Source organism: Opisthocomus hoazin, chromosome 11 (assembly GCF_030867145.1).
Source record: "Opisthocomus hoazin isolate bOpiHoa1 chromosome 11, bOpiHoa1.hap1, whole genome shotgun sequence".
NCBI lineage: Eukaryota > Metazoa > Chordata > Aves > Opisthocomiformes > Opisthocomidae > Opisthocomus > Opisthocomus hoazin.
The window spans coordinates 23962604-24105169 of NC_134424.1; the positions used below are offsets into that span (position 1 = coordinate 23962604).

Sequence of the window (142566 nt, forward strand, 5' to 3'; positions counted from 1 at the left end):
AGGCACAGTCAGCTATGATTTGGAACTGCATTTAAAAAATGTATCAGCGAAAACCATGCATTGAGCAAAACAGCACTCTAGCTCAGAGATCTGAATCTGGTTAACATTTGACAGACGCGTAATTTTTCACTCCCAGTGAAAAAAGGGAGAGGAGATCACATCCTTCTCAGTCTAAAGCCAAAGCCTCACACTGAATGAATTCATGTAAAATGGTTTGGCTCTGCTAATCCTAGCACACTCTGTAGTCAAAAGAGAGAGACAGTATCTTCCAGAAAGTAACTCAAATAAAAAAATGACAGTCCACTTCTTTCCATAGAGACCCCAAATTTAGATACTGCACATTAGACTGCGTGGATATGCTCATTCCCTCTCAAAAGCATAATTAAGGTTGCTCTCTTTAAAGTTATGGGACTGAATAAAAACCTTCAGATTTGAACTTAAATTATCTATGCCTTCTGCAATTGTCTCCATATCATTAGCTTTAAAATCTGCTTTCTCCACAATACAGATGCCTAGATTAACGGTTTTTATCATGTCCAAAAAAAGAAAAAGCCAATGAAGGAAAGAGCAACGTGCCTGCAAGAAACATGTCAGGATAGGTAGGAAGCAATCTTTTTCTAGAGATTAGTTGAAAAGAAACTGTTTATTAGTGGCAGCTACACAGCACACAGATTAGAGTTTGAATAAAATACACTTGCATTTGAGAATAAACCAGAAGAATTTATGTTTACTCTAATGCACAGGACTCACCATCTGCTTTACAAATATTTACATGCTAAGAGCTTAAGGCTTCTTGTGTGTCCTGCTCTCACGGACTTGCTCCTTTATATTTCTTTGTGACAGAAATGTAAAAAGTTGATGAATCATGACCAGTAGTGGTAACTCGGTCCCTACGGTTAAGTCATCTAAGCAGCACCCCATTTTCTTTTCATAACTGCCCTAGGCTACCATGTAGGCTTCGTAGAATATCTGGCTGCATTTCCTTCCCAGCACAAACATTTCTGCACCATCCATCACAGAAAAAGCACTGCCGTGTACATTCGAAGCTGTATACAAACACATACCACACTTAAAATCACTTTTACTGAGGTAACTTATTAAATAGCATGTAATTTATTCCCCGAAATTATACTTTGGGTCTCAACATCATAAGGACTTGTATTGCGGCCACCCATGCTTTCTCATGGAGGATTCTTCCTGAGCAGGGAAGAGCCCCACGGACAGAGCCCAATGTGCCGTCACACATTTTCTATCCTGGTGGCCACATCTGCTGCTTAATGCTACTTACATCTTGGGTTGTGCTGACCTCAGAAGGCTTCTTGGTGGTAGACAGTCCATAGCTGCTTCCACTTCTGCCTTGAGTGCCTTCTCCAAGCCCTGTGGACCAAGCAGAGAGCCTTCTGAGACAGTCTTCTGAGCTCTCTGACAACTCCTGTGTTAGCTCACAGTGTCTGACATATCTGTGTATGTCCGGAACGTTAGAAAACAGAAAAAAATAAATAGCAGATCAGAAACTCCCTTAACAAATCAACATTACTGTTTTCCTAATTTACCAAAAAACCCCATACCTAAGTCAATGGGCAAACTGTCAATGGGCAAATTGCAAGAATCTTCGACTCATCGTTAAGCCATGATCTAAAGCACTTTCAGGTCGGTGTAGCAGGCTGCTAGCCAGCCGCAGGAAGAGAAAGCGAAGGCTTTGGGACATTTAAGCAAAAACCTTGATGAAAAGAACAACTCTACAGAAAATTTGCATCAATATGGGAGGCTAGCAAGTTTTCCACTTTAGCTGTCCTTGACACGATGAGACACTGAAGCCTCTCAGTAGCACTGAACTGTGATATTCAGCGTCGAGGGTAAATAACATCAGTTTTCTTGTGTTTCCTTTCAAGAGCTGGCTAATCAGGACAATGAGAATGAAGGGTTAACCGTGACCCAGAAGGATCGAGGAGAACCGGGAGGAACTGTCATACAAGGAGGAACTGAAAAATTAGAGGAGGAGAATACAGTGGGAGATCACACAGGGCACGTTTTCACAAGCTCTTCCCAGTTCATGGCACAGCAGACCCGTGACGGCAGAACACTTTCTGCGGGTATACGAAGTGGCATCGCTTACAGCTGGCAGAACTACTTCAGACTGGCTGTCCAAGTTTCAAATTAATTGAGCAAATATGAATATTGAATACAATCTGCGCCAAGCAAACATGCTAATGTTACATAATTTGCCCAAACCAGTTTTAAATATGCCAGGAAGTAAAAAAAAAAATTAAAAAAAATAGAACCTTCTTTATGCACTGGAGAAAACTGACAGATAACATTAGTTGCCCTGTTCAAGGTCTCTGCTTTACAGTTCTTCAGTTCTTTCACTCTGCTTTTGTTACTTATGAAGAGACAGAGAAGCTGCCTTGTAAAAAATTCCATTTTCAAGCCATTTCAGTGTTACATACAATCTGTATATTCAATGTACTGGCAGAGCAGTGTTCTTGTTCTCTCAAAGTGGAGTTCTGCTGTTGCAGTGTCCTTTGTTCCATGGTAAGACCAATGCTTTTTCTGATTTTCTTAATCTGCACTCTTTCTAGGCAACAAACCATTAAGCCTGCCAAAACTTAGATACATAGCAAGGTGAAGTGCACGGGCAGGAGCTGAGCATTTACCACCTAGCTAAATGAACTTTATTCCCTGGAGGCTGCAGGAGGAACAGTGGTTTAGTGAGCTACATATGGGATGGGCAGTCTGTATTCTACTCTGGGCTCTGCTGCTGACTCATCACGTCACCTTTGGGAAATAACTGCCCTGGCACACTTGTTTTTTCTTCCGTGAAGCTGTCACGCTCTGTGGTAGACACTAGTTGCCATAGTTACAGAACCTAGAATAGTTAGGATGAACAGTTTCTCAATCAGATCAACTGGAAATCCTTCATTTTGCTCTCTGCTACAGGAAGAAAGGGCCAGAAGTGATAGAAAACTAAAAAGTTCATGCAAGGTTGTTCAGCTCCTTGGTATCAGAGATCAGATTTATTCCAGCTGCATACCATGAAACAATAAGGTAAAAAACTGACACCTACTCACCAAAGGCGGGGTGGAAGATAGTGGCCCATAATAATCCTAAACAGAACTGGTAGCTGCAGTTAGGTGTCTATCAAATGAGGCATCATAACTTGGAAAATCTGACCTGTGCGATTACTGTCAGCAGTGACCTGCTGCCAGGCAGCCTATTCTTATTTATTCCACTAAAGTCAACCTTGCTGACACAAGCCTTTTTTAAAGGCAGTTTGCTTTGTGCATGCCTGTCCTGTTACTAGGTTACTAGAGAATGAAATATCTCTGGTTTTTTGTAAATCCCCGTTCTTACTTTTGGAAGACTGGTCACACAGATCAGTTGTAGAACAGACCTATTTGCATCTTTGATTTCTATTTACTTACCCCTAACCTTTCCCAGCTATGCTTTACATTTTGATGAACCTCCTTTCTCGCCTCCTTTCCCAAGCCCTGCCATAAGATAAGTAGAGGATTCAGCCTATTTGGTTTTGACCACTGCCAAGGTTTGCGCTCTCGGCAGCATGCTGATCATGGCGGCAATTCCTGGCTTGCAGGGACTTGGGATCCAGTTACATTTGCTGGCGTCAAGCAGACTTTACAGACCACTGTGCAATACCGAATCTAAAAATAAAAGAGTGAAAAAGTATGAAACCGAAGAGAGCGGGATATTAAAATTCCAGGAAAATTGTAGAAAAGTTGGAAGAGGCACATAAGCAGTCTCAGGGGAAAGCACTAACAAACCGGGTGAGTTTAAATTCAGCCTATGGGTTTGCCTTTTTTAGCTCTGTCACCCATGTGACACTGAAGAGCCCAGCCCGTGGGTCCAGGTATTTCTGCTAACACAAAGAATGCGTTAGAGCCTTTCGAGAGGCGAACCATTCCGACTGCCTCAGCGCCTCGCCGTGCTCTCCCTGCGAACGGTTAACCCCGGGTGCACTCGATTTCTGTCTGCAGCCATCCTCCCAGCCCGGGTCCCGTCTCAGCCTCGGGATTTCTCCCTCGGATCAGAAGGCTACCGGCTGTGCCAGCGGGCTAGCTGGGTGTGGGACGAAGTTTCGGGCTCTGGTGAGTCTCTGGGAGGATGGGGAGGGGGGGGAAATGGTTTTCACAGCTATTGCAGGGCTTTCAATTGTACAGTGACATATGGCAGATTAGTGAATCTGTGAATCCAGGCTAAAGCGTCAGGATTAAATACTTGCTGGACCTGCTTCACACGGTTAAATTAGTTAGTCTGAGATCAGACAGAAAAGCCCAAGTGCTATTTCTAAGGGGCATTTTGTGAACCTCATAAGAAGAATTAGGTGGGAATTTCCTCATTTTCTGAGGAAAAATCTAATAATCTTTGCAATTGTCTTTTCCTATTTAAATATTAAACAAGCAAAAGAATTAAGTTTTACCAAGTACAAAGTTGCATTTCTCAGTGCAACGTGCGTTGTGGCTGTCCTTTCCTGACCAGCATGGTTCCATTTCAGGGTTTCAGACTGCCTGTGTTTGAATTGTTTGTAAAAATCCTTTCTAGATTTAATCGAGGTCTATTTGCAGGAGACGCTATTTCTGCCTCCTTTTTGATGCTTTGAAATTAAAACCACGATGACTGTGAAACTGAGGTTTAAAAGTAGATGTATGTTTGCATAACAGTGCATTACATATACACAATACTGGAGCTCCATGGCTACCCGTAATTGCAGTGATAGTGTGTCTGCAGTGGTAGCTCCTTGGAAGTTTGCACGCAGGTCAGAAGTTTCCAAATGATGATTGAGATTGTATGTTGTGGACTGAGTTTTTCAAGTATGCCCCAGTTTAGTCATGGGACTCATTAGCATTTGTGAGAGCTGTGAAGCTCTGCTCCTTCACACCAAACTGAAAGTTCAGCTCTGTGTACCTGAACCAGCCCCGTTTCATGCTGCTGAGATATTGCAATGCCTCATCTTACCTCTTCAGTTTCTTAATGCATTGCTGCAAGGGAGTCTGTTGCAGTGGATGAAGCAATGGGACTCAGTACCTTACTTCCTCGGCCTTCTGTGTTATGCAATTTTTAGATTTGCTTTGGTTCTTGATCTTAAGTACAGTAGCTCACACTGTGCTTTCTAAAGAAACCTAGAGGTGATCTCCTGCCAGCTTCAAGTGGATGTTTAAAACGGCATGGGTATTTTTGTTGGGGTTCCTTCTAATACTCTTAGACAAAATGTCTGTTGTTCAACAAGCTAATGGTTTTCTAATAGTATAGCTAAAATGTTATAATAACACATAACAAAGACACAAGCCAAAAATTTTAAAAACTGTACTGCTAATTTTCATTTCTTAATTTCCCTCAGTAACTTTGTAGGAGAAATTTGGACCTATATATTTTAATTTACATCAGAGGAAAAGCTAATGGAACAATCAGGCAGGCATCTGAAGCTGTTTCACCATGTCTCAGGCTGCGTGTGTTCTAAACAAAAAACACCTAAAAATAAGCATGCAAAATACCTGTTACTTATGCATATGCACATGGCAGATGCCTTTGTAGTTTTGCAGCACATCAGGTTTGCAGCTCAAAGAGCTGATTAAGTGCACCTTCCACTGGGAGATTCTGAGAGCACCAAGGCACTAACCACACGGCTCTGTACGCTACGCATGCCACCACGCTCCTGAGCCTGATTTAGGCAACTCAAGGCAGAGTCTGGGCATGGACTCACAGCTGATGTGAAACAGCCAGCAGGCTAAGGCAGCATCCCAGCCCCGCTGAGCCGGGCACCGTACCCGTGTAGCAGAGGTTCGCCTTCTTGCTGCTCGGCCCTGCTGGGCTCCTGTGATCCCTCATCTAACTATTGTTTCACCTACAGAACAAATCCTTTGAAGCCTCTGTTTAATAAAGATGAGTGAATAGGCTGGGTTTCTCATTAGAACAGAAAAGTGTCAAACTCAACTGCCAAAGATTTAGGTTTTCCATTTTTTTCCTAGCTAGTCTGAGGTCTAATACATTTCAGCCATTTATTTCGGATTTATTTTAAGGAAACAAGTCATTCATATCCTCTTGATAGAAAAAAAAATAATCCCAAGCTTTCTGATGACTGTCCACCATTGGACAATACCTGGCAGCAGGTCAGAAGTTGCAAGAAAAGCAATAATATCCTCCTTTGTCAAAGCCTGTGTCAGCCAGGATATTGAGCACACAGGAAGGTCTGGAGTTTCTGCCTGACTTTAAATTCTTCACCTACCTCAGAATTGTAACTTAACTCCCTCAGTCTTGTGTGTGTTCAGGTTCTCTCCCTCTGTGTGTCCATGTTCTTGTGAAATCCTTCACTCACCGCTCAGTAAAAATAAGTTACTACATGTGTTGTATGAAACCCTACCCTACCTCTTCCTATAACTGCAACAGAGGCCGAGACAAAAGGTAGGGGACATGAAATACCTGTTCCTCTTTTCCAAAATGGGGAACCGAAGCAGAGGCTAAGTAGGTTGCTCAAGGACACACAGTTTCCACTAGCGGTGAGGGGACCCAAACAGACTCACTGAAGCTCACAGGAAGCTATGAGCAGTATAGAGGAAGAGACAAGCAGGCCTTTGGACCAGAAAGATCCAGTGTAACTGTAAGACAGAATGATGTAAAAATAAACTAACATTTAGGGCGGCAGAAAGACAAAGTTCTGAAGGAAGGTCAAGATCAGCAAAAAAGAATTGTAGAAACCTGAAAGACGCTTAGCGTAGTCCCAGACCTGTTCCAATGTAGTGAGGAAACTAGGTGATGGGAATATAATTTCTTTCTTCATCTTATCTTTTTTCTGATGTGCCTTCTAAGTAAAGAGTAAACATGTTAAAAGTCTCATGTAAAGTCTGGGTGTTGTGTCCTGCCTTTATTACATGTCTCTGAAAGCACAAACAGTGATCATGGGGTATGCTCTGGGGAACACGCGAAAGTTTCTTGAGAGGTTTGACACAGATGTTTTAAGTTTCAAGGCTTCAACATTTAAACTTTCTCTCCACCATAAGAAAGGATAACGGGTGCAGTCTTGGCCCCTTGCAGCCCATGGAGAAGCCCATGCTGTTAATTATTCTGTAAATGAACAAGTGATTCAGCCTGTAAATAAAACCAGTGGATGTCCAGCAAGCGGAACTTTACCAGTCTGCAAGTTAGTCTGCTTTAACCAAAGCAACCAACTCACCGAATGTGAAGCACTTTCTTGAAAGGCTGGGCACACCACAGCTTCAGAGAAATAGTTGTAAAATGCTTAACAGAGTAAAGTTGACTATTTTTCCTTCCTGAGCAATTGCTTGTCGAGGATGTGAAGTCTGGGGACAGCCTTGGCTGCAGTGACCATGAGATGAAGTTCAGGATCCTGCATGAAGGAAGCAAGGCAAGTAGGATCGCAACCTTGGACTTCGGGAGAGCTAACTTTGGCCACTTCAAGGACCTGCTTAGAGGAATCCCATGGGTTAGGGCTCTAGAAGGTGGGGGGCCAAGAGAGCTGGTCGCTATTCAAGCATCACTTCCTCCATGCTCAGGACTGGTGCATCCCCCTGAGTAAGAAATCAAGCAAAGGAGGCAGGAGACCTGCATTGATGAGCCAGGAGCTTCTAGCAAAACTCAAATGGAAGAGAAAGCTCTACAGAATGTGGAAAGAGGGACAGGCCACTTGGGAGAAATACAGGAACAGTGTCAGAGCATGCAGGGAAGCAATGAGGAGGGCTAAGGCCCACCTGGAATTAAATCCAGCAAGGGATATCAAAGACAACAAGAAGAGCTTCTTCAAGGACATCAGTAGCAAATGGAAGACGAGGGAAAATGAGGGCCAGCCGCTGATTGAGGTGGGTGCCCTGGTGACAGAGGACACAGAGAAGGCAGAGTTACTGAATGCCTTCTTTGCTTCCGTGTTCACTGCTAAGGCCGGCCCTCAGGCATCCCAGTCCCTGAAGGTAAGAGAGGAAGCCTGCAGAAAGGATGACCTTCACTTGGTTGAGGAGGATTGGGTTAGAGGTGATCTAAGCAAACTGGACATTCACAAATCCATGGGCCCTGATGGAATGCACCCACGAGTGCTGAGGGAGCTGGCAGATATAATTGCTGAGCCACTCACCAACATCTTTGAAAGGTCCTGGAGAACAGAAGTGCCTGAGGACTGGAGAAAAGCCAGTGTCACTCCAGTCTTCAAAAAGGGCAAGAAGGAGGACCCAGGGAACTACAGGCCGATCAGCCTTACCTCCATCCTGGGAAAGATGATGGAGGAACTCATTCTGGATGTCATCTCTAAGCAAGTGGAGGAAAAGAAGGCTATCAGGAGTAGTCAACATGGATTCACCAAGCGGAAATCATGCTCGACTAAGCTGATAGCCTTTTATGACAGCATGATCAGCTGGGTAGATGAGGGGAGAGCCGTGGATGTTGTCTACCTCGACTTCAGCAAGGCTTTTGACACTGTCTCCCATAACATCCTCACAGGTAATCTCAGGAAGTGTGGGCTAGATGAGTGGACAGTGAGGTGGATTGAGAGCTGGCTGAATGGCAGAGCTCAGAGGGTTGTGATCAGCGGCGCAGAGTCTGGTTGGAGACCTGTAGCTTGTGGTGTTCCCCAGGTGTCAGTACTGGGCCAGTCTTGTTCAACTTCTTCATCAATGACCTGGATGAAGGGACAGAGTGTACCCTCAGCAAGTTTGCTGATGACACCAAACTAGGAGGAGTGGTGGATACACTGGCAGGCTCTGCTGCCATTCAGTGAGACCTGGACAGCCTGGAGAGCTGGGCAGAGAGGAACCTCATGAAGTTCAACAAGGGCAAGTGTAGGGTCCTGCGCCTGGGGAGGAACAACCCCATGCACCAGCACAGGCTGGGGCGGACCTGCTGGAGAGCAGCTCTGCGGAGAGGGACCTGGGTGTCCTGGTGGACAACAAGTGGGCCCTTGTTGCCAAGAAGGCCAATGGTCTCCTGGGATGCATTAAGAAGAGTGTGGCCAGCAGGTTGAGGGAGGTTCTCCTCCCCCTCTACTCTGCCCTGGTGAGGCCCCATCTGGAGTACTGTGTCCAGTTCTGGGCTCCCCAGTTCAAGAAAGATGAGGAGCTACTGGAGAGAGTCCAGCGGAGGGCACGAGGATGGTGAGGGGACTGGAGCACCTCTCCTACGAGGAAAGGCTGAGGGAGCTGGGCTTGTTCAGGCTGGAGAAAAGACAGCTGAGAGGGGACCTTAGAAATGCCTACAAACATCTTAAAGGTGGGTGTCGGGAGGATGGGGCCAGACTCTGTTCAGTGGTGCCCAGAGAGCCCAGCGACAGGACAAGGGGCAACAGGCACAAACTGAAGCAGAGGAAGCTCCAGCTGAACACGAGGAAGAACTTCTTCCCTCTGAGGGTGACGGAGCCCTGGCCCAGGCTGCCCAGGGAGGCTGTGGAGTCTCCTTCTCTGGAGATATTCCAGCCCCGCCTGGACGCGGTGCTGTGCAGCCTGCTGTGGGTGACCCTGCTTGGGCAAGGGGTTGGACTGGATGATTTCCAAAGGTCCTTTCCAACCCCTGCCATTCTGGGATTCTCTAATTGTTGCTGTTTTACCCATAGGGACGCATGCACACGCAGATACACGCACTCACCTGAGGGCAGAGACCAAGCATGAAAATTCTGCTGGCAAACGAATAACCAACAGAAATCAGGTTTTTATGTTTGGAAATGTCACGTGGGCATGGTTATCCATACCACTTGGATGTATAGCGTACATTATCTTTCATATTCTCAGACAGCTTTAAAATCTAGCTGTCTTTATATGCTTCATGTAACTTCATCTGTTATTCTGTACTTTCTCTTCTGGCTGTATGTAGCCATAAATGTTTCAGAGAAGTCAGATAAGTTTTTGTTAACAGAGTTGTCTAGTATAGCCTGGGTGTCTCTGCCTGCGTTTTCCCTACTGTCAGCAGCAGGCACTAGCCAAACTGGCACCGAGAACAGCTTAAATGTGTGCACAGACTGCAGTGTGCTACCAAAATTCTTTGGTTATTGGATGGTCATAGAAACATTAGTAATTCAAAGATCTGCAGTGTTGAGCAGCGCTTATTGACCTCTATACCAACCTTGCCACCTTTACCTGTTGCTATACTTTAGGATCACATAACCAGTATAGCGCAGTTAGAACTAGCCCTTCGAAGGTCTGGGTCGCAACTCACTTTTACTGGTTTCTGAAGTCATTAACTAAGGTAGCAGCAGAGTTAATTTTGTATGGTGTCCTTTATTTTTTGCCTTATTTGAAAGAATGATTGCTGGAGCAAGTTGAATGTGTTGTGTCTTGACTGTTACTAAGGCTGGAAAGCAGCCAGAACAACTACGGAGCAAAACTTCTAGGCAATTTTCCATATCTACAATAAAACTCAAGTCTCTAGCAAAGTTATCTAAGGAATCCAGGCTGAGAACAACAAATGAAAAAGGAATGACACCGATAGGGCCATGCTACAAGGAAAGAAAAAGTTAAGCATTTTATGATTTCGGACAAAGTTTCCTGCACAGTTGTATCACTGCATTGCTTTTATTCCTCAGAAAAATCTGAATCAACATACTGCCGCTTCAGCAGCTACATTCAGATTCTCATTCTCTGGCAACCTGGCTGAATCAAAATGATCTTAGAGAGACAAATCAAAACTTATTACCCACCCTTGCCCATTCATACATGAAATAATCTGTGGTCCTCTAGCCGAGGACCAAAATGTTGTGTATACTTCCACTCAGTATTTTAACTATTTGGTGCCTCAGCTGTGGTACAATCTGCTGAGTGTTGTTCCATGCTTCTTTAAGAACAAGAAGAGCGTGCTTATTGTGTTTTGAGTGTTAGAGTACATTTCAACAAAACCCCTAACATTGCTCTATGAGCAGCAAAACTAAAGCAGCTTCACTACAGATTTATATGGTCTCATCCATAAAGCACCTTTGCTCCCCACTGTAATAAATGAGGTTATCTTAACTGTGTTTCTCTTTTCAGTGTCACCCCCACAGGGCAAAAGCCTCACATACTGTGGGTGATTCGGCTTTAGGTGAATGGTGACTGGCCAGCCTGCTACAGCAAACACTACAGTGTACCCTGGTTGGTTTCTGAGTTCTTTGTTTCCTTCAGCTGGGGAATGAATATGGTTCTTTTTTTCTGTCTTCAGTTGCTCGCTACCAAGAAACTTTAGAAATTTAATTATTTTTGAAACCTTGGCTCATGTGTCAAATATGTTTGAAATTTGGAGCAAGAGATAGACTGAACCATTACATAAGCTCCTCTCCTTAGGAAAGCAAGCTAATCAAGATCGTTCCATGAAAAGCCCCATGCCCAAATGACTGGAAGTGCATTTTTTTTTTTGCAAACATAGACCTATGCCAAATGATAGCCTTCAGAACCCCTTTGCCCAGTGTCCTTTTCCTTGGCAGTGACAGGTGCCTGCGTTTGACAATGAAGTACCTATTGTTTGTCATCTGCTTTCAAGAAGGAGTTTACAAATTAATAGTCATGTCAAGTTATACTGCCAACTTCAGTTCAGTTGAATCCAAATCATTAACAGATTACCATTAATCAGGCAGTAGGAGAAAGAATAACAAAATAGAAATGTAGTAAGACATTTTTTTGGAATGTTAGGTTACCGTACTTTTTCTTTCTAAGCTCCAAAGCTCTACTGTACTTCATTTCATTGGCAGATATCCCATACTCTGTCAAAATCTAAAGCAAAAGGATTGGGATGAGTATTCTGGGCATTCACAATATGTTAGATTAATATTGTTGGCTATCTACTCTGCATACCACGCTTAAGTCAGCACTCCCTCATCTGCTAGCTACTCTGTATTCTGTTGTTGTAGTTGATGTGGTTGCCACCTACTTCATTTGTGAAACCTGAATGCCATCTTTTTTTTGTTTTTTGCATGTTCCTATAGTATGGATCGTGCCATGCGCTGGGGTGCTCTGTGCTCCTTCCAGTACCTCTCTCTCAGGTGGGGAAACATCAGAATATTGACTGTACTTTTCCTCCTAAGCACAAAGATACTATATCAGTCCTACTGGGAAAGCTAAGAGAGGGAAGTGTAGCAGACCTATAAACAAGAGCAGCAGCTGCATGCAAAGCCAAAGGATGGACAAGCATTTTCAAGACAATGAACCGTGTTCCCTTTGCCACTGAAGTGATCCTTGCACAAACCCCTATTATATTTAGGCAGTTCTCCCACAAAAGATGTGTTTGGTTTTATTTCATTTTTAATCATACTACACTGGAATTTTAATTGAATACCTGTTCATTTTGATATTCAGAATTATATTAACTTTTATAATCAATTGAATACAAGCAGATTTGATTCAGTTTGATTCTCAGATTTAATACTTGCTCATTTTGATGTCAGAAGGTGTACAGAAGTCCCTGCTTAAAGAACCTCATGTCTGAAGATCCCTAGCTTGTTCCCTCCTTTGAATATTCCCAGCCAGGGATCACTCTTCTCCCTTGTCTCAAATTTGCTGAGAATCAGCTTTTGTTACCATGGAATGTATCAGGCAGCAGTAAGTGGCAGGGGGTTAAGACAGAAATCTTCTTACTTTGGAGGCAGCAGAGAAAGATTCCAGAATTCTGTCACAAGGTTTTATTCTCCTCTACCTTGTACCCTTATTCATTTGCAGTACAAGAAAGCATAAGTAGTTCCATAAAGAATGTGGACATTTATTGAAAGGGAAGAACACATCCCTCTGGTGTCCAAACACTCTGGTATGCGAAATGATTGTTTGGTTAGGAAAAGAAAGTAAAAAAAATCAGAGTTTTGGCAAGCCCTGGTTCGGCATGCCCCAAACACCAGGTAGACACCTGCACAAATATTGTTTTCATACAAATAAAACTGGGTACACGGAAGTCTGGAGAAAAAAATCTAAAAGCTGAACCACATTATAGAAGCCAATACCCAAATCTCCATCTTTTTTGTCATTTTTGAAATAGTGACTAAAGTAATTGTATTGAAGCAAAAAACAGAATAAATATTTTTGCTAAACAATGACAGATTCACATCCTCTGACACTGGGACTTTACTAGCATTTTTAACGAGTTCACCGAATTTTACACAGAGGTATTTTTAGCTGCACCCGTAGGTTGGTTCTGATTTTGTAAAATGGCTACACACACACCTACAATCTTTCAAACTTTCCCACTGTATCCATGTGCCGATCGAAGCAGCACCATACACATAAAGAATCACCTCACAGAGCTCCTTGCCAACAAGCTCTCTGAAACAGATGATTCGGCTTTGTAATATCCACAAGACTGACAATGTCCTTTTCTCTTCCTAAAAACGGGGGACCTGCAGGTGGACAGTGCAGGACTTAAACTCTTCCTAAGCAGAGGTCCTGAACATGTCAGCTAGTGTTGAAAGCTCTTCCAAGCCGGGCATGTTGTGTCAGAGGCTGGTACCGAACCACGGCCTGCTTCCCCCTGTTCATGCGTGGTGTATCACTTATAATTCAAGTGTGAACTGAAATGGAGAAAAACTGCTTGCACTAAAACCAGGAATTTATGGATACCAGGACAATATTTTCTTAAGCTGTGCTGAAATTAAGTCTTCCCAACCATCATCTTATTTTTTCTCACTTTTACTTGAGTTACTTTACTTCTTATCACATACATCAAAATAATTTTATTATTTTTACTAGGAAACTAGAATTTAATCTGTTTGTCTACCAATTCACTGGTACCTAAAAAAGCTAGCTAAAACTGAGTATCTTTCCTTAATTTTCATATGTAAAATTATTCAAACTTTTTTTGTTAGGAAATCTGTAGTCGATTTGAAACAAACTTTGTAGTTATGAGAACTAAATGACATGAAACAGTTTTGGATACAGAAGCTTGAAATTTCACTGCTATCTAGAGTAAAGGCTATCCCAGACTTTCTATTATAAATCCTGTACTTTCTGTGCCTTCCAAAAGCCAAACTTCAAGTACTTGGGATTGATTATTTTTCTGGTAAATGTCTAGCTCATACTTTTTTTTTTTTTTTAAATGTACTTAAATATATAAGTAAAAGTCATTGATCTCTTGATGAGAATCATAGTTAGGAAGGTGAATATTTCACCAGAAATATAAAAGAAAAATGTCACTAAATTTACCTGTGTGCTGAAATGGCTTTGTGCTTTAAAGAAAGGCACTGGTACTGGCAGACATCGTCTTAGCACGTTTGGCAACATTCACCCTGCATTGTCTAGATTGTGCGCGTGATTTCTGAATCTAGTTTCTTCACTACAGGATTTTGCATTTGACTTACACGCAATGTGTTATTTTTAATTCGAGTCTGCACCATCTGCCATGGTAAGTGGAGACTTGCTAGTAGTACAAAAAAAGGACTGTCCAGAGGCAGAACAGTGCTATACCGTGGCATGCACAGGGCCTGTCTAATGACTGACGACAAACAAAAGGAAATGGTTTACTGGGGGAAGACTGTGCATTTCTAGTTCAGTATTATCTTTACTGTGCATTTCTAGTTCAGTATTATCTTTCCCAGTAGACCAGATGGGTAACGTTTTAGGGAAACATTTCATCTCCCTAGAAGAGAATTGTCTTACTTGCTACCCAAAGCTCATGTATATCGAGTGAAAAGCCTGGTTTGTCTTTGTCCTATACCACTCTCAGGATTCTTGTCTACTTTCCCACATGTGGAACAAGGCAGAGGCCACAATGAAAGAATGGGCATGATAACAAAAATCAGAAAGAAAGACAGCAACCTCTTTGCCTCCCCTCTATGCTCTTGCAGAAAGGAGAAGCCCATGAAGTTGGTGCACTGCAGAACATAGATCTCCACTGGAGAAGAAACAGCTGAAGAAAAGGTACTATACCGGTCACAGTGCTTCTGCTGTTTGAGAAGCTGCGTGGTCACCCTCTCAGTGAGAGGGCAGACTTTCGTCCACGGACACACAAGTAGGCCGCCAGCAGCTACTACCTTAATCTGGAGAAAAGAGACAGCTGGTAAGGACAGTAAGTTTCTCATCTGCCACTCCCCAGGAAGAAGAGGCTACAGGAAGAGCTGAAGGAACAGAAGGCAGGAAAAATTCAGTGTTCCTCAAAACGAGGAAAAGAGAAGAAAAGTTAGTATTTTAATTCGAGCCTTTTTTTTCCCTGCTGTAGATCCATTATTACTGCATGCTAATTTGCATTTAATGCCGCAGCCTCCTCCCCACTTTTACATATGCATTGACTTTTAACAGCTAGGCATACTAATAGCAGAATCTTTTCAAATTGTGACAGTGGAAGATATTTCATCGTAATGCATTTACCTAGGTGCAAATCGTCAAATGCAAAATAAGAAGAATAACCCTGATTTTGCAAAATGGGGAAGAAAAAGTGGGTCAAACTTAAGCATACTCATAGCTGCTCTGCTGAATTGCTAAGCACCTGAAGCTAGTGGGTAGCAGCAGCGATTGCAAGTGCTTGTTGAGGTTCTTCTTGTCTTATTAAATCAAGTCAATACTTGCTCAATGATCAGAATCTCTCTCAGCTTCAATCTTGTGTTGGAGTTCAGGGGAGGAGACTAGTGTGCAGGCTTCACTGTTCTTCTTATAAGAACTAATAAACAGTATAAAAATGGAAGCATGAGCGATCTGGCTTGCCTGGGGATATTACTGAAACCTGGTTACATGCAGATTCATTCTTATTTGGTGATGGCAACTCCCAATCTGAAGTCACCTGTAGCAGATGAGGAATTCCTTGGGTGTATCAGATGCTTCGTTTACCTTTGGGCAGATACCAAGAAAAATTACAGGTTAGTTAGCTAGTTCAAAAGGGAAAAAAATGCATTGCAATTAGAGAGCCCATTATAAGCAGGAGACTAATACCTGCCAGGCTGCATTCTGGGATGTTGGGATCTGTTCCCAATGCTATCAGATGACATGCAGAAGAAGATGCAGTAAGTACAAGGCTTTGATTTTGTATAAGTATATATGCATGCATATATATTAATTTTTTTTTATCTGAGGGAAGATTGTAATCACTATTTAATCAAAGATAATGTTTTCAAGGTGCAGAAGCAGCTCTGGTTGTCTTCAAATTATATACTAAAGTTGGCTAAACATTTCTAAATCCTGTTTTGTCATGGGCAAGGGTTTCAAATTGTGGATATGGTTTTACTTTGAACGGAATATCATGTATTGCTCACGAAGCACAAAAAGATATGGTTATTATCCTGAGAGAGCTAAGCATTTAATGTATGATAAACTGGTGCTATGTCAGTTGTGAAAAGCATTTAAAGACCATAACTAATTCTACACATGGACTGGAGACATTTCTAATTCTTTGTTTTCACAAGGTACATAGGAGACCCTTGTGATCGTTTTGTGTTTTGTTCAAATGTATTTGGCTCATACAGTAAATAAATACCGTTTAGAAATACTTTATAAGTATGCAGATCTTGAAGCCTATGTGGCAACACTGACTCGAGCAATGAGAACTTGGGAATTTACACAATCCCTGCCATTAGTTTACAAACTAGTGTATGTCCAGCCTAACTGGCCATTTTATCTTCCTCTGCTCAAATCAACTCTTTCCCATCAAATTTGCCACCCCTGTACTGTGAATGGTAGGTGGTGCTTTGGGAGTGTACGGGCATGTAGAAGAGGGGATTCTTGTAGCAAATCTATTCCTGTGAAAATACTACTAGATTTCATTACAGAAGTCAATGATCCTACTTACTGAGATTAAAAAAACACCACAACAAACAGAGTTGATAATCATTCCTTTCTCCTAATGTAATTGAAGGAACCTGTATCCAAAAGACTATTAAGAATGCTCAAATTAATGATATGCTACTTTATTGTTGTTATTTTTAGATTTACACAAGATTCAATTCTTTACGAGGAGTTCAAATCTGTCTAGAACCCAGATTATTGTAGTTTTGTATATGAGAGTGAATGCAAGGGAAATAATTTCCTTATCACTTCTCTATTCTATCAATAAAAATCTTTCTCTGAGCGCATTCTAATACACAGATCTCTGAGATCACACTAGGATAGTTAAGTGTCCTGCTCCTCTGTTTTTCCACATTGCTGCTACTTTCTGCTGCGCAGAAGAAAATAATAGCCAAGGGATGTAAGAGGGCAACTGAACCAGATGCCACCTGAGCATCTATTGTAGAATGTGGCTGCAATGTAAAGGAACCGTTTCCTCTGGCTACAAAAGTGAGCGATGATAAAAGCTATCTTTTTGCAGATAGGCAGCCCTCAATTTCAACATCAAGTTTATAGTATCTTGCTGATTCATGACGTATCCATTCACCAGAATGAAGCTGTGAGAACTAGCTTAGTGCAACGCTGGGAAAAACAAACCAAAACCTGAATTGGTTCCACCTAACCCACCCACCTCAGTCTCCTGGCAGCTTCCTGGATTGAATTGCTGTCTCCGACCTTGCCAGTGAGTGCCTCCCACAAAGCGTTTTCCAGCACCTTTCTGAATCTGGTTTCTTTCATGGGCTTTGCATTTGGATTCCTTCACATATTGCCAGAAGCTCACAGTCCTTTCCTCAAAGTCTCAAACCCCAAAATAAATGCTTTGCCTACCTCTTTCTGGTTCTTTTCTTTGAGCCAACTCTCCTTACAGACAGACAGCTGAAGGAATGCCATGGCAGCCTAATGTCCTTCAGGAGTATGCAGGCAATTAATATTGTTTAAAGAGCTGATGAATCTGTGACTCTCTAACTCACATGAGCATATGCTACTTCTATTCAAAGATTATTTGCTAACAAGGGTTTGTGGGAAATTTATTATTTCACCACAGAATTACTCAAAATCTTGAGTGCGGGCTAATGAAGAACTGTTACATAAACCAAAGCCAAGTTTTACACAGAATCCCAGCGTGGCAGGGGTTGGAAGGGGCCTCTGTGGGTCACCCAGCCCAACCCCTCTGCTGAAGGAGGGTCACCCAGAGCAGGCTGCGCAGGACCTTGCCCAGGCAGGTCTGGAATATCTCCAGAGAAGGAGACTCCACAGCCTCCCTGGGCAGCCTGGGCCAGGGCTCCGTCACCCTCAGAGGGAAGTTCTTCCTCGTGTTCAGCTGGAGCTTCCTCTGCTTCAGTTTGTGCCCGTTGCCCCTTGTCCTGTCGCTGGGCACCACTGGAAAGAGTCTGGCCCCGTCCTCCTGACACCCACCCTGCAGATATTTAGAGGCATTTCTAAGGTCCCCTCTCAGCCTTCTCTTCTCCAGGCTGAACAAGCCCAGCTCCCTCAGCCTCTCCTCGTAGGAGAGATGCTCCAGTCCCCTCATCATCCTCGTAGCCCTCCGCTGGACTCTCTCCAGTAGCTCCTCATCTTTCTTGAACTGGGGAGCCCAGAATTGGACACAGTACTGCAGATGGAGCCTCACCAGGGCAGAGTAGAGGGAAGCAGAACCTCCCTCAACCTGCTGGCTACAGTCCTACTAATGCATCCCAGGATCCCATTGGCTTTCTTGGCAGCCAGGGCACACTGCTAGCTCATGGTCAACCTGTCGTCCACCAAGACACCCAGGTCCCTCTCCACAGAGCTGTTCTTCAGCAGGTCTGCCCCAAGCCTGTACTGATGCATGGGGTTGTTCCTCCCCAGGTCCAAGACCCTACACTTGCCCTTGTTGAACCTCATGAGGTTCCTCTCTGCCCAACTTTCCAGCCTGTCCAGGTCCACACATTTAGGTCTTAATCAGAAACTTGTACAATATTGTTTATATAACTGTCCAGATTCAAATTTGGTCGTTATACCACTTTTCTTAAGTCTAAATAGATGCTATGGTACATAATAAGCACTCATATTCTGATCAGGATCATCGTAAATCAAAGAGATTACTGACTAAAGTGTTTATTTTTGGACAAAGATACTGGAGATGAACCATGGAGTCAGTAGGACCATCACGTGAAATGAATGCTTTGTGCTTGAAGTACCAGTGTACCCTTCACACTAATACTTCTTATCCAGTTTGCCTCTCTTTCTATTTTCCACACCCACCACACCTTTATTTTATCACTATTTTATTAACTATCAATTTATATGAAAAATGCTATTGTACCCTGCCCCTTTGATTATGAGGCACTGCAGCAAGTCCCACCTTTCTGTATCCTGTACCTCTGACTTCAGACAATGCATACGCAACACAGGCATTTTGTCTGTAACATCTATTATAAAGACTCAAATGAAAAAAGACTTATTATGTATCTGGTTTGAAGCAAGCACAAAGGTAATTCAAAACATTCAGGCTCTCTTGTATTCACATAACTGCTTAGAGTCCCATAAATTATCACTAGATGGGCCTTAAGATTCTGCTTCAGTGGAATTTGTTGGGTAATAGCAAAAGCAACTGAATAAGGCAAGAATGAAACACAGCTTCCAATCTAACTGTAGTGTTCAATACTGAATTTTTGACATAAATTGTAATTGCTTTCTAACAGGAAGCAAAAGATACTTAATCTCTTTGAGAAGAAGTAAAAATCAGTCATTCACAGATGAAAATCTATTCATATGCAAAGATTACTCATCTATAAATTGCAGCTGCTTTCAGATGCAGTGTTAGATTACTCACTATACCCCGAAAATAACTGCAAACCAGTAGAGAATGTGTATGTATATTTCCTTCAAGTTAATTACTTCTGCAAAAATGCATCTGCTGGAGGACACTGATGAAGCTCATGGTTTTCAACTATTTCCTTGTCCTACACAGTGTTTACTCAAAATGTATTTGTTCAGAAAGAGAACTCATCCAAAATCTTTCAACAAAATGGTTTTTCATTGGAAAATGAGATTCAAAGCCAAAAGTTCTGCATGGAGATTAACTTTGGTGAAGACTTTGTCAGCAAAGGTTTCAGTGTTCCAAGATAAAGTTTCTGGTTTAGATGAGACATCCCTTCATTCCATATTATCAAATAATGTAGGCCAATTGCTTGGGACAAAATAAGTTTCAGGATTTTGCTCCTATTCATGTGTATTTATACAAAGTAAACCAGTTCTATCAGGAGAGATTGAAAGACCTATTGAAACCCAAATCCAGCTCTGGTGGCTGGTTATCCAACTTGGTTATGGCAGAACCTAGCATGTAGATAAGAGACTTTATCCCTAATGCTTGTTTTGTTTTATTGACAAAGTTCAAAAATGGTCTTGGCTTTATGCTCTAAAACTTCTTAGGGGGCTCTTCCCGAAACAGTTCTACCCCGTGATTAGGTAACTTCTAATCCAGAAAGAACTGTTTTGCAGATGCCAAATACAGTGGCACTGTTACAGGACTCAAGCTAGGAAATAGGAGATGTGCAATCACTACAGCTTACATAAGCCTGGATTACTCCCTTCAGATCAAAGTAGTAAAAAGTAAAACTAACTTTCTTTAAAGCAGAAGCATCCCACTACAGCCTCTGTATACAGCACCACAGCAATCTTCATTTTTCAAGGCTTTTCAGCCAGCTCTTTCTCCCCTAGCACCATCCCCTTTTCTACTAAGCAGAATCTAAAAGACCAGATTCCTCCCTCTCTAATACGCTTTGTGATGGTAAAACAAATGGATCATAACTCTTCTTCTCTTTTCCCCTTGTGGTCTAGTCTTGGAGACATCACTAAAAAGGAGAGATTAAACTCTTATTTTTTCTGGAGGGGAGAGAATGAAGAAAAAACAAACCCAACAGGAATATTGTTTCCTGAATTATTTTCCTATATCTTAATGACTGAGTCTATGTCTATGACTTCATGCCACTTTCTGTACTTCGATTACTTCATTTTCAGCTAGCACTCTTCATACTAGCTATGTGCTTTCAGTGCTGAATAGCGGGGTAATATCTTCAGCTATAAATTTGGTGCTGGGTATTACAGAATTAACAAAGCACAGGCTGGATCCCAAAATATCCCAAGGAAGAAAACTTCCACAACAGCAACAAAGACAAGAAAAACATATGGAGTGTGTGTATACCTATTTATTTTATTATCCTGAGCACTCTGAACTTGAGTCTGTGACGTTGCCAGTTCTCCTGAACGTATAGAATGCAACTTGCCTTTGGGGCACAGGAATTTTTGAAACTGCCTGATAATAAAGGTTTCCAGTAATGCCTCACAATCTGTTCCACCATACTATCTGCTTACACTAGTTAGTGATCCACCTAATGAAAACATCCCTCATCAATGCTTATGGTAGCCAGCTTTCATTTAATCATGGGTTTGAGGCCCTTATTTACACTTCTGTCCCTTGTGGGTTGCAGAGTGCACCTGCTTTCACCACAGGCTTCAGAGGGCTTCTAGACTGGAGTCCTCCAGTCAAATAGAAGAAACCCCAAGCATTCTTCAGTCCACCTCCACACTGAGAGGGAGAGCAAAGCCCAACTGACCCATGAATGGTAGGGAGAAGGGACGAGGGCTGGCCTGGACTTCTAGACACTTTCTGCTTCTTCTCTGAGGGCTGCATTAATGATTCTGCTTCTCGTTTAACCTCAGACAGAAAAAAAATCACATTGGGTACTGAAGGAGAGAAAGAAAGGTCCCTCTGCCTTGTGAAGTAACGACCTAGAGGCTCTGCCCCAGGAGATGGGAGTAGCAGATAGTCAAAGGACATTTCCACAGACAGGGCTGAAAATTATGTGAGAGCTGGAGCTGCTGGATTTCCAAAAGACTGGCTGGATCACAGGACAGAATCGTTCTACTCTTAGTAGAATCACAAGAATTAACAAAACTGTACTGTCAAAGTTCAAAGGAATTGGTCAGGGACTATAGTCTGTTCCTCAAGCTGGACCAAGATTGTATCCTGAGTGAGCCATACCACTAACGACATGTGGAAGAATTTCTCTTTGCAAGATTAAACACTGAGTTGTTGTTGTATGACTGGCTTCAGGAGACCAGAGCTTAATGTGAACAAGAACTTGCATGAGGCCAGAGAATTCAAGATAAGTTGTTGCTACGTAAGTTTTTATTTTAAGCTTCCCACTGGAAGTCTTCATACATTTTCAAGACATTTGTAAGCAATACTGCTTGCTGTTCTCCAGAACTCTTGGAATGCTGTATCTCAACGGTGTTTAATTGTCCTCCTTCTTAAAGGTTAGAGGAGTCAAAGTAAGGGAAAACTGCATGTCACAGGACAGCTTGGAAACAAAGCAGTCATCACCTTTATTCTTCAGGGAACTTGCTGATTTGTGACAGCATTTGCATTTGACACTTCTCAGATGCTTACAGCTTTGGACCAAATAGCCAGAGGGGCAACTGAGGATCTCTGCAACTACTGCAACATGAGCTGAGTGTTAACTTTCTTCCTTCTTTTACAGGCCATGGGGAAAACAGGGCTACTAGCCAGAAAAATGCAATGTTCATAATATTATAACGTCATCTCAGTATGCTGAAAAGTAAGTAACTCTTCATTTTGATTCTTGTTTATGTTTTGGATAGAAAAAGCAGACTGTTTATGCTGCAAGCATGCTAGTGAAACTCTTCCTAGGTAGACATATGAGATTTTACAGATGTCGGGAACAAATGTACAAATGCTATGAGTGGGAAGAATGCAAAAATAAAAAAAACACTTAAATGAGAACCAGTTTTTCCCAGTGGAAAGGGATATGCGGTATATGCTTTTGGAGTGCAAGGTGTGAAGTTTACTGTGCATGGACACCTACATCTGCTTGGCCCGGGAACACCAGTGAAGTTTACTCCTGTCTGACTGGCATGGTACACTGCCTCTCATCCACCACGCGTAAAGCAGCGCTTACATAGCTGATTCATGGCTGAAGTGGGAACTTCGTGTAGTAAATAGTTCTGGTTTCTGTTCTAGTATGCTCTTTAATCCTTCTTCCTGTTCAAAGTGTTAAAGGGGCTTTTTGCTGTTTTCCAGTGTCTTGCCTTTTGTTAACAGAGTTTGTTGGTGTGGTGCTTGGGTTTTTTTAGCTTTCTGGTGTTCATAAGCATTAGAGGTATTTTTCTTGTCAACATTACAGTTACGTCCAATGCTAGACGGGATTCTGGCTTATGAATATGTCCCTCATAACCAAACTTGATGCCTCATAAACACCTGAAAGTGTTGAAAGAACCAGGGGAGCATGCCTGTTCCTATTTCAAGGATAGACAATTGAGGCATCGGGAAGCCATAGACCCTTACTGAACCAAACATTTTTCCAAATATGTTCCAAAATATGAGAACTGAGTCCTCATTACAGTAATAGCCAGGAGTCTTGTGATGTTTAGTTTATCTTTGCTTCATCCTTCCTCACTGAGGTATGGAAATGTAAAGAAGAAAGAGCAAGACTGAAAACTGGAGACTAAAACTGTCTCTAGCGTCTCACAGAGACAAACTCTCAGACTGCCTGTGCAGCATGACCTACATTCCAGAGGCTTTGAACCTCTTGGTACTGCTTTGGGCATAGCTGGAGCATATTCCGGTAAAGCCGCACCGGGCTAGCAGCCTGCAGGACAGTAGCTGTGGGTGCTCAGGTGGGTTGTGCTTACAGCTGCTCCGGAGATGGCTCTTCTGAAGCCCTTTAGACAAAGCCCAAGTACATGGACATGTGCAAAACTCACAGAATCACAGAACGGTTGGGGTTGGCAGGGCCCTCTGTGGGTCACCCAGCCCAACCCCCTGCCCAAGCAGGGTCACCCAGAGCAGGCTGCACAGCACCGCGTCCAGGCGGGGCTGGAATATCTCCAGAGAAGGAGACTCCACAACCTCCCTGGGCAGCCTGGGCCAGGGCTCCGTCACCCTCAGAGGGAAGAAGTTCTTCCTCGGGTTCAGCTGGAGCTTCCTCTGCTTCAGTTTGTGCCCGTTGCCCCTTGTCCTGTCGCTGGGCACCACTGGAAAGAGTCTGGCCCCATCCTCCTGACCCCCACCCTGCAGATATTTAGAAGCATTTCTAAGGTCCCCTCTCAGCCTTCTCTTCTCCAGGCTGAACAAGCCCCGCTCCCTCAGCCTCTCCTCGTAGGAGAGATGCTCCAGTCCCCTCACCATCCTCATAGCCCTCCGCTGGACTCTCTCCTGTAGCTCCTCATCTTTCTTGAACTGGGGAGCCCAGAACTGGACACAGTACTCCAGATGGGGCCTCACCAGGGCAGTGTAGAAGGGGAGGAAAACCTCCCTCGACCTGCTGGCCACAGTCCTCCTAATGCATCCCAGGATCCCGTTAGCTTTCTTGGCAGCCAGGGCACACTGCTGGCTCATGGTCAACCTGTCATCCATCAGGACACCCAGGTCGCTTTCCACAGAGCTGCTCTCCAGCAGGTCCGCCTCAAGCCTGTACTGATGCACAGAACTCACAGCAGAGCTGACTCTTTCACCTCACTCTTTCTAGTTCAGTGTCGTGAAGTCCTGTGACTTCCTTGAATCATGCAAGCCGGGCGAGGACTGGTACCAGCCTTGTGAGGATATCAAGTTCCAGCCCCACTGTGGATTTCAGCCCTCCACAGGACAGAACTCTTCCGAAATGCTGCTTTCCTTCTCTCTGTACCGCTGGAAGCAGCAGCAACAGTAAGGCTAGGACAGGAAGCAGAACTAACCCCTTGTAGAGAGAAGAGTGAAATCTGGGGGTGTGAAAGAGCTCCTGAATTTGAGGTCAAGTGAACTTGAGAATGGTGGTAATAATGACCTGTGCTATCCTCTTATCTTCTGGGCATAGCTGAAGGAGTAGAAACAAACAACCCTTCCCAAGCAAAAGATTTAATCCTTAAACAGGATTTTTTTTTTTAATTTTGGTGTAATCTCACAGTTTTGATTAAATGCTTTTGAAGCTACAGGTGTGGCAACAATGGACTTTCCCTGTTAGCACCTTGCTACTTCACAATTCTTCCCAGCTGATGCACTTTCACTAACAAAGTAATTTTGGCATTCTTGAAAGTATCTCTCTTGTGCTTACCTTAGTCTCACAGCCAGTAAAGCATTTAACATCTGCTTAAGCATATTTCAATTACTCACCTCGGTGACTTGACCAAGTAGCTTCTGGTAGAGCCACAATTTGAGACCTTCACTGCTTTAAATCCAATGCCTTTGTAGTTATTGCTCATTATAATGTAAAATTTGCTATAATATGGTTGTATACATTGTGCATTTTATCGTAGAACCACATTACTACTTTATTAACACCTAGTTCTATGAAGAGAATTAAATGGCATAAAGCATCACACTGGAATTAATGGAGCTGGATAATAAGAGTAACGTCAACAACCAGGAGTTATGACAGGCTCCAAAGCCAATGGAGTCTGTTGCTGAACTCCCCAACGGTGTTATGATGCAGTAGAAAGAGAAGATAACACAGAATCTATTTATGGGCTAACTTAAATTCAAGACCAGTTCTAAAACACAGACCTGGCAAGTCATGTACAGCTGATAGCAGGGCCACCTTTTTGTTTTTCTTAAAGGAGATTCTAAATTCTTTATTTTTTTTTTCTTTTCTGGCCTTATTCCATGCTTGGAAGGAGTGATGCTCCTCTCATGTGGTTTGAAATATCCAGCCACTTGGCCAGTGATCTCACGCACCAGGGCATATGGAATGACGTTCTTTGCTTGCATTAGTGTATTAGCACGCTGCGTACAGCTATTAATTTTCTTTAACCATTCACAGCTCAGCACTGTGATGTGTATTTTCCAATATATTCTCATGGAAATCTTGAAAGCTGTTTTTTTTTTCTTTCTGGCTTCCTTAGATATGTTTTAGGATTACATTTTTAATAAGGTCTCTACAAAATACTTCAGACTTTGGAAAACTTTATGCTGAACCATATTACTACAGGAGTGGGAGCGCAGGCTGGCAAAACTGACATGCAATCCACTGGCCCCCGCTGCATCTCGGATTTCCTGGTTACCTTTATTTACAACAACATAGGGTAGAAAAGCAACAAACCAGAAATCCTTCATATTTGAGAAATCATGAACCTCCTTCATGAGGACAGAACCTCATAATGGGGTTGTTTAACACTCCCGTATCTATTTCTGTCATCAAACAGAAGAAATTCAGTGGCTATATGATGATGCATTTAATGGAGAGTAACTTTTCCAGACGTGAAGGTCCTATCCGTTACTTCTGTGCAGTGCTTTGCACCATTACGCCAAGGTTCATATGAGATTTTTCTACCATGGGATACTGATGGAAGCATCAAATGCATACAAACGCTGCCCTTGGCCTGATTCAGTGCTCTAGGACTACGCTTTCTGTTGGTTTGTGTTTTTCCTAGAGTTTCACTGAGTATAAATTTTATTCAGTTTAAAAAAAGCAAGGATTTATTCCATGTTCACATTACATCACTCCATGTGACCCTTTCTGTGGCTATTTTTATAGCCTGTGGTCATATCACTCAGTTCCTAGAATCAGGATGATAAAATTTTACACTGAATACTTATTTAGTTAGCAAGCTTCTGTATTTTTTGACAGCAGAGTTCCTCATTTTACTTCTGTTTTGAGCCTGGCTTTTCTGTAAACTGTCTGTTTACTATGTTGAATGGAGTCTACTATACTTTCTAGAATACCTGCATGGGAAAATGTTATTTCTCCTTCTTCCCACCCTTCCCCCCCCCCTTCTTTTTTCCCCCCTTGTGAGCAGTCTGGGATGACAATCCCGTGTGCTTTAAACTTGGTTTTTAGAAACTTGCTGCACGCTTTAATGCTGCTTGTGTTGCCAAAAAAAGCGCTACGTATAAACAAAAACTCGGAGACCACCATCCTCCCACAGACTCTCTGTATCTTTATTCCACAAGTTAACACCCCAGATGTGTCTTTAGGGTGCACCTGTCAAAGCCTTTGAGGTTATTCACAAAATTTTTGTAAATACAGAACAGCTTTTTAACCCTTCAGATTACACTGGATGGTATTTCTGCTTCACTGTAAAAACTTTTCTCAGTATTTTTATGTCATATTGCTATTTTTTTTCCTTCGGTTCCTGGGTGTTGGAGAAACAGCTGTGTGTTTATCCTACTTAATTAAACAAAGGCCAAGCAAGGCAAAACATGCACTCTCCAAAATTTTGTAAGGATTTTGTGAAGGAGGAAGAGCATTGCTAAATCTGAGACATAACTTTTCTAAAAAGCCTGGCCAGTTCTGGATTAGTAGATCAAGATTCTGACAACTATGGAGCCTTCAGAGAATAGACCTGGATCTAAATCCTGTCTCCCAAATCCCTTTCAAATTAGGAGAGGCACACGATTTAATCTGTAAGTAATGTACAGCAATAGATAGATTACTTATTCCTCTTGGTCAAATGGATTAGTCAGAACTCTGTACTTCAGGTGCACTTTGGAGACAAAATCTGAGGTGCTGCCACTAAGAAGTGACAAACTGTGATCATATTTTTGTAATACTGGCTGCATTTTGTAAAAGTACAAATTAATTTCAAAACAAGTGTATATACACCTTTTTAGTGGAAACTTGCTGTTTAATTCTATCATACTTGACGTACTTGCTACACACAGTAAAACACTAAGATCTGTATTTTAATATTTCAGAGATGCATGTAAGTTGAAATCTGGTAATTCAGTTCACAGATGTCTCTGTGGTAGTCAAATTGTGAGAAGTCCCACTACACAAATGGAAGGCACCTGCTTTGTTAATTAGCTCTAGAACTGTCCAGTTGTACCAGGGTACGTGTTCTGCTTTAATTGTGGTCTGTACTGAGATAACACAAACATGAAATCTTGGTGTGTAAAAATATTTCAATATTGTTCAACTCTAACATATCTCATGTAGCTGAAAGTGTTTGGCAGTATAGTGAAACGGCAGGATAACTGTTGCCAAGAAGCGAAGATTATTGTTGTTACACAATAAGAATTATGGGGGGGAAGTTGTAGTTGGATCGTGAAACAACAGATTGCCAGCCTTTGCTCCTCAATTTTGTTCCCCACCTCCCTCATTAATTCACAATGTGCCCTTAGGCAAACCAATCTCCGTTTTCATTTTGAAGTAACAGCTGAAAGGATAAAATGCTTGCAGATGGTTTAGAGTTTAAAGATGCTATTCTAGAGACTCAAAATAATCTACTGACTTTAATAAAAAAAGAAAAAAGCTGAAAGGACTTTTCCCTCCAAACCTAAGAAGGATAAACAGCAGAACAAAAGAGCACGATTAGCTGCAGGAAGTAATTTGTCAAAAAGTGCAAGTTGTTTCTAAATGATATTTTAAAAGCCCTTGGCTCTGGTATTTTAAATATAAGATCATAGTAAGGAAAACACAAAAGCCAAAAGGCAACTTACAGTAAGCATAACGCTATAAAAGACTTTCAAATGCACAGAAATAGAAAATCGGCCTCTAATTCAGGAAAATGTTACATTGATTGCTAAAACATAGGAGGTTGTAGTAGGGGAAAAACACTTCCTTCTTTGTTTACAGCACTCTTCCCAATCATCTGTCACTGAATTTGTTGCGGTCCGGAAGTTCTGTGAGAACCTAGTATAGGAAACGTGTACAAATAGACACTAGAGTACCTTACTTTCTGAGTTTGCCTAATTCTTATTCAAAACCGTCTTTTTAGTCCCTATGAGACGACTACATAGGCATGTGAGAGGCACTTGTCTTATGAAAATAACTTCATTTTTCTCTGTCATCTTTTTATTTTCCTAGCTGAAGTGTCCTAATATAGTTAGTGGCTTATTATGTAGAAGCTGGTTTATATCTCTAAAAAATTCCTGCTGCCCTTTCTCTTCCTCATTTGATTTTAATAAACATTCATTACAGCACAGGAACAGATCAAAATTAATTAAAAATGTGGGTACATCCTTGAATTACACAATACAATTAAGTACTCTCTTTGGCTCTGTTCTCAGCTCTCATTCTAAATTCCTGACATTGTTTCTTGTCTTAACTGTTGCTGAGCACTTGGCTGGCATTTTTGGGGAGCTATTCGCAGTAAACCCCGCATCTCTTTATCTGGCTGACAAGAGCTAAACCAGAACGCCTTACTGTTTACATATGATGCAGGCTGTCTTCTCCTAGACTGTTGCTTTGCATTCACTTGCATAGGATTTCATCTTCTATTACATAATATTGCAATTTTCCAATGTATCTGCTTTGGTCTCAAGTATCTTGAAAAACTGTGTTTCTCAGCAAACTTTCTTGCCTTCCTATCTACTCCTATTCTTTTTTTATAAACATTTGAAGAAGCCATATGGGCATTTTTCAAACCAGACACTACCTATAGCGTAAGAGGTAAATTAATTATAATGTGGAATTTATGAACAAAAGACAACCCCCCCCCTAATTTAGCAACTTCAGCTCTGATTGTATACAATAATATTGCTGCTTATGTCAGTGTGATAAACAGGTAAGCAGGTATAGCCTTTGAGATACACTTTGCATATGCAAAAAGACACTGTTTCTGGGATCACAGAGTTTCTAACTACTTTAGGCTGCAGTTTCACACACCAAGTAACTGGATCTGTAGGCTGTTGTCAAATGGGGAGATTCCAGTCTCTGCACACCTCATCCACTAGTTGGGCCTTCCTGCCCCTTCCCTTGCATTGATCAAGCAGTGTCGGTTAGTCATGAAAATGGAAAAATCTGACTCGCCACGCAGCGTCATGACTGCTAGATCCAGCGTGAGAGAAGGGGCAGAAGCGTGCAGCAGGGGCTGAAAGGGGAAGAAGAGACTGTCCCTTTGGGAGCAGTCCATAATTTAGACTGCATTACACATCCTGTGACGTTGCACCTAAGCCTTAAAGCATAGCAGTGCTCCTACTTTTTCCTTTACAGATGAGAAACCTGAGCTACAGAGAACTTTAACAAGTCCACAGTTTTTCTCCATGTGACAGTCAGGAATATAGCCCAAATGCCCTGATGCAGTCTGATGCTTTAACCCTAGACAAAAAACCTGAACTGCTGTTCACATTATCAGACCTGTGACTTGCTTTGAGCACATCATTTGTGATTGTTAGAGGTTAGTACTCATACTGCTTATGCTGGAAGTGAAAGCTTGTGTCAGGAAATTAAGCCAAAAAATGAAAAGCTCTCTAGTGAAATATAAAGACTGATCAGTTAAATCTGTCTGATAGAGTCTAATTCTAGTAAGAATAACTTGCAAACCTTTTTTAGCCTAATTCTATAACTTCTATGAATCAGAAACCCCTCTACAACCTCTTAATTATAAATAGATAAATGCAGTTGGCATTCTCAGTGGGAAAGCATACTGGGTGGCATACATCTAATGTGGTACAGGTGATGCAACAGCTTTGGAACTGATGGCAGTAGTGAAGGCAGGGAGAGAGAGAAATGTATGAAGGCAGACAGTGATTAAGGCTGCCTGATAACAGCAGCCTTTTTGCTGTTTGTTTACTCTTGTAATATCAGTAGGAAATCAGAATAACAAGTTCAGGTTAAGTTTAAAAATAAAGCCGTTTAGACTGTTTGAAGATGAATGATAATATATCTGCAAGCAACTGTATAGCACAGCAACAGCTGCTTCAGTATGACATACTGACATTCATAACAACATTTGTTTATTCTAAAATGCTAAAGAAGACCAAATTTTCTAATGCATTAAGTTACCATGAAAGAATAATTCCATATTCTGTCCTTTGCTGATAAAAGTTTTCTTGAAACTGCTATTCCTTCTTTTCCTTGAATGAGGAATGCAGTATTCAACATGAAAACTGTCTATTTTAATAAGAAAAATATTTTTTATCTTTAATAACCTACATAAATGATTGTTTATAATACCGCTCAACTTTGGCTACCTAGCATTTTATCTCTTTGTCAAGTCTTCTTTTATAAAACATTATTTTCCATATGTTCTTGGTTTTTTGAAAGACTGCTTAGGTTTCTGGCTGAGCAGAGCAATTGAATTTGCTCAGGACTGTCAAATTCTACAGTACTTGCTACTTCCAAGTAGTGCTTTCTTACCAAGAACTCGAACTGCCAAGTAAAGCTATAGAGTACATATTGGCCTTTTGCCAGATTCCAAGGTAGGCTTCCCTGGCAAGCACCATCTCAAATGTTTCATAGAAACATTGCTTGTCCTACAGCAGTTCCACTTTCCCCTAGGAAAAGCTATTTTATAGAAAGGGAGTCTTAGCGATCCTTACTTCTTGACTACTTTATTTATTGTTCCATATCACTATGCAGCAGTGGAGTATTTTGTTGTAAATTCTTTCCGTTACTCATAAAGCCACACAAACATCTTGGAGCTTTCCTCAGAGAATTCTTAACTTCCTACAAAAACAAGCAACAAAAAGCTACCAGGAAAAGTAACCAGGAGATTTTTAATCACTTGAGTCTATTTCCTATCCCTAAGAGAAACTAGGATTTTCCACATCTTTAACTTAAAAATACTCAGGTGAATTGCATGGCCTGTATTAAACTAAACAAATCTATCATCTATTATTTCATATGAACTATGTTGTATCAAATATGAGAACAGATCCTCTTTCTTACCCACACCCAAAGGTTTCCTAGGATTGCAACAGAAATGGAAATTCTTCTTGAATAGGCCTGTTTTATCTTTCGGCCACTTAGGTGCGAGATTTCATCATGTTTTTCAGATGTATGAACTAGCTGCCATCTCTCCCTCCTTTTGCTGAATGGAAGGTGCTTAAATCCCATGTTTTAGATATTGTACACATCTGTTAGCCAGTATTTTATAACTCAACGTCCTTAACTTAGAGTTTACTGTGGTAACACTCACTACTCTCCTCCAGATACCAGAGGAATTGGGATATATTGCAATATCACATTTCACCACTTTGCTTATTGCAAGGACAAATTGTTACCACTTAAGTAGTGCATGATGCTAAAGCTTTGCACTGATAATGTTTAAATCCTCTAAACTGCCCTAAGGTGGGTTCAAATGAAAACATAATTGCACTAATACTTGGCACATGTTGTTAACATACTTCTGCACTTGAAAGTAATGGCCCACCTTGGAGAGAATCTGGAAGGGATGACTTTTCTTTCTTATAGTCACTTTACCAACAGCAAGTTTACTAAATTTAGTAAATCCTCTCCTCTGAAACTGACAAGTAATGTGTGGTTGTTTTGGGGTTTTTTTGTTGTTGTTGTTTTTTTTTTTAAATCCTTTTGTGTTCTAAGGTTTGCTTTTGGTATTTTTGTTGTGTGGTTTGGATTTTTTGTCCTCCATCTCGAAATTCCATGCTAAATCTTGCCTTTCTAAGTCTCTCTGAGCTATATGAAGATGGGTAGGAAAGCACAACTGCAGAAGTTAAAGGTGAAATGTAGTAATTATACCTAAAGTTATAAAAGTAAACAATCTCAGTAATATGCTTTATTATGATAGCACTGAAAATCTGAGGTTAGACCTTTGGTTTCAATGCAAATGTCCTGAACTCTCCTAGAAATAAACAAAGCAGCTGCTAAATATGAATTTAGAATATATTTAACTTACAATAATATGTAAAAGCTATCCTGTATTTCATATATTCTGGAAATTTGCTTATAAAAATACGCAATTTTTATTTTTAACAAAACTGTGTCTATTATCACCAATAATATTTAAGAAAAAGCATAGCTGACCATATGTTATCAAATGCTAAATGAAGCCTTGGGGGGAAACAAAGGCAAATAATTTTGTTTGTGTTCTTGTCACCTAAGAGCATGACTCTACTTCAAAACTTGATTTATCATGGAAATAACTTGGTTGCTTTGTACTGAATATTTTACCCAAATATTTAGCTAAATAGCTTATCTTGAAATCTGTGAACCTCAAAGCTATTAAAAAAAAAAATATCAGAGAATTTACCCAGAAAGTGCTGCGTCAAGTATAAGAGGTAGCTGCAAGAGATCTTTGGTCACAGTTTCTTATTCACTGTATGGCCTTCACAAGAGGAGGAAAAAAAATCCACCTTAGTTTATTTCAAAAGAGTCTTAAAAGAGGTGTATCTGTATAGCAAGTATGTGCTGGGGAGATGTCTCGGCAATTGATCCTCCTCTGGTACCAATAATGCTTTTGAGTTTCATACTACTTGCCTCAGGAAAGATTTACTTTACTTCAATTACAGAACCATCATAAAGCACTTCTGACCCTATAATACTGAAGTAATACTCCGTTTAGAATTAAGGTAACAGCATGACATAACTAAAAATTAAAATGGTGGTATGTTGAAGTAATCAAACCTCAAGCTGGAATTGTAAGCAAATAGATGTTATATATTGGCAACCAGAATTTTCTATTCCTTTCCTTCCATTCAACCTATATATATATATATATATATATATATATAAAAGGGTATTTTCCCCCTAATTTTATTTCCTGTCTGCAAATTAGTGTGTGAACATAGAATCAGGTTACTCCAACTCACAGAGATGTTAGCAATACTTACTTGATGAAACACAGGGCTTTAATCCCCAAAAAAGATTTTGCTTTTTTCATTCAGCCTTACTATCAAATAAAACTGATGTCTCGGCAATAATGTTCTAGCAGTTACTTAAGTTCTTATGTCACTGTTGTGTTTAGGTGAAATGCAGAAGAAAGGCTTACATAATTTGTAGCAAATAGAAAGCTTCTGTCTCCACCAGAAATAAGTTTGAAGTTAAGGAATATCTGAATAAATTAATCTGAATACATCTGAGTATTAGACATACATCTTGAAAGTATTAAAACTACTCAGGTACAACCAGACATGTTGATACTCATTTCTCTGCAACTGCTGAAAGATTTAACAAATCTAATAACACAGCATACTAGAGTTTTGCAGTGAGGCATAGCAATAGACTTGTGTGTTTGCATTCCTTTGACCTGATGTCTCTGCTAATTACTGTTCAAGTAATTTAGTTGTTTTGCTCATAGCATTGTTTTGGGTTTTTATTATCTTGGAAAAAGAAATTAAAAAAAAGTCTCACAAAAGAAGACCAGAATGAACATCATCTTGTATTAGAAGCTTTAAATGTAATCAAATTGACTTTTCCATTGGAGGAAAAGCATATCCTGATGCATATGATCAATTCAATTACCACTGTCCAGTTTAAGAGAAATACATTTCTAACAACAACAACAAAGCCTTAACAAATGACACGAAACATCTGCCAAAAACATCCCCCGCCTTTATAATCAGAGACTAAATTAGCCACACATATACATTTTTTTTTTTTAAATAGCATACCTACACTGGTGTATCATCCCACAGAGCTTCACATGGTGAACTCTACTGATGTGTTCTGCTGCTGACAGGAATAATGCTGATACCTGTAACAGATGTGGCCCATTAGCACATACTGAAACTTTCACCAAAGCACCTGTCTAGTTCTGAAACACTACGTGCCAGCATGCCATACACAGATCAGTTATGAACTTGTACAGATACCAAGCTTAATCAGCTTAATAATAACAAATCTTTCACTGTTGATATATTTCCATTAGCATGCAGTTTCTGAAATTATGTGCTTACGACACGATTTTTAATTGCCAGACCCTCCTCAGCACAATTTGCGGTATACGACATTGAGGTACAAAGTGTGAAACGCTAGCTAAAACATAGGTATATTTGCCAAAGGTAATGTATGCCTTTGATCCCCTATCTCTGTTTATCTGAATGTTTGAGATGAACTTGAAAGACGATGGATAAATAGGCTTGTGCTGAAAGCCAAATATTTTTTTTTTCCTTTTCTCACTTTGCATAGCTTAGTATAACAGAATCCAGTAAATGAGAGTTCCATTTCTTTTAGTACACGAATGTATGCACATGGCTAAAATGGACTTCTAATTTGCCACCTTTGCTAGATACATTGAACCTTTGAATGATGCCAGGTATTTATAACCTTGTACCTATACTCTAATTAGTCTGGCTTTATCTGGGAATAGCAGTGCTGGAGAGCAGCTTGGATAGATACGCTAGCTAGGCGGCTTTTGATTCCCCTTTCTCTTAGAATCTACCTTTGACAAAAGCTGAGCGTGTTGCCAAAAAGAACATGAGTGCTTCTGTACACAACACAAACGCATGACAACAAGAACAGGTTCCTTGTGAAAACTATTTTAAAAAAGTGTGGCTTTTTAATGAAAAATCACAAAAAATAGTATTTCTGAAAAGATAAAAGGGAAGTTTATATTTTTTCTTTTGTTGTCTGTCATCCCTCCATATGTTTTGAACATACATACATGTACTCAGATATAGCCAGATACATACGTGCATGTACACACATCTGTCTTACCCTATCGCTACTCATTCAATACTTGTGAATCTTCACAGAAAACTGAAATTTTGCTGTCATCCTAATGTACTTTATTACAAACAATAACTTCTAGAGAAACTACATATTGAGTGCAGTCCAGTTAACACACACTAGAAATTGTCCATGCCCAGGAAAAATAATGCATAGGTCATTGCAAATCAGATGGTCAGTCTCTTCCTGTAGCTCTGTATCAGGTATAATAAAAAGTCTTCTGCAGCTGAGCAATTAGATATTCAGGCTAGGTTCCAAAAATGTTTGTCAGGGAAGAGCTATTTCTGCTTTTTTATTTCTAAACTGTAGTACCTAGATCTGAATAGATTTTGTTGTGGTTAGACTTTTTCAGAACGTCAAAATAAACCAAATAAACCAGTTTGGTTAGGTTTCAAAAATAGAACACATGTATAAATCAAAGTGCTATATTTATTGTCTATGAAGTAGGAACGACTGTTCAAACAGCAACAAATTAAAGCCCAGAATTTTTTTCTTCCCCTGTTGGAGCTCCAATAATGCTTATTCAGACTGCTATTTATTCACCGTGCAGGTGGCACCCATCAGTTCGACATTTCCACATTATTTATAAAACATTATCCTACAAAGATTTTTATGCTTTGGTATTCTCAGTATGTGGTGGTACACCAATTGACTTCATACGTTTGTCTTGGGTCCCCCTTTGAAGCTTTTGTTTGCAATGAAAGGAAGGCTACCCAGATTCTCGATCCTTCTATTGGGAATCTGACTCTTCTCCCTCCAATACATTCCCAACTACAGGGAAAAACCACAGCTATGGTTACCTAATAAAATACAGCTATACCTGTCAGACACAGCTTAACAGAGATCACTTTGAAACCACGTGGCTTTAGTGATATTTTTATTTGTTTTTTCAGCCAGCTTATACGGCATTTGCAAACAAACGGGTAGCCAAGGTCTGTGACACCAAATGAGTCGATGGACATGGGCCGAGTCATGCAGCAGGGACAACTGTCTGTAAGCAGGACCTGTGCTTTAAATCTCAGGTTGCAAAGTTACCATGAGCATTCTTATACGTCACAAATTCTTTTCACACTAGAAGACAAGTAAATCTCGGTAATACGTACTGCAAATGAGTATCTAAAATTCAGGAAAGCAACTTAACTCCTCCTGTCTGGAGAAGAGTCTGAAAGAACTGGATGGGGTAGTGCAGTGCCTCTGAATCTTCCTGGGAGCAAACTGCATTGCACTGAAATTGGAGAAGCAGGAATTCTCTGCTGCACTGCATATAACAAGCTCAGAGACACTGGATATCTATAATACCATAAATTACAGCGGGAGCATATGGAGGACTGAAAACTGGTAGAGAATTTGTTGAAAATTTTAAGAATGTTTCATGCAAGGCTATCATTGAAGAAAGGCCAATATACTTTTTTTTTTTTTTCAGAAAGAGATTATTGCTTACTGTTTATAGACCTGCTCTCAGAATAACTTATTTATTACTGTAGGGCTTGATGAAAATCTGTTTGTTTTACTCAGAAGTGTTCCCACACAAACTGGTATTGAAAATCTATTGCAGTCGACATTTTCATCAAATATTTTTATTTTTAAGATTATGTAAGGACAACTCAAGAACCACGTAAGTTTGAATACCTAATAGATCGATGATAGCATTAGAGAAGGAATTGATTCTGGAAGAATATACGAATCTGTAGAGGATTATAGTCCTTGACAGTAGAAGGAATTGCATATGGTTTTTCGATAAACGTGTTTCTTAAATGAAAGTGTTAAAGCAGTAAAAAAAGAAGACAGGAAGGAAAAAATGAAGACAATAATTGACATTTATGTACAGAATGAAGTGGTCAACAGATACGGAAAAATTTGTTTGCAGTATTGTGAAGGCAACTATGGCACTATGTGTTTACCTCAGGCAGTGTGTCTCACAGGGTGTGCATGTGCGTGTGTGTAAAACATGACAAAAGAAATTTTGTATGATGGTTCTTGGTAACTGTCTTAAAGTCCTTTAATTGGCTTGGCTCTGCAATTAAATAAACGAAAGTGAATTTAAAAATAGATACTGAAGCATGAGGTAGTAACAGCATACATGAGGTTTGTATCAGACAGTCCATTCTGTATCATAAAGTACCCGACTTGACTTTATACTGAGATGAAGATTTACTGAATAAAACTCTTAGGGGTTAGAACCCGCAGACACGCAAGCCCGCACAACCCCGTCTCATAGCCTGACTGACTTCCCCTCAGTTTCTGACGGCAGGAATTGGTTAGATGGATCTGCTTCCAGAATCCAGCCTTTCCAGGGAAGTAACGAAGTCACTACATGCTTAATCTATGACTGATGACAGAGACTGAAGCTTTCAGAAGGAGGTATCTCTTGTCTTGTGCCTATGGGAAGTCAGGTGTTCGTTGTTTTCATACAGAACAGAAAAGCTCTCAAGAGTTAGCGTCACGATTTGACTGAAGAGATGCTGAACAGAGTAGAGAAAGGTATGCTCCACAGCCTGCCCAATAGCAACCACGTTTAGCTGGATAGGGATAAAATAGAAAGTTAAGAGCTTGTTCAGGATAAAATAACAAAAATAATTAATGTGAACAGACTATGCTATGGTTTCCATCCCAACAAAACAAGTCTACTGCTTTGCTAACAGCTTCATACACAAGATGTCCTATTGTTGTACAGTAATGTATGCCATTTAAATTCTACAATGCATGGAAAAAAACAGACTATAAATTACCTTCTTATCCCTCTTTGATCACGTCAGTGACACGGGGAAATAATAAAGTCTTTCAGCTGAACTATAAAGTATAAATACTTCATGCACCACCATACAAGTAAGACATTCCTTATTCGGGGTATTTCTCTTTGTAGGTTGCTACTGCTTGATTTGTTCAAGGCTGCTTTCTTCATGACCTCTGTATGTTGGACTTCTTTCGTATCTAACTTGACTTAAATTTTTCCTAACCAATGTTCTATTACTCAAAGAAAAAAATTTCTTATGGGGGAATAAGAGAATAATTTATAGCATATATCAAAATAACATGTACAAGTATTTGAATGTGGCTCAGGTTGCATAACCCTGGATAAAATGGCAAAGTTTGTCTATAGCAATCCTTGGCTTGAGGAGTAAGGGAGTAAGATTTGATACCCCAAATTCCGTCATAACGTGGAATACATTTCTTCTTTTTCCCAGCCAGTGTCACACTCCTAATTCTTGCTACTCACTCTTTTGAGGCTTACAGGTATTTTATGTACTAAAACTACAATTAAGGTCATATGATGCCACTTTATACTTTTTTTATACTTTTTTGAGACTCGTCAAGTAATCACAGTTCAGTAGATGGGGAACACATGATATTGCACATAGCAAACTGAACCACAGCAAGTAATACTTTTAACTTTCACATGCTGCTTTTCAGCAGTCAATATTAAAACTCTTCTTATTATCCACCCCATTTTTAAATATGAGGAAACTGAAGTCTGTGAAACTGAGATGGCTTTGCCCGTGTGACACATCCACCGGCTGGAATGGAGTTCCCAAGTTTACAACTGTTAGACAGATTTCCTTGATATGTCAAGATATTAGTTACTGTCACCAGTCCACTCTAAACCCTAGTGGCACTGGTTCTCATTCTCTTTCTAATCACTCCTCAGGCTGCTTTTTATAGAGGTAGAAAACACTTCAGACTGTGAAAATGTAAGATTTAATTATACGCCTGGACAAATGAAAGTCTAATACCTAGACATTCACGTTAAACACACTGAAAACCCAACCACTGAACACAAACATAAAATGGATCAACCTCAGGAAGAATGCTAATAATTTTCAGTTTATTTTGGAAAGTTTGTTCAGTTTTTGCTTCCCTTCTACTTTCATGCTGTAATGTTTGAGTTTCTCTGCTTGGTTTCTTTCTGCACTTTTCTTTTTCTTGTAATTACTGTATTTCTTTGCATGTGCTACATTGTGTAACTATCTGAAATTTGGCTTGCTTTCCTCCATACCTGTGTCCATTTGTTCCATGACTACACTCCTTGATCCTTCTACTTTTTTAAAAAAGAAGTTTAAAACTTTATGAAAATGGTCTTCTGTGAAAACCACCTCTTCTTAAGAGGTGGTTATCCCTCTTTTCTTTCCCTTTTCTTTTTAAACTTCTCGTGGCATGTTCTTATTCATATTTTACATTACAATATTTTAAGCTCCTTTTGCATATGTTGCCAAAATCTGTACTACGTCTGCCATATTACATGGATATGCTTAGTCTTAGCCATCTGAATATTGATTGTACACACTGCTTTGTTTCTCCTGGGCCAACTCTCACAGTCAGATACACAGATATGACTCCTGTTAAAGTCAGGCAGACTATGTATATGCGTCAGAAGACTCCTTCAGTTCAAATGCGCCGCTTAAGAGCAAACCTACTCTGTAAGAATTTGAAAAGAGTGATTCACGTTCATTACTTCTGTCCTTGTTAGGTACCTTCTTAGTCTGGATTTGTTTTTCTGGGCTTTTTTGGTAGGCCTGAGCCTATGGCAAAGGGGAAGAGAAAAAGACAATAAGCACCTTTCCTAAGAGAAGGGCTGAAGTCTCCATGTGGTTTGTCTTGTACAAGAGCACTACAGAAGTTTATTTAAATCTTTGTTTTAGCAATATCCTCTAAATTGAAGGCATTATTACACTAGAGTAAGTGGACAACTTCTAGAAATATGTGAATAAAGTACCAAACCACAGTATTCTAGAGACATGAAAACGTCTCTTTCAGTCTTCCAGAGCTCCGGGTTGCCATCCCCCTTTCAATCTCCTATTACTTGGCAACCACACCTCTTCCTGGAGGGCACCAGCAGCTGAAGACTTCGTGTGGTTTTTTTCTTACTCGGTGCTTAGCAGAGGCAGGCCCAACAGTGCTGCTTTTTTCTTGCCCTTGCTGTGCCTTTACGAGGTCCATGTGCCTTTAGCTGAACTCAAGCCTTGGTTTGTATCAGAATAAACCTTATTCTGTAGAGAAATCCCAAATAAGGCTGAGAGAATTTTGCTGGAGGCTCTTCTTAGAGAAGTGCTTATTTAATTAACAATTAATGTAACTTACATGACTGTAAATGCAAACGTGTATGCTCTTTAAAAACAGTTCTAGGAGAAATGTTTTACTTTGCAATGGTTGTCCTTAGAAGTTCTGTTTCGGGATGACAAACTGTTTACCATTTACCATGCAGCGCTGCACCTTTTCAAAACCTGACCTAAACCGGGTTAGTCTGCGGTGCACGGGCAGCACCCTGACCGACAGCAGCCCCTCCGTGGCTCTCCTCTCCCAGGGAGGCCGTTACGCACCCCGAGGACTGCCGCCAGCTGCTCCCCGTCTCCTCCAGGAAAAAAAGCTGTTCGCTATTTTTTTATTTATTTCTTCCCAGCAGTTCACACCCCACCCCTCTCAGCACGTACCGCCCCTTGGGAATTTCTGCCCGCTCCCCTCAGAAACAGGGTTCGCTTTGGAGCAGGTAAGGCTCCCCGGCTCCCCGCTGAGGCGCGGCGGGCAGCTGGCTGCCCCGGGGCCCCGTTCCTTCACCCGCCCAGCAGCCGGGCGGGGGGCTGCGGCCGTGAGGCCGGGCTGGCTGGGGACTGAGGGGAGGGAGGCGGCTCGGTCGCCCCGGCAGAGCTCGGCCGCCGAGCCGGGTGCGGGAGGGGAGCGGCGGCGCGAGCTGAGCTCACCTCACGGCCCTTGGCGCCGCCTCGGCTGCCGCTCCCAAATGGCGGCGCGCGGGGAGGAGGCGGCTCCATCGGCAGCTCGGCGCTCCGCCGCCAGGCCGAGAGGCGGGGAGGGGGCCGGGAGCAGAAGGAGAGACAGGCGAAAGGGAAGGAGCCGAGTGCCGGGAGGGTCGATGGGCGGAGGATAAATGTCTCGCTGAGTGTGAGGCCGCCATTTTAGATGAGGAACGAAACGAACGGCGCCGAGCGGGACGAGAGCCTGGAGGCAGCCGCTGGGAGGGAGTGAGTGACACAGGTGGGAGCGGCGTTGGGCTGGTGAGCGGCAGGGGACAGGGCTCGGAACCGGGGAGAGAAGGGCTCTCTCTTTCTCGGTGTCGGCGCCGACTGCTCCCCGCGGCGGCTCAGCCCTGGGCGCACCGGCCCGTCCGTGAGGGAAACCCCCTGACAGGGACCGGGGGAGGAGGGAGGGGGGGTCGGCCGTCTCCCTACCTGCGGGTCGCGGCTCATCGCGGAGCCCTTGGCGGTCGGATCGCCTAGCGCTGGCCGCCTCCCCTCCACCGCCGGGGCCGGCGTCCCTGCCGCGGGGCCGCCCTGTCCACCGCGGGGCCCGGCCGGCGGCTCCCGCCCCCCGAGGAGAGGCGGCGCGGGGAGCGGGAAGGGGCCCAGAAGCCCGGGCGGGAGCGGCGGGGCCCGTCGCGGCGGTCGGGCGGGAGTGGAGGTGTGTCGCGGCCGCCGCCGCCTGTCAGTGCCGGCGCCGAGCCCCGGGGGGGTGCGGGCCGAGGCGGCTGTGCCCCGGGCCGAGCGGCGGGCGGGAGCGGGGAGCGGGGCCGGGGCGGAGGGGGCCCTGCTCGGCCTGCGCCTGGCTGCTGGCGGCCTGGCCCCTGCCGCGCTTCCAGCGGGGCCTCCCCTCCGCCTGCTGCCTGCTGAGCCCAGCGCGGAAAAGGCGCTTGGGCTGTGCTAGCGCGGCTGAGTGCGTTCTGCTCGGGCATTCTTCGGGTTGAGCCGACTGCTTCATTTGTTTATCCCCCCCCCCCTCCGGAACTTAGGCTCAGCTTTGAAAACGGGAGTAAGATCGTTTAGTTTCACCAATTTCTACTAAACTGCTACAACTTGGCTGTGTGTAAGTGATGTTAGCCCAGAACAAGGCCTTGAGGATTGCGCTGTTTCTGGACTCTTTATCTACAGGCTAAATGTACACACAAATAACCTGCCTGCGCTAAAACCAGCGTGTCTCTTGCCCATTGTTCGTCTTGCCTACGTCAGGCCGAGTAATTTGTGTAAAGTTTTTTTTCGTTCTTAGTCTATAAGCGACATCCATAAGTAGAGAGACCTTGCCAGTGACAGTGGGACCTCAGAACCAGTTGTAGTGGAAATGCTACAGCACAGTGTGTGTTCCAGATGCAGTTGTAGGTTGTTGTAGGTATGCAAAACAGGAAGGGTCTGTAATGCAGTAAAACTAACATGCTTCAAAAACCGAAGCCAACTTAAAGTTTCTGAAAGTAGTTTTGTACAGAAGACTTTGAAAATGACTCTTATTTTAGTGCTTCTGAAAAACTCAGCTCCAAATATTGTCTAAAGGATTGCTGCATTGGGTAAAACTAGGATATAATTTGAATGGACACACGTATCCTTCAGGACAGGTCTGCAGTGTTGGTGCAGAAGAAGAGATTGAATTGGTGAAAGTGAGAGTTAAGTTCAGGTAGTTCAGTTGAATCTGTTCTGTGGACACCCGTTTAGAATAGAAGTGGCTTTAATTTAGTTTGTCTTAATAAATATTTTCTATAGCTAAACCCTAAGGCTACAATTAATCATAAAAAAAGGTATGGATCTGTATATATGTTCACAAAATGGATGACTGATTAATACGGTAAGCAATTTAATCTTAGATTATTAAATCAGATGTGAAGTAGCTTACTTGGGTTGGAGCAGTGGTGCTTTCAGAAATCTGGAATGTGTTTTTCATAAGGTTTGTTGCCATACTTAATATCTTCAGCACTGGGCAAGTTATTGTGCAACACTGCTGACTAACCTGCTCTGAAAGAAACTCTGGAAGTAGCAGAGAAAATATCTTTTTTTTCCAAAGAAGATATAAAACTTTATTTTTTTTAGTTTAATGCCTTTGGTGTATAAATAAAACTTTCCATTTTTTATTCTTCAACAACAACAAAGTCTATTCAAATTACCTATGAAGTTACTGCTGTCTCGGGGCCTGAACTTACTATAACTTATTAAAATAACTCATATTTTATAAACCACAGGCATGATCCACAAAAATCATTGGTCAGCATTTCTTGGTATGCTAAATCAGCACTAGTTTCTTCTGGGCCATATACTCCCCTCCTCCCCCTGGTTTGTGTATTTGGCTCCTTCACTGTTGAGGAAAAAAACAAGTTTTCCTTGTTTTCTGCCTTTGAAAACAAGTTATATTGTGATGATGAGAGCTGTTGGTTCTGAAACTTTTGTAGGAGATGGGAACCAAAAGCTGTTAGTTTGAATTACTATGCATAAATAAGTCTAAAAATCAGCTGGTTTCAAATGCAGGAGTTGTGCTGATAAATTTGCTTGTGTGTTACGGATGCAGAATGTTTCAATTATTTTTATATTCTAATAAAGTTACAAGAGCAAATGAACTAACAAATTCTAGTTCCATACAGATTTGTGTTTGGGTCTCTGATCATCTCTGCTGCAAACATACTGTCTTTCTCTTCCATGGCACCTTCAGTCATTCCCTTTGCCATGCTTTTGCAATACCTGTAGCACCCCTTGCTTCTCTGTCTGCAGTACTGCCTGACCTAAACACCCTCCAGATTTTCTCTCCTGCTCCTTTCCCTCGGTTCTTACGTTGCTTGTCTACCCTCTTGGCCTGCCAGCTAGGCAAGAGGGAGGCTTTTCCCTTGGTTTGGTTTCGTCGTGGGGTGATGTGCTGCTGCAGCTGGCACACCAAAGGTCTGTGCTGTGGTGCCCCAGCTGATGAAGAGGCCGGAAGAGCAAAGGATGCTTCCAGGCTTCGGCTTCCTATTTCCATAGCCTGTGGGAATTTCGTATTCTTGATACTTTTACCTAACTGTTTAGTTGAAGTAAGCTGGTATGTCCGAGAGTTGCTGGAGGAGAGGCAGAAGGACAGCAGCGTGGCGTGATCACATAAGACCAGTTGCCTAGGAAACAAGTGTAACATGTTTTTGTGTAGTTGAATTTCCAAAACTTCCATGCAAATTCTGCTTGAAACAAATCAATAATCGAAAAGGATGATTGTTTTGTAAGAAATAAGTTCCGGGGCCATTTTCTAACTTAAAAATGCAGAAATCTAGAGACTCTGTGGCTGTGTGAAGAGAAATAGAAGTCGGTGTTCTATTTCTCATAAAAACATCAAATTGCTTAAGTCAACATTATCTTTATTTGGGGAAGTAACCAAAGTAGTCAAAGCAAGATTAAAACTTGTGATTTAACTAAGATTTCAAGCGTGGCAGTTTAAGCACAATTTCAGTAAGTTTCACGTAAGTTTAATTTGTAAATGAGCAGACGTTTACATCTGCGTTGTACTGATTTTGATTGATTTTGTGTAATTGCTTATGCAAAACCCGTCAGTATTTTCTGGTATGAAATACATTTGCTGTGTATTGAGTAAGGTTGCGGAAACATTTTGTCAGCTCTGGAAATCTATTGAAAGAGGAGTTGATCCAGCACTAGGAAATTGGGTAAAAATACTAGCTTTATGGTAAATTAACAAGGTATTTTAGCAATGAGCGTGCATTAGCTCGCAAGTTTTGAGACAGCATGAGGTAGGTACAACTGATTTTGTATGGCTAATCCAGGTATGTATTTAGTGATGTTCTAGTTTTTCTGAAGAGAAAGTCTGTTTTGGACAAAGTTTTGTGAATAATTCTCTGTGCTGTGCTGGCTCATGCTGCGTACACTATTTTTTGTAAACAACAATTTTGCTTTGAAAAGCAACTGGGGCACGTTTATTCCTTTAGTGACTTGAATATTGTATTGGTACTATAAATGCCATCTGTTTTACACAAAGTTGATTTTATTGCAGCGGTGTGTACTGACCTTTTACAGTTCGGTAGAATACGGACATCTTGTGTACTGAAATGCTGCAGTGCATACAGCAGATGAGCAGAAACGAAACGCTGTTCTGGAGTCGTTTGTAAATGAGTAAAGCATTTTCTTGGTAGACTTCAGAGCTAAGAATTGTAACTGATAATTAATAAACATAATGTTTTCATAAATGAGTATCATTTTTTCAAGGTTTTAAGTGACATAGTCAACGTGATCGAATTATATGTTTCCAGAGTGTTTTGCCTGCTTATGGGGAATGACAGGCTTTTTAGGGCTAAGACTGTAATGCAGAAAAACTCTGGGTTTGTGTAGGACAGTACGGTGGCAAATGCAGGTCGTTGGATTTGTTTGCAGTTGCAGGTGTGTCCGTGTTCTGCTGTTTCTGTTGTGCACGTTCCAGACGTATCCTGCACCCTTGCAGACGTGAAGCAGAGTAGTAGCACGGTTAAATCAAAGCTGATTGGTCTTAACTTCAGGCAAAAGAGTTTTAGAATTGCCTTGCAAATAATCTGTGCGTGTGGTGAGTGTGTGAGTGACTCTGCCTTGTTTGCTTTGCACTATCTGAAAATCTGCAGATGGGACCTGTATCTCCAGCTCCTCTGATATAAGCCCCTTTTTATGTTGTTGTTGTTCTCAGTTTCAGTGCTGTGCGGAATCATTTTGCTTGCTGTGTTGTGGCTCGCTGCAGATGTTGAGTTGATTACGGTGGTGCTGCCTGTTTTCTCTTACTGCTGCATTTCATTGCCTCATTTCAGATTTCAGCATACGTTGCACACTTGCTGTTGGTTTGACCCTAAAATATTTCATTTCTGACAAACAGCTGACAAAAGGATGTTAATTAATATTGCATTCCAATTGAAATACGTAGTATCGGTTAAGAGCAGTTGAGACATCTTGTATATTTTTAGTTCACGAGCTAGAGGGAGGTTGCTTCACTAACTTGCAGCTGGGTGTGGCACAGGGTTAACCATATTAATTAAAGCTGGCTGAGAGGTTTAGGCTTTAAAAAATGGCTCAGAGCCCCCATTATAGTCTTCTGTTACAGAAATTTTTTCACTCCAGAACAAGCTAGAGTTTTGAAAATGAGTGTTTCAGGAACACCCAGCTGGAGAGACTAGCAGGAGGGAGATGCAAGGTGGTGCACAAACGGAAGAAAGATGTCTTTGATGCCTTTGTACCTCTGTAGGGCTAAAGTTTAGGTATATATTGAGAAACTTTAATATATAACTAATCTTCCTTTGTATTTTTCTGTAATGCCTTTTATTTTGCTAGTCATTTGCTTCCAGTATATGTCTCTGTCAACTCTTACCAGTAATTTGAGCTAGTTTTTGCATATTCCACTTTCTTGATCTATTCTCTGTCACTTAATAGTGTTTGCTCAAAGTCTGGTCAGGCTTTCAATATTTTCTGGACTGGTCATTTTGGTCTGTTAGCATACCACATAAGGCACTGCTCTCTTTACTCTCGTGCTACCTGTGGAAGAGGTGAAGTGTGTCTCCCCCGCTGTGACTGCTTGTCAGACAAACAAGTAAATTATCACCCTTTTTGCTTTGTTCCGTAATTTTCCCTGGGTAGATGAAGCTATGTGTGAGATTTTACGTAAGAGTTTCTTGGTGAAACTGAAGGAAGTGTAGTGAAACGGGTGAAGATATGCGTACTCCCTTTTGTTTGCATGGAATTGTTACACAGATGTGGGAACACAGAGGTAATAGAGCAAATGTGGGGAGGGCCGTTAGACTGGAAATTTCAATGGTGGCAATGCTGCTGGGAAGAAAATTTGCTAGTTAATGTTTTAACAATTTTTAAAAAATATGTAATTTATTGCTACTCAGAAAAAACGCTGGTTACATTATTTCCAAATGATTATCATAGAAAATAAAATTTTTTTATAAATTTCATGTAAAAGAAAAAGCAAGGTGGATTTAAATTCCACTTCATGTGGAATTGCAAGAGCCAGTAATTAATTCTGTAGCTTCCAGTTGAAAAGGTATGTTTGATATATAGTTAACAACTTGATTTTTATATTAAATGGTGTTGTAGAAACTTTGTTCTGTTTCACCGAAAGTTGATTGTATTTATGATAGGATATAACTCCAGCTTCAGATTGTGTAAAACCATGTTTGAAGTTCAGAATTTACCTACCAATTGTTAATGCCAGGATTAATGTCAGGTAAATATTTTCCTCATTTTGATAATTTCCGATAGAATTTGATTTTCTTCAGGTCTAATGTATTTCATAAGCACATTAAAATACCCCTTTTTTAATCAGTTATTTATTTAGGCACATCTTTGTTGTAATTTTGTGGGTTTTTTTGTAAAACCCGTGTTGTAAAAACCATACATTAAGCATGGCAGATGTGTCTAAACTCTGCTTTCGAATTTGCATGAGACCTATGTATGTTTCTTCATACACACAGTACTGGGGCCACTGTGTGTAAATAAGAAACATATTTTTGATTATGACAGAACTTTCAGCCTTAAGGAGAGTTAAATATATTGGTGATCGTACTATTTTTTTTTTAGATTGAGGGAAACAATGTAATAGTAACTGTGTAAGCTAAGTGGTGACCTGCTTTTTTTATAGCTTGCCTTTCCCTCCCTATCTCCCTCTCCAATAACTTTTGAAAGCTGTGTCCAATCAATACCAATCTGTAGGCATGAGCAAGCAGAAACCTGTTTGTGGTGTTGAAGATGGGAGGATACTGGTTTCCCTGGTACTTAATTAGAAAGCTGAGCAATTTCAGTCATTGGTAAGTCAAGCTGCTGGCTAAGGAGCATGAACTTCTTCTAGCAGTACAACATTTCTGGCTGAGTTTGATCAGGGATCTAACAATTTTAAATGATCATCTTGTGACAGTTGTTATCTTTTTGAGGAAACATGGAAGAAACCCCATCTACAGTTCAGGTGCTAGGGAGTGGTTGTTCCAGGGTGGTTGGGGTTGAGGGGTGCGTTTGCAGCAACGGGCCAAAATGGGGTCATTGGAAGATGGCACATGCACGGCTGCGAGAGAGTGTAGTAAGTCAAGTAGCTTCCAGAGTGTTGCAGCCAGAAGAAACAACAAAGTGTGCAAGCCTCTAGTTTTATGCTGACATTTAACAAAAAATAAACCGTATTCTGAATTACATCATTCATCTGTGGTAAATGCTTTAGAAGCAAGTATAAAGCTTACACATGCAATAATAGCATGCTGAAACAAAGTGTTCATGTCAGTGATACAGTGGATTGATTTCAGCTGAAAGTGAGTTCCAGAGCTTACCCTTAGATTTCTCAAACCTTTTAAGTTGACTGTGTAACTGCTCACTGGCAATCAAGAGGTTATAAAAAGAGAGCCAGCTGATGTTGCAATCTAAGCACTGGCCATATAGTGGAAAGACTCTCCTTTGGCATGTTCACTAGTGCTATTTTTACCTATTCCAGTAAGATCTGCCCTTGTGATGTTAAATTGCAGGACAGTACCTGGAATTATTTTGTTTTACAGAAGCGCTGTATGCTCTGAAGAAAATTCTTAGTAAAATTATTAGGCAGATTGAGACTAAAATTGTCTCACATTTGAAAATAATTCTTTTTTCTGTCGCCACAAGTAATACTGCCGCTGTAACTCTTGAGAGATTCTTTCACTTTTGTTTGCATATTTTATGTCTGATGGCGTTTTTTTTTAATTTTGGTTTCCTTTGTATATTGAGTGTTTTGTCTTTCTGAGTTTTGCATGTGGAGACTTTAAATAGGCAATATGATTTTTAAAGACAGGGAATTAACAGTGTAGCCCAGCAAGAAGTGTAGGAGGAGGTTTTTGTCATAACTTCTTAAAAAATCTGGCTGTTTTTGATTAAAATTTAAGTTGATTGTTCCTTCACAATGTAGAAAATTAATTTAATATTTTTCTTCTGGGAATAGATTTTCAGCTCTGCCAGTGACAGAATGCTGTATCTACCAAACGGATTGTAGTGGAAACTGGAGGAAACAGCAAGGATGCCACAACAGTGTAGCACTGGGGTTCAGTTGTAGAAGTGTCATGTATAGTGTATCACATGTGCAGATCTGTGACTGTCTGAATCTCAGTGCTGAAGTGTCTCATCTTTGTGATTACCGAATCTGAAATGCAGTATTGTCCAAGTGTATTTTCTAAAACCATCAGTATCTAGTTCAAAAGGGACTTGACAACACCGAAACACAAATCTGTCGTTTGAAAACTGTTTCACACTCTTGTTCTGGCTGTTTGTGCAGTTAGGTGTGTATTTGTAGCAGAATTTTTAATTTTTCAAAAGCGATGATTTGGTGCGGATGTATGATCAGTGCTTAACTTGTGCGAGTTCAGTGTTCCCCTTGCAGAACAGCTGCTTCCCTTGCTCCTTCTCTTGCACACTGTGGAGTGTCTCAGGTGGAAATCCTGCAAGTGGGCAAACTTCCTCCAGTACGGAGTAGTTCTCTTGTCCCTTGGCTTTGCTATTGTCTGAGGTGAACAATTCTCCTTCTCAGGTTTGATTGAATCTCACATCTGCAGTAACAGCTGGTATTTTTGTCAACTCATTAGCTTCTTAAACCCTTTTTATTGCTAGTTCTCTTAGCAAGTATTCCTACTGATCTTTGTTGGTCACCTCTCTCTGTCAAGAAAAGGAAAGCATTTTTACTCCCTTACAGCTGTTACTTTGGTTACAGGTAGAAATATTGTACCTGCTGCTTCTTTAACCCATCACGCTTGTTTTATGCTACGCTTTCTCGTCTTGATTTGTAGATGAGATTTGTTTTTCTTCTGGCTGATTTTACAATAAAAATGCTCTAGGTTTTCAGCCTATAAAACCTCTGCCCCTCCCCATCAGTTTTCTCTCGTCTTTCTCATCTAATGTTACCCATCATGCTGACTGGATTAATTTTCTCCAAGTTTGTCCCAGACACTTTTCGGCTCAGTTTTTAGCTCTTGTTTTCCTCAAGAAGTGGTCTTTACTAATCTCTTGAGATCTTAGCTAAATGTGAGGATTGTAATTGTATTGTTGTTTTTATCGGTTTGCTAATTGTCAGCCTAGCTACTTTTAAAAAAACAAGCTCCAAACACTTGCCCCTTACACCCTGTGTGTATATTGGTTCCTGTGAGGATGTCTTTGTCTGGTCCTCTACTTGTTCTTATCCTTCTTATGGTGTTTTTGATCTTCCCTGTTTTTCTGTGCTTCTGGCCCCCAAGTACTTTCTGGTCGTATCACTTTCCACTCCTTATTCCTCAGTAATATAATTTGTTAAAAATGAATGAACACTGCAGCCTCCACCCTGATTCAGTGTGGACTAGTTCCTAAATATGTCGTTATTGCTGACTGGTTGTCTTCGAACTGAAGTTCTCAGCTTTTCCTCTGATGTGTGAAAGACAGCATTCCTTCCTTCCTTCTCCCCATTGTACCTGCTTATCTTTTCCCATGATGGAAACCATATTCACAATATTTTGTATGTCACATTCCTAAATGTTTGCTGTGTAGAAGTATGCAAGTTAGTAAGCAGGGTAAATGTACAGTTCAGACTGTAAGTAGGTTTTAGTCTTAAAATTACTAAGCTGCTCAAGGTGGAGATTCCAAAGCATTCTTCTGGGAGTTTGCCGTCTTGGGTAAAATCGTTGCAGGTTGTTTCCCTCCCCCCCCCCCCCCCCCCCAACTGCTCTGTCCAGGAGAGAGGATGTTTCTAACCAAAAGTGAGCTAGCAATAGAAGTTATTGATTTTTTTTTTTATGTGTGCTTTCTTGTGTTTCATGTAAAGAAAGACTTGAGGAAGCTGAGACTGTTTAGCCTGGAGAAGAGGAAGCTTTGTGGTGGTCTTATCAATTTGTATAAATACACTGATGGGAGAGAATGAAGAGGTCACCAGGCTTCTCACTAGTGCCCAGTGACAGCACAAGGGGCAGGGAACACCAATTAGAACAAGTGAATCTCCATCTGAACAGAAAAAAACACGTTTTTACTGTGAGGGTGGTCAAACGCTGGAACAGGTTGCACAGAGAGGCTGTGGAGCCCATATTTGTGGAGATGCTCTAAATCGAACTGATGTGGTCTTGGGCAGCGTGCTGTAACTGACCCTGCTTGAGCAGGGGTTTGAACTGGATGATCTCCAGAGGTCCCTTCCAGCCTCAGTGACTCTGTGGCTGTGGTGTGTCTTTGCCTTCTCTAATCGTCTCTGCGTGGGGTTGTTTTAGGAATAGCTAATTAGGATGGGAACTTTGGCTAAGAAAGCATTTTACCATTTACTATCTGTGAATGTTTTTGTATATTTGACTTGCACCTCTTTCTTTAACTAATCTGGGCTTCCAGTCTTTTAAGCAAGACTTCTTCAGCTTCCGTAGGAATTCTTGCTCTTACAGTTAATGCTGATGTGTAAGGTGCAGATAGCCTTCAGAGGCCTAGCTTCTTGTTGCTCGCTTGGGTTTCTTGTTTTGGATCCAACATTCGTCATAGCATCTGTGAGTCAGCAAGGTGTTTCTGTGTGTAAGGAACTGATGTCTGAAAAGAAAGTGTTCAACTCGTACTTATTTTTCACTTCAGTGAGTTTTCAGCTCTAAGAGATTTTTATGTTGTTGTCGAATAAGAATGAGATTGTGTTGAGCTGGGGTAGGTTTGGTTGTCATGCAGTCTGGCCTTACACAGTGTGCCTTGTTATGCTGAAATGTTGCATCAAATAATCAAAGGCTAGAAGGCCATTGAAACTGTAGCAGTAGAAGGATGATGAGTTAACTCTTCTGTTGATGTAATTCACAAATTTGTCCATGTGTATAAGTTTGTCTGTTAAATTAGTAAATATCTTCTGGTTTTGTGTTACTTTCCACAGATGATGTACTTCATCCTTTTGTCATAAGATTTCATTCGCTTAAAGGAAAAGTAAAGGTATAAATAAATTTCTCTGATTATCTTTCACTTCCTCCTTACCCTGCCCCATTCTTTCTTCCGAGGTCCGTGGATCTTTCCTGGGAGAAGGGAGACTTACCACAACCAAGCTCAGTGCTTGTATTCTTTCACTGCTACTAAAATTTCCTTTTTATTTTTTGAGAAATTCCACAAAATTGATATGATGCCTACAGTTGTTTCAGTGTTTGCTTTATCAGAAGTGTGTGTTTGACTTAAGCTCCTACTTTAGACAGTCTACATGGATATTTACTTTGCAGGGGGAAAGCCCTTCCTCAGTTTAGAACTTTAGATATTGATATTTGCCTGTCGTCTTCAAATAGCATTTGCCATTGCACACAACTACAGATCTGTTGTGAATAATCCAGACCTAAAGTAAATCATGTCTGTGTCATGATTTTACAACTAGTGGTTGGTGTTTTTTTTTTTCCTTTTCTGAGATTGTACCTCTGAAAAAAGAGTCTGTTACGGTGCTTTGTTAAATAAACAAACCCGAACCAGAACTGTAATTTCGTGGATGTATGCAGTACGATAATGTGAGATGGAATTAAAATGGAGCATAATTTATTTTTGAGACATTCAAGACAGTAGGTGTTTGACATAGTCTAAGTAATTTTGCTTGTGTACAATCTGTAATTTCTAATTACCTTCAGTTTCTATTTGCCATTTTATGCAGGCTTCTTTACATATACCAGTGCATAGGAAATAATAAAATAAATTTAGTAGAGCTGTCCAGGCAGTTTGTAGCTAAAATACTCTAGTATCATGTTAGTTTTAGTTCGTATGGGAGAAACATATGTTTAACTATTCCTAGGTGCACTTTTACTATAAAATATAAGGGAGAATCATTTGTTCGGTCTTCTCACAGAAAAATATCTCCAGACCCTTGCCAAACCTTTTCTTGGTGCTGTGGCCCGCTGCCCCCCCAGTGCCCCGATCTCTATGTTCTTTCCAGAGCCCAGGCTCTTAGAATTGCGGCATTGACCTCCTGGTGGCACTGCTGGTTCTGGCACAGAGCCCACATTTAATAAACTACGTTTATTAGTTTAAAGCTGCTCTGAGTGAATGCAGAGAACACCTAACTCTTGGATTAGCTGGATCGCTGCATCCTGTTCTGTCTAACTGTACAGATGATCTAGCATTGACTGGTATTTTGCAATGGTGGTTTAACAATAACTGTGGTACGACTGAACTGGATGGTTAGCCTGCATAACTAGCAGCTCCCAGCAGTTACTTGAATAACCTAATTTCGGGCTGTGTTCATTTTCAGCAAAACTGAGGTTGGTGCAAAGACTGGTGTGTTCTTAGTTGTGGTGTCCTCAGTGTGACTTCATTTACTACGTGCAACTGCAGGAGGATGGAGCCAGTAATTCTTTGTGCTGAGATTCTCAGTCACTTTTGTTTAATCCTTGAGAACGTGTGTGGGAAGGGCATTTAGTGGATTGCTGACATTTGAGTAACTTTTTTATCCTTGCTGTAAAGTGGATGAGTTCCAGGCAACTGTAGACACAGTTTGGGGCTTTCATCCGTACTTGAAACAATTCAAGCGTGAGCAAGTTCAGAATGCAAATAGGCACGTGTCTGAGAACATGCGTGCAGTTGATAGAAAGACGTGAGGAAAAAAACGCTTGTCCGAAATGTCTTGCCTGCATAATGTCAATACACGTGTAAATGCAAAGCCCCGCTTCTGCAGTGCGAGGTCCGCTTTAAAGATCTATCTAAATCTTTCTTTGGTGGATTCTGCTGTCAAGAATTCAGCATTATGGTGAAAAAACAAGAAGTCTAAGCATGAGAAGAGTGTCATATAAAATGATTCTGATACAGTCAGGTATAAGAAAGCAGTCTTCAGTATGCTTTTTATTTCTGGTAATACATTTGAATTTACTAAATTAAAAACTGAGGATGTCAAAAATATCACTTCAGCTTTAATAGTCTTCATGATGTTAAGAGAATATATTTAAAACATTGAGTGACCACCTCTCACTGTTTATTGATTTTAATGAGAATAAAATAAAAATTATAAATTATACTAAAAAAAAAAGTGGAGGTTTCATTCCATGACATAGAGTTCTGGTGGTTGGTTAGCAAAACTTATACAAAATGTACGTGCAAAATTTGTATACTTTCCTTGCTTTCTTTTTCCTTCCGTAGCTGTTTTAATAGCAATTTTATAAACTTTTTTGTGAATCTATATAAATTCAGCAGCAGTACTTTACTAAAATTTTGAAAAGTTCAGATGTAGTGCTTGGAAGCACCTGTTGCATTTTTATCTTTACCTAGGATTGCTTTTTTTGCTTTGGGAAAGGGAAGGATTTGGATTCTGTATCCCTTTGTGCTCTGTTAGATACAAGCAGTGTGTTCAGTGCTTCTGTTTCTCTAATGCAGGAATTCAGGTTTTGTAGGAAAACTTACGGAGCTCTGCATTTGAACTTGATAGAGGTTTCATGTGGAAAGAAATGGGTGACTGACACAGGAATGATCTGTGTGGAAAGGAGAAAACAAATTTGTTAGGAAAAGTAGCCTGGAGCTGTTCTAATCAACAGATAAGAGCACGCACAGAGCGCCAAAGGTGCAGATGGTTTTGGTGACAAATACCCACTGACTAGAGCCCAAAGTGTAGCCTAGTACAGCCAAGTAGTACGACTTGGTTTGTGCTTGTTAACCAGAGTTTTACTCTGAAAGTTACTCTTAAATACAGAAAGGTATTAACCTTGCAAAAGATTAATCAAACTGAAAGTGTGTCAGATTGACAGTTGCATTCCTTGCGCCCTCCTTACTGTAGAGTCCAGTTGTTGGAAAACCAGTGTTATCTTCTTCCTTAAATAAAGTTAAATTAGCAGCACAATGGCTGAAGTAGTAACTAAGAAATAGTGATTCAGAGAAACAGAGAAAAATGTGAGAGAACATACTTGCAACATCAGAACAACCGAGGCAAAAACTGTATGTAATTTTTCACTGTTGTTTTTTGAGGGTTGTTATTGTTCAGGGGGAAAAAAAAAAAACAACCCAAAACATTTCCTCCTGTTAAGTTTTAATTTTTTTTAAGTTCAGTAGGGGGGAGCTTGCTTTTTGGCATCAGTCTCTTAAAATGAAGGACATTCAAAGGAAAAACCCCAACCTTGCAGATGTGTGATAAATTTGCTTGGGTTGTTAGACTGATCCTAACTCATGCCCTGCGTTTACGTTTACATTTATCACAGCTTTATTAATCTAGGAATGGGTCCATATTTATCTGCTACTGCTACGAAAAGCTTTTTTTAAGAAATACTGCAATAGATCACAATAGATACTTGGCTTTCTTTTTCCCCCAGACAACTGGCCACCCATGTAATAGTAAATCAGTAGAGAACTACCGTATGGGAGGGGCACTCAGAAAAGACCACAGTTAAATGTATTCTTTATCTCTTTGTGTCAGAGGTGAAAACTTTTCTTATAAGCAACTTTTAAAGTTTATATTTTCTTACAGTAGTGTTCATTTTGAAATGGATTTTGGATTTTGTTCTGTGGTGTTTTGCCTTTGTATATGTATTTCGTTAAGCATGAGTGTGACAATTGTTCACATGGATAAAAATGGCAGTGTGTGTGTGTGTTGGGATGGGGAACTGTGTTTATATTTTCTTTAAAAACTTTTGGTTTTTCAGAAATACAGGAAAGGGAAAGGCACCTAAACTCTATACTGGGAGGAGTTTAGCTTTGTATCCTGCAAGTTTAAGGCTGCTTCATTACCAGTTTCATCATTTCTTAGGCAGACAGACTAAAATTTTGCTAGTCATGGAAAAAGTTGACGTAACTTCATGTATCTTTTGGATATAAATGGATGGTATGAGTATGATCTGAGTGGATATGAGTGATTGATCTGTAGGAATTTGTTACTGTCAGGCGTGCACATTGCATAGCCATTTTGTGCATTTGGTTTTAATGTGTGTTCAAATGACTAATCAAAATCTGTAACTATGTAAAAAGTACTAATTAAAAGCACAGTCTTGGTCACAGTGTGCAGTATACCTGTGAGAGGTGGAGGAATAGTATGAGATTTTCTCTCAAATTGAGTGTTTAGTATGAAACAAATCAGTATCAGTTTCTAGCAGTAGTGCATCTACAAGGGGACTGATTTGCTCATACTTCAATATTGTAAAATATTCTTTGAATGCTGCTGTTGCAGTTTTTCAGTTGTAGATAGGCTAGTGGAAGTAATTTCCATGAAAGTGAAGAGCTGAGTTGCAGGAAGAAGTGTAAAAAGATGCATGAAAACATTCAGCTGGCCGTGGATTATATGAGCATGGCTTAAACGTAAATCTAATACCTGGTACTCATTAGGTTTCACAAACATGTTTGTAACTCATTTTAAGGAAGAAAAGCTAGTTTTTCTGGAATAGACAAACTAAGAATTACGTATTTATGAAGGCATCATTGTAAAATCTTTCCTCATGTATTTTACACTAAATTTCTCTTCAGAACATAGCAGATATTTTTTCAGTGAATTGGTGTGGATCTTGGGAGAGTTGAAGAAAATGAATGTAGTTTCAGTAAAAATGGCTTTCAGCAAATACTGATTGGAGCAAAAGACCCAAAATGAACAAATAAATGCTAGGCCACAGGTTACAGGGCACTGAAAGGTAAGCTGTACTGTGCATGTCTTACCTGTTAAGGTGGCCAGAAATGCAGCTAACCTGTGTTCTGTGAAACAGTACGTCTGTTCTCTTCTGCTGTTGTGCTTGCTTCTGTGTTCAGTGTGCCAGCTACAAGATGTGTGTGTACGTGCAGTATTATGTTGTATGGCGTTTGGGTTTTCTTTTTTTGGTCAGTTCAAAGCTGGTCAGGTAGTTGCCATGCTAATTCTCTTACCTCATATTTATGTATACAGTGAGCTGTTTGAGTTCAAAGTGGATGTTTTGTGTATATTCATATAATTTTTTTTGACCTAGCTTTCTTTGCACTGGAGGGCAGGGGAAAGGGGTAATTAATTTGTAAATTACTTCTTAAGAAGCAGCTTTAATGACTGTCTCTGTTCTTCCATGATAATAACTTGAAGTAAGAACAGTCACTAGGTTTGAGGAGTGAACGTGTCCAGTGGCTGCCCATGCGGTATCAGAATCGAAGCGTTCTTGGCTAGACTCTTCTTGGCCTGAGTGAAGAGGTATTTCTGAGGAGCTGGAGCCTCCTGCCATCCCACATGAGGGCTCCTTCTGAATAGCTGCAAAAGTGTCTTCGGTAAGCCCCACCTTACCAACTGCGTGCGCTTGTACCATGGATGCCAAGAGCAAGTTTGGCAACTTTTCATCAGGGATTCCCTGTCTCTCCCCAGGAGACTTTGGATACCTTTCAAACTTCTCTGTCTTCCCCCTCCCAGCGGCCACTTGCAGGCCTTTGTCCACTCCAGGCCAGATCTGAGCCAAGTGAGTAGAACCCGTAGACTTCTGGCGAACCCGTAGACTTCAGGCCAGAAGGAGAGCTAAGGATGGCATGTTTTAAGTTTGCCTGCTGAGCTGAGGAAGCAAGTGCTTCATAATTTTCTAGAAAAAGAACTCTCAGCATTATGTGTGAACCCAAGCTGCCAGGGCAGAATCATCAGCTGCAGCAAGAAAGATGGCGAAAATGCACTGATGAAGCGTGGTGGCAAGAGAGAGGACGGCATCTCTGGAAGAGAGAATTATGCCAAACACACGCAGTCCTGAGAATATCCAGCACTTACTTGAGGCAAAGATCCTGGGAAAGAGAAGGATCCAAATGCATCATCAAAGACACAACTGACATTGGTACCGTACAGAAGGCTGATAGCAACTGTAGGTTTTTCTGACTGTGTATACAACAACCTCAAAATGTGTTTCTGTGATCGTCGCTGGTAGGCTTTTCTGCAGTGTGCAGTAGGCCTTTCATATTTGGACAGGAGAGCACCACTAGAGCAGGGAAATAGCTTTTTTTGGTATGAAACAGCTTTTGACAAGCTGTAAGTCTGAAGTTTTTGTGATTTGCTGGTTTTCTCTTGAATTTTTCAAGAAATTTTGACAGCACATCAAAATATTAAATATGAAGTCTGTAACATTAGGGTGTTGTCAACTTAGGTCAGTAGTGACAAGAAGGGAGTTTTGATGGTTGCCCTGCTACTGCTTATCTCAGCTTAGTAGAGAAGTCCAGTTGAGCTCCTCTTGTTTTGTCTCATGTATGCCCTAGAAGGGTGAAATAAAGTAGGCTTCCTCATAGTGGAGGTTAAGAGGAGGAAAGAGAACAAGCTGACTGACTTTCATCTTACCCCTTTTATCTAACAGTTTATCTCCACTCTGTTTTTATTGTTGCCATCTGACTGGTCACTCTTGCAGCTGTCCATATGCATAGTACGGTTGTTGCATCTTTACATAACTCCTTTTTCATTTTTCTGATTCCTGACAGTAGCGCAATGCATACGAATTCCAAGACTGTTGTAGATGCTTGTGCATGCTGAACTCTGTTACATTCCTCAATTTTATCTTCCCTCCTGCCGCCTCCTTTCAGAATATCTCTGTGTCTTCCCATTCCCTGTTCCCTTTTTACATCAAATGTAAGACTGTTGTAGTTTATGTGCCATAGATTTAAAGAAGAACATAATTCCAAGTATCTAAATCATAGTAGACTTTGATTGGGCATTGAGTTTTAACTCTTATTGGCATTTAAATATTTTGAACCTTTGAACAACTGGATCTGCACAACTGATGGCATTGATGCAGGAATGACGATGAGTGGCAGGAGGGAAGGAAAGGGTATGCGTGTGCTCGTTGTATATGTTGTCAGTGAAAAACATGTTCATGCACTGACCAGAAATGTCCCTGTGTGGCAGAGAGCGTCAGATGCCCAGAGTTCTGCTGCTGTAGGTGTGCATGTGATGGTAGGTGCATCATACAAACCAAACCTTTCCCTTTGTTGTTGTTACATAGTTCCTCTCTAGATACTAGTTAGAGCTGGGTTTAGCTCTTTAGCAGTGTTGAGTACTCATGAATGTAGGTAGCTAAGGCTTTTTGGAGTTGTGCTGTGAGTGAAACACTCTGAAATTCAAAGTTTATTCTTCTGGGCATCCCAAAATGGACACTTAACACTAGTGGAGACGTTTTTTCCATGAATTACATTACTTTAGCTCTTATACTGTAGCAGACATTGTTGCCTTTTTTCTGACATAAGCATGGGAGTGTTTGGGATAAGGGGAGGTGGAGGGTTTTTTTCACTGGCATGGGTGCCACACAGAAGGGCATGAGGAAATGAATTGGAGGGTTCAAATAATTTGCAACAAAGGAGGTACAGGACCACGCATGAAATGAGATTTTAATAGGTACTGTTAGGTGTTCAGTAAAGGAGTGTTTGCTCTTCTGTACTGAATGAGGTTGTTAGTGGTTTCAGGGGAACAATGTAGGTCTTTCAGTGCAAGTCTTTCCTGTACCATAAGGGGAAGGGATTAGGATTTCTTGGAAGACCTTTATTTTGGCATTTCCTGACTGACTTGCTTTTTGAATTTGCAGCTTTAGTATGACTTTCTTTACCTTTCATAGAGGTGGTCAGGAATTTAGGTGGTGTGCACAACAACTGAAGATTAATATGGAAACAATCTACTAAAATGGCATAAGAAGTGCACTTGCACTGTGTAGTTCTGAACATTAATTTCTCAGATGTTTGTAGAAGGATGCAGTTTTATGGGGAAAATAAACTACCATGCTTAGTTTCACTGTTTCTTTTTTATGATTTTTTTCTTCTGAAAGCTTTGTAATGAATCTGGCTACTTGGAAGTTTAGCAAGGAGTACATTTCATTATTCAAAACAGTTTCAGACTTTATTTTTGCTTCATTTTGAGTAAGGTGGATTTGGAGTATAATTTGGAGTTCAGATTGCGTTGGAGTTTTGATAGACGGGGGAAAAAAATACACTGGTACCTGTATCTTTGTCCCTGAGTGTGCAAAAGTAGTACTGTGTGCTGACTTGGAAGTAGGCAGGGGGTTGTTCATGTCCCTGCACTGGGAGAGGTTTATGCTGAAATATAACTGAGCACAGTGTGCGTGAGTTTTTAGAATTATTTTTTTTTTTGCTGTTTCATACTATGTAAATTGTAATACTGTTAAAATGTTATGCATTTTTTGTGTGCTAACAGTATTAAACTTGCTGCCCTTTTTTAAAATAAACAAACCAACCAACAGTCACCCCCAACGCCCCTCAAAACCCCAAACCAAAGCCTCAAAATCATTGTTAAAAGTATAATTTCTTCGAGTAATGCCTTTTATTATAATTCCTGTGGGGCCTCTTCTCCTTGATAGTAGAGTCTGTGATGATGCTAGCAAGACTATTCTTTTGGCCTGCAGCTGGCATCTAGCCACCTTTCCAAAGGCCCCTCGGGCACTGACTGTCTAAATCACCGTGGTGGTAAACTGCTCCTATGACACCAGAGGTGCAGTGAGAGGAATTACGCCTTTATGACTGATGATCTGTGCACGTGCAAAAAGTCAAATGCTTTCAAGACCCGGGCTAGTTTTGCAGATGTGGGTGAACTGTGTCACGAGGAAGAAGGCAGTGCAGTTTTCAGATGCTGTCAAAAGAGGCTGTGAGGTCTGTTGTCTCAGGAAAAGAGAGTACCACTTTATAGCGAAGGATATTGTAATTTTCCCTGACTCTCTCAAATTTTGTTTCTTAGGCTGCATCGATGGAGCACATTCAGGGAGCTTGGAAGACTATCAGTAATGGTTTTGGACTCAAGGATTCTGTCTTTGATGGCCCAAACTGTATTTCGCCTACTATCGTCCAGCAGTTTGGTTATCAACGCCGTGCATCTGATGATGGCAAAATATCAGATACTTCCAAAACTAGTAATACTATTCGTGTTTTCTTGCCCAACAAGCAGCGCACGGTGGTAAGTCTGCATTACCTTTATGTAAGAAATGTCGTGCTGTTCCCATTGCCAACACTATGATGTGTGTCTGGCAAGAGAAGTGCCAAGCTTCGCAAAGTCTTACTGTGATTAAGCGTGTTGTCATCAGTTTGTTAATTCTAGAAGGCATATTTTGAAATCAGTGTATCTGTATTTTGAGAACCTGTATTTCTCTACCTCGGTGCTGTATTTTTCCAGTATACATGAGCAAGATACTTTGCTTACATATTTAACATTAAAAGACAGTAGTTGGCTGACCTAAGCAATGATGCCTGTATGAAGTAAGGCGTGTGGTCATTTCTGTCACCATTTTCTTCACTTGGATGCCCACAGTGAAGTACGGAGGTTAAAGCTGAAGTGAGACTTCTTGAGGGAACACTTCTATTAGATTTCTTGGAGCTGAGTGTACTAATAACAGTCTTACGCAAAGTTCCCTGAAATCTAAATTAAGCCTTTGTCTATACTTAAGGTAACTCCATTTGCCTGCATTTCTGTTACTTTGATAGGCTGCCTACTTGTATGAGTGCTATATAAAATCCTGTTCCACAGAAACTTAGTAATTGTAAGAAATCAAAAAGTTTTAAAATGGCTTCAAAACTTCTTTTGCATAAGTACACAGTAGTTACGTATATGGCAGAAAATGTGCCTGCCTGACAGATTGGCTTAATGGGTGGCAAGGTAAATCGGAATACACAGCAGTCTGTTGTTATGTCACACAAGTAATTCTTATTTAGCTATTTATTAACTTCAAGAGTAAATAGATGTGCCATTTTACTGGAACTTCTAAACAGAAGAAGAAAAAGAGGATGTTTTTCCCCAAAAAAAGTTTAAACAAATTTTGCAATCATTGACTAAATTTTTTTTCCCCTTTGGTCACAGGTAAATGTGCGAAATGGGATGACCTTACATGACTGTCTTATGAAGGCACTTAAAGTAAGAGGTCTGCAGCCAGAATGCTGTGCAGTTTTTCGGCTTTTTACTGAACCAAAAGGGTAAGAGTCTGGGATGCTATATGTGAAACTTTCAACTAGAGAATGTAAATATCTTGGGTTTACAATAGCAGCAATGATGCTTTCTTCCGCTCTCTTGCTGGTTTCTTTTAAAAGCACAGTTTGGTTGTGAACACTTCCATGTTGCTTTCTTTATCCTCCCCTAGGGCAACTCGTTCAGCTTCCCAAGTATTAAAAATTTTATTTTTGTTATAAAGCTTAATAGTAAAAGTGCTCAAAATTGAGGGGTATGCTCAAGTTCTTGTAGCACCTTACAGAGTTTTTTGTCATACTCTAGATGAGATGATGCGGCATGCCTGCAAATTTGAGGTGCGTTTCTCCTCTGCATGTGCAGTTGGTGAACTTCACTGCTGGTGATTCTTACCCAACTTAAATGAACGTCTGCTCTGTGTGCTCAGTTTTAAGGCTCTACATTCCTCTACAACTTCAATGTTTGGATTTAAAACTCACTTCAGATATTCCTTGTTTTTTGTAGGACCGGGGATGCTGCTATTAAATACCAAATGATTCTTTTACAAGCTGAGGGAGTGAAGGTATCTCATGGAGTTAATACATTTAACTTCACACCTCGTAAGGCTTGGGCTTAATGCTCTCTAAAGCCTCAGTCATGAGGCAGTCATTTGTGGGTTTGCATCTCTGTAACTGAGTCCATTGTGGGGTCACCAGTAACTTCAGTACTGAAGCACGTAATATGGCTTTCGTGTCACCAAGTCTGCCATTCATAATTTCTTATGTTTTGTTTATAAGAGTATTTCTGTGACTCCGTTACAGTTTCTAGGTGTCGTATTTCAAATAATCTATGTATCTAAATTACTTACACGTTAAAAAAATAAACAGAAAAAGAGGTGAATTGCTATGTTATCAAAGTTGTTCTAATTTTTTAAGTGAAAGACACTGAAATACAGCTCACTGTAAGAGGTTAGCCACGCTTTTTTGTATTTGTTTTCAGTTTACACAAGAAAACTCACACAACATTGATTAGGCCAGCCTTCTCTCCCAAGTAATTTTGTTGTCCCCATTTTCTCTTTCTTTCAGAAAAAAAGTGCGTTTGGATTGGAATACAGATGCTGCCTCCTTGATTGGAGAGGAACTGCAAGTGGACTTTCTTGATCACGTTCCACTCACTACACACAATTTTGTAAGCTTTTCCTCTCCTGTATTTTGATGTAAATTGTATCAATTGAACCACGTATTCAGTCAAAGAATGTTTTGGGCATTAGGCTTTGTAAACACAGGGGGGATTTCAGAAGCGGTGATTTGATTCCTTGACCCGTACTCCCCACAAATTAGACTGGCTAAATACCAGTTTGCAATCCAGAATTCTATTTACATTTAGTGATTCCTGGGTGTCAGATACTTTTAAAAGCTCACATTATGCATATTCTTCAAAGGTCTGATGATTGCCATTTTTAATTTTATAGAAATACATATTTATGTAACTGTCATATTAAGATACCATGGCTTTAAAGTCCACAATTGGGAGATAACTTGCATTTTCAAAGAAGGCTGGAAAAGTTCGGCAGTTTTATTGGACTGTTGTTAATTGTACTGAATGTACAGGGGTGCTGTTAATTCTGCAAGGTCACAACGTTGTTTTGTGAGCTAATGTTGCCTTGTAATTTGACAGTGATTTTTAGGGAGATGAAAGACTTTAGATTTGTATTTACTTCTCAGAAATGGATTATTTACTCAGGATAGAGCAAGTAAATAGAGCTGTGGGGTTTTTTTGTTTGGTTGGGTTTTTAAATTTTTTTTTTTTACAAAGAGATAGTGCCAAACTCTGACAGTTTTACTTTGCATTATTTTGTTCTCCCTGTGAAGGAATTCACTTCCTATATACTAGCCTTCTTGTTGTTTTGTCCCAGAAATATATGGTGCCAGGTGTTAAAGCTAAAGGATTATCGTTTACCTCCATTAGAAAGGTTAGGATTGATTTAGAAGACCTGAAAGTACCTTTGCTTCTACTTCACATTTTCAGAAAAGTGCAAATAAAATCGTCTGTAGTTGGTCACCAGAAAACTAATATTTTTCTCCAGATCTGGAATAAGCTCAATCTTCGAGTCTTCTTCCACAGTATGCTCCAGAGGAAGAAACCTTTTGGTTCATTTTCAGCTTTTTTCATTATTTCAGAAGCTTTAAAAGAATGTTAGATGCCATTTAAAAAAAGTAGGATTTCCTTAAACTTATCTTATTTACTGAGGAATTTGTTTCTTATGCAAAGGATATTGGTTCATCATTAACACACAAGCATTTTGACTAAAAAAAAATAGTGAGGTGGTGCTTATGATCTGATCCTCCTTCACCTCTTTGGTGACGCTAAAAACAAACAATAACCCCAGTTCTTGGCCCACCCTGCTCTGTCACCTTACTGAGCACAAAATAGTGCTTTTGAATTTGACTTTTCCTGTTTTCTTCTTTCTTTTTTTTTTTTTTTTAATAGTCAGGTAAACAAAGCCCTAAATGTTTGTAAGCTTTCCAGGTTTCCAACTAAGCTAGAAATAAATGCAAGAATACTCAAGTGTGGTTTTAAGTTCAGTAGCGTTTTGGGGGTGCTGAGAACATTTTAACATGGCATTTATTTATGTCCAGCCCTGCGGATTTTCGTGTCAGCTAATGAAGAGAAGCTAGTAGCTTGGATTAATCCTTTGATGTGTTTTCTAGGCTCGGAAGACGTTTCTGAAGCTCGCGTTCTGTGACATCTGCCAGAAGTTCCTGCTAAATGGGTTTCGGTGTCAGACATGTGGTTATAAATTCCACGAACACTGCAGCACTAAAGTTCCAACCATGTGTGTCGACTGGAGCAATATCAGACAACTCTTGTAAGGACTGTCCCTTTCTAATAGCAACAGTAATTCCCTGTGACAGACAAGCGTCGGGTTTTTTAATCTCTTATTACAGGGATAAGTTTGGATTGTTGGGAAGTGTAGTCACTTTCCTCAGTATACAGAACTTGTGTATTGATTTCATAAAACAGCCAGCAATGATTGTCTATTCCCAGATGAAGAAGGCCGTTTACATTAAATGCATTTTGCTCTTGCTGCAAGTTTTAATGTTCTGGGACAAGCAAGCAAAGATCTTGAATGACCAGGCAGTTGCTGTGATGCCTTCTGTTTCAACAGAGCGATAGTAATTCCTCTCGTGTAATGCTTTTGTTAGAAGAAAAGAAGTTCATGATTCAGATGTTTTTTTAGCTGTTGAAGCACGAGTGTTCAGCACTCCTGCAACTTTTGACACCCTGTTGAAAATGCCTGGAATGGTGAGAAAACTGATGAAGGGTAGTACTTTCCTAATATTGTTTAGAAGAAGTTGAAAATCATTATGTTGGAAGTCCTATTATGCAGAAGTGTTAAAACCTATAATTGATTTTATGTGTCTTAGTGATTGTATTTTTTTTATAACTAAACGTGGTCAGATAGTTATGCATTTTCTGGTATTGACTAGTCGTTAGCGTGTAGGATGACTTGTGCCACTCGGTGCTACCTGGGTTTAACAGAACTTTAAAAATTTGGTGTTGAGTAGCCTTTCAGGAAAATCTGAAGTCTGACGTAAAAAGATTTGCATCTTAAGTTTAGGTGGAACACATGGTAATTTTCTTTGGGATTCTGAAGACATAGTTTTTAGTCATACCATACACAGAGGAAAAATATTACGTGAAGACAGGAATGTGTTCATGAAGTTAATTACACTGGAAAGAAACAGCCCTTTAAATTTTCAGCGTTCAAGAGCATTGTACAGGAGGTAGTGTAGCAGTTGAAGTTGTAATTGTTTTTGTTGGTATTTCAGATTGTTCCCAAATTCAAATATCAGTGACAGTGGTGTCCCTGCACTACCTCCCTTGACAATGAGACGGATGCGGGAGTCTGTCTCCCGGATACCTGTTAGGTAAGCTAGTATTTCCGGTCCTTTCTGTTTTGGGAAATACAGTTGTTTAAAAACAAAAAAACCAAAACACCCCTAACTCCTCAGAAGTAGAATAATCTTATAGAAGGTTGGGATAAACGTGCCAGAAGGCAACACCACTTCATCGTAGATAATATGTAGTGTCCTTTCTTGCTCTTAGGTTCAAGCAAAACACTGATTTGGGATTTTACATTTTTCATTTTTAGTCTTAAGATTTTAAGGGAGGGTATTAAAGGTTTTCTGGAGACCTTTGTTTTCCTGCCTAAGAGAATTCAAGGCTTCCTTTGGTATCGTTGTGAATTAATTTTATTGTATCTGATCAGGTAGTATACATGTAAGGGTTTGCGACTCGTTTTGCATGACTCGCATACATAAACTCAAATAACATTCTAATGTTACGATGACAGATAATACTTTAGAGAGAGAACAGTGAAAATGGCAAATATGCTGCTGTCACAGCAAATTGAGACCTGAAGAGAATGTTCCTGTAGTTTTAAATTCTAGAATAAAAATTGCTTTCTTTTTCAAAAGGGGCCTGTCTTCTGATCCTAATTTGTGCCTGTATTCTTTTCCTTGAAATTCTAGAGGCTGAAGAGGGCAGGCCATCTTTTTTGTTTTTTCTGCATCCCTTTGAAAAATCTTGGCCCGTTCAGAAATGAGGCACAGAGCACGTAGCTGACTTGCAAATGGTTCTCTGTATTTATTTGTTTTAGTGGGAACTGCATCAGGAATTGATCTTGTGTTCCCTTTCCCATCTTATTCTATTTCTAGTGTAGTTGAACAATGACTTATTAACTTGATAGTTTTTTAAGCTTTTTGTGAAGGCTGGCTGGTTTCAGTTAAGGTACTTGTGTGATTTGGGATAAATAAGGTTTGAGTGACCTTAGCTGTGACGTACAACTCTTTGTTGGTCTGGATTTTAGTGTTGGCCTCCTCTTAACTGGTTTTGGGTTTCATGACTTCCTTGCTGGCTGTTCTGTGCGAACCATTGAACAGTCTTGCAAACCTTTGCAAATTCAGGGCTTAGCAGTAAAAGTAGCTCTTCAGCTATGCTTTGAACAGTCTTGAAATAAGCAGTTTGTTTAAATTTCACAGACCTGGATTAATCCAGCAGAGCCAGTGTTTGATCAGTATGTTAAATGTGATTTGATGGGGATTGAGGTGAAGTGTGGCAAAATTTACAGCGGCAGAAACAGACTTATGGTAAACCCACTAGATAAGTAAGTGAGCTAACGAGATCTTGGAGTTTTAAAATTTATTTCCTAAGTTAAACTGGGAATGATTCAGCTGGCCAAATAGTTTCATTAGCCTGTAAGTCCCAGCTTTTTCTCTGTTTGAAATTCCATGTATATTGCTTTTGGACAGGTTACACTGAACAGTATTTTTTTTAATTGCTGGAGGGGAAAAAATAACCACAACTTCCCCTTTCTCTCTCTTTCCTTCTCAGTTCCCAGCACAGGTATTCTACACCTCATGCCTTCACATTCAACACATCAAATCCTTCCTCTGAGGGCTCTCTTTCCCAAAGACAGCGATCTACATCCACACCAAACGTCCATATGGTTAGCACTACAATGCCTGTAGACAGCCGGATAATTGAGGTAATATTGGTAGGGAGGGAATAGCATGAAGTTAAACTAAAATTGTGACTGGCCATATGATAATGACTCGTTGTTTTTTTCTTTGCTTTGTCATTTGCTTACTGTTTGCCTTAGCTGGCCGAGTGATGAAAAATATAGGTGACACATTTGCATAGAAAGTTAATAGTTCGTTCTTGCAGTCTTTATCAACTTTGCTGAAATTCCAGGCAGATTTTTGGTGTCTGTGAAGGTGTGGGGGAGCTTAACAATCAAGTTTCACAGGTCTGAAAAGAAAATAAGCTCAGTTTTGCTGAAGAAATACTTACTAGGCATGTCTAAAAATGTTCTTTCAAACTTAAAAATCTGCATTTGTTGAGGGCAGGTGTTCATGTTAAATCACACTACAGGTACTGTAAGTCTTTATGTAGTTGTCGGAATTGGAATACTGAAGTCAATGTTTACTGGCAATATGTTTTGTGTCATACCTGTACAGAATAAACAGCAATTCTGGGCTTGTGTGCTGAAGCCATCTGTATCTGAGAATATTTCTGCTGTTTCTTGCTTTCAAGCACCTTTTTCTCTTTTTTTCCCCTACCTTAGGCTGGCAGTAGGGAGAGACAGCTCTTTGAAGTCAGGCCTGAAGTGGTTTGTTTTGTGATAACCTTAAGAAAATGAGGGAGTTGTGTGCAGGAAAGGCTTGCAGAAAGAAAGTGCTGAACTGCAGGACTTCAGAGAATGAGCACACTGTTTGTTGATTTTTTTGCTCTGGAATAGTTTAAAACCTCTAGGCCAAGCAACAGCCTTTGACTGCAGAGTTTACTTGCACATTCAGTTGGTAGTTCATAGGCTGCTGTGAAGTGTGCTAGGGAAGTCCTCTGGACCTTTGGAACTGAAGAAAAGTGCACTGTGGCTCCATGAAGCTTTTGTTGCTTAGAAGCATTGTGTCAGCTGGGTTTTGTGGGGAAAGGCACCCTACGATTCCCTTCGATTTTCTTAGGCTTACAGCCTTTTTCAGAAGCCTGGCTGACCATCTTTTATGGCATGAAAATAATGAAACACTCAAGAAGGAGAATATGAAATACTGAACTTTGCAGTGTGATGAGCCTTTGAGAAGACACTGTTTTTTTTTATCCTTTATGCATAGCAGTAAAGACAGAAATGCTTTCTATTCTGGCTCTTCATAATATCATAGGGACTCAATAAAAATAGCTGTCATGTCTTAAAGGTAATAGCTGTGTTTCTAAAGGCTTTAAAAAGAAAAGTTACCCTCCCTCAAAAGGTAGTAGAGATATTCTAGTGCGACGTGAGAAAGACCGCCTTAATAAAGTGGTTTACTAAAGGATGGATACTGGTGAAATTTTGGGTTTGCCCAGGAATACTTACTTAAAAGTTTTACTGCATTTAATTATCATATATCAAACAAATTAGTTTACTTTCATTTATCCTAACATTTAATTTTTAAATTTTTTTTCTATACTTCCTCTGTTCTTTTCTTTTATCTCTTACTGTGTTGGCCTAGAATAACAGCCTGAATGCTTCTCCCAGTTCCTGGTGCAGACGGTTTTGTTTGAGGGGAAGAGTAGGTATTTTCTTGGTGCCTTTTGTTTTCTTGTGATTAACAGGATTGCTATAACTTGCAAGCCATGCTAGTGTCCACATGAAATGTTTAATCTGGAGTTGATTTGATGAAAAATCTTTATAGCATGTTTGTACTTAAATACTGGGGATGCTGGTTGGAAGAGGCAAGTTAACAGAAGAGCTTCATTTTTAGTTAAGCGGATGAATCCATAGTACTATGAAATTCGGTGTGAATTTGAATAGACTTGGGTTAGAGATGCATTTGGTCACAGTTTTTAAAACAAAACCTTCTCAAACACATGAACTGTGTGGGTTTTTTTCCTCTGGAAACTATTTTGTTGAATATAGCTGTATAAAAGTCTTAGATTAAGAACAATGATGTACTATTTCTATTTCACATCAAAGTAAAGGTGACAGACTACAGCACTGTGTATGGTATTATTTGTGTTGCGAGAACGACTGTAAAGAACACTGGTTTTGGTTCCTTTGCTATAAGATTCATAAGCAAAAAAAAGAAAATACATCAGGATTAAAGTTTGAAAATACTTTTTTCTTAAATACAAATTACATATATATAAGTATGGGAACAATTTAAAATTATTTAATTATCCTTTGCCTGGTTACTTGAAAGCAGTTACGTTCTCAATCTGATGTACAAAACCCATCACTTGTTATTAACTCAGGTTCTTAAAGATCTTTATTGTCCTCAAAATGGACAAAAGTGGTAGCTTGCAAGAGTCCTGCGTTGATAGTTCATGCAGATTTTAATCCACTTAGGCGTAGAGGTACTCTGCAAGAAAACCGTATACAGAGTCAAGCCTGGGAGAATGCAACTAACTAGCTAAAATGATCTATTTCATAAATTAATCTTGACTAAGGTTAATGTGGGTTAATTTGAAAACTGTGTGGTGGAATGTACACTTGTTCTGTCCTCCTAGGAAATCCTACATTTATTATTCTACTAATTAGTTAGAAAGTTTGAATTGACTTCTATTAACTCTGACAGTATTTAACATCTCTGTAGTGCATGTTCTTGCTTTGTACTTATACAGTACCTGGATATTTTACCTTTCCTGTATGTACTTTGGGATAATACATAGCAGGTGAGAAAAGTTGTGAAGTCATGTTTGTCAGAGCTTAGTTGATCTTGTGCATGGCTGTAGAGTTGTGTTGTAACGTGCCTGTGGCATGAGGTGAGAGTTGTCGCACTGTACCCACTAGTGAACTGTGTACGAATGTGCTTTTCGAGTATCATCAAACTGTAACCTGCGAGAAAATGTCCTGAAAATCGGATGGGTTTGTATAAGGGCACTAGACGTAGCCTTTTTGGGGTTGAAGTAGTACTGTAGAGATAATTCAAAATGTCTGTCCACTTGGAATATTTTAGGGGCTTTAAAAAGTTTTCCTACTTGTAACCCAAAACCTTTCTGAGAACTTCTCCGCTAGAGACACAGGACCGTCACAGGAGCTGTGTGCAGAGCTGAAATACAAGCATGTACAAGAAGCTGGGGGGGGGGAATGCAGGCAGTATTTCTGGTGTTTCTTTTTGTTCCATGTCTTTTTTTTTTTTTTCCTCTTTCCTTTCTTTTTTTGGTGGTAATACCTTTTAATCTACTGTGAGTATTTTTAATGTTTTGTAAGAATTCACAAATTGCATGTTTTTTAGCATATAGGATTCTTGTCACTAGACAGTAACCAAGCTGGCATCTTTTGAGGGTGTCAGTCAGTACCATATCGCACTTGACCAAAACTGTCAGGAACGATTTCAGCACTATTCTTGCTTGTTCCTTTGTATGCTCTCGTATATCTATTAACTTTATTACCCATTTTCTTTGTTTTAGGATGCAATTCGAAGCCATAGTGAATCAGGTATGGTTTCAAAAAATGAAATAAAATATAATACTATTTTGTGTTTATTTTCTGGTTCATAAATTGTTTTTCTACTGTTTTTATATTTAAGCCTCACCCTCTGCTCTGTCTGGAAGTCCTAACAATATGAGCCCAACTGGCTGGTCGCAGCCTAAAACCCCAGTCCCAGCCCAAAGAGAGAAAGCCCCTGGATCTAATACACAAGAAAAAACCAAAATTGTAAGTACAGTAATATCTTTTTTATTTTTTTAATATGTTAAACTAGGCTGCGAGTAGCGGTGTGCTGGGATGAATTTCTGTACTTAAAAGGCAGTAAAGGTACGTGGTAATCTTGGGTTGCTCTGCACTACGTGTATAATTTTAACTAACTTGGGAAAGATAGCACTATTGCCTTGTATTATAAATACCCAGAACAGTGTTTTGGGTTGAAAATTAATTTCAGACAGTATTGTGAAATTATTTTTCAGTACAGATGCAAGTATTATCTTTCTAAATCTTTAAGGGCAACGTCTCTTTTATTCTTTTTTAATATGTTTAAGCCATATTGTCACTATTTGAACTGTATTGTGATAGCTTCCATAGAAAGTGCATATTGGTAATGCTATCATTTTCATAGGGAAGTTAGTTAAAATGTCTCAGGGAAAAATAGATTTAACAAAATGCAGGTTTTCCCTCAAAGGCTTGATTTAAACTTAGGGATGAGGGGAATGAAAGAAAAGGTAGAATAATAGTGAGTAATGTCTTGAATTTTTTGAAGGCTCGTAAGATTTAAAAATGCAAGTGCAGTTGCTTAGTGGGACTCAGGGTTGTTAATCACTTAGATGTTTGAGAATTCTGCTCTCATCTTTCTGGTTTGTTCCTTTTAAATATGTAAATAAGTTCTTGAATTTTTAGTATTGTATTTCTGAAAAAGTAAGTTTCTAAGTATTTCAGGTGTCTTTAAAGAATTGATTATAGAATAGTTGCTGCTCTGAAGAGCTAGGGTGAGTGTTCTAGTGCAGAACTTAATGATAGCTTCTGAAGCAGATTTGTCTTTTTTTTTATTTCGGTACACAACCCCACTACCCTTCATAAATTGAGGAGAAAAACAGAAGTCCTGGCTGCGGGACAAAACCCTCAAGGTTTCAGTGGATCTTAAACTTGTATGAAGGAAGTTATTTCATTCTTGGGGTGTGTGTATATAATATATTTGATTCAATACTTAGAGTAAAAGCCATGTCAATTTTTGTTCCAGAGGCCTCGTGGACAGAGGGATTCCAGTTATTACTGGGAAATAGAAGCAAGTGAAGTCATGCTTTCTACCAGAATAGGATCGGGTTCTTTTGGAACAGTTTACAAAGGCAAATGGCATGGTAAGTTCTTGACAAGTGTTACCGTCTTCTCAAAATGTTGGTATGGTAGGACAGCAATCCAGAAGAAGATGAAATTGTTTTAATGATGTTGTGTGCTTATCTACCACCAAAGGTACTAGGTGAGAAATATTAATTTCCTAATATTAGCAGTGAGGAAATTAAGGCAAAGAACAGACATAAAAATCTGTGTCTCACGACTGCTATCTATGTGTTCATTATATTAAGGCGAGCATTGTTTCCGTTGTTACCATGTTCTACAACAGCTTGTCTTCTGAAAAGATTTTGCTTTCCATTAGTAGAATTAGCTGGGAAATTCCACAGCCTGATGTTAAACTATATTTACTTTTTTTTTCAATACGTCTGTGGTTTAATTAGCATACTTACATTCAAGGTGTCAGGGAAAGGAAGTAAGCATAAATTGCTGTTGCTGTGGAGTTTTTCTGAAGAAGAAATGGTTGATGTGAGAGTTTATGATATAAAGTAAGCTGGGTACTTTGAAAAGAGGCACACTGCAGATCTGAAGAATTAGTTTCCAGATTCAGGGCTTGTGATTTAAAAAGCAATGCAGACAAACCCCTCCAGGCCCTAATCTAAATAGCGTTATTGTCATAAAATAAGCTGGCAAAAAAAATCTGGAAACTTAACCTTCTGCCATCTATTTTTAAAGAATAAGTACTTCTATGTCTTAAACCCAAATATTGCCAGCATCAGTGGAAGGACTATCCTTATGATAACAGTAATATTCATGAACAGTTAAACTGATTTGCATTATGTAAGTGAAATGGAATACAGAAATCGAGAGGAAAAGATTTTACTAAACAAGGTAATAACTGAATTTGTTGTTAATATACTTGGATTTCATGTTATTAAATATGCATTACGTATTAAGAACTCTGGTTCTTCCTGTGTTAAACAGGAAGTACGTTGAGCTACATATTTACCAAGACCCTTCAGGTGTGTGCCCAAGATGTCTGTATAGCTGTCACCTAACTCAATATCGATAAAATTCAAGATCTTATTTGTGGTAACTGTTCTTAGTTCTCCTGATTTTTCAGGAAAGTCAAAGCTAGGTTACTAAAAATTTTTGTTTTGTTTTGTAACCGTCATTTGCAGTGTGGCCTTAAAGGATTTAAAGAGTTTATATTTCTTGCGAGTCTCTTCTGTTTAGAATTGAAGAAACTGGTAGTTCACAGTGCGCAAACCAGTGAAACGTTTTTGTAGCTTTGTAGATTTTCTGTGGTTATCTATTCTAATAGTATAAATGCAGCAATAAAAATGTCTTTGTGGAGCTAAATGCAATTAATTGAAGTGGTCAGATTGCTGCAAACTTAAGTGGAAATTCTCCATGAAGTCAGAGGTATTGGGTTTCCGAACGTGCCCAGCTATGAAGGGCTGTTTGCAGTGAACCTTTGGAGAGCACCTGTGGAAGGTTGTGTACAGCTTCATGCAAACCATATTAGGTTTCCAGTAAACGTCCCTGATGTAGTCTTCCAAAATAAAAATGAAGTGTTGAGGACAGTCTTGCTCTGAGGAGTGCGTGTCTCATTGAACAGGTATCTTGCACTTCCATATATTTCCAGATTGTTCTGATGGTTAAGTACTAATTTTCGTATTTGCACCACTTCTGTTACAGACCCCATTTGGATCCCGTAGTGTCCTGTAGCATGCTTCTAAATTTAAAAGGCGGAAAGAGAACCAAGGCAGTTTAAATGGGTTGGAAGACTACCTATCATAAACACTCACATTTCCCCTTTGACCCTGGTAATCAGTTCTAGGGTTTTGGTGGTTGGGGGGTGGCGGAAGCTGATTTGTCTTCAGATTGCTGCTGAACGAAACGAGTGCTGATGTGTATTTGTTTCTGTAGAGAAAACTGCTTGGGGAATGCCATCAAGCCTAAAAAGTGTGGCACCTGGTTCAGAAAGAACAGTGTCAGGTTAAAAACGTCTTTTTTTAATCCATGGAGCAAGGATTGTAATGGAGAAAATACTGAAAAATAATCTGAAAACACTTGGCCAGTAATCAGTGGATGCTGCATCCTTGCCTTGTCTTGGCACAGCTTGTAGCAATATACTTCCAGGTACTGGTAGACCATCTATTGGTCGTGCATTGTACATCAACGGGAGCTGCAGTAGGAACTGGCCACTTTAAAGCCTGTGGTTTTGGTAGTCGTATGAAAGTGTAGGCTTCCTACCAGTTACCTTCTCCTGTTCTGGTCTGTCAGCAGAGAGATCCCTATATTATAGAACGTTACGCATACTGCAAATGTGAGGTAGTTCTCTTTGTGAAGATGCTAGAGGATGAAATAGGAAGTATGTTGCATTTACTGAAGTTAAAGGAAGAAGATATAAATGTGTAATAATGTGATCAATATTTGTGCATCTTTGTGACTGCAAATTAAGCAGCTGGTACTTTGAGTGGAAGATACTGCGGTTCGCTTGGGGTACTCTGAAACTTTCAAGTACCAGTTTGCATATCCTTCTCATACTTTGTTGGCAACATTTTTTTTATTTTTTTTTTTAAATTGAGCGGTTAGTATTTCTGATGTATTCAGTTGATTATATTCTAGAGACATGCTAACATATTTTTCAAATATATCTTGGAAAAGAGACCATGTTAAGAAGAAAATAATTAGTAATCGGTGGTAGCAAAGACATCTCTCACTCTAGGGATTACTTTTAATGTAGGTGGGTTCTGTAACGCTAAGTGGCAGCAGCCTTTAAACCCTGGGATAGGCCTAAGTTGGAGTATAGCACTTCTCAGATCTTTTTTAATCCATGTGGACTAAGTTTGTAGTTTCAGTTTTCCTAAGCTGCCTTTACCTTCCTGTGACAGTGTCCAGGCAAGTTTATCGCCCTCCAGAACTGCAAAATGCTGTCCGTCCGTAGTTACAGTGAATGTGGCGTTTCCTTCTTGCACTGGGGAATCACTGGGTCTTGCTGTTAGTGCTTCTGCTTGTGTTAGAAGTCTGCTTCGTTCCGCTGTTGCACCTTTTTTGGATCAGTTCAATTCTACTGTTTTCTGGATGTACACTGTAGCGGTTTTTACAGCTTTATTTGCTGGAAACAATCTCTAAACAGATAGCACTGGCTGATCATATATTCCTCTCTGTATTACCCTTTAACAGATATTGAAATTTAAAGCAAGCACTGACACTGAAAGCAATTAAAATGAAGCTTTTAAGTAAAATTTTAAAATGTGTCAGCTTAAAGAACAGCGAGATATTCCCCTTTACGTAGTCCCCAAATTTGTTATTGAAATATTAAACTCCCTTATGTTGTTGGTCATTTTTCTGCTATACCTTGATAGAAGATTTATGCCTCCCATTCCTGAAATTTAACAGTATTTAAATCTAGAAAGTTTGTTTTTTAAATAAAGTTTGTATTAAAAAAGGGTGTGTGTGTATATACATAGATATAATTGATACATGTGTATATATAAAAAACTTCTAATAGATGAACTTAATTATATAACTATACAAAAGTGTATATATATGTGTGCTAAAGCTGGATAGAAAAGGGAAGGTGGTGAAACTTTGGGTGCTGTTTGGAAGCAGAGAGCCTCTGATGTGACTGTGCTGAGAATGCAGCTACACTAGAATACCTTCCTTTTCAGCAGCTGTTTGAGAGTTTAGTAGCTTCTTATCCTGCAAAAAGCAGATGTGTAATTGTAGCCAGCCATAGCTGTTAAAAAATAAGGGGAAGCATGTGAACAATTAATGACTTTTTTCATTAGACTGAAATTCAGGTAAATTAATTGCATGATACTATGGAAATGTATATGTCTGCAGGAAAATCTTGACATATGTACCACTTAGTAGAGGGGTGCTGTGCACGAATTAGTAATTTTAAGTATACTGTATGTTAAAGTTATTTTCAGAAAAAAAAAAACCCAGCTGCATTTTTAGCAACTTTTATGGTCAATGTATTTTCAGGGGATGTAGCAGTGAAGATACTAAAGGTTGTAGATCCAACCCCAGAACAGTTCCAGGCTTTCAGAAATGAAGTGGCTGTGTTAAGGTGAGTTGGTAGTTTTCATTGCGAAGTTCTGTTACTACAAGGCTCTGTATTTGGAAACTACCCCTCCTTTAAGCCGTTGTGTCCAATAGTCTGTGTTTGGTAGACACAAAAAGTAGGTTTCCAGAGGAAAATAATAAAAAAGAGGGCATATAGTGATACTTCTGAATGTTGTTGTGGAGCTGTGAGACAGTAATCTTAATTCAGAGTATTTCAGTGGTTCTTCGCTATTCCTCAGAGTAGTAATACTGACATCCATCATTGTTCAGGTCATGTTTGGCATGCAGCAAAAGATGAGGATTAATAAATTCTGCCATAATTCTCATCACTGGATGGAATACTTGAACTCTAGCTTTTAAAATTGCAGCATAATTCCTTCTTTTTAAATAAATGTATGCTGTGATCTACGTAGCTGTTTTCTGCTTTCAAATACTGTTTTTGTAGTGTCCAGTTGGCTGTCTGTAATGTTAATCCTGATACTGAACCAATCAGAGTACATAAGAACTGTCTTCTCATCTGCTAATTACTTCCCAGTTTGTCGTGACTCTTTAGTTTCCTATTGGGATTCGATTTTCTATCTAAAGTTGTCACTTTTTCACAGCTTTCAGGGTGATTTCTGTTATACCAATAATTTTTTCTAATACCACTTGCAAGCGTGTTGTTAGTTGGTTGTTAGTTTCAAAACCCTTGAATTTTCATATCTTTTCTTAAAGGTTAATTTTAAATAACTTCGTTGGAACTAAAAGGAAGCATTTTGACCTAAAAAGCAGAAAATCAGCTGATTTTATTTAAAAACTGTGAATTGGCATGTGTGGCATATTTTTATTTTTAAAAGCAAACTTCACATACATATCCACTTAGCAAAAATTTTGCAGGAAACTCCTATTTTTGGACTAAAAAGCTGAAATCTGTGTCTTCAGCCGGGAATGCATTTTTAGAAGAACTTGAAAATGTTTTTCATAAAGATACTAATTTCTCTTTCTGCTGCTTTCTATTAGGAAGACTCGGCATGTTAATATTTTGCTCTTTATGGGCTACATGACTAAAGATAACCTGGCCATTGTGACGCAGTGGTGCGAAGGAAGCAGTCTGTACAAACACCTGCATGTGCAAGAGACCAAGTTCCAGATGTTCCAGCTCATTGACATTGCTCGGCAGACAGCGCAGGGGATGGAGTGAGTAGGACAGACAGTGCTTGGCTATCTTTTGTTCTCGGAATGGTGTTCCCCTTCTCTTCCCCAGACCCCCGTGTGTGGAGTTACTGTGCTAAAACAGTAATGAGTCAAAATGGTCTATCAAGTAAAGGTGTGTGCAGCCTTAGTTCAGCACTGTTGTGTGCATTCTGACTTTGATTTAGTGTTTGGTTTTTTTTCTCCCCGTGGATTCTTGCCTTAGTTCATGTTACACCACCAGTCACTTAACAGTCAGCTTTTCTGTATCTTACATTCTTTTGTAGCTTGAGGTCTTACTGTAATGCGCTGGATGAGATCCTATTCTAAATGCAGGATTAACTTGTTTTTTCCTTTCCCTGTTTTACTTGCTGTAACATGGCAGTATTTGGCAAACACTAACTTATACTCGCGGTACATCTGTGAAATGAGGGGATGGCTGTTCCTATTCTGCAGCTACAGGACTCACACATGCAGATGTATTTTGGAAGCATTTTCCAGATGTCTGAGTGGATACAGTAACCACCTTGCTTCTCTTTCAGGACATGTTATAATGTTCATAGCGTAGAAGATGCTGACATTGGCCAACGGTGCCAGTGCTCATCCATTTTGTAGATCAGGACCCAGGTTTCCAGTCAGACAGGGGGAAAATTAGGAACATACATTGTGACTGCAAAGTAAAGCAGTGTGTAAAAAGTGAACCTTGTAATAGCAGACGAATTCAACGCATATGAGGACAGCATCCATTTTTCTAGGGCATATTACAGTTCATGCCACTCTTTCTCTTCCTGAGATTTATTTACTGCATTTCTTCCGCTTTCTGTGATGCCGAAGGCAGCAGTCATCAGCTGGCGCTTGCTACGTTCCTCTTTTGCCAAAGTAGATGCGTCTTGTAAATGGACTAAAGCAAGAGGTCCGTGGGATGGTTGAGTGTGCAATAAACTGTCACAGTGTCCAGGAGTAAGTTGGAAGGCTGGATTTATGGGAACAGCCTTCATAATGGTGCTTCTCTGCTTTGTCTTTCACAGCTATTTACATGCAAAGAATATCATCCACAGAGACATGAAATCCAATAGTATCCTTTCCTAACTTCATCGCATTTCCTGTCATGTGAGAGTGGTTGGCTGTTAATATGGAGCTTTTTGGGGGGTTGAAACAGCTGTTGCAAATGGTTGTAACTAATAATGAGTAATTCCTCTTGATGAATAAGAAGTGACTTTTTAGCAAGGGCTTTCATAGAACGTATGTGCTTGCTTACCAAACTGATGTGATAAAAATGAAGAAAGATGTGCAACAGTTGTGCTCCAAAAGTGTCTTATTTTACTTAAATGGTGTCTGTGCAGTTCTCTGTTACCCAGATGCTGTATTGGAGAGAAGCTGCAGTCTTTACTGAACGGCAGATCTGTGCGTGTGCTGATGAGTGTGTGTACCTGTGGGTTCTGTTTTGTTACTGTTTCCCATATATTTTTAACAAATTCAAAACACCTTCATATGACTGGCAGAAACGAAGCCAAAAATACTACTTGAAGTTCAGGAAAAGGCAACCTTTTACTGCTATATTTCCTGCAAAAATATAAATTTAGTAATGCACATGGAGTGAAAATGTTGTGAACTCCTGTCTTTCACCTTTGAAAATGCCGGCTTTCCAAGTTGCCGAGAAGAGCATCCACTGAGCTGGCAGCACAAATTGTAACTTCCTTTCATAAGGCGTGAACGGAATGTTTTGCAAATATCTTTAAAAAAATACGCCAAGTTCAGTTGTTCCATAACGTAAGGGGATTCCCATTTTCAGTTAAGCTAGAAAATAATCATTTCAGTATATAGGAGTTTGTGATTCCTGGTAATGATAACCATTTTTGTGAAATAAATTAACGCTTCTCCCAACATGGAAATGACAGCTAGGAGCCTGTCATGTTCATATTTCTGAATCATCTTTTTGAACTTAAAACATTCTTAAATGAAATTGTAAAATGGCATCTTCTTAAAATAACCCCAGCAGAGAAGGTGCTCGTGATCAGCCTCACAGGCAGACGTATTAAGCAGATAGATTACAGATAGTACAGATGTGCGTATTTCCAGTTGAAATGGTTAAATCATGGTTAAATCTCAGGAGATCTGCCAGAGAGTTTTATGTGAATAGATTTTATTTTGATACTTGTTTCTACTTGTAATTGCTTTTTTTTTAGTTTTCTTTTTGAGTTGTGATGACTTCTGTGTTGTTTCCCTGTTTGTCTCTTGACACCAGTTATTTAAGTACCTGCAGTCATTGGTCTTAATTAACACTGTTGATTTCTCTCCTAACTCACCTTAAAGATAAATGTACAAATAACGCTGAAACATGTGGTCTCGTTTAGTCTTAAATGTTAACTCTGTAAATATGGATGCCATAAAATTGCTTTTCCTCTGTTTAAGATACAACTTGTAGCAGGTATGAAAAAAAGTAACCAGCAATATTCTGGATAGTTGGCTTGCATTTGTAGTAACCTAACCAGATACTTTGTAATCATGTCAGAAAATTCGGAATTGTTTACTCCATTTTTCTACAGAATTTCTTTAACAAATGTTTAGATATATTTCTTCATGAAGGCCTTACCGTGAAAATAGGAGACTTTGGGCTGGCAACTGTAAAATCCAGGTGGAGTGGCTCTCAACAGGTGGAACAGCCCACTGGTTCAATTTTATGGATGGTGAGCAAAACATTTTACTGTTAAATAGCTTGCTTTCATCTGTTTGTGTGTGTTTGGTCAGTTGAATACCGTCTTCAAGCTTTAAATTTAAATGAATCAAAATACCCTGTTAGTACTGTGTAGACTTCTGTTCCAGTTGTAGGACAAGTTAAAATTAAAGAATGGAGTGCCTAATTGTCCAAAGTAGACACCATTCACCTAAGGATTCTCCTTTTGATTTTTGGAGTGTTTTAAATATTTCGGGCGCGGACAGTGGAACTGCAAGGAGCTGTTCCGAGGGAAGAGGAGAGCCTTTCTGCTGCCATAATTCTGCCTTTGCCTAAATGGGCTTGTCTCAGTGGAGAGCAGGCTTTAGTCTGCTCAGTGGTGGCTTTGTGGGATCGGTGAGACCCTGTCCATGTTCTTCATCTCAGCCTCTTCTTCCCCTGCTCCCTGTTTGGTACTTGGCAACATCCCTTCTCGTACTGCTCGTTGATCGCACGTTCAGCAGCTTGGGCGGGTGCTTGGGGAGAGGTTGTGGAGTGCAGCTTGAAGCATGGGAATGAGTGCATCCTTGGTACGGTGGCAAGACGCTTGATGTGTCCCAAAGTGTTGCTGCTAGGCCCGCTACTGCTCCTTACCCGGCTCAAGAGAGCTGGGGTGGGTTTTGGGGCAGCTCAGCACCGTAGCAGATGAGTGTCAGTTCAGCTACAGAGGTTCTCAGCTTCTGCTGGGAAGTTTGTGGCGTTTCTTTTGGAAGTGGTGCCGGAAAGCCCTTGTCTGAGAGACATTCCCAGCAATTGCCATTATGTTTAACTTCTGCCAGAACTTAAAAGGCAGTTCCACAACTTTTCTTCCAAAAATTAACTGGAGAAAATCTAGATAGTAACTTTTCAAATGGGACTTCAGTGAATGGAAAAAGTGGCGCAGTGTCTGTTACCGGGTTAAAAAGCACCATTAAAATGATGCAAGAATGGCTCCTTTAGCACTCTAATAAAATATTTTGTTGAAGTTTCACTTGACCTGTTTTTGTTAATGCTATGCTGTTTACTTCAATGCTATGCAGTTTACTTAAATTCCACATGTAGACTGATCAGCAATATTTTCTAGCTCCCAGGATGGGGCACCCAGCAACATTTGTGGCACATACTTCAGGGGAGTGTAACCAAATGAAAATGGCTTGCTGAATGTTAGATATTAGTACATTTTAAATCTTTCGATATTTAGCACTGAGTGAGCTGTGGGTGCTACTTGAAACAGGTTTTCCTTTTTAAAAACTACTCTGTACTGCTAGGCTTGCAGCCTTCATTGTTACTGAAGCGTTTGTATATTGAGAAAAGTCAGGAAATGTTTATTAAGAATATTAGGGTGCTTGGCCAAGATTTGTTTGTGACCTATATAATCACAAATAATCTGAAGCAAAGTTATAAAAGCAGAAACATTTTTTCCTTAAAAAAAACCAAAACCCAGAAGCCAAAGCTGTTTACGGCTTTCCATAAAAGGATTTAGAACGCGTTTACCTAATGGCGTGCCGATACCCCTGAAACCGATCTCGGGGCAAAACCCCTGTGTTTCTGCTCTTTGCAGGTCTTCTCATTTTGAGCGTTTCTAGACCATCTTTGCTGAGCTGTCATTGCGTAGAAGGGGAGGTTGATTCTGTTTCCTGGAGAGCTGATATAATCTTTCACCGGGTTTTGTTGTTGTACTGTAGTACTGTAACTAGTACTTTGCTCAGTAGTTCTGAGGGACCTCTTTAGGGGAAAAAAAATCTTAACAGGAAAGATATTTTGATGGTTTATATCTTGTTTTATGAAATCATTCAACGTTGTTTCTTTTAAGTTCTTTAGCTTCATAATTTTGCTTTGTTTTGCAAAGATGAGACAATGCTCTTGCATTTCTTCCCTGATCTTCAGTATATGCTATTTCATATTGGGCTTTCACATTTCATGTAAATGTTTTGGTATCAATGTTACAAGAGATTAAGTCTGTATTACGATTTTCTATTTTTCCCCTTTAACATCAGTACCTGTTTAAGAACTGATGGTGTGAGAGACTGAGACTCAGCTGTATATAAGATGTAACAAAAGTCAATAAATACTGCCAACTGGAATAATAATGATTTTTGTAATGGTAATATGCTCGTTGAGTTAGTGTTGCTTTTTTGTTTAATCTCAGTTGTATTGATTTTCTTTAAATAAGATGTAGAGTGGCACTGGCTCAACTTTTCCAGAGCCTTAGGTAAAACTCATCAAAGGTTTTGAGGTATCCTTTGTTCACTGATTTTTGGTTGAGCTAACACTCTCTGCTTTCCAAATATTCTCCTCTTCCCTTGTCCTTTGAGCTTCTAAGTTCTGTTACTATTGCTCGTAATCTGTTTCTTGTTTCCTCCTCCTCCAGGCACCAGAAGTGATACGGATGCAGGACAGTAATCCATTTAGTTTTCAGTCAGATGTCTACTCCTATGGAATAGTATTATATGAGCTGATGACAGGAGAGTTGCCGTACTCCCACATCAACAACCGAGATCAGGTTCGAAACATGCTTTGACTGCTGCGTTTTATTTCTGGGCATAGTACATCTTGTTGTCCTTGAGAAATGTGAGAGAAGAGACAAACACAAAACAAGAAAATGTTGTTTACAACATGATGATGTGCGTCAGCAGTAAATCTGTGAAATTGAACGTTTAATATTGACAGTGACAGTTACTCAGAGGAAAAAAAAGTCTTTTTTAATCGTGGTTATGTGAAATTTTCCTTTTCATGTTAAATACGCTCTTCTTACATCAGCAAGATTGGATTCTGTGTTTTTTACTAAGCGAGAAAAAAAATGGTGGCTATTGTCAAACATTTAGAATGGAAAGTTAGTTGGTGTGACTTAGTCTTTACGAAGTTGTATTCTTCCCAGTCAGTTAACAGTAATTACAGGGTAGCACGTTAAGGACACAAACCCAAACTCTGCTCTTTATGTGAATGTTTTTTCTGGCTTAGCAAGTGTAGAGTGACCTCAAGACAGTAAGATCTTTTTGATGAAGCTGTGGTTTGTGTTTTTTGTTGGTGGGTTTTTTTTGTTTTGTTTTGTTTTTTAGTTAAGATCTTATAAGGAGCTCGGGGGGGGGATGACGACACACAAACGGCTACATTTTAGCCCCTATTATGTTATATGGTCTGCATTCCAAGTAGAAGAGGCCAGTTCTGTTAAGGAAGTGGGTTTTTTTATTCTTATTTTTAAGGTTGTCTACAAATTGGGGTATTGGAATGTGTTTGAATTTGTAATATTGAAATTATATGCGAGCTTTAATGATCATTACTGTCACAAAACACGTGACACTTGACCCTCAAGTAAGTTTTCCAGGGAGGAATAGTGTATTTAGTGCAGAACAACACTGAGACCTTATTTTAGCAACATTATATTGAGCTTTCTTTTTTTCCTGAGACAGTGTTAGTTGAAAAAGAAACAGTAGCACAGTTGGTTCTCTTTACCCCTCTTCTCCCAGTGAAACCCTCAAACTCCCCTCAACCAAGCAAGCCTACCACCATGTCACCAGGTAACGCTCTTATCAATACTATATAGTCAGCTGTTAAGATTACTGGAAGGCTGATGAAAATCCTAAAAGATGACCATATCCACCTGGACGAAAACAGAAAATGTATTTTCCAACACTGATAATGCCGTTTATTGTCTGTCTCAACACCAACCAAACCCCATTTTCTTTGTTGCTGCATTAGTTATGATTAGTTACGATGATCTCTTTCAGCCTGCTAGCTGCGTGTCTCCTTTTGCAGCGTGCTTTATAGAGCCACCGGAGTGTAGTTCTAGGGACGGATTAAGCTGTTGTGCCGAATTGGCTGGCTGCTCGTAAACTGCTCAAGCTGAGGATCGTTTGTCACGGTAGCCTTCAATTGAAGGAAACTGCCGTGTCACGTCCGTGTCATGTAGCGTGTCCTGCTCCACTCCAAGTGCCGCAGTTCCTTTGCTCGTTGAGCGACGCAGACCCAGTGCCGCTCTGGTTTAATTGTGCCCTGCGTTACGTGAAAGCAGGACCGTTGTGTTGGTGAACTAATTTGGACAAATCCACAAGGCTGTGCTGGTGCGGGTGCCTTTGGTACGCACGGGTAATCACTGTGGGACACTAAAGCTATCAACCAGTGAAACAACTTCTGCAGCTTTGGTTTTCTGCTACTTGCTTGTTCTTTTTCAGATTATTTTCATGGTTGGCCGAGGGTATGCTTCTCCAGACCTCAGTAAGCTGTACAAGAACTGCCCCAAAGCAATGAAGAGGCTTGTAGCAGATTGTTTGAAGAAAGTCAGGGAAGAGCGACCTCTGTTTCCACAGGTAAGTGTGTTTTCTGCACATAAGCTTCAGTGTTATTTTATAAATAGCCCTTAGCACACACAACATTCTACTGAGATAGGAGTTTTGGTTTATATAAAGTGCAGCCTGCTTCCTATTTTTGTCTTTATTAATGTGTGTATTTTTCATAACCCAGCTCCCTTTGGCAGTTTGTAGTTCTGATTGTTCCTGTAAAGGTCATTAAAAAATACTACGCATGCAGACTGAAGTAGTGTTAGACTAACACTAGAGCAATTTGCTTTCAACAGCTGACCCATTTTAGAGAGAAGCAAAAAAACCCAAGCCTAACACAGTAAAAATCAAATCTGTCTTTTTGTTCCCATTTTATTTTAGTGTAGGTTTGAAGGAGAGACCATTCCTCCTTTCCTTCCCCACAGCCATGAACAAGCAAACAAAATCCACTGGGGGACGTAAATTCACGTAGCAATTTTTTGTATGTTTACAAAAGATACTTTACCTTTTCCTGTCACTGTGAGGATGATGAAGGTACTTTCTTATTAAACAGCTGGAATTAAGTATCAGCAGATTTTGGAAAAATAACTTCTTGCTATTACAATCAAGCATAACTTTTGTTGTGTACAAGTTCTTTTTAAGTGTTGTTTTGTAAAAACAGACTGACAGGCAGAAGATGCAATTCCTTCCCTGTTACTCTGCTGGAGAATCGCATAGATGCTTGCTAATTAATCATAATGTCTGTGAATTAATGCAAAGTATCCTCCCATCCTCTGAAACGCAGTGGGACTCCTCATGGCAGTGAAACCGTGTGGCACAGTTTGATGACTGGAACTGCGCATTCCCAGTGTTGTGCCCAGTGCCTCCACACAGAGATGCGCTCAGAGCCACAGTAACTGAAGGTTTAAGACTGAAACAGAAAGAGCTGCTCATCTAACAAGTCTTCTTTTCATTTTGTGTGTTCCCTCAGATACTGTCATCCATTGAATTGTTGCAACATTCTTTACCCAAAATCAACCGGAGTGCTTCTGAACCGTCTCTGCATCGTGCCGCCCACACAGAGGACATAAATTCATGCACGTTAACATCCACGAGACTGCCTGTGTTTTAGGATCGCACACCCCCTCCCGTGTTCTCCCCAGTGATGGGAAAGGAACAGAAGTAACAGAAGTTGTGCTTTTAATGCCTCAGTGTACAGGATCAGTGCCAGCAGGATTATCTGCGTCCCAGTTTTAAGAACAAGCTGCTAAGGATTTCTGCAGTTGTTATCCTGCAGGGACACAGCTCCACATTGCCTTTTTCTACAGTTTCTTTTACTGGGATAGTTAACAGACTATAAATCAAGAGATCTATTACTATTTTTTTAATAGATGCACTTGAGCCTTATTTTTCCCAGACACAGAAGCGATGGATGTTTCTTTGGCAGTGTTTCTGGATTGATTTTGAATCTGTTTTGAATCTGAACTGGTATTCTTTACAGCAAGGGTGGCTTGCCCCAGCATTTGAGGAAAGAGGATGCCTTGTGGTGCTCCGTGGCTGCCCCATGCCACGTCAGGCTGGGGGAGTTCTGCCTGCAATGGGTATGTGCAAACAAGACTGAGGGGAGAGGAAAAAAAACTTTCTGGAAATCAGCTCCTGCCTAAGAGCTTTCATCAAGCCAATGAAATAAGTCAAAATGCTAATTCAACACAAAATAGTTTTGCAATAGTTTTGCACATAGAAGAAAAACTCTTGCAAAAGAATGGAATATATTCTGAACTGTACTGCTCAGAGAAGGAAGCTAGCCAGCCTTGCTACGGTCATCTTCAGTAACTTCAGCAGCTTACTTTGGTACTATTGACTTGTTTCTTGCAGCCCAGTGAGGTGGTGAGTGCAGAGAGACAGGCTTTTGTGGCTGAGAAAAGTCTAATTAACATTACCCGTATACTTCTGCAAAATGAGCATAGTCTTCATCCCATCTGAAGCTGTCGTCCAAGAGATGCACTATCAAGAGGAAACTGAGCATATACAGTTTTTCTTGCTGATTTGGGTTTTAATTTTGTTTTTATTGCTCCTGAGAAAATGCATTTATTGTAAGCCGAGGTTCCTCTGATTATCTTATTTTAATAAAATAAATTAAATTTTAGGTTTGAGATTCAATGTCATCCTTTAATGTAGCAATCCATAGTTGTGACATGTACACCTAGATTTGAAAAACCTGGAAAATGACATTCTGAATAATGTTTAAAAAGTTACTAGCACAGGTAATAGCAGCTGAAGTACAACACACTTGATACGATCACTTTTAGGTTTCCAGTTGCTTCCATTACAAGATGGTTCTTATCCTACTGCAGTGATCCTTGGGCAGCATCTGCTTAGCGGGATGCCCACGCTCGCGTACTGTCACGCTCCTGAACTGCACTGTTTTTGCTGTGCATTTTATCTTCTGTGACCCTGCTACTTACTTAGGTAGAAGTGAGTGTTTTGTCTTGGCTGAAATCCCCAGGTGACAAAAAACAGGTGGTTTAATCTAAGAACTGATTTTTTAAGTAGCATTCTGTTTAAATATGTTTCTTAGGGAAAGCGTGGAAGCCGGTCTCCGTTCTGGGAATGGAAGCTGGGGCTGCGGTGTCTGTCCCTGCGCGTACAGGTAAGGCACGGGGCTCGTGGCAGAACAGAGCGCCGAGCTCTGCGCAGTGGCCTGTGCCCACTGCCAGCTCAGGCCGGGCCGCTGCCGAAGCACCGCTGCGGGGAACGCTGACAGCTCACCCGTGCAGCGCTGAACGGCCTCCAGCGTCCAGGCAGCCATTTCGGGGTCTCGCCGGCAGCAGGCAAAACCCCGCTACGCGCTTACGAAAGGGAGCAGGGGAACTGGAAGGACAGAAGCCAGACACGTACTTAAAAAGTAGTACCTAGCCCGCTTGTAGTCAGAACATCATACAGCGTTATGAGGGTGGAGTATCAATCCTTCGGTGGTCACTGAGCATGACCATAAAATTTGCTTGCTAAAAAGTAAATTGAGGGTTGAAGGAAAATGTTCCATGTAGTTCCACATTATTTTTAATAATATTCTTGGTATTTTAGCTGCAGCCCTCTCTAAACATCGTTTCTCTCTGATTTTACCTTCATTATGACAAGGAAAACTTTAAGAAGGGGGGAGGGAAGCAGAAACAGTAAGCTTTTTTTACTTTAGCTCTGATTTCCAAGAAGAAAACATTAAGCTGTTTTAAAAATTAGGAGTTACGTGTCTCTTGAAAAATAAAAATAGTTTTGGTAAATAGGGTTATTTTGACCAGCAATTGATGTCAAAATTAGATGAAAGCTGCAAAGTGAAGAACTTAAGAGGTCTGAGTTTTGAAGTCTTACTGCCCTTAAATTAAAACTTTTGTATGTTGTCCTTAGGTAGCTTCGAAAAACAACTTATCTTTCTAATTTCAGACTGATGTTCCCTGGTGTATGTCTTCTTGGGGCAAAGTAAATCAGGAATGTCTTCTTTAAGGCAAAGAACATCCTCTCCACTGACGCTTTTTTTTGGTATATTTTATTACTGAAAATATTTCAGGGGCGGTGGGGGGAAAATTAACCTGCAAGACCAGCTAGAAACAAGCTTCAGCAGGGAGGCTGAGGGCTGGCTGAGTGTTCTGGGGTAGAAAGTGTGCCTGGGCAAGTGCTCTTGTACCTTCATCTCACGGTACTACATCTCTCTTAGTGATGCTGTATCTTCCTTTGCCCTTTTAATCAGCGATGAAGAATTACACTAATACGGCTTATTGAAGCTTTGCTGGTGCCTCCCTCTGCCAGTTCTAAAAAGCAGCTGACAGTGAAGCAGTTACAGATACTGACAAGCTAAGGGCTGACTTTGCAGTAAGCACTGCTAAAAAATAGGGGGGGAAATAATTGTGGAAAAGTTACCTTTCCTAGGTCAGAACAGAGAGGGAGATTTGCACGTTCAGTCTGTGGGAACTGCTGGCCTGCAGCAGAGGCGGGCGTTCTCCCTCTCCTCTGGGAACCCTCACAGAGATGCAGTATTTCCATCCAGAACGTCTCTGGGCTTCACCTTTCACCCAGAAATGCCAGCTGACAGATGAAGCGGGTAATCCTGGAGTCTCTCACTTGGTGTCATTTGAAAATGTCTGCGTCCCGGATGAAGGTTCCTGCTGTTTGCTTCACGACGCTGACCCAGATCCTAGTGTTTAATCACCAAAGCAGAGCCCTCTTTGCCATGCTGCTGCTACTTTTTTTGCATGAGTATCTCTAAATGTGCTCTGTGTCACAATACAAATAATCTGTCATCTCCACCGTCCAGCTTTCTGCAACGCTCAAGTCTTTAAATGGACAGGCGCCCTGTCCAGGGTGTGCAGTCCTGTCCTCACGCCAGGGGTTAAAGCAGCCCTCTACTTATTTGAAGTAGTCGAGTAGTGCGGACTGGGATTGAGCAAACCCTGCTCGTACTCACGTGTTTCACTGCTGCCTTACTCAGCAGCTGTTTCCGTTTTACTGACTTCTGGTTTAGCTGCCAAGTTAGTACAAAGGACTTGGTGGAATCACCTTCTTGTACCATGTTTCACAATCAAATTGCTTTTGCAACACAAACAGGAGTTAAATTTTTAACAAAACTGAAAGTCAGTACCGGTTCCGTTAGCTCAGAAGAGACTTGCCTTAACACCTCCCCCCCAGCACGGGCCTTCGTCTGACAAAGGCAGCGGGGCCACTGGCGCCCGTGCCCTCCGAAGACAGGGAAGGAGCCGGGGCAGGGTCTGAGCTCTGTTGGGCTGCCTGCCAGCAGCGGGCAGGGGAGTGACCTGGAGACGGGGCTGCAGCTCTGGTGCTGTGCTCAAGGTACTCTGAGATGGGAGCCCCAGCAGCTACAGGCGGCCATTAGGGAAAGCAGCAGCTAAAACTAATTGCTGCGTTTGTGACAGGTGACGTACGTTGTGTAGTTGTAAACTGTAAGGTCACTGGCATAAGGAGATCAGAGAATTGCTTAGTTACTTCATTTAATGTTGTCTACTTCATGTAACTGAATCAAGGTTTCCCTTCCAGTTAAATACATTTGAACTAATGAAACTGAACAAAAATAAAATGTAACTATTACTGTTGCAATGACTACTGAAAGTAACTACTTACTCTCGTTATACAGCTTGCAAAATCCGATTTGTGCTGTAAGTTTAACTCAGCTGTATGCTGTGACTCGTGCTGCTCTGCCCGAAGGCGTTAACCTGGAGAGCTGTGTTTGCCTCCCGCTGGTCTGAAACAGGGGCAGGAGCTGGCACCGTCCGCGAGAGCCAGGCCGCGTCCCGGCCCCGCTGCTGCAGCGCTCATTGTAAGAACACAGTAAGCTTTATTCTGAACTCCGGGTACTTCTTTGAGGTACAATGGATTCGGTCTTAAATCTCCTTTCTAAGGAAGAAAAAGCTACGCTGACCATTTTTCGCAGTGGGGTTTTGGAGACAGACATTTAGTTGATTTGGTGGGGGGGTTGGAAAACAAAAAAACCCACCCCCAAACCAGATTTAGCAACAGTTTTGAACAGCTTAAGCTTTAAATGGGAAAGAGGAGCTGTGTTCACACTACGACTCAGCTCACAAGACAGCACACGTCAGGCCAAAGAGGGAGAAGACCCTCTTGGGATTCAGGGATTTTTTCCATGCTTGAAATATATTTTAGTATTTTTGTTGCCATACAAAACTATCTGAAAACTTTACTAGGACTGCACGAGTAAACCACAGGGCACATTCATCCTAACTGTGCTGCAGAGAGTAAAAGCATGGCTAAATAAATAGCTGGATTGCTACAGAGGGAAGCACCTGTGGTTCTCTTCACTGAGAAGTAGCAGGATCCTCCTCGGCCCCGGAAAGGTGCATGAACAGTTCTCCGAGTTCCGTCACGTCCTCCTCTGCGCTGCTCACAGTCCTGCTCTCCCTGTCTTCAATGAAGTCCCACAGCCGAACAGAATTGAAGAACTGGAACAGAACAGACTCTGAGTGAGCGAGAACCAGCGCTTGCCACAGTTCCACCTTCCCGGGTCCATCTGACCTCGTCATTAAAAATAGTCAGAAGCTGAGATTCAGAAGCTGGGTTTGCACCAGGACCTGCCACCCCTCTCAGCAACATCTGCTGTCACATTCAGACTCTGAGAGCGTTACAGCAGGAGCAGGGCCGGGTCATGGCAGCCAGTGCTGAGGAGCCGCAGGGGAAGGGCAGCCGGCCTTGGCCAGCTGGGGGTGGCCGAGCCCTCAGGAGTTTTCAAGCAGGCTTCACCCTTTTCAGCTGGTCTTACTGCCAGCTACCCCCAGGCACGAGAGGGAGTTGTTAATACTGTCAGTGGAAGCTTTAATGGCAGAATTCCTTCGAAGAAAGGTTTGCCACGAGAAGGACTGGTTCAAAAGATAAAACAATAATAAATTTTTTGCTGTGAAAGGAAAGGTGCCTTCTCCTTTCCCTAATAACAAACCTTTGCCTCAAGGAAAATGGAGGGGTGCTTTCTTCACTTCTCCAAGGCCATGCACGGTACGCAACGTACTTCAGTAGCACACTTTACATTCAAAACACGGTTTTAATTACCCTTGGCTGGAGCACTCCCTTACCCGCACAGTCCCCTCGGAGCTCAGCTGCTTCCGTGGCTTTTCAGGTTCAGCTCGCGTCCCGTCTGGATAAGCATGAAGGTAAAGACACTTCCCTCCAAACGGGCAAGTTCCTTTCCCTTGTTCAAAGTACTTGCAGGGTTTTTTCCTGATTTAATTAGAAAAGAGAGTTACTGCCTTCAGCTAGTAAGGAGGGGGATACAGTTTGCTGTCAGTGGCTGCTTGTCTTGTCCGCAGGCAGGGAGGCAAAGTCCTGCTCCTGTTGCCACAGCAGGAGCTGCAGGCCCCCGTTCCACTCCCTAACTCACAGCAGCCACAATAGCTGGGAAAGCTCAGCAAAAGCAAAGGCACATGTATAAACAAACAGCAGCATCAGTCAAAAAAATGAAACTGTCTTAAGATGTGGAAAGTGAAGGCTGTTCAAACAATGTCGTTGATCCTGCGCACGCATTTGCATCATCATGAACAAATCTGCTGCCATTTTTCTAGCAACATTCCTCCCCTGTGTTTTCTACCACTGCACTTTTATGAACCAGTTGCTCTCCTCATCTCCTTTGGAAGTTCTGTGACAGTACTTTGTTAATTTACGTTTCCGCCAGCTTTGCCGTTCAACCACGCTGTTGTAGCCGTGTAGCAAATCCTTACAGAGGTGTTGCTCACGGAGGCGGCACAGCGGGGCTCGGGGCGGGGGACGCGGCTGGACTGCTCGACAATGAAAAACGGCTGAAGAGGAGACCACAGAGAAAACACAACTGAACTTTGTAAACTTCATATGCAAACAGTGGTGAAACGGGTTCCTCAGACACAGATGCAGTCTGTCAGATCGCAGCCAAGGGGAGAGGAAGGCTCAGCAACACCACCACACCCCACCAAATAACCAAAACCCGGCAGTGCGTTCAAAGCGGAACGAATGCGACTCAGTTTGCAGCTCGGGTGGTCTGGGGCTTCCAGGTTTCTAGGTCTGGCTGGTTTTGTCCTGTGCTGGCACATAAATCGGAATGGATTTGTGCTGGCATGACCCCGTGCTTCGCTTTGACTCCACTTTATTGGCATTTTGTATTCCCTGCAATGCTGAATCCTCAAGTTAAACTGCCTGCCAAGAGATCTCTCTGTACAATTTCTGTACCAACGACGTTTTTCTCTACAACACAACACCTCAGTCTTAGCTGAGCACGTAAGCAAAACCCCTTTTTGCAGTCTCTTCTGTGCAGCAGGTTGACGGGCGCCAAACCCGAGTTCCAGCGCTGCCTGACAGCTCAGAGCCCGCCCGCCTGGGAACACGGCCATCTGCAAACCGCGCCACGCTGAGGATTTTGAGCGCGACTCCCTACCCTCAATTCAAAGTCCTCATGCATTCAAATGAAAAACCAAAACAGCAATAGGGTACTGAAAACAAACCGTATCTGAAGAACCTCACAGTGATTAGTTTTATTCCAATATTTTGCCTGACTGTAAGGCAAAACAAGGCAAGCTGCTGGATTAAACATTTAACGGAGCAGTGCCGCTTTCAACAGTTCGTCTGCTGTGTGGTAACAGGACTTTGGCGACGTGAAGCTCCTCAAGCAGCTGAAAAGCTGGTGGCAACAGCTGTGCACGGGCTGAAGCAAGGCTTGTGGCCTTCTGCACTCCTGAGGCCCTGTGTAAAGGCTGGTGCATGCCACAGAGCAAAGCTGCACCACCTGCAGCAAAACCCTCGCTGCTCACGCGGGTCAAGCACAGCTCTGCTTGTTCACCTGGCAAAGAGCGAGCGAGGAGACAAGTGACGGTGTCTCACTGTTCCGGGAACCACGTCACCCTCCCGCGTCCCAGGCAAGCACAGCTTTGCAGAGCTGCTGCAGCACCGCCCGTCAGCAGCCCGCTCCCCGTGCCCCAAGCAAATCGTGACTAGACAGTAAAGGGAACACAGCCATGGAGTGTTTCCCCTTTCCAGTAGGGATTACAAAAACCCCGTGAATTTTTATCCTGTACTTCAAGAAACCATTACATTTTCCTTCCCTATTTGTTTTCCTTGTTAACTGCCAACGTTCCAGGCAATTATGTCTACGGGATCTACGGAAACCACATGAAGCCAATTCTGGCAAGTGAACTGAAACAGCTTCGACATTTCAGAGCATGCGTTTGAATAATTTCTGATCTATAATTACGTGACAGACCCTTTTGTGGCAGTCACAAAGTTAAAGTGTTCTCAGAGATGAAGAGTTCTCTGTAGAATGGTTTGTGATGACACAAAGTCTAAAAATACAGGCACTTCGACTGAGTCCCGGTGTATCTGCCCTTGGACAATGTGAACAGGGTTTCTGGTCACTGAACTTACCCCACTCCCTGCTTAAAGGCTTCAATCAGCTCGTTTTTCTTCTCCTGGTCTTCTACCCAGTAGGCACTGGGAATGACAAACTCGGATATCACACGGCACTCCGGGCAAGACCTTTGTGGATCAAGACAAAACAGCAAGGCTCCGTTACTTTCCGCCGCAACACATTTGCCGCAGCCGGCAGCCTGCCGAGGGAAGGGAGAGGGCTCGTCACGCCGAGGCTGCCGAGACCTCCCCGCGCCTTCCTGCAGCACACCCGCACGTGTGGCCCGTTTCAGCTGAAATAATCCAAATGCTGCCTTGCATTTGTTTCTAGGCCTGAACAAAAGCATCGGGTGTTTCCTCAGTGCGCAGGAGTAAACTGCATCTGCTCACCCCGGTCTGCAGAAACAGCGTAGGCGTTCACGCGGGTGCTGCAGCTCCTGTGCAGCGGAAAGCCAGACCGGCTGCACAGAGGCACAGGAAGGTCCCTGCGCCTGCTGCAACGCCATCTGACCTCTGCCAGCAGGGACGAGCTGCCCACTCGGTGGTTTTACAAGATGGATTTCTACACGAGCAGCTAGGATCAAGGATCAAATACGTAACTCTAGGTACCTCGCCAACCCCAGGAAAGGCTTTGTTACCCTGCCCTGCGAGCCCCGCAGAACAGCCTCCCGGCAGGCAGTGCCTTCTGAGCGAGGCCAGGCCCCTCCGTTAGATTACCTCTGCAGTGACCAGTACGTTCACCATTACGGAGAAGTGTAAAAAACATGTTTGAAGAATTCATATTAGTATTAAATCCATACTCAAAATGGATTCCAGGGCACTGCTTCTGAAAAAAACCCCCTCACAGTCCCTGCTGTAGGCAGAATACCTCAGCACCTGGCCAGCAGAAGCTGGACTGCGATTCAGGTTACGTGCTAATGGGCTAACGTTCACTGCAATGGAGCTGGTAACCAAAGTTAGGCAGAAAAGTCTATTATTTTGGCAGAAGACCGAAAACACTTCCCACCTTTTCCTCAGCATGCTTGGAAGTTGAGAGAGTTTTCAAAGAGATGCTCAAAAAAGGAAATTGCCCTCACTGGATGCTTTAAATTCTCTCCTCTGAGGAGGAGCGTGTTTGGAATATATTTTTTATAGAGCTAGAAGATGAAGGTGTTTACTCAGGTACAGATAAACGTGTGATTAGTGGGACATTTAGCCTGAGTAAGCTGTAAGCGAGAGAAAAATCCAGTCATTAAGCACAGACGTAGAAAAAAAGTAGTGGCTGGTTTGGCACGCGGGTTGCTGTGAAGGGCCCGGTCTCAGCTGTTGCAGAGCCCACCCGTGTGCCCCCTGCCCCGCCACCGAGGCAGGGAGAGAGGGCCCAGCCCCCGCCGTACGGGACAGCAGTGAACTGCCAAAGCACCCCCGCGTCAGCACACTGCCACCCAGGCACGCCCGCTGCGTCCTGCTGCTCTCGAAGGTGGTTCTCCTGGACACGCTCCAACGTCCTGGAATTTCCCAGCGCTCGGAACGGGATTTTCTGAGCTCAGAACTTACTGACAGCTGGGTTGATATCTACAGCTACCGAATCCCTAACCACTGGTTTTATTTCTGTATCGAGGCAACGCCTGGCAGAGCGCGCGCCGCCCTGACGCAGGCCCCCGGGAACAGACTCTGGTGAACACCGACTTACTTGATGATGGGATTCTCGAACTGCTTGGCACACCTCCACTGCCGGATGCAGGACAAGCAGTACGTGTGGTTGCAGTTGGAAAGGATCCCAAACCTCCTCTCGGAGGCCGACGGTTTCTCGTACACCACTTCCATGCAGATACTGCACACTTTGTCCTGACTCGCCTGAAAGGCGAAGGCCTTCTCCATGTTGTGCTCAAACGTCGCCATGCACATCTGTGACGGGAGAGACATCAGTGGTTACTGCGTCTGTGTCAGCCCGTCCCCGGGGAACGGCAGCGTCTAGGAAAGCGACCTGCTCCAGGAAAAACAGCTCCTTAACAGCGTCATTCCTGCCCTTTAGCGTCACCATTTAAGAACATTGAATTCAATCCCCTGTTGCAGCCCTCGGCGTTCTCTGCAGCTTCAGGAGTGCCAGACCTAAGGCTGCCCCAACACTCCTCACTTACACCCTCCTCCCTCACTGTCGTGGCACAGGTATTGCACAAGGAGGTGCTTGCATACCCCTAAAACCATCTAATTCCGGGTCTGGAACGGGTGCCACACCCCAGATGTCGCTGTGCTCAGCGTTGAGGCCACACTCTGTCACCGGGACTTCAGCTTTACCCTGGTTAAGGAATTCACCTCTCAGTACAGGCTTTCCGACAGCGCTTCTCGCTCACCACAGCGTCCCGCAGTGACAACCAGCAACCAGTCCACACTTACCTCTTACTTTTCAAAGTTCTCAGGACTTGACAAGTAAAATAAATTTAAAATACTTTAAATTATAATAATAAAAAAAAGGTCGCAGAACAATTCCCCAGCAATAACAACACTCCCACTACTGCACCTTCTCACCCAGCACACGCCTCTGCTCCGGGAGCAGGGCACATGGCAGCAGCGCTGACAGGACACCGTGCCAGGTACCGACGAGCTCCCGGCAGAAGCGCGAACTCCCACAGCACGGCGTTTTGCAAGTTTCTGCCGGCTGCACAAAACCTGTGGTTTTAACCCCTTGGATTCTAGCCCAGACTCTGGAGAGGCTGATGATTCAGTAACCACTAACGCCACTGGTCTTCCTCCTCCTCAGCTGTGAGAGCTACTGCTCCCGACCAGCCCCAGCGTACAGCTGGTAGCCAGGCAGAGAAAAGAGCAGCTCCTTCAGCGCATCTTCACACAACCAGTTCCTCACCCAGTCCCTCCGGCCACCCAACTTCACGTTCCACTCCAAAATCTTTGTCCTCGGCTCAGCCTGTCACTCCCTGGCCCTGCCCCAAAAGCAGCCACGGCGAAGCAGCAATGCTGGCAGAGGCATCTCGGCAGGGCGATCCCTCGGGACGCAGCAGCAGCCCACCCGCCCGCCGCTCCTCTCCCCCACGGCACATCAGTGGGGACGTCGCGCCGGCTACAGAAGGCGTTGTCCGGGCAGAGCTGCAGGGTGCTTTGGGAGAAGGCTGCAGGGAGGTTTCCCGTAAGGACAAAATGGGGAAAAAACCAGAAGCTGCTGCGAAAGGTTGTCTATCCGCATCACCCCTCCCAACGGAGATCCTTGAGCAGACGCTCTCAGAATCACAGGGTCGCTAGACAAACAAAATAAGAGCTCTTGGGAACAACAGTCTCTTCCACAAAACCACCTCTGGATCTCAGAGCAAACCAAGCAAACCTTGCACTAAGCAAAGCAAATCTCACACCGCCTTCACATGAACCTTACCATCTCGTGAGCCTTCCGCTGCTCTTGGTCGAAAGGGTGAAGCACTTGCAGCCCGCAGATCTCACACACGTCTCCGTGGAGGTACAGGCAGCGATCTCCGAAGTGGCACGCTCCCGCCGCAGCGTACGGACACAGCTGCTCTCCATCGGCACAGGAGCTCCCAGCCACCGCCTCTTCCAGTCCACTGCAAATGGCTTCCAAGTACGAATGGGGCTTCACTTCCAGGTTATCGTTTTGGTCACTGCAACACACCACGTCGCCTGGGGCACTGGGCTTCAGCTTTTCTTCATTCGAGCCACACAGATCTTCAGAAACAGAAGCATAACATGAACCACAGAAGACACAGCACAAAACCCATGCAAGAAGCTCCATAAATTTTCTTACCAATGATTACCAGTTGTTGGTTTGGTTTTTTTTCTTCTCAACAAAATCTCATCTCTAAGCCCCTTTTGTTCACAAATCACAAGAAATTTCACAAACTGCCTACTGAAAAGTTTGACTTCAAGACATTTTCAGCTGTTTTCTGTTTACAAATAGGCTAAAACCCCCTCTCACTCGCCACGAGGACCACTGGTCCACGCGCCACAACGCTGAGAGCAGGCGGGCTGGCGGCGGGGCCTGGGCTCGGCTCCCCTGCCCTGCCTGCCAGAGGCAGCCCCAGCTTCCCCAGGGCTGGCACAACTTCCACATGCCAGGTGCCCGGCACAAAGCAGCCAGGTCTCTCAGCGCTTCAGAGGCCCTTGTGTCGAGGGCAAAACACACAAAAAGATCGGCGGGGCAGAGGTATTTTAACCAGCAGCAGGCCCTTGTTGCCAAGAAGGCCAATGGGATCCTGGGGTGCATTAGGAGGAGTGTGGCCAGCAGGACGAGGGAGGTTCTCCTTCCCTTCAACTCTGCCCTAGCGAGGCCCCTTCTGCAGTACTGTGTCCAGTTCTGGGCTGCCCAGTTCAAGAAAGATGAGGAGCTGCTGGAGAGAGTCCAGCGGAGGGCTACGAGGATGATGAGGGGACTGGAGCATCTCCCCTATGAGGAAAGGCTGAGGGAGCTGGGCTTGTTCAGCCTGGAGAAGAGAAGGCTGAGAGGGGACCTTAGAAATGCTTATAAATATCTGCAGGGTGGGTGTCAGGAGGACGGGGCCAGACTCTTCCCAGTGGTGCCCAGCGACAGGACAAGGGGCAATGGGCACAAACTGAAGCAGAGGAAGCTCCAGCTGAACATGAGGAAGAACTTCTTCCCTCTGAGGGTGACGGAGCCCTGGCCCAGGCTGCCCAGGGAGGCTGTGGAGTCTCCTTCTCTGGAGATATTCCAGCCCCGCCTGGACGCGGTGCTGTGCAGCCTGCTCTGGGTGACCCTGCTTGGGCAGGGGGTTGGGCTGGGTGATCCCCAGAGGGCCCTTCCAGCCCCTGCCATGCTGGGATTCTGTGAACCAGAAATCCAAACCAAAACACATCTCCAGAAATCCCCCAGAACAAAAACCATCCTTCAGGGAACAGTGAGCTAAAAGCCCATCAGCAAAACGCTGTCATTAACAGGTACTGACAGGTGCAAGTGGTTCCAGGAAAGAGGCCTCACTGGGCTGGAACCCCATTGCACCCCTCCATGAAACTCTTAACAGGAGAAAAACTACTCAACGCCTCTCCAGTACCCAGGAGGACGAGCACAGCCCCGCTCCCACTCACTTCTGTCCCTGAGCACCAGCGTTCTCTTCTCCCGCTTGCCAGCCTGGTGCGGTTTGCCCCTGCTCGCCGGCATGCCGTGCTCGGGAGGGTGCCGGGGGCTGTGCAGCGCTGTCGAGGAGAGGGGGGGCGGCGCGGGGGCTGCTGCACCCCCCGGCGCAGGAACCCTGACATGGTCGTACCTGCCGAAGGAAAAAGACAGAAGCGTTACAAAGGCCGAACTGGGCACAGTGGTGGTGGGACAGCTCCCCTGGCAAACACTTAAACAAAATAAAACTGAACAGCTGCCCCTTTTTTTTAAAAAAAAAAACCCAATCGCTTTGACAGGTGGACTGAACTGCTGGCTCTCTCTCAAAGCCACACTAAAAAGTTTCTCCACCTCAGAAAGCGCACCTGTATTTTCTCCTCCAGTGACACCCTGCACAGCCGAAAAAATATTATTCATGTGCACGTTAAACTAGATCTTCGTCATCGCCTCACACAAACAGGTTTGCTGGCATTTCCAAGAGGAGCCACGTCAAAGCGCTGTGCAGGAGGGAGCAAACAGGAATACCCTCTGTGCCTGTTTCTAGTCCTGCGCTTCGGACCTGCCCGTGCCCACAGCTGTGCCACGGGCATGACTCGAGCCTGTGCCTCGAGTGCCCCAAACTCCAGTGAAATCGCTAGAGTAAGGCAGCAGCACCCTCTGCGGCATCGCAACGGCCCGGCAGCGTCCGGCATGGTCCCTGTGAGCAGCGCGGCCGTGGTTACCGACCCACTGCGAGCAGCTGGTGGCGGCGGCACCCACCGCTGGCGTTCCGTCTGCGGACCCCAGCTGGGTACCGCAACCCAGGCAGGGAACGGTGACGCTTCTGAGGGAGCTGCGACCACCCGACGGCAGGAGCAGCGCTGGGCTGCTCCGCTGTCCCTGCACACCTGAGGGAGTGCGGGGACCCCCCCCGAGGGAGCGCGGGGATCGCGGGGACCCCCCCTGAGGGAGCGCGGGGGCCCCACCTGAGGGAGCGAGGGGATCGCAGGGACCGCACCTGAGGGAGCGCGGAGATCGCAGGGACCGCACCTGAGGGAGCGCGGGGGCCCCACCCGAAGGAGCGCGAGGGCCGCCCCTGAGGGACCGTGGGGGCCGCAGGGACCCCCCCCTGAGGGAGCGCGAGGGCCGCCCCGAGCGACCCCCCTGAGGGAGCGCGAGGGCCCCCCCTGAGGGAGCACGGGGACCCCACCTGAAGGAGCGCGAGGGCCGCCCCTGAGCGACCCCCCCTGAGGGAGTGCGAGGGCCCCCCCTGAGGGACCCCCCCGAGGGAGCGCCCTCCGCTCCGCGACGGGGCTGGCGCCCCCGCAGCGCAAGGGGCCTCACCTGCAGCGGGCTCCGTAGGCACACTGTCCCCGCTGGTAGTACTTGCAGACGGTGGAGGACTTGCTAGCGGCCAGGTCGTGCGAGAAGAGGCACCGGCTGCCCTCCCGGCAGACGCCCTGCACGAAGTACCTGCGGGGGGGCGGCAGGGACGGGAGGGGCAGGGCAGCGGCTGTCCCGCCCCCCCCAGCCGACCCCGAACCCCCCCCGGCGCCGCCAGCTCGCTGCCCGCGGCCCACCCGAGCGCCGGGCCCGCGGAGGTTGGGGGGGGGGGGGGGGGGGGGGAGGCCGCCGCTACGCCGCGAGCAGGCCCCGGCCGGGGGGGGAGGGGCGCTCACCTGCAGGTCACCTCCTTCGTGCTCATCCTCGCGCCGCGCCGCGCGCCCCGCCGGCCCGGCCGGCTCCCCGCGCCGCGCGCCGGGGTTCCGCTCAGCGCTGGGGGCGAAGGGCGGAGCCGGGAGGGAGCGCGACACCGCCCCCCGGCGGCGGCCCGCCCGGACGCCATTCAGCGGCGCACCGCGGGGCGGGGCCGGGCGGCGCCATGGCGGAGGGCGGCATCGTGCGGGTGCGGCACTGCGGGGCCGCCATCTTCTGCCGGCGGGCCCCGGCGCGCTGCCCCGCCTGCGGCAGCCCCCTGCGCGGCGCCGGGCTGCCCGCCGCCCCCGTCCGCCTGCCCGGCCCCTTCCGGCACGGCCACCGCCAGCCCCGCGCCCTGCTCCTGCGGCCCGCCGCCGGCACCTTCCTGGGGTAGGGACCGGGGCCGGGCGGGGGGCTCGGGGGGCCGGGCCCGCCGCCAGCGCCGCCGGTTGTTTCTCTCGCAGGGGGTACGACGGGCGGTCCGATCTGCATGTCGGGGTCAGCAGCAGCCAGGGTAGGAAGCGCTCCGCTGCCCGTCGGTGGGTCGGGAGGGGGGAGCGGGCGGGCCCCGGCGCCGGGGGCTTAGGGCAGCCCCCCCGAACGCGGCCTCTGCCAGGGCCAGAAATGCCCCTCGGTAAAGAAGCGACGTTTTCAAACGCCTCACTGAGAATCCTGTTGGTTCTCCTGGAGAGCCCTCGCCCACCCGGCCGAGCCCCATGCCAGGCGCTCAGTTAACACAAGGGTGGGCTCGGGTCAGAAGGAAGCGTGGCTGTCCTCACGTTATCGAAAGAGATCTGGAATCGCACGGGGGAAAGGAGAGCAGGTTTCTGAGGAACTGCATTCTCCACTCTGTAGCCACTGACGGGAAGCCAGGGTAGGGCCAGTCTAAGGGAAAGTGGCACTACGGGAAACCAGGAGTAGCTCTCATCACTTCAAAAATAAAAGCCCAAACCACACACACAAACATACACACACGAAGGAGGTGAATCCCGTTCTCCAGTGGCACCTGGCAATCTGCTGCTCTTTATTTCCAGGCGTGGTGTATAATTACGACGAAGAAGGCGTTCACAGAGCTGAAACCGGATGGGAGCAGTGCATTAGCATCCCACTCGTACAGCCAGACATGTTTGGGCTTCTGCAGCAGTGGGATAAGCTCCTGGAGGAATTTTCTGCAGGAGAGGACTGGCTTCCTCACAGGTAAGTCGTTTAAAAGCTGGATGGAGCAGGGGTTTTCACTCTGGGATGATGAACTGGGCGAGTCCGATTTGGACTCTGCAAGGCCCGGGGTCCCTTCGGAGCCTCGCTCCTTCAGCACGCCCGGTTCTAACCGGCACGTCCCAGGAACGCCGTCAGGCTGTCCCGAGACCTGCGGGCCTTGCTAGGGAGAAAAAGAGTATTTTTAAGTTGTAAGTAACAAACTCATCTGCTGGAATGTAAAAGCTCTAAAAGAAGAGATCATTTCAGGGAAGTTTTCTTCAGCAACAAAAGAACTTTGCATGGATAAAACCCAGTTCAGTGAAGTACAAAATAACTGCCAGCAGCAGTTTGACTGGCACGCTGTGTAGAAGTGGTGTCAACAGACTCGTGATGGAATGGCCTCGATTCGTCAAGCCGGCGTCCAGCTTAACGCCGCGCTGACGGAAGTGCCCGTGGCAGCACACGGTTAACATTGCTGCCGCGGGAAGAGGTTTTTTACATAAGAGTAACAGTATGTGGAACAGCAAAGGTTAACAAGGTAAAAGCCAAACAAATATAAAAATTAAGAAATTATTGCAGAGTCTGCAGCTTTTTTTTTTTTTATGGTTACAGTTTCTGATAGCTGGAAAGTACAACTTGTGATGAATACAGTATTTAAGCACTGGCATAGAAGGAAAGTGGCAGTCGTTCCTGGAGAGCACGCGCTTCCTTATTTCACTCAGTAAAATATTCCTCCGTGCGCAGCAATTAATGGATTCGTGCCAACTCTTACTAACGAGCTGCTTTTCCTAGGTATGACGAACACGACCACAATTGCTACACCTACGCCCTGGCGTTCGTTAACAGCGTGCTAACTGCACAAGGAAAGCAGCAGATGAGTAAAAGCGAATTTACGGAGAGATTTGTGATTCCCCGGACGAAGCAAGCGTCCAGATACCTCACTCTGCACCAGGAGCTAACGGCTAAGGATTTCTACATCGTACCCCTTCCTGATGGAGAAAACCAGGGCTGAATTAAAACATCTGCTTCATGCAGTGGGAAGTCCTCAGACTCCCAAGTCGCAGGGACTGAGATGCACGATCTACTTCATGTATTTAAAAACGCAATTAACTTTACATGTTGGCCTGCACATGGTGGAAGGATCGGGAAACACGGCTTGTGCGTTGGAATGAAGTCGCGTACGTGCAGTGTACACACTACAGAAGAGCTGTGGGAACTGCTCATACAGAAAAATGTTTTCCTGTTTACAGTCACCACGTGCTTTGTTCTGCCACGACATGTAATACCAGAAATTGTTAACTGCTGTGTAATTAAGGGTTTTAACAAATGATCTGGGGTAACGTAAGCTGCAGCAAACCAAACCAGGTTTTTTTTCCTGTCGCATATGTATAGTGATGAGTGAAAAAAGGAATCTGTGCTTGTGTGCTGCTGAAATCCAGTCTCATGACAACGCAGATTCACCACATGCAAAGTTACTTTCCTTTAATTACTACTAACGTAACAACAAATAAATCCAGCCTCTTGGCCAGACACATTTCTTTCCCAATTCTTCTTTACATTTTGCACATTTATTCCTCAAACCAAGACAGATGCTTGGTATTCAAAGATAATAATTTAGTGTCTGTATCTGTTAGTATCTGTAATAAGCAGCAGACTCCTCAGGATTTATCTTGGAGATAAAACTTTAGCACATAACAAAAAGAAATTTAAGTCCAAAAAGCCTAAAAAGATCTTCCAGCAGCACTTTTACCTACTGTACGTTACGCGGAAGCATATGCCGAGGTCAAAATTCTGCAGTCCTTCAATTTTGTGCAATTTCACTTTATTTACTTACGTTTTAGTTTAAGAAAACAATTTCAGCTTTTTTGCCTCCTACTAGTTTCTGCAAAGTAAGCTGCTTTTAGTCTAGATGTAAGCCCTGTTTTCTCAAAGATGGAGAAGTAACCATAACTGATGGGGGCTTTGTCCACACATCTGTACCTTTGTGTACACACGGCACAGCCCTGCCCCAGCACTCCAGCTGCACGCGCCACACTGGACACACTCCCCCCCCTCCTTGTTTTCTTCCACTTCTTGCTAAATTCTAAATTACAGCTCATTTAAAGCATACTCAAAAAACACAAGGGAGACAGCCAGCTTGACGTGCGCTGTTTGGCTGCTGTTAGAGACCTCCCAGCCACCTGCTCCCAGTGCCAGTCAGCGTGCTTCAGCTAGGATGTGGCTTACAAGAAGAAATTACGGTACTCTCTTTCTGAGTGCATCAGAATCCATGCTTCCTTGAAGTACTGTATTTTAATTGCTAAAATATAAGTACAACAGCAAGTATCAGTGCTACAGTACAAGTATCTAACATAAGGTATTTGATCCAACAGTACTGAAACACAAAGTACAGTCGCTACAGCTAGAAATACAACACCCTGCCATGTACAGTCACCACCTATAGACACCTGCTCAGCCTTAAAAAGCTATTATGCATAATTAGCATTTTCATTTTACATCTTTCTGGTAGAAGTCGTATTAAATTAAAGCAAGGGCTAGAAGATCTTCCGCCGCGTTGCCCGCAGTTTCCTGCATTCATGACATGGCTTTACAATCTCAGCTGCCTAAGTGAGCACGATTGGGGTTTTGTGCTTGGTGGGAACAGCCCGAGTGGACAGAAAACGTCCTGCGACCAGGAGGCAAACCCCCTTTAGAAAACAGCACAAAGCAAATCCCAGTGTCACTGTCACCAGCTATAACGTATCCTGACTGTTGCAGCAAAAGTGTTCTCTCATGACACAGGAAAAAGAAAAAAAAAAAAAAATCTAACGGTGTGGTGAAGGAAGGAAGCCTACTGTTCCAAGACAGATGGAATTCAAATGCCTGAATCCAAAGCAGCAATACTTAAAATGCAGCGTAGCTGGTACTTAAACCTTCTGGCTCGACTTGAAAGGCAGCTGAATACCTGCTGGGTTGGTTGGTTTGTTCTCCAAAAGTGGCTTAGCAACAGCAACCATCGTATTTAGGAACCTGCAACCCACATGATGAAATCTTACAAAAAAGCTAGAAAACAGCAGGCAGCGAGCGCAGCAAGGAGGAGCTGCTCAGCACTGCCCGTCGCCCTGCTCTGCACACAACGCAGCGCTGTCTCCCAGTCTGTTTCACGTGTGACAGGCCAGGGCAGAGACAGCTACGGGTGCCCGATGAAAAAAAAAATTATAGACTGTTGTCGTTGCTGGATAAAAGAGAAGAAAAGCAGCGATGAAACTGAGACTTACACTTGCCAAGCTGGAGAGACCGGCTTTCTCTCACTAGCTCAGGACATCTTCATTGTTTTGTACATGGCAACCCCACCCCAGACAAAAGCCAAGGGCATCGCCTGCGGGCAGGGCACCTGGCTGTCCCGCAGCAAGATCCAGCCCTGACGGGCAGGGAGGAATCTGACACTGCAAATCTCAAGTGAGGTCAGACGCCGCGCGGGAATGGGGAGTGGAGCCCAGCATTCCCTGCTGCCTGACACCTAATGCTGCTGTTCGGTGCCAAGACCCCAGAGTGAATTTAAATCCTTGCACATTCTGGGGAGAGCTCCTTAATTTGGAGTAGTGCTTGTGAAAATAACGACTTTTAGTTGGGACCGCCACATTCCAGGGTCTAGGCACCTAACAGCTACGTGGGGGCAATGCTCACTGTTGTGACAACCGAATCTCTTCCCAAATCTTACTTTGTGCAACTTCATGGAGTCTATAAAGTCAGTATTTGGTTGAAGAAGAATGGTACCACAGGTGTCCCAAAAGGTTACTTGACTCACTAGAATTACTGCTGGGTTTTAACTAGTTCAAAAACAGCAGTAAACTTGAGGCCGACCAAGTTTAAGCCCTCATTTTTGAAGAAATGTAGGGCCCAGTGCTGAGCTACAAAAGGAAGTCAGCCTTACAATCCCAAAGTTCCACCCTGAAGAATCTGAGGCGCTCCCAGAAACCCGTGTGACCCCTCACGGCTCCAGCTTTCAGGCAGACGCTCAGGTTTTGGACTTCAGCAGCTCTGCAGGCCGTAGTGCCCAGTCAGCACTAATGCCTGGATCTGTCAGAATATTAAGAATACCATCACTAATCACTGCAGTCCAGCCACCACTCAAAGATACACATTTGTAAGTTTAAACAACTGAGTATTTTGAGTTGGGATACGGCTTTAATTTTTTCTCCTTCCTATGCATTATTATAGTTCAATTACATTTTTCAGTACAACATTCTCTCCAGTAAACAGGGTGTACTTCATTTTAAACAGCACTTATACATACCAACTGCGTACGCTGACAGAAACCGTTCTGAGGCTCTGGTTCACCGTGAGAAGATCAGATAAAAAACAAGACATGGTTTTAAAAAAAAAAAAAAAAGAATTTTTCCTATGCAGTCAAAGTTCATCTTGCTCACTGCGCTCACGGGAAGACACCCAACGAGTTACAATCAGTTCCTGAAATCAAAAACCAGCAACTATTACGCAAGTGGGCAGGAAAGAAAGAAACAAAGCTCCAGGCAATCAGTGAGGGATGGTGATTAAGCCTTCAGCAAACTGACGCATGTTAGGAGACCACTGAGAAATCCCATTAGATGACCCACAGAGGTCCCTTCCAACCCCTACCATTCTGTGATTCTGTGACTACACTTCTTGCTGAAGCGAGCTGCTCTCTCTCGCATTTTTCTCCCTGCATTTTTAAGTATACATTAACCTAAGTCTCCATAGGTGTCCCTGTTTCCCCATGCAAATGCTTCCATTAACTGCAGCAGCAACGTTAAAATTTACAAGATCCTAAGTCTTTAAACAGTCTGCAATGCACTTCTGTGCCTTGGGGCACAAGGGAATCTAGTTCATTTTATTGCAGCGATGCGTGCAAAAGCCAACGCACGCTGCGGAGCAAGCACCAGTCCAGGGGGGCTCTGACAGTCGGCCGTCCAGCTGCGACAAGGCATGGCCATACAGGCGAGAGAGGGAAGTCACTGCTCACCTGAACCTTGATCCTTTTCATACATTCTGGTGTCGACATCTCTTTTTCAGACATGTCAGATGGTCTGATCAAATAGCATAACATAAGTTCCTGTCGGGAAACAGAAAACACGAACACATGAATTTCAACTGATTTCTTTCTATACAAGTATTAGATCAAGCAGAAATGGAGATACCAAGTTTCCTACAAGATGTCTTCTGCAAACCACGTTGGGGAGAGCTGTATAATACGCGTATCTCGTTTTCCTTATCAAAGCGTAATACTGCTACAGGATAAGCTGCAATGGTAACACAACACCTGAGCAGCATGGCTGTGAGTATGGCAGCCCTGCGTTTCAGGCTCTAGCATAGAGAAAATCTTTTGGAAACTCGCAGTTTCACTGTTCAAAAGAAAATCCTGGTAGGTGGACAGGGCTTTAAAAACAAAAGTGGCAAGCAGGAAAGAAGCATTCCTCAGGTCTGACTTGTGTTCCTCACACAACTTCTAACGTTCCTACAGGCAACAGAACTTCAATAAGCTTCTTCCAGAATTCATCTGGGTATTGACAAAGGATACTCTTGTTTGCCTGCTGGTGACCTAACCTGTTCTTCAGCAGACGAGAACCAGGATTCTCTTTCCAGCCTCACTCCAACTTGCCAGTCTTTGGAACTAAACTGCACCTTTGTCCTTTTAATGCTGTTTTAAAACTAGCACCTTACACTTACCTTCGAAGCGTTAACAGTTGTTCTGTTCAACCCAGACAAGGACTTCCAGCTGAGCGGTCTTCGAAGGGAACCTTCAAAATTATCATCCACTAATTCAGCAATGACAGAGTAACTGGAATACACAGCAAACATGGTAACTCACAGAAGGAAAATTACCATCCTACAAAGATCATGAAACTTTGGGATTAGAGCCTAAAAACTGGTGTTAAACAATATGCCAGCAAGCAGCAAGTGAGTTGTGACACTTAAGTCTCTTTCCACTCGCCAAAGGGGAGTAAAGATGGAACTGTGAATAGGCTTGGTGGCACTTTCCCTCCCCACCCTTCTGCTGATGTCTGTAGCGTTCTTTTATGAATGCCTATCTGACATTTATAATCAATTTATTATCTAGGAGTTCAACCTGACTAGCTAACGAATAAGGACAATTATCATACCTTAAGTTTTTTCTCCCAAACTACATAAATTATCCATACCATGTACTTTTAGAAGTCAGTATTACTAAATCAAATTACTTTCCTGGGTGCATTCATCGTACGAGTGTCAAATATGCTCACTGCAACTTATAATTTTTAATGTCTTACTACTGTTATATGAATTCAATGAGATTGTGTTATTTAGTACCTCTGCTAAAAGGACTTCTGCAATCCCAGTATGAACGCATCTGGCAAAATATTCTGAGTGAAGAATGTGTGCTTCACCAGTGAAGATACTAAATATGTGTGAGAGAAGTTTACTGATTTGAAAGTAAGAAATTAGACAAAACATGAGCTTCAAACCTTGCATGATAGAAGGCCGGACCTTTTCGATACAGCACTGAAATGAGAGAGAAACACCTCAGTTAGATAATCTCAGAGTTTCCATCTGAGTTTAATACCTGGGTCCGTAAATGTTTTCAAATGTTTTGTAAGTTTTAATTACACAAGACAAAACTTCACCGCTTTTGAATCCTGCTCAGAATTATGTTGTCCTAGCAAGTGGAGAGAGAGGGAAGAGACAAAAAAAACCATGGGAGCAGCAGGGTGACTCAGGGCAGGCGAGTGGCAAGCAAGAGATACAGCAGAAGAACCAAAGGACAGTCAACAGCTGCTGGGGGGAGAAGTTTAGGATGGCATTTTTCTGCAACAGACTTCATGCTTTTAACACTGTATTCGCAACAGAAGTTGAGCCACCGAAGTACAAGTAAAAAACCAGAACGAGCCATTGAGTTTCTGGTCTAAGCAAGCATTTTCCACAAGTTTTGGGAGAGGCGAAGTGTGTACAGACTGCCCACAGCACCCACTAGAAGTTCCTCCTCTGTCCACGAGCACACAAGACTCATTGCAGCTGGACTGGTGTAACGGAGCTAAATGATTACGTTTCCTCTCTCCCCTCTGTCACGAGCTCGTCAGAGGGGACTGACTTTCAGTAGCACAGGTTTTCTTACACCGCTGGCTAGCACAGACCTGGCCAGGAAAAGGACGAGCAGCATTTCATTGCAGCAGTGAGCATGATTTGCAAATTGTCCACTATTGTAGTAATATCCGTTCTAAGAAGGTACTGCCAAAGAACAAGAAGCTAGAGGAACTCAGGAGTAAGGCAGAACTCTTAGCCTTAAACTAATCCAATTCCTTTGTCTGGCACAAATGCAAAGGCAACGATATGCTAAATGACAAATAAAGGCCAGAACACAAACGAACGGTGAACAAACTAATATCAATTTCACGTATACATCAGGTAATCAATAGCAAAACCCCATCTACAATGCAGGGTACTAACAGTGATGCTGAATTCAGCCAAACCTACCTGCTGACCTGGAGGACTAGCTCAGCACCACCTCGACAGAACCCCCCAAACTGTAAAACTGCTTCAGGTGGTATCAGAACACCTGCTGGTTTGTATGCATACATAAAAAATATCTCCCTTTATGCACACTGTGCTGTGGCGACAGGCATTACTGTGTACTGTTCATGTTGATGTGAGCTGAATGTAGTTCTTGAATTACTTAACAAGGGATTATGGATACTACCAATTCCTTCTGTACAATTAAAACCCCCACCATTAACAAACAAGCAAGTCCCTTCCCCCCCCGACCCTGCCGAAATTACCCATACATAGAAACAGTCTTAGCAGTACGTTCAGCAGAAGTCCAGCTTCCATTAAACAGGCTGAAATATGAGATGCACGGACTTCGACGTGAACTGGGATCTAGACACAAACCTGCTACTCCAAAGACTGTCCTGTTAATACTGCAGAAGATGTGTTTAGATGGGGCAGAGAAACTTGGGAAGAGAATTTCAGTGCAATCCTGCACTAGTTACTGACCTCATGAAGCACAACAACAGGCCTTTCGAGCTATCTCTTGAGCCAGTGGATGTGGGACCTTACACTCCACTCAGCCCAGCTTCACTGCTCACCTAGCCTACCCAAAGGTGTCTGCTGCCCACTGCAAGCAGCAGAGCCTGCTCCGGTCACGCAGCTCCCGTTACTGCATTCATCTTCGGCACTGGGGTTTGCACTGCCTGGAAGGAAGTCAGGTGTAAATTACTGCGTTTCCTAAAGGAGCTACTTACAGAGATCAGTTCCGTACTTCAGTCCGACTTTGGGGACCCAGCCCCTACTGCGGAAGTAGTGATACGCCATGTAAGTAGTTTTAAAGTTGGGCTTCACTTCACTGAAAAATTCCCATAGCTTCACAATAGTTAGGGGCTCCTAAAAATCAGAACCACAGGCATTAACCTGACTATATTAATATTACAGCAGATCTAGAATACTGTGTGTAGTAGAGCATAACAGCCAAACACCAAATATCACAGTCCACTGCAAAGAGCACGAACTTTGGGCAATAAAATACAGAATCCCTCAATAAAAGACAGAAACCTGCTGGGGTTTTTTTAGCATTTCAAAAGCAGTCCCATAATGCCATTGTTTAAAGGAAAATCGGAAATCTTAAACTAGAAGCATAGGTTTCAATTATTTTGTCATTACATTAACAGTAGCTTGATATACTTGTAAATTAATGCTTCATACTCTAAGGAATATTCCTGGTTCGGGGAGTATTGACTAAATTATTCCTCCCATACTTACGTTTCCCATATTTCAAGCACAAGTTACAACAAAAACCTTTCTCTACAGAAAAGCTGTGCTTAGCTGTATTTGCCTGGTAAACATAAAACTTTCAAACTAGCATTTCATAAACAGACATATTACTTAAAAACTTCCCGATTATTCTGTTCGGTTCTTCCTCCTTCAGAGTTAACAGCATAAAGTACTGCCACAGCTGGTAAAAATTTCAGACCAAAAACATATCCAAACTAATGGTATCCCCAGTAACCCCAAATTAATCAAATCTCTTACCTCACCGTAATAAATACTTAAACATCCCAGAGCATATACCAAGAAAAAAGCCTGAAAAAATAAAACGGAATAATTTTAACTGATAGCTAGACTCTTCCTGTCGTTTATATTCCATGCAAGAACAAAGGCTCAAATCAATTTAATACAAGAATGCTAACGTTGGCAAGACAAACAAGTTGCCTGAAAGCTTCCTTTGAGATTTGTCTTCACGAACTTTAATGCCAACACACAGCACTACAACAGAAGTTACACATGTGCTGCAGACTCATGAAGGCACTGTGTTACAGCTAATACATGTGAATATATTTAGAAGCAGCACAACAGAGGCAGGAGTTACATAAATACGATATTCCTGGTGTTTCTATACTTCAGTCCTATCACTGGTCTTTTTGTCAGTGGGGTTATTCACATAAAGCGAACGGGATTGGACCTTACTCTTTTTTTAGCCAGATCATGTAATTATCGCAGGTTATTAGAAATCAGTTTAGTGACTAAGATAATCCACATACTTAGGAGACACAGGAGCACTCTGTACTTTAGAAACAGGTATTAAATTATGACGTAACACAGATTAATGTTTACTTTTGGGATTAAAAGTAAAACAACTTGTCCTGTATTTGAAACATACCTCTTCCAAGCTGAGCTGTAAATATTCAAAAATTCTAAATGGATTTCTTCTGCATACTAGTTTTTCCTTCTTGACAACCTGCAAGAAAAAAATTACTGCATTACTAAAACTGTAAACTGGAAAAAATACCAAATTCTGAAAATAGCAGTGATTATGTAATTTTTGTAAAAGATTAGGATACTCTTTATCCTTACGTGTCCTTGCGCATGAGCAGAGCCATCTTCAGGACACAAGCCATCTTCTTCCTCCTCTTGCACCAACACGTATTCTGGAGCACACTCCTTTGACTTGATCATCTCACAAGGCCCTTGCTGAGCGCTCCCCTTCGCCTTGCAGCCGCAATGCCCAGGAAAGCCATGCTTCTGGCAAGGCCCTTCAGCCCCCTCCTTCAGGTCACCTCGTTCCTGCTCCTGAGAGCCCCACACGGCCACAGGATCAGACTCCGGATTTCCTTCCAAACAGGCCTCCTTGCAGCCTTCATCCTGATCCTCAGGACTCAGGGCTACTACATTGCCCGTATATGTAGAAGATTGTCTGGGAAGTTCTGTATTTTCTGTGTTTGGGCCCATTCTGTTGCAACTATTATCGGTTTGTTCAGCTCCATGCTCTTGCAAAAATGGTAGCTCAAGAGGTTTAGTGTAATTCTCAAGAATCCTGGTAACCGAGCAGTCATCAAATCCTTGCTCTCGCAAAATACTTTTAGCCCACTGAACATGATACTGGTACCTAGTAAACAAGTAAAGTAAATGAGAAGTTCTAGGGCATTACATCTTTCAATTAACATCTTTAAAAAAAAAAAAAAAAAAAAGAAGATTCAGCACAGTTCACAGAAAAAATCTGAACACACATCCCCATAACTGCCATGCAAAACGTGCACAACGTAGTGGCAGTCCCATCTTCAGGAGGCTCAGACCACATCACTTAACATCAAGGTTCTGCTACCTTCTTTGGCTTTGTTTTGCCTTTTAAATTTCTGTGGCAGCAAACACCACTACTGAACCCTGCACAAGGACTACTGCTACACAGTTTCAAGAAGCAAGACTCTCACCAGGCAAAAACTCACTTCTCCCACGGAAGCCTTAAGCCTGAATCCCCTGCAAAAACATCTTGGTATCAGAGCTTGCATGATTAAAATATGGAACAAGACTTTGCATATAGATCTGTCACACACTTCATCTGTTGCACAGCCAACTACTGAGAACAGTATCTTCAAAACTCTGTTTTAACTATCTTTGAAACAGCAATGGCATAGCAAAAACACCAGCGTAAAAATCTTAAGCAGAAACTACCTTTAGTTTTAACCAAAACCCTCATATCCCTGAGAAATAACCCCATCAGTGAGATAGTAGCTGGAAGATCTAATATTTTCAATTATGATAATCCCAGTTGTTAGTTTTTAGTGCCCCTTTCATTATTTCCCCTTGGAGGATAACGCTAATATTCACCTGAAGACATTAATCTTCATTCTGTGAAAGTCACAGGTAGCAGAGTCCTTACTCAAACCTGGACAACTCTCTTACAATGTTCGTTATTTCCCAAAACAAAATCCTAGCACAGCAATTACAGTTATGAAGAACTGCAAAGACAATTAAATGCAAATTTCATGTGTCAACTCAAAATATAAGACTCTCTGAAGTCTCACAGAAAAACGACATAATTCAGCGCTGTACTTTGTTATAAAAAAATAGACTCCTCTGTCCTATGATTTAATTACCACATAATTCGCGCTTACAGATCTCTACTGAGATCTACGTGATGCATCTCCCACACCGACAAAATGACACTTTTATTGGTGCTCAGCTGTATTTGCTGACACATAAAGCAGTCACAAAGACTAACAGGAATCACAAATGTTTCTGCAAGTATCTGCAGTAGTAGCGATACTGCTACTGTTTGTCTTACCCGAAGCTGAGGACTGAAGGAGCATGACTTTTACATTTAAGGAAGGTACAATTTTTAGAGTTATCGTAGGGTTCAAGCAAACAGAGTAACTAACTTGCACACTCTTACAGTTAGTTCATGTATTAGTTAAGCAGAACAAAGCACATATGTGGCCCAACACTCTGTTTTGTAAAATGTACAAACTAGCAATGTTAATATAGACTTTTTTTTTAAAAAAAGTAAAACATTTATCTGTTATAAAAGTTCAAGAGCTGCTTCAGCCCACGCTATATTAATTCAATAAGGAATTGAGAAAGTTGTTTTAAATAGCCTGCCCCAGAAACATTTCTTTCCTGTCCTCTGCTCAGAAACAAGTTTATTATGGTTAACGTTATTATGGATTAATTACCCGCACCACTATGCACGCACTCAATCTTGGCTTCAAGTCAGCAATTAATACATGCAAGCTTACATGAAAAACCATGATGAATATCACCTACTCTATTTCTACTTTTTCTAACATGATTTATAAATTAAACACAAAGAAATAGCAGCAAGTCATCAGCATGCATATAGCCAACCATCTGAAAACCAGTAAGACAAAACATAAAACAGAATCACCGGCTTTCTAAAAACAATGAATAAATTAACTTACTTTTTGGATGCAATTATAGGCATGTTTACATTAGCACCTGTATAAAGAAAAAAATCATACATTGTTTCATCAATATAAAAATGTTTTCATGTGATTTTGAACACTGAGCTAATCTGTGGCCTAATATCTGCCTACATTTTCAGTCCTCTATGCCATTTTGGTCCAACCTGTACTCAAGAAGGATACAGCAGGACCAGAAAAGGTACTGAGCTAATGAAGACTGATCACTCTGCATAAGCTGAACTAAATCTACTGTTTTTCTCTGGCAAGTAAAAAGACAGTCTTTCTATAAACAGCTGAGGGCAGGCGAGGCAGAATTAGCTATAAGCAGATTAAAAACGGCGCGTATCTTTCCCTCATGATTTCATGGACAATAAAATCTAGAGATTCAAACGAAGAAACACTGCACAGTTATAGGAAGACAAGGCCAAGGATGGTACCGCTACTCCCAGACTTCCCAAGCCACAAAGCAGCGAAGGCTGGAAGAACGCCCCGAGGAGCTACGGACGAGCGCTTCCTGCTCTTGTGCTTCTCCTAAGCCTCTTTCGCTGGCTGCCATTAGGCGTGGGGGGAAGGAGCCTGGGCCTCACCCAGCAGAGAGGTATTTTTCTGGGTGTAATTTATACACATGTATCGTCAATGAGTGAAGAAAAGTGAAAAGTACTATTAGAATAGTGATGGAGGTACAAATGGGCACCATTTACCTTGCCATTTAGCAACCAGTGAAGGATCTGAAATGCTGTACACCGGTCGACTTCTTGAAAGGATACCTTTCCCAAAATAGCCCTTCAAAGAAAAGGAAAAATCCTTGTTACATCATGACAAAAATCAACTTATTTCCAAACTATAAAATGTTGACTTCTGAGATCAGGTGAAAAAAATAACTGAAATTCTGCAGCATTTAAGCTTGGCCTAAAGGTTGTCGCTTCGCTTCCAATAACTGGCTCATGGTTGAACACCTGCACGCAAAGATTTAACCAGTGGAGGGTGCTGGGTCTTCTGCCTCAACTCTAAATATTCGCCAGTTGACAGCTCCGAGCAGACCTTTGAAGGCAGATGCAGCAGAAAACACCGGTGCATCGAAGTGGGGACAACGCCTGGCAGAAATCAAGGGGATGGATACAGCTGCTGCGTAAGAGTGGTGGTGAAATGGTGCTCGGACATAAAAGGCTTACTGCAGCTGAATCTACTCAGGAAGAAAGCACGCTGAAGTTCAAAGAATTATGCAAGCATTTATAAAACATTAATATTCCAACCTCCTGCGGTTTAAAAACAAGAAAATGCTTTTGCAAGGTTGCATAAAATGCTGAAAGGAGAAATAAACGTAACAAATGTTAAGTCTTTGCAGCTGTTTTTCACCTCACAACGTCACTTCACTCCAAAATATATTTGGTGGGATAAGAATGAAATATTTTTCACATTTGATACAGAATATGTGCCTTGTGCTCTCTCAGGACAGGAGGGAGATGTGGAGGATGACTGGAGGCTGACGGGGAAGGGAAGCGTAAAGGCTGGCAGATTTTAACAAGCACCATGCTTCACCTCCGTTTAACAGGGCAGACAGCACCTTGTTATAAAGCTGCTCGATGTCTTCAGGGTTCCGCACTACAACGTTGTTGTTAATGATCTCAGCCTGGCACATTCTGAAGTCCTTCGCGCCTGCACCCACGGGAAAGGGAGACTCGTACGACTCAAACACTCTTCTTTTCCTCCTCGGGGGATGGAAAACCGCTTCCGCCATTTCCCGGTATTAACGCTTTCCCCTGAGAAGCGGGAGCAGAGCAGGCGAGGGTGAGGAGTCACGGTTCGCCCGCCGCAGAGCCTTCCAGCAGTGCTCCCCCCCCCCGGTCCCCGCCGCAGCCCCGCGGGGCGGGCAGGGACGGCGCCCGGCCCAGCGCCCACGCAGCGACCCCACGCCGGGGCCTGCGCGCAACCCTCAACAAGCAGCAGCCGCGGCCTCCCGGGCCCGAACGCAGCCCGCTCCGCGCAGGGCCGGGGCCGGGCTCCGAGGGGCGAGCCGCGCCCCGCCGGGATCCTCGCCCACGAGGCGGAGCGGCCGGCGCCCGAGGCTCCCGCCGGGGACCGGGCACCTTCCCCGTCAGGCGGCGCCACCGCCACGGCCCCGCCGCGGGGCTTCGGCGCAGGGCCGGCCGGCACCCACGGCTCCGGACCCCGCCGCCAGCGCGGCGCCGCGCGGCCGCGCCGCCACCCACGCAGCAGCCTGCCCGGCCCGGCGCCGGCGGCCCCGCCCGGGGCGAGGCGCTGCGGAGCCGGGCGGGGAGCGGAACGGGGCGGCCCGGCCCGGCCCGGCCCGGCCCCGCCGCTCGCCCGTCGCCACAGCAACCGCGCGCGCCACGCGCCCCTCACCGCCGCCCGAGAAGGCCGCGCGCCGGCGGGCAGCGCCGACAGACCCCGCCCCGCGGGCGGCCGCGCATGCGCATACGGGGGGGGGGGGGGTGGGGGGCGGCGGTGTCTCGCGGGGCGCGCGGCGCGTTCCCTCACGGCGGCGGGAAGGTCCGTGCGGTCGTCGGGGGCTGCAAACGGCCCCGCAAATAACAACCGCCCGGCGCTGGCGAGCCAGTAAAGCCAGAAGAACGCGGCCGTCGGTGCGGAGCGCCGTCCTGAGCGCCGCGCCTCAGGCCCTGCCTCAGGCCCTGCGGCCGGTCCCCGAGCCGGGCGGGCTGGGAGCGGTGCCCGCGCAGCTTCTCCAGCTGGCGAGGAGCCGGCGCCCGGCTCTGCTCGGGCAGGCGGTGAGCTCGGTGCCGGCTGGGGCCCTGCCTCTCCAGCTCGTACGCGCCGCTCGGCGCAGCCGCTCGTGCTGGCCCTGGGGCCGTGTTGTGAGGTGCCACTGTCAGAGGAGGAGCGTCAAGACGGCTTGGCTCCGGGGAGGCAGACCCGAGAGAACTCTGTCCCGTTTTCAGCAGCGCGTTCACTGATGAGAAGTCGTAAAAATACATCATTCCTACGAGGTGTTTCGTATCTATCTTGTGCCCGTTTTACAGACAGACTTGTGAGGCACGGGGCGGGGGCAGTGGTGGTTGTAAGGCCATGCAGGAAAAGTAGCGCAAACCACGAGAGTACGAAGCTGGCTTTCTTGCAGTTATTTCCTACGGAGGCCCACCTCATACACCAGCGAAGGAGTGTCATGTCATTGTGAACGCTGAGTCACGGGCAAAGTGCTGAAGCTGAACCGCAGAGGAGCCTGTTGTATTCCTGTCACCAAAGGACGCAGAAATGCTCTGATGACTTCAGGTTCACTCCCAGAGCTCTGCCGCTGAAATACCCGCGAGTTAAAGTGTTCTGGGCAACAACATCAAAGTAAGCCAGTGTCAAAGATGTCACTTTATTTCAAAATTCCCTCTAAATTTATCGAATCAAGTTGCTTTTACGTGGAAGCTGAGTCTATCTAGGCTAGATATATCTGTATTTTCTCGTTGTGCAGACACATTGCAATGAGACTTACATTGCAGGGAGAAGTAGACAAAACACAAAAAAGCAATGGGTCAGTTGCTTTCCCTCACACCTCATTATCTTCACACAGCCTTCAGAGGGAAACCGCAGCATACGCCATTCAGTCAATTAACTGAATCGCACTCGTATTTCTGCTCCCGTTTCTGATTAGAAGCCCAGATTGAGCTTCAGCCAGAAATTTTGCTATCTATCTGAAGGGCAAGCTTGCTTGAAGATGAGTCATGCCTGTATTTTTTTAGAATATCAATAATTCTGCAGACCCTTTCACAAATATCTGGATCTCCCTTATTGTGATGAGACAGCAAATGTCAAAGCGGCAGCTAAATGGCTAGGCCGTAGCTGTGAAAAGCAAACCCTCAAGATGACAGTGAATCACAAACTGGGAATGAGGCAGAAATGTCACACTGCTGTCAAGAGCCACGAAAAGAGTGGCACGAGTGACCTGTGAGGAAAGACTGAAATAACTCAGTCTAGAAAAGGTGAAATGGGCAAGACAGACCCTCGCAAAGAGGGAGACATACATCGTTCTGCATGACCACTGCAAAATAAGAGGAGGAGCAAGGAGATTATCCAGCAAAATATTATTGCACTTGTGAGGTGGGGACAACACTGTCATTGCCTGGGAGGATTGTATGATGTCCACTACTGGACATTTTAACAGCAGGTTGGACAAACGTCTTTCAGGAGCAGTTCAAGTTAATCCTGCCTTGAGACAAAGCACTGCGCGAAAAGCACTGAAGGTCCCTTTCACGGGAGTTTGCAGGATTTATCCTTCCAGGAGCTTTTCTGATCCACCTGCAGTGCATCAGAAAATGCAACGCTCTGTACTGCCCTACAGAGGCTGAAAGGCTGCAGCTTTTGTTAAAGCATCTTTCAGATTCCCAGATTTTGGTTCGGGAATGTCATTACACGAGCAGACTGTTTTGCGTTGTCTCTGGCTGATTCACTGCTTCTAATGAACCGTAGAGTCACAGGTTGGAAAAGACCTCTAAGATCATCAAGTCCAAATGCAGAGTACTTGATTGCTTACTGTTTCTTGATACTCAGCTGAATCATGCCATTGCTCTTAATTATTAAATGAAGGTCCAAACCGGTGTCAGCTTTCTGCAAAGGCCAATGCGACCCTCTTTTCCAAATCATGATGAGAACAGCTTGGTTGTGACCCTTCAGTTCTAGACATCCATTGCCTCGAACTCTGACACGGTTGCCTCGGCAGCACAGTTTTCAGCTGTCCGTTGCCTGGCTCTCAACGTCCCGACGTTTGCCTTGCCGTCCCCAGAATTTCCTGCAGCGTCGTCCCACCGGGGACACTGGTGTGTGCTTGGTAGTCCCTCTGAAGGAGCAGTAGGTCTCTCCCAGGCGAAGTTGCTGGCTTCTGCTCTGTGTTGTTACAGGATTTCTCAGTCGGTGGTAGAGGAGTAGAACTGAAATGTAGTTGCGATGGGAAGATGTGCTCTCACCACCAGGCTTACTGAACTCATTCTGTGACCACATGCGTGGTAATATCCTTTAAAATCGACAAAAGCACTTGCAATCATGTGCCCTCAGCCATTCTGTGGCTTATTGTGTCCTTCCACAGCAACAGTCGTATTACAAAGTTCGTCTGGAATCATTTAGATGAAACATCCATTTATACAGTAAGAGCTCATTTAATATTATATTAATTAATATTTAACAGCTAATATTAACTAATTTTCATGCTGTGAAGATTCTACTGCCAGTAAAACTAAGTTGCCATATGCAGGAAAGTGCTAGGGAGTTTCGTTATCCAAGGTGGTGGTTTTCTGGATGTTTGGGGACGTCTATAGGGAGTTGGGAAGTTAATTCCCAGTCCTGTCTCAGCCAAAACATACAGGCCAGGTACTCTGTAAATACATATTTTACATTCTTAGACTTATTAAAAGAAACAAAAATGTCAGCCTGTGTAGCACTCTGAAGGAAGTTAGTCATAAAATCGTAAAAATATCACCTGTTCCTGTAGTGTCTTTAGGTAATTTTGGACTGCATACCCCCCCCCCAAAAAAGTTTTGCATAAAATCCCATGAAATCCATAGGGATTCATCATTAGGTTCATTTCTGCCTCTGGTTTCCACAGAATGTTCCTGTAAAATTTCCTTACCCCGTACTAGCTGTAGTCCGCAACGAAACACGATGACCCTTTCTTCTCGGTGAGGCTCGCTCCTTTCTCACAAGGTGATTTGAGCAGTAGTTGGGGGATGGGCTGCAGTTATTTACATTAGCCAGCTCCAGTTTCCCCAGACTGACAGAAATTCCCATGGAAGTTCTGGTTACATTAACTTTGACAGAGATGCAGGACTGTTTTTGGAAACTTTAAAAAAACCCAACTTGGGAATAGTTTTCATTTTTATTAAAAAGCAGTATCTTCATTTTGTTTATTAAAGAAATAAATCAAGGTTAGTTTCTGCTTAGTTTCAGCTGGTTTTCACAGGAGACAAAAAAAGAGAAGTCAGACAAATATTGGCCAAGCATCAACCCAGTAAGAAATCCCACAACAGCAGAAATCCCGAGGTGGATGGCAATGAAGTGAACAGCATGAGAACAGACAAGATTAAAAATGAGTACGTCCTTAGCATACTTACTTCAGGCATGGAAAATGATTTTGTGTTCTTGGAGGTTAAACACAGTCCGATGGCGAATTCTTACAGAGCCGTTTGATCCAGATGACATCCCACCACATCAGTGCCTCTCTGCAGACACCTCGGTGCACAGGGTCCCTTGTTTTGTCCTCGTAGTTAGCTCTCATTTTGTGTTACAGACTATAGGCGTTTGAAAATATAAACGTTAATTTTTGCTGCATGAAGGCTTTCAACACCCCTAAAATTATCACTTTCCTTCTCCCCATGGAAACTAATGCAAAAAGTCTGAGCCTGCAATTTCAGGGGAAGTTAAGGGCACTTACACCCTCTGAGTTTTGCCCATCCCTGGAGCTCCAATATCAGATTTATTTACCTTTTGTTGAAGGAACATTTGTTTCTTCATGGCTCGTTAGCTTTTCTGCTTCATCAGTCACTTAGGTAAGCTGTCAAATGACTCACAGCTTCCGTTTTGCCGAATTCTGACTCTGTCACCTTCAGCTCATGCAGTTAAGCAATGGGCCGGGCAAGGACAAACCTCTCCAGGTTCCAGCAAGATAAAAGTCCGTTTCATTTTTTTGTCTTTCCGTTGGGATGAAGGCTGTAGCAGTTAGCTCTCTCCGCTAGATGTCCATATTTCAGCAATTTTCACTTACTAATTCAGTGACGGTAGAGGCCGGGTGCAAAATGCATAAAAGTGCTACGCTCCATTGGAAGATGTAAATACAAGATAGATTTTCATATTAGTGAAGTTGTGCACCTGGCTCGCTGTTTAAAAAGGCGCTGAATCTAGTGCAAAACACTCAAAACACACCTTTCGCTTTGTACAACTGAAACTCTAAGAAAAAGGTCGTCTGGGGCTGTCATAGTTTTCAGATATCGAATATTATCTCTCTGGTTGTTTACAACCTTGCCTTTGTGTTATTTTTTCAAATTATTATGTGCTTTGTATTAACTTGTAGGATTAAATATTTGGAAAAACTTTCAAGATTTTTAGTGAGGTGGGGTTTTTTTTTCTGTTTGTCTTCTTGTTTTTCTATGCACAGTTCTTTTTTGCATTCAAAATCTGTGCGGATTCCAAAAACATTGGCTCAGATTTTTTTATATGCCTGCATAATTGTAAAATAATTGCTTTGCTCATTACATTCTCTTCAAATATTGATGTCTAATATTTACCTGCTTTTTCTGGGTGTTGGAATGGGTGTTGGAAAGCATAGTTATGCCTGCGTGCACGTAAGTACGGTAGCTGAGGACGTGTTCTTTTTATGTTCATGATTTTAAACAAACTGTAAGCAGAGAGCCTTTTGACCTTGGTATTCATTCGCGGCCGATGCTGCTCACGGCTTTGGCTGTGCGGAGGGAGCCGAATGGCAACGGTGAGGAGGAAGGTTTGTGCTCTGCTTTAAGCATGTGCTCATCTTCTGCCGAAGCGGTGAGTGTGGTGGCGTGGGAAGGGCCAGGCCGCAGCTCCAAATGTCTGTATGCACCGGCAGGAGAGGACCTCGGTCGCCGCTCTGCTCGTTTGCCTCGGCAAACCCAGGGAGTCTCCTTTATCTTGCGAGACTGGTGACATTCTTACTCCCTTGGTTACCTGTAACACTGCAAACGGAGACACCCGTTTATGTCCTCTCTGATGTTTTTGTGATTTGCATATGCACTCATTAATAATAGATCAGAGACCAGCAATTTGGTTCAAATAATGGGAAATTCCAAGGAGCTGCGAATGAAAGCCTTATTTAAGATCACTGAATTCCGTTCTAGGAATAACCCAGAAGAGAGACTTTTTCCACTGTTTCTCGTCTGGTTTCCCAGGCATTTTTGGTTCCGTTGAATGTAAGGATAGGCTGGAAAGCTGGGCAGAGAGGAACCTGATGAGGTTCAACAAAGGCAAGTGCAGGGTCCTGCACCTGGGGAGGAACAACCCCATGCACCAGTACAGGCTTGGGGCGGACCTGCTGGAGAGCAGCTCTGCGGAGAGGGACCTGGGTGTCCTGGTGGACGACAGGTTAACCATGAGCCAGCAGTGTGCCCTGGCTGCCAAGAAGGCCAATGGGATCCTGGGGTGCATCAAGAAGAGTGTGGCCAGCAGGACAAGGGAGGTTCTCCTCCCCCTCTACACTGCCCTAGTGAGGCCTCATCTAGAGTACTGTGTCCAGTTCTGGGCTCCCCAGTTCAAGAAAGATGAGGAGCTACTGGAGAGAGTCCAGCGGAGGGGTACAAGGATGATGAGGGGACTGGAACATCTCCCCTACGAGGAGAGGTTGAGGGAACTGGGCTTGTTCAGCCTGAAGAAGAGAAGGCTGCGAGGGGACCTAATAAATGCTTACAAATATCTGCAGGGTGGGTGTCAGGAGGATGGGGCCAAGCTCTTTCCAGTGGTGCCCAGTGACAGGACAAGGGGCAACGGGCACAAACTGAGGCACAGGAAGTTCCGTCTGAACACGAGGAAGAACTTCTTCCCTCTGAGGGTGACGGAGCCCTGGAACAGGCTGCCCAGGGAGGTTGTGGAGTCTCCTTCTCTGGAGATATTCCAGACCCGCCTGGACAAGGTCTTGTGCAGCCTGCTCTGGGTGACCCTGCTTCGGCAGGAGAGTTGGACTGGGTGACCCACAGAGGTCCCTTCCAACCCCTACTATTCTGTGATTCTGTGATTCTGTGATAGATTTTGAGAATGCTATGTACCAGACCATCTTAAGGCAGCTTCCAGCACCAGATGCAAACTGGGTGCTAGTGATTTATAATTCCCATAGACATGAGTATAACATCTAAAACTGAATTTGTCTCCAACACTTTTACCTCATTTACAATATTAAGGAAACAGAATAGGTTATTTTTAATTTTATATTATATAACAAAATGAAAATCTGGTGTCACTCCATTTAAGCTAGACCATCCCTGACCCAGGAGTGCGCTTTGGCATGGCTGTCTGCCTTTAAGCACATAAACAACCCCACTGGATGCAGATGTTACCTGAAATGTGTCTCAAAGCTCGTCCCAGATGCTGCCTAGGTTCATCTGTCGGAACTGACAACAGGACAAAATAACAAGCCAATCAAGATAAATCCCTAAATCATCACATTCTAAGAACTGAAATAAACTAAATAAATCAATTTGTTGCCAAAAGTATATACGTTTTTAAATACAAAAACCCCCCAGCACATCCTCTTATGGAATATATCCCGATCTTCAGTATTTACTTTCCGTTTGTTTAATAACAGGAAAAGGTTTGTAGCTCTTTTGTTGAGATTCACATGTCAGCATCTTAATATTCCTATGGTATTCTTAAAACTTTTACCAGGAAAAAAAACAGTGCCATGGCCTATACTAGGAAATGTTCTGTTTATTTTAAATGCATTTATGAGCACACAAAGGCAAACAATTGCCTATCATAAACCAAGGGAGCAACTTCTAATGGCTTGGTGTCTCATTTGCACTTCTTTATATAGTTCCTTGGCTGGTTTGTCCCTGCCCTTCCTGTGTTCTGTTCATTACCTCTCTCTGCGCCTTTTGAACTCAAGTGTAGATTAAATCCTTTTTTTCATTTCCCCATTACCTGCTGGGCTCTGCTTCTTACGGTGTCTCAGCTTCAGTGAGGATTGGGCGAAAGGTTTATCAGACATCTGTTGCTGGGTCTGTAGGACAAGGATTGCCACTAGCGTGAAGAAGTGAATCCTCAAACTGAAGGGCTGCTTTCTAAGCACAGAGCCCTCAGACTAGACGCTGAAAGCAAGCATGACAAATAGCTTTCAAAGATCATTAGACTTCTTGCAGAAGTACTTCGACCTGTTTTGGCCTTGCCTGTTCTGTTGTGGCAACTGCAGTAACTACAGCAAATTTTGGCCTAATCATGTTAAAAAAAGTAGGATAATTCTGCCATTGTAGGGTAGACAAAACTCTATCAAATAGGCTAGCTCTCTTCACATAGTTACAACATGATGTGGGCTTGTTTAAACAATGAGTAAGGTACAAACAGCTAGCAACTGGATTCCCTAGGATTATAACTGTGGGCACGGTAGCGTTTGAAATCCAGGCTTCAGATAAAAAAAGTAAATAACTCATAAAAGGAAGTGCAAGCAGTAAGCAGATCTTGTTTCCATCTGCCAAGCTGTGTAAAGGACAGTCATACTGGAAAGAATGGTTAGCTTTATGGAGGCTGCTGGGGCTTGGGCTTTGAGGACATCTTATATACTTGAAACAGTCGGGGGAGGACATGTGATCTTCACCCAGTTGTTCCCCGTCTTCAGTAACTCAGCTACACAGCAGATCTCTGGCACAGAGACCAAAGTTTCAGACAACTGAAATGTCAGGCTCGGAGACCCAGGCCTCACTGGTCCTATCTACCTCCTGCTTATCGTCATTAAAATGAGATTCAGCGGGAAACTGGGATCGTTACCACTCCTTTCAAAACGACTGGTCTCACATCCATTGAACAAAACCCATATGCTGTTGTTCTGAGATAGTTTACCAATAGTTAGTTTATCTAGGAAACACCTTTTGTAATTCAGATGACTGCGACCAGCGATCGCTAGAATGGGTAGGTCAAGCATTTCAAACTGCATGCTAATATGGGCATGCTACTGCAGCTGAAGTAGTATCTACAGCAAGACACGAAGTCTATCAAGTAGAATTTAAACATTATTTAGTAGTGAGGGCTCTGTAAGCAAGACATGAAATCTGTGGGCAAGAAAGAAGGAGAGGGCCCAGAAGGACTGTCTACATTGTGCTAAGAACTGAAAAATGTAAGCATATTAACCCTGCTCATGAGCATGGTCACGGAAAGAAGTGACTGCATTAGTATGAACATATTAATAAGATATTGACAACATGAGCAAATTAAAGAGGCTGGCACAGGACAGAACTGGTTGGTCAGAACCCTTCTGAGCAGTACAAGCAGTCAAGAGTGCTCGAAGCCTCAGAGGACGCATTGTAGGATGAAAATTACCACTATTAACCTGTTGGAAGAGTGGCATTTGGTGTGGCACTTGACTTGGAAATGGATGAACTAATACAGAAGCTGCCATATTACAGAAGGCTTTGTTCTCATGGCTCAAAACGCAGGCTTTTATACCTTGGGGTAAATAACTGTTGGAACTACTCTGGAGTAGAAAGAGAAGACTAAGCACATTATTTTTACCATGAGGTAACCGTGCTATTATCCACGCCCATACTCGGAGCTGACCTTGGTGTGTTTAACTCAAGGCTAGGCTGAAGGCCTTGGTCTTCACTGGGCTTTTACCTCAGGATTGCTTCTGCATGTTAGTTGCCACAAAGTAAAAATCATAGCGTTTTAGCAGACAAGTTGAGCTCTTACTGTATGTTTCTGCAAGGTTATTTTCACACATGTTAAAACTTATAACAAGCTACAATTCTTTTGCTTCTTATATAAATCCAGAACAGAGGCATGTGGCCAAGCAATATGGGTGGCTGTATTTGAGTACGAACAATCTTGTCATCGCGTTGCAGCATGCTATGAAACCTGCTGTGCGATTTATGACATGATTGGCTTTTGTACCACAAGGGAAGAAGCTGATTAACAGTCATATGCCTACTAGGTATTGGTATTCAGATTTGTAACATGATAGATACAAACATGCAAATCATACACATATACTTGAATGGCCCAGCAAAATTGTACGTAGACACCCCATTTCTCATATCCTTTCCCTGCCAATAGCAGATAAAAATTGCACACCTAATTTACTGGTCTAAAATGTATTTGCTTTCAACATTTATCATATTTCATATAAGTGATTTCCATTCTGCTGTGTCCTGAAACATTAGAGGAAAACGAGGGATGTTTGAATTGTCTGACACCTTCAGCCTGTCACAGGTGGAAAACTCCATCTGTAGATGAATATGCTCCATTCATTGGATTATACCCACAGAATCCCACAGGAGAATCACAGCTCTGCAAAATGGCTTTAGGGTACCGGATCACGTGTTTGGATCTTGGATTAGGAGAGTCACTTGCAACCAGAGAGCACCCTGATGAAAACGTGTCTGAGAAGGCTCACATGTATGCTTTTTGAAGTGTTTAAGGTCTGGAACGAGTTACACATACTCAATTTGTTCTAGGTATAATTGTATGAGTTTAATATATAGGCTCCCTAGAACAACGGGATAAAACTTCCCGGGTTGTCGCATCGTTGTCCACCCAGGGTGAACATCAAATCATTGTGTGCTGATACGTAGAACTTAATCATTTGGGGCATGATAACAGAGTAAAATTGTGAATGGACAGTCTCTAAGACACATGGATTTCACATCTGCATTTTGCATATGTTCATATTAGACGCAAATTGCTGTCAGGAGTAACTGCAATTCTGGACCCTAATGCTGCAGCCATATAGACATGCATTACATTTAACAGACCACCACCATGGAATGGCATCTGAACTTCACCACCTATATTACTGAAGGCTCTTTAGCCTTCAGATAGAATTTTCTATGCTTACTTCTGAAGAATGTTACAGTTTAAACCATGCCCCCTTTCCTTACTCTTTTACCAGATCCTGGATATCTGTGATACCTTTTTCCGGAAAACTGCTTCTCTAGCTTTCTTTTCACCTCGAGGTATAAGTTTTCCAACTGGCGTTGCTTACTCATACAAGCTTTTTAGACATATCTACCTTTGTAAAAAAATGTTTTTCTATAACTTTTGAATTGTGGTATGAATATTTATATATTTCTGTCTCAGTGATGTAAGGGTTCTCATTCTTAATGTTGTTCATTCACTTAGCTTATAATAGCTACTCGTGTCTTGCCTCAACATTAACAGTCCCTACAAGGACTGTTTTCAAGTGCAGCCATAGAGCACCAAAGTAAAATCTTGTTCCTGCTTGAATCCTTGACACTGCTTTAATGCAAATATTGTGGCAGCGCATATAATTTTTTAAAGCTAAAGTTACTTAGTGGAAAGTCTCACAGGTCCCAAATTAGCAAAACTTTTGTAAAGTTCGTATTACTAATCTATGGAATTTATAACAAAGGTGTTGAAATCACTTACGCTTTTGCTGACTCATTTCCCCCACGAGATAGCTGATGACCTCAGAAACACCCTCACAGAAGTTCAGGGCACAGAGTTGCCATCGGTACCATAAAGAACAGATTGAACTCTCAGCTCTAGTTCATCCTAAAGTTTTTGCTTAATACACCTTAATGCACTGCAAACCCAAGTCGATTTCAAGTGCCATTTTCTTTTATAATCTGTTCTGACTCAGATGCTAAGTTAGTATGGTATTTACAAAATACCTGTATCACCATGAATTTATCTTGCCAAGAGAAGTTAAATGGTTACATATTAAAAAGATTTTATAAGCAGGATATGCCACAGTAAACATTAGTAAAAGCTGTTCTAAAACTATTTCTGTCTTTTGTTGGGAAACAAATTATTTGGGCTTGAAGGGGAAGACTGCTTAGTAAAAGGAAGGAGAATTAAACATACGAAGGCTTTAAAGGAACTCTGGTTTGCTGATTAAGTGCTTTCTACAGAAATGCAACTAAGGTTTCCTTCTTTTTAAATTCTTAAATCAGGTCCAACTGCCAGTAAACGACTTACTTTATGGTGGGTGGAGGGTTATTTTTAGTCACGACAACAGCAGAGATTAAGACAGCAGGCTGAAAATCATGGCGTCCGCGTGCTGAATTAACTGCCACACACTTGAACTCTTGGTGTCAGCTCGTGCATCTCACTGTGGCTCGGCTTCACTTTCTGTTAGATACAACTTTTCAGCAGCCGTCTGCCCAGGCTGTAGGGCTGCCTCACAGCTCAGGCTCTTATCTTTCTGAAAGCAGCTTTCAGTTTTCAAGCTTCACGCCTTTGAGTTTACTGGGGTTGAATTCCACAGAACTTTGAGACTCAGAGTGGAGCTGGAATTTCATCTTCTTGCCTATAAACTTGCCTGTCAATCTGAAAGCAGGACTGCTTGGCAGCTGGTGTTATTCCCTTTGGAAGTCGGATTGGTGGTGGGCACTGTAACTGCACTGCCCTTTCACAACAAATGTATCAGTCTCAGTGCGTGGTAGATAAAATAGTTCAAAACAAGTCTCTCACCAAATGTTTAACATCACCAGATGGCAACCTGGTAACCAGCTGGTAAGAGACAGAATTAGATTTTTTAGATGCTTTTGGGCTCTTTATGCAGTTTTTCTGAGCAGGTTGTCACCTTATTCTAAATTGAGAGAGCCAAGAGATCTAGATTTTAAATGTATGATTTTCTTTTTTTGGTTGAAGGTATTTGTGTCCACCAATGCTGTTTACCAAAGTATAGTTTGTGCTGAGTTGCTACTATTCCCTCCTGTTCCCATCTTGTTGAACTAACACATCAGTAGAGAAAGTAATTCTTATATAGTCAAGATAAAGCATTCGTTACATTGTTAAAGAACAGAATGTTCTCTGTGGTGTCATCTCACTTTCAGAAGTGTGGAAAGACCAAACTGGTTAATGCTTGAGAAGTTCCCTGAGATCCATACATAATCTCTGGTAAATAAGCGATTTGGTTTATATTAAGTGCAGCTCTACTCTGAAAATTAGAGTGCACACAGTGCTGCTTCTGCAGTAGAGTTGTGCTTCTTTTGTATCCACTGATCAGTTTAAAAACTTTTTTTTGTCACTCCTCCTCATCCTGTGGAGTTAACACAACTCCCAGTGAGTAAACTGGTGCTTACAGTTCGCCTCCTGAAATGTCAAACAGAATTGTTTACTGAGTTTCAATCAATTACACCTATACAAAGTCATTGTAAGAGGCACATGGGTCACCGAGGGCATGGTTTGCTGATATGGGGCATAGCACAGATGAGTTCAAGGGCCTGATCTGACCTCTGGAACTTTATGCTTTTGGACACATGCAAGGAACCTGAGAGACTCTCATCTTGTGTTCCAGAACCCAAGCTAAATTTGCTAAGCTTGTAGTTGGCAAAAAATGTTTCTGCAATGTCCGCCATCCTAGCAACTCTAGTCAGTGTAACTTTGTGTACGCGGGATTCTCTGTGCCTGTTGTCCTCAAACACGTGATAAAGTCATATGCATGTATCAGTTCTTGTTGCTATGGAAATCATACAAAGTAAATACGCACGGATTCTTGCAAAAATCTTAGGCTTTGAGAGTGCTGGATGCCGTGTCCGTTAACGGCATGGTTATCCAATGCCGGCGGAGTGTCGGTAATGTATGTTCACGGCAAGTCCTGGGACTACAAACTATCGACACAACTCATTGCAAGACTGTAGCACGGTTGCATCAATGCTTGCAACGGGTGTATGAATCCCTTGAGTCAACGCTGTCTGATTAAAAAATGACTCGTGGCTGGGTTTGAGTACTTGGAATAAATGAAGCAGCAACTGACTGTTATGCAAGGTCTATCTACTTTCCCCACGGACTTTCACAGAAATGCCACATTTCTGACACCTTTCCAGCAGGCTATTTAGAGGCACCATGGTCTAAGCAGATGGGATGCTAGACTACAAGAATGAACACTGGGTCCTTTTCCCTGTTCTGACACGCACTTGACAAATAGCACCTCAGTTACTCAGTATCCCTATTTGCAAAACAGAATGAAGCCACTTACATATCACTTACTTAGATATTAATAGAGAATGGTACTCTTGTTTAAGACTTATTATTTCTCATAATTCCTTTTAAAAATCCTTTAAAAGTAATTATTTTACTAAAATTCATTTAAAAATGATTATGTATTCATAGCAATAGTAGCACCTATCTAAATGCAAATTTACTCCTTCATCCTATTAAGTATCTATAACGCATATTTAAAATCTCCATAAATCTCCTTAGTCCAAAAGGAATATTCTGGTCTCATAGCTAAGCAGCAGGGATTTGTAAAGGTTTTCCAATGCACACTCATGGTCTGTATGCAAGATGCAGCAAATTGGAAAGACACAAAAAATGTGGATGAGAGTAAAACTGCTCTTAAGGACAGAATTTAACCGTCCGTTCAGCTCTACCACTCCGAATCAGCAGCAACGGCAGAAGTTCAGGTTCTGAACCACGGAAAAGCCCACTCCATGACACCTGATAAAATGAGAGTCTTGTGTTTGTTCCTGTAACATCAATTCTAGAGGGTCGGAGGACCATCGTTTGTTTACATCCCTGAGGAATTATTATATCAATTAAAACATGACAGGTACTCACACAAAATTAATTCCTTACTTCTGCCATCTGTTGTTTCTGATTTTACATAGTCAAGTGACAGTGAATCAGAATAGAGAAATGAAATAAACCCATGCTCTGCTTCCTGTGTAAGTCCATACATATTTTTATGGATGGCAAATTTAAGTAGAAATTTCCCCTGATGTGCCAGAAAAGCAGGAATTACTAAACTGTATCAGACCCCAGGTCTTTCTAATCTGGTAGCACGTATTGCAGTGTGACCTTTCCACCTGCTTCAAAGGGGAGTGTGAAAAAAGGACGTAAAATGTGTTTCTGCAAAAGCTGCTGTCTTTGCTGGACTGATAACTGTGGCTGTGGAAAAAGTCTATGTAGTATGCTGAGTAAAGGCCTGGGCTTCATGGGTTTGACCTCATTCCCAAGAGGTCATCCCTTTCTGAACATACAGCTGAAACAGCCAGGTGAGATGAGGTGTCAGAGGAATGAAACCCTCCCCTGGACACCTTCTCTGGAGCCAGGGATGCAGCAGTACCGACCGTCACACAGAGTGAGCCGGGGTTCGGGTCTGTGCTCGGAGACCCCCAGTGCCAGCCCTGCTTCGCTGCAGTCTGGCCAGAGGTGTGCAGAATTACCACACGTAGGACAGCTGCTGAAAGGCTACACGTTACTCAGGTCATTTCTTCCCCTCAGGTTTTAAATAAGAGGTTTAGGATTAGCAAGGATCTGGAGCTCATCACTGTAATTTAGACTTCTGCGGAGAATATCCCTGTAGATAATCTCAACAGTTTTTTTTCCACATATCAGAATTTCAAGGCAAACTCGAGTGTTTAGTCTCTGTCACATCACTGCAAAGTTAAATAATGTCAATGTACATAAATAACTTAAATATATGTACTTTACTACGTACAACATAATAACTTCTATTTGCATCACAAAAAGTTCAGGGTGCTAACTGCTGTTTGAAGAGGACAGTTAAGAGGTGTGATCTATGCTACATTTCCATGAGGCATTATGTATTCAGAATTAGCAGATTCTAACTATTAGCGAAGAAAGGAGGTAGAGGATATCAACTTATTTCTTAAGAAAAACAGGAGTCTGCTGTATCTTATCACTGTATAGCCAAAACAAACAGGAGGTGCCAACGTACTAGCTTTCTTCAGAGATACTCCTCTGCTATCTGTCTAGTGCCATTGAACAGAAGGATCCCATGTCATTTGAGTCTGTCTGTGATATACAATATCTTGGTGACATTATCAGGACGTGTAACTCTGTGGAAGCCAAGGGGGTTCAGAACTTACTGCCTGCTTGCAGCCGCGTTTGGGAGAAGAATTTTCCATAGCGGTCAGTTCATATAGGCAATAAAACCAAGCAAGTCTTCTAGGAAGAGATCCACTGCAATGGAAAACAAAGGCAGAGACAATAGCAAAAATATTTTAAAACCGGCTAGGAACGATGTTAATATCATTAATTCTAGGAGATTTTTTTTCACATGAGTAGCCAGAATCTTTGTTTTATGAAACCAGTACTCTAGTGTTCACAACCATAAAAAGAAGGGAAAGGGGTAAAATGGACTGTCAGCCCACACAGAATTGTTTTCTGCAGTAAAATTGCTAGCATTTTATTTAATCTATTTTTAAGTCTCTACTGATCATTAATATTAAGTATGTCCTCAACCTAAACTGATGACCCTAAAGTAAATCCCTCCGTTCTATTAAATTTGAAAGAATCAGACAGAACTTTGTGTTTGAAAGCAAACCCTATCCAAGTCATCTCCCAGTCTGCCTTCATGCAATGTTTTAAAACTTCTTTCAAGGCTAGAAAGTCCGCAGCAGCAACTGCATATTTCTTTGATCAGAATTGCTGAACTTCCCGTAAAGCAAGAATGACAACCTGTAAAATAAATTCTAGAAGAGCTCCTCATCGTGAAGAGACAATCAACAATTCAGTGCTTCTCAAGTTTTTTAGAATTTATTCCCTCCTTCCCTGTAATAACATGACCCAGGCAGACAGTCACAGCTGTGCTGTGCGTTGTCTAAGCTTGCAGCCTGTGGTCTCCTTTACCCTTCCTGGCTCAGAGACATTGATTTGCTCTTCACACGCCTGCCAGAAAGGAGAGAATATTCAGAGTGAAGAGAAATGGGTAGAGAAAAAAGGGGGGAAGAAGAGGGACAGAAGCTGGGACTTCACTGCAGTTTGCCACATTCGTACTCCTCCACTCCTTACTCCTCCACCAGGGTCTTCCCTGGTTTTGAGAAACTCTTGTATAAGTGAGAGAGGCATCTCGGGAAGATTAAGGTGACTTTAAGGTTGACCCTAAATACTAGGGTAAATTTGCTCTTAAGATCCCAAGAAGTGGAACTCACCATGGAAAAAATATTCTTCTATTACAGTTTTTCTAAATTTTTTAACCAAAGTTCTATTTTTCAGTTGTGTTCCATTATTTCCAGTTGCATTTGCAAACACAGTAACTTGTATCCCTCCCCAGACGAGTGCTCTCTAACATCTTAACATAGGCATACTTCATTCCCATCACTCCGAAGGCGTGTGAAGGGCACGAAGGGCAAATGCACCCCAAGAAGGTCTTCCCACTGTGGGCTTGCGCCAGATGTCTGCTCTTCATGAACCTCGCGTGGCTTTGTCTGGTACTGAGATGAGGTGAAACTTCTGTTGCTTTTTTCAAACATAGGCCTGTTGCAGCACTGCAAGGTCCTGTTGCATCAACACGAGGTTTCAAAACACAGTAAAACCAACTTGGCCCCAGATTATTTATTTATTTGTTTATTTGGTACCAACGTCTAGGAGAGCAGCAGCATTACTGACAGCGAGGATTCCAAGCATCTGTCCTTAGCTTTCCAGTGACCCCAGGGAACCAACCCATAATCCACATATTTTAATTGCCACAGGGGTTTGTGGGCTGTGGAGGGGTGGGAATGTGGGCAAGTATATTTCTGGAGCTATAATTGATCCTACTTGTATGTATGTGATTTATGTGACAGCCTCATCATTGCAGGAATAAAGGAGTTGTTATAAAGGGATGTGGAGGTATATTATTTGCAGGAAGAGGAATACATTTGCAGGAAGAGGAATTTCACTGTCTTTAATAAACCATGCGTATTGGAAAGGCTCTCTTCAACCACAGTAGCACGCTGCTGAGAACTATGCTTCAGTTTTCTGCAGCCTGAGGATCATTCCAAGAGTGTCTTTAGAGTTTTTTGGCTACTGAGATCAGGATTCATCAGGAATCCGAATTAAAAGCTGCAGCAGAAGTCAGAGCTTGCTAAGTGACACAAACTGAGGCTTCCAGATCTTTTGGCAATGGATGTAGCAGAAGCACATGGTCCCCTGCTCACCTCGGCTCCTTCCCAGAACGCTCTGTTGTCAGTATTTGCCCCATTTTCCCAAAGGAGCACTGAAAGAAGGGAATGAACCATTCTGCCACAAATTTTTTCCCGCTTTGCATAGACAGATAATATGTATGTGTAAAAATAATACCTGGGTATTATTTAATGCACAATCTCTTCTGAAACTTAGTAATCTTTTAAAACAGTACTGGCTATTTAAAAATTTTCCTGTGCTAGCTCTTCAGCTTTATCCAGGATGATTCTGTGTTAGTACAGACTCTGTATCAGATATCAGGATAAGTTACGGCACTGAAAAAAGTCAGCATACCAGAAGCATCCTTTTGTCATAAATGCTTATGCACGTGCTGACCCACGCATTTTGTGTGACCAGAAGCGATTGCTTCTACAGAAGTATGTCATCTGACATTGCCATCTTTTTTGACCCCATCGCTTCCTCTTTTTACGTGCTGATGCTGTGAGGTGATGCCATGCTGAGTCACCCACGTGGTGACAAGACACGGCGTATTGTTAGTAAACAGGTTGGGCTTCCGTAAGTGCTTGGGAAAGGTTAATTTTGGTTTCTAGGTACGCTACTTGACATGGACGCGTTGCAAAAAGTAATCCCTTTCTGTGGCTGGTCAGAATGCAGCAATTTCTTTGCCTGTATTGTCTGGCAGAGTGACTCATGTTCTCCATATTTAAACTGCGGGGAAAAATGTAAAGGAAAGAGATTTGTCAGGTTGTTCTCTCACTTAGCACCCTGCCATCCCCACACATTGGCTTGTAGTTCAGGCTGTATTTGAGTTACTAATTTGGATGGAAAGCTACCATTAACACAGTTGCATACAAATAGGTATCATTTGCTCAGACAAGAAATTATTTCTTCTCCTGTGAAAGCTTAAAAATTGCTATAGAAATGATCTGGCCAATATATAATTATCTATAATCAGCAGCAGCTCATCTATGGCATTATCAGCAGTTTCTAGTATATAAAATTTCAGGGTCCAAATCTGGTGCTAGTGCAAATGTCTGTGGTTCCCGGGAGCGTCTGGTAAGCTGGTGAATGCAATACTGGCTGTGTTCATTTACAAAAGATTTCAGAAATAGTACTGTGTTAAATTATAATAATTCCAGAACTTAATCCTAATGCTAGAAAATGTGCTAATGCTAGCACTGTTGAATCTTGCATCACGAAGCAGGCATTATTTTTGCTTTATACAAATGTTATGTTCCTTGAAAAATACTTTGTGTTGAACACAAACCGAAAGAACTTCCGTATCCATCAGCAGGACTACTGAATAGTGCAAAGGTAATGAAGTATGGACAGAAGCTATATGCATTGCATAGCACTTCACAGAAAACAATTCAGTTTTAGTCCTGTTCATACAGAAAAGGACCCAGTCAATTAGCAAGCCCTGTTGCTGATTATCTCAGAAAAGATAAGGAATGAATGGTTAGAAGCACTAAATTAACATGCACCCCTAGAAGTGGCTTTCCAGGCTAGTGTCTGCAGCCATGAGTGACTTCACAAACAGGTGCATGCAGTCTTGCTGCCAGAATTGTACCGTTCTGCAGGTAAATAGACTTAATTCTCCAGAGATTTGATTTATCTCACATGTACGAGCAGAGGAGGAAATAAATGAGTAAAAACAAAACCCTAGCAGGATTCCATAAACCCAGCCGTTCTTTTCAAAACCTGGGAGGAATGGGACAGAAGCAGCGGATGATACAGGCTGTTGATCCTAGCTATGACATTTCATAGAGTTACTACTCGTGAAAATAAAATAAAAATTAATTCTATCTAATATCCCAAGCTACTGGATGATTGCGAGGTAGAGTCAGGGCATTAAATCTGATAAGCAGAGAGTCTCTGTCAAAGATGTGGCTGCCAGTCACAGAAGGAGAACAAGAGAACTCTGCGTGTATGCGTCTACGTGGTGGTCTGCGTGTAGCTGTTCCCAGGACCAGGCTGAAAGCAGCCGCCGTGCCTCCCCTGCCCGTTCAGAGAGCTTGCTCACCAGTGCTGGCTCCGACTCAGGGCCACCAGACAAAGTCTTCAACATGAAGGACCCTGCACGCTCCTACCTTTGAGCAGCGATCGTAGGAAAGGGTGCTGGCTCTGTGGCAGTATGGATGACACAGGAAGTTTAAAAGGAGTCCTAGTTTTGTTGAATTAGGAAAAATAGCAAATATTTCATGAAGTAAATTATACTGTTCTCATCTTCATGAACAGAACAGTGACGTACAGTCATAAATTCAATGGTACTCACTCTCCAGTAACTGGAGAAGCTTTTCCTGTTCGGAGGCAACCATAAAACAAAGTGAGACTTAATGATCAGCCACCAAAAATTTGTAGGCCTCCAAGAGGACGAGGCAGGAGTAGAAGTCCAGGGAACAGAGCAGTTTGGCCCATTTAAGGTGTGTAGATGTCATCTAGCTGCTTGCTGAGACAACTGAGAGTGAAGATGAACAGTCAAAAGTGAAGAGAGGTAGCTGCAGAGAGCTGGGCAGAAATGTGAGTCCAGACACTTCTTTTTAAAGCCAGTTTATCTGGATACCGCTGAGATTTCAGAAGGATGGCAATAATTCTTCACGCTCTGGTTCTGCTTACAGATCTGTCTTAAACCACTTTGGTCTCCAACTCTTTCTCGCTGATGGCTGGCGTGTTGCCCCTCCTGTACGTGAACCCAGGCTCTGCTGTCCCCTCCTCCGAGGTCAGGACAGCCTTTTCTCTCACAGTGAGCAACCAGGTATAGGCCACCACCCCGTTAATCTTCGCTGAGTGGTGCGTGGGGAAAGGAGGTGTGCAAATTACCGCTCTGTGCATAGAAAGCATCGCGGGAATTCTCTTGTGTTGCTGCGTTTGAGAGCATTTTTCCCCCCTCTGACCGGCTTACAGACAGAACACGCAATGCAGCCTCTCTTTCTGACAAGATGACTCACGATGACTTCTGCTGTCATCTCAGGATGTTCAGGCAGAACAGACAGCATGTGACCTGAGGCCAGTTACAGCTGGGAGCTTGGATGAAAAACAAAAGAGGAATGAGAACATTTGTCACAGAAAACCCCGTCCTTCAAGGGGCAGAAAATTTTCTAATGGTGGGGAATGCAAGCAGCATTTGTTTTTATTAAAAGTGCTTCTGTCTCACTAGTTTTTTCTGACCCTAAGAACACTCATATTTTGATGGAGAGCAACACTCTGTCACGAGCTTGGCTTAGGGAAGCAATCCATGAAACAGCATCACGCATGTTCTTTCTCAGGCTGGGAAGAGAGACTGCTGTGCCTGTGGAAAGCTGCCTGCACCTTGCGCTTCTGAACAGAGGGAAAAAAGCAATCGGGCTGAGATTCTTTACAGTAGATATACATGGGGTTAATATGCTACTGCCCAACAGGATGAGAACAAGGAGGAAAATTTACACCTTTGTAGTCTGGAACAAATATGTGGGGAGTGTCCAAACCGGATTTTATAAGAGGATTATCTACTTTGAGTTAATTGTCAGTCAGTTAACCAGAGATGAAATGCTCGTGCACAGATACAAGGTCCAAGCAGTATTTTGCTCTGAGTGTTCACCTTGTTTTCTGTAGAACTACTGATGAAGGAAGGTGTGTTGCCATGTCGGTGACAGGAGTGTGCACCACACAGCGATCGCCTGTTGGAAACAACCGTCAGGTTGGGAGGTTTGGGGTTTTTTGGCTTTGGGATTTTTTTGGGGGTTTTTGTTGTTGTTGTTGTTGGGTTTTTTTCATTTTAAAATGCCCATTTCTGCCTTGCTTATTTCAGAATAGTCGCGGGACCATGACTGACCTTAGTAAACACAGAGCTGCACGGCGCAGTCCAAAACATAGAGAGAGGCTCTGTGCTCTCTGCTTCAGCACGGCATTTGCTCTTCAGTTAATCAGTCACCGCCTCCTTCTAGATGGCCAGCTTCTCCGGGCTAGTGCCGAGTGCTTTGGTTTGATTCTGCTGTAGTTACACATTTACCCAATTCTGTATGCCCCAACCGGAGTCGTAATCAGGCGTCAGTACAGTCTGTAAGTCACAAAGTTCTCTTGCTGATAATTTCGTCATTTCTTTATCATCTGGCAGTGAACCACTGCTATCAATTTGGCAGAAATTGGAGCAGTGGTATTCTGCTTACAGATTGTCACTCCAGTATTTTGTCTATATGCCCAATTCTACAAAAGCAAGCCAAGGAATTCTGCTAACTCAGCTACAGCACTTAACGCTTTGCAAAGCTCCGTAAACACAAGTTCCCAGAGAAGAAATCCAAGAGCACATTGTGGCAGGGAAAAATATGTTTTAAATACCTTTGTGAGAATTACTTAAACAGTTCATCAATCAAGTGACAAACAAAAAGTAAGATCGTATTTATAATCCTCCTTTGCTTTGGGTATAGTAAAAGGTTAGTATATGGCAGGAAATTAAAATCGTATTTTATTTTTCCACCTGCTTCTTTCTATTATACCTTGGCCAGTGGTGTGTAGTCTTAGTACATTCCGTAACAGACCTCAGGGCAATGTGGGAGCAATAATGAAACGTCATTATATTTTCTGGAGCAATTGCAAAAGCTGATGGTTAGATTGGAGGCTCACTTCAGCTACACGTTATTGTGCACATTTTTCAGCCAGCTGGTAACAGGGAAAATAGCTACGCTGAAAACCAGAGGAACGCCGATTTCTGTGCTTTGCTTCAGGAGCAGATTGCCAACAGCCTCTAGTCAGAAGAACGATTTGTTTCTTGTAGCTGTATTTTCTTTCTTCTCTTAAGTGTTGAAATCTGTCATCTAAATCAAAGAAAAACTATGGTGATTTTAGTAGGCTGAAACCATCAGCCTCTGCTAAGCAAGTCCAGTGTGTTTTTTTGTCATATCTTCTGTTACTTTAAAACAGAAATGACATAGAAAACTCAGTAAAATAAAGAAATTGAGGCAAGACTGTATTTTACATGGTGTCCACTATGCTCCAGATAAAATGAATGATAAGGTTCTCAGCTCTGAAGAACAGGAATTCAAAGAAGCAGTAAAGAGCGCTCGGGATCTCAAGGTTAGATGTTGCCATTTAAGGAAAGCGAGGTGCAGGGGTTGGAGAAGGTGCGGAATATCACACTTTGAGACAGAGAAACAGAAGAAAATAGTTCTAGAAGGGGCCAAGAGATCTCATCTATTCTCCTGTTCCAAGGCGGGAGCTGAGAGTCTTGAACTTTTCCTGGTAGAGTGAAGGGGAAAAATGGAAGTTGGTGGTAGAAGCATCTGAAAGAGTGACTGCTGTAGAGGAGCGTTTGTGGGTAGTTTCCCTTTTTCTGAATTAGGTTTATCTGAGGTCAAATGTACAAAACTTTGTGTAACAAGGTGCTGTTGTACAATAGCAGGTGTAGCCTGTGCTCCTGCAAAATCTCTTGCTTTTATGAGCAAATCTGTGAATTGCACATTCACACGGGTAGTTAAACATACCGTTAGTCTGTTTGTTGTCTCAAAGGTGGGGTTTTGCAGGCTTTGTTGGCAGCTCCAGAACTGAAAATGCTGTTACCAGTGAAATGGAAAAAACCCAATACATCTAGGCTAAATAAAGGAAACTCTTTGATGAAACACAATTAACTTGCAGCTCCTGTTATCACAGGACATTGGTGAGGACCTTGAAGTAGTGAGCTGTTTCTTTCAGTGGATAAACCTTTGCTAATGAGAACAGTATGGACATATGCATAGAATAAGCATTTCTCTCTTGAAGGTAATAAATAACTAGCTCATTTATAGGGATAAGCATAGTAGCACTAGTTACATTAGCAGCAGCAGCTAATCATGTGAGATCTGTTGCTCAATTCAATCTGTTAGAAGCGTTTTGTACTTTCTGCTAAAGGAGCAGTTCCCCACATTTGATTACTTGGACCCCACTTTGATGAAAAGTCGGCCATGTAGACCCTTCTTCTGTTCTTGGATGCACCCACGAAAAATTTTCACCTCACCCACCCGTAGTTTGCAAACATTGCTCTGTCTTCCAGCCCTGATTGCATATTATCCCCATGGCAAATGCAATTGCCTAATAGACACAAACATTAAGAAAGCTTTTAATGTATTGCTACTTGTCCTCTAATAATAAATGCAACAGCTGAAAAAAAAAGAGGAGAACTGTCAGCCGGAACAGCCAGTTCTAAACACCCAGCATTTTGGGGGAGGCTCCGGGAACATGCATGGTGCATTTTGAAATGGGCTCCCAGGCAAGACTGGACCATGTTTTTGGAAAGGCAAATTTGAACCCTTTTTGTTGAATGTTAAGCAAAACATTGTCATCAGATCTCACCTATGTAACAAACTCAATCTGATCCTCTTACAATGATTTCCAGGTGAATGGATTCATAACGAGAGCTCTAAATTCAAACTTAGGACAGTCTTTGAGAACCTGATCCTGCAATTAATTTTTTTTTTCCTGAAATACTGAATGCCCTTTAACCTCTTCTTGTGCATATAGTGCAAATGATTGACACCATCGTCTCCCTCAAAGAAGCTCAGCACTGTGAAGGACTGACCGGATATTTGGTAAAGCAAACCTCTCCACACTTTCAGCAAGGCTGTGTCAAGATCCCTAGGAAAAGCCAGGGATGACTGTCTCCAGTGAAGTGAAATCATTGCAGCACTTGGGCACCTTGAAGACTTGGAAACGAACTTCTCAACCGCATCCCAGTATGGGGAGAAGCATATACAATCACATCAAGTGGAGGGGATGTATAATAGCGTAAGATTTTAGATTTTTTTCAGACAGACCCAAATTTTCTTGTGCCTCAGGTTTCCTTTGCCTGACCCAAAATAATTGTGTCCTGGTTATTTTATGTGTCTCATGAACGTGAAGATGAGAAGGAAAAGAGGAGAGAAGAGGAAGAAGAGGAAGAAAAAAAGAAGGGTGAACTAATGACATATCAGCTTTGCTAGGTTCCATGGATATATGATATTATTTAGTTATAGTAGCAGACTCCTTTAAAATTTCATATATTATGTGAGAGAAAGAAGCCTTCTGTATATGACTAGAAAGAAGATATAGGGCGTCACATTATTGTGGGGCGTATTATAGGCTAAGATTTGTCTCATTTTTATTTAGTCATCTAAAATTCCTATCCATAGCCTGTAGAAGGAGCAGCATCTCCAGAGTGCAAGCCACGTCACAGCCTGAAACATCAATCTTTGCAGGAGATGCCATGCAGAACTCCCCCTTTGTAGAATGAGACTACTTGGATGGACTACTACTACTTTTAGACAGTCTTAAATCAAGTAATACGAAGTCAAGTCATAGTATACATGCACACTTTTGCCTTGTAAATAGTAAAAGAGCTGAAGGAGAGGATTGAGAGGGAACATATTCAGAAACAAATGTTGACAAAAATAACAAAAAATCTGAGACTCTTTGGTAACTTACACATCCTTTTTTCCTACATAAGTGAAGCCCTGACAATTAGCCAAGCTATCTTTCCCGTGTCTTGTGCCATAGTTTTTTCTGCAATTTTTGGTTCATTACTGTCCATTAACTCCTGAAATATCAGAGAGAATGTTAGAAAAAAATCTATTACTTCTCTAAAAGGAAAAGAATGTTATGAAAACAAACTGTGGCTTTTTAGGACTTTTTGCAATTTCCTGAGGCTTTTTCTCGAACTGGGGAACATCAAGTCCTCACTCTCCAGCAATTCGTGGGAACAGTAGACTATGCACGAGAGACCGGTTAGTGTAAGTCTATTAGAGAGGGAGAGACAGATTAATACAATTGTCTGGTTTCAAAATGTCTTTTGAAAGATTGCTGCTGTCTCTGAAGTATACCCTGGATTTGAAGCATGCATTGTCAGCCAGTGTTGACATAGATGTATTTGAAACGCCATCAAGGAAAGGCTTTAGTGAATATATTAAGGGCTGGTTTACTACTAGCTTGGGAGGATGGCTTTCCTCACCAAGAAACAGGGTCTTCCTATGGAAAGAAATTCACATCCTACACGAGGAATGAAATAAGGTGCTTTTTTTTCTGTATTTCCCACTTCTCCTTCCCTGTTTCCTTTTCAGGCACCTTAGCACTGTGCCATCAAACTCAAGGCAAGGCCAACAATCGCGGATAGTGGTGGTAAGGGTTAGTTGTCAGCCAAACAGATGTTTTGGCTACCAAGCAGTGCCTGCCTGTTTTAGCAACAGCAACAGAATACTGTTGTGCATTGGGATCACAATCTGCTTTATCCAGATATCTGTGTCATGTAGCAATGTTACACTGCCAATTATTCCACAGTTTATAACAGCATCTTTGAGTTTTTTCTTGTACAGGTAAAGCCTCACATGTATGTTTGCTGAACCTTATTGTATTGATTGCAGACACTTATTCCAATATCTCAAGATCAGGTTGAATTAAAATCTTCTACTCCAGAATGCTCAAGTCTCTGTGATGTGGTTTAAAAATGTTCTCAGTGTGCTGTATATTTTGTTCTCCTAGTCATTAAGCAAAACCTGAAAGCAGATAGTACCAGAAAAATTCTCGTGCACCCCAGCTGGTATGATTTCTCAGTTTGGCAGCAAACTATTGAGAAATATTTTTTCATCCACTTTTACACCTGTAATAGCTTCACCTCTCAATGCTTCACTGGCTTTTTTGGGTTGGGAGGGACCTTATAGCTCATCCCGTTCCCCACCCCCCCCCCACCATGAGCAGGGACCCCTTCCACCAGCCCAGGGTGCTCAGAGCCCCATCCAGCCTGGCCTTGAGCCCTGCCAGGGAGGGGGCAGCCACAGCTTCTCTGGGCAGCCTGGGCCAGGGCCTCACCACCCTCAGGGGGAAGAGTTTCTGTCTTACATCTAATCTAAATCTGCCCTCTGTCAGTCTGAAGCCATCACCCCTTGTCCTGTCACTCCATGCCCTGGTCACAAGCCCCTCTCCAGCTCTCTGGCAGGCCCCTTCAGGTACTGCAGTCAATTGGGCAAAGTCATGTCCTAGCGTATCGGCTCCTTCCCCTTTATTCACAAGGCCAATTATTATGTCAGAAAAGGAAATTACATTAACGTGGCGTGATTTTACTCTTGACAAAAATATGTGGACTGCTTATTATCTTGCTATTGGCTGGACATTCTAAGATGGATAGTTACTTGAACACATCAGTAACCAGCTGGGTATGTAAAGCTAGACTAACCTGTAATTCTCCTGGTCCTTTCCTTTTCCTTTAAGAAAAAAAAAAAAAAAAAAAAGGAAAGAAATTTGTCCTTCTTAAGTCCTTTGAGAACTCACTTCTCCGTGATCCATGAGTTCTTAAAGATAATCATTTAATGGTTCAGATTGTTTCAGCTATTTCCTTAAATACTCCAGGGTGAATTTCCTTACAGCTTGCTAATTTGAATATATCTAACCCAGCTGAACACATTTAACCTCTTCTTTTCCTACTCTCTATATTCTAGTTTGTTGCTAATTTTGATTATTCTAAGCATCTGGTAGAAATTAACGTTTTACTGTCAAGGCTTAAGCAAAGAAGACATTGAACAATTAATCTTTACTTTGTCTTCTGTTATTTCCTCATCTTCCCTTGGCAGTACTGGACCCCTGTGATTTCTCGCTTTCTGTTACTTTTATTTTAATGTGTGGACTCTTTTCTCATCTCCTTTAATGCCTCTTGCAAACTGTAGTTTTCTACTTTGATGTTGTAACACCAGTGCATATTTCCCACCATGGGTGGCTTTAATAAGTTTGCACCAACAGAAATGAAACCCTTGATTGTAGAGCCGGTGTGTAGCCGGCAAAAAGCTGTCCTGTCAAAGCCAGCTCCAGTGACACTCTCCAGCCCCGTAACTGCATTACAGTCGTTAGAGAACGTATTGTTAGGCAGTTTCATTTTGTTTTACTGTTTATTAAACAGCTACACCGACCTGAGGTGATCTACAGTAATGCTTCTTCTTCACATCTCATCCAGGAACCCCTGCTCTTCTGCGAGACGTGAGAAAGCAGCACACAAAACCACTGGAGGGGAAGAAAAAAAAAAACCAAGTTGCTCACTCGCAAGCCAACACACAACTGGGGAAATAAAATTTTAAAGGAACAGTCCTCGCTTAGCTTTCTTGTTATTAAATTAAAATCTTTCTGGTGG

General features: G+C 42.6%; 4 protein-coding genes across 15 annotated transcripts; 2 read left to right on the forward strand and 2 right to left on the reverse strand.

Moving 5' to 3' along the window:
* The first annotated feature begins 3887 nt into the window (after positions 1-3887).
* On the forward strand, positions 3888-86104 carry RAF1 (Raf-1 proto-oncogene, serine/threonine kinase). 7 transcript variants are annotated; one of them, XM_075433127.1, is made up of 20 exons: positions 3888-4103; positions 14738-15068; positions 22229-22306; positions 60299-60514; positions 61412-61524; positions 62578-62680; positions 64204-64361; positions 65326-65424; positions 66890-67043; positions 68542-68601; positions 70442-70469; positions 70561-70688; positions 71704-71821; positions 75753-75837; positions 76833-77009; positions 78032-78078; positions 79572-79690; positions 82067-82198; positions 83868-84002; positions 84943-86104. In XM_075433127.1, exons 4-20 carry the CDS (start codon positions 60308-60310, stop codon positions 85081-85083), a joined length of 2004 nt encoding a protein of 667 aa, XP_075289242.1. In that variant the 5' UTR covers positions 3888-4103; positions 14738-15068; positions 22229-22306; positions 60299-60307; the 3' UTR covers positions 85084-86104. The 7 variants fall into 7 exon arrangements, with proteins under 7 accessions (XP_075289242.1, XP_075289244.1, XP_075289247.1 ...); XM_075433129.1 differs by lacking the exons at positions 3888-4103; positions 14738-15068; positions 22229-22306 and adding an exon at positions 40925-41014; XM_075433132.1 differs by lacking the exons at positions 3888-4103; positions 14738-15068; positions 22229-22306 and adding an exon at positions 40954-41034.
* Positions 86105-86988: 884 nt separating this feature from the next.
* MKRN2 (makorin ring finger protein 2) lies at positions 86989-99636 on the reverse strand. 3 transcript variants are annotated; one of them, XM_075433135.1, is made up of 9 exons: positions 99555-99636; positions 99220-99348; positions 97872-98050; positions 96193-96497; positions 94504-94718; positions 92850-92960; positions 90539-90683; positions 89759-89914; positions 86989-88137 (listed from the first exon to the last, which is right to left on the reverse strand). In XM_075433135.1, exons 1-8 carry the CDS (start codon positions 99578-99580, stop codon positions 89771-89773), a joined length of 1254 nt encoding a protein of 417 aa, XP_075289250.1. In that variant the 5' UTR covers positions 99581-99636; the 3' UTR covers positions 86989-88137; positions 89759-89770. The 3 variants fall into 3 exon arrangements, with proteins under 3 accessions (XP_075289250.1, XP_075289249.1, XP_075289248.1); XM_075433134.1 differs by having other exon boundaries at positions 86989-89351; XM_075433133.1 differs by having other exon boundaries at positions 86989-89914.
* Positions 99637-99757: 121 nt separating this feature from the next.
* On the forward strand, positions 99758-102304 carry MKRN2OS (MKRN2 opposite strand). The gene is made up of 4 exons (XM_075432643.1): positions 99758-99963; positions 100038-100087; positions 100608-100770; positions 101563-102304. The coding sequence occupies exons 1-4, from the start codon at positions 99758-99760 to the stop codon at positions 101780-101782; spliced, it is 639 nt and encodes a 212-aa protein (XP_075288758.1). The 3' UTR covers positions 101783-102304.
* A 739-nt stretch (positions 102305-103043) lies between these two features.
* On the reverse strand, positions 103044-115383 carry TSEN2 (tRNA splicing endonuclease subunit 2). Of its 4 annotated transcripts, none has more exons than XR_012765237.1 (12): positions 114520-114899; positions 113657-113738; positions 112953-112989; positions 110611-111142; positions 110417-110494; positions 109789-109839; positions 109005-109143; positions 107232-107268; positions 106456-106567; positions 105752-105841; positions 105047-105219; positions 103044-103779 (listed from the first exon to the last, which is right to left on the reverse strand). XR_012765237.1 is itself a non-coding variant. In XM_075432642.1 (12 exons), the coding sequence occupies exons 2-12, from the start codon at positions 114691-114693 to the stop codon at positions 105160-105162; spliced, it is 1392 nt and encodes a 463-aa protein (XP_075288757.1). In that variant the 5' UTR covers positions 114694-114715; positions 115320-115383; the 3' UTR covers positions 103044-105159. The 4 variants fall into 4 exon arrangements, 2 of the variants coding, with proteins under 2 accessions (XP_075288757.1, XP_009939237.1); XR_012765236.1 differs by having other exon boundaries at positions 103044-104829; XM_075432642.1 differs by adding an exon at positions 115320-115383 and having other exon boundaries at positions 103044-105219; positions 114520-114715.
* Between the last annotated feature and the right edge of the window lie 27183 nt (positions 115384-142566).

Bases quoted from the DNA above. Each gene is read 5' to 3' on its own strand.
- RAF1 (XM_075433127.1), top strand. From the start codon at position 60,308: ATGGAGCACATTCAGGGAGCTTGGAAGACTATCAGTAATGGTTTTGGA. The intron at 60,515-61,411 runs GTAAGTCTGCAT...CTTTGGTCACAG, and splicing joins CCAACAAGCAGCGCACGGTG to GTAAATGTGCGAAATGGGAT. The intron at 70,470-70,560 runs GTATGGTTTCAA...TTTATATTTAAG, and splicing joins TCGAAGCCATAGTGAATCAG to CCTCACCCTCTGCTCTGTCT.
- MKRN2 (XM_075433135.1), bottom strand. From the start codon at position 99,580: ATGAGCACGAAGGAGGTGACCTGCAG. The intron at 99,349-99,554 runs GTGAGCGCCCCT...GCCCCCCCGCAG, and splicing joins ACGAAGGAGGTGACCTGCAG to GTACTTCGTGCAGGGCGTCT. The intron at 96,498-97,871 runs GTGAGTGGGAGC...CTGTTTCTGAAG, and splicing joins GCTGGTGCTCAGGGACAGAA to ATCTGTGTGGCTCGAATGAA.
- MKRN2OS (XM_075432643.1), top strand. From the start codon at position 99,758: ATGGCGGAGGGCGGCATCGTGCGGGTGCGGCACTGCGGGGCCGCCATC. The intron at 99,964-100,037 runs GTAGGGACCGGG...TTTCTCTCGCAG, and splicing joins GCCGCCGGCACCTTCCTGGG to GGGGTACGACGGGCGGTCCG. The intron at 100,771-101,562 runs GTAAGTCGTTTA...TGCTTTTCCTAG, and splicing joins GAGGACTGGCTTCCTCACAG to GTATGACGAACACGACCACA.
- TSEN2 (XM_075432642.1), bottom strand. From the start codon at position 114,693: ATGGCGGAAGCGGTTTTCCATCCCCCGAGGAGGAAAAGAAGAGTGTTT. The intron at 113,739-114,519 runs GTGCTGTCTGCC...TTTTCTTTGAAG, and splicing joins TCGAGCAGCTTTATAACAAG to GGCTATTTTGGGAAAGGTAT. The intron at 105,220-105,751 runs GTGAGCAGTGAC...TTTTGATTTCAG, and splicing joins TGAAAAGGATCAAGGTTCAG to GAACTGATTGTAACTCGTTG.